General features: G+C 37.1%; 5 protein-coding genes across 8 annotated transcripts; 2 read left to right on the top strand and 3 right to left on the bottom strand.

The window, feature by feature from the left end:
• The first annotated feature begins 47,110 nt into the window (after nucleotides 1–47,110).
• On the top strand, nucleotides 47,111–49,907 carry LOC121319009 (leptin-like). The gene is made up of 3 exons (XM_041256242.1): nucleotides 47,111–47,143; nucleotides 48,845–48,943; nucleotides 49,457–49,907. The coding sequence occupies exons 1-3, from the start codon at nucleotides 47,111–47,113 to the stop codon at nucleotides 49,823–49,825; spliced, it is 501 nt and encodes a 166-aa protein (XP_041112176.1). The 3' UTR covers nucleotides 49,826–49,907.
• Nucleotides 49,908–56,762: 6,855 nt separating this feature from the next.
• rbm28 (RNA binding motif protein 28) lies at nucleotides 56,763–79,093 on the bottom strand. The gene is made up of 19 exons (XM_041254601.1): nucleotides 78,822–79,093; nucleotides 78,152–78,298; nucleotides 77,764–77,858; nucleotides 76,477–76,552; nucleotides 73,557–73,649; nucleotides 72,984–73,055; nucleotides 72,174–72,276; nucleotides 71,426–71,643; nucleotides 71,240–71,309; nucleotides 70,648–70,757; nucleotides 69,379–69,452; nucleotides 67,311–67,446; nucleotides 66,773–66,837; nucleotides 66,148–66,306; nucleotides 64,171–64,320; nucleotides 60,451–60,525; nucleotides 59,368–59,627; nucleotides 58,655–58,754; nucleotides 56,763–57,085 (listed from the first exon to the last, which is right to left on the bottom strand). Exons 1-19 carry the CDS (start codon nucleotides 78,934–78,936, stop codon nucleotides 56,960–56,962), a joined length of 2,244 nt encoding a protein of 747 aa, XP_041110535.1. The 5' UTR covers nucleotides 78,937–79,093; the 3' UTR covers nucleotides 56,763–56,959.
• A 5,679-nt stretch (nucleotides 79,094–84,772) lies between these two features.
• Nucleotides 84,773–99,798, bottom strand: LOC121318186 (transmembrane protein 53-like). The gene is made up of 3 exons (XM_041254600.1): nucleotides 99,713–99,798; nucleotides 85,883–86,379; nucleotides 84,773–85,486 (listed from the first exon to the last, which is right to left on the bottom strand). The coding sequence occupies exons 2-3, from the start codon at nucleotides 86,355–86,357 to the stop codon at nucleotides 85,125–85,127; spliced, it is 837 nt and encodes a 278-aa protein (XP_041110534.1). The 5' UTR covers nucleotides 86,358–86,379; nucleotides 99,713–99,798; the 3' UTR covers nucleotides 84,773–85,124.
• LOC121318185 (transmembrane protein 53-B-like) lies at nucleotides 97,125–116,807 on the bottom strand. Of its 4 annotated transcripts, XM_041254596.1 has the most exons (4): nucleotides 116,599–116,764; nucleotides 105,447–105,935; nucleotides 99,713–100,192; nucleotides 97,125–99,103 (listed from the first exon to the last, which is right to left on the bottom strand). In XM_041254596.1, the coding sequence occupies exons 1-4, from the start codon at nucleotides 116,621–116,623 to the stop codon at nucleotides 98,679–98,681; spliced, it is 1,419 nt and encodes a 472-aa protein (XP_041110530.1). In that variant the 5' UTR covers nucleotides 116,624–116,764; the 3' UTR covers nucleotides 97,125–98,678. The 4 variants fall into 4 exon arrangements, with proteins under 4 accessions (XP_041110530.1, XP_041110531.1, XP_041110532.1 ...); XM_041254597.1 differs by lacking the exons at nucleotides 105,447–105,935; nucleotides 116,599–116,764 and adding an exon at nucleotides 103,374–103,685; XM_041254598.1 differs by lacking the exons at nucleotides 105,447–105,935; nucleotides 116,599–116,764 and adding an exon at nucleotides 102,135–102,159.
• A 3,907-nt stretch (nucleotides 116,808–120,714) lies between these two features.
• Nucleotides 120,715–140,554, top strand: LOC121318184 (proline-rich transmembrane protein 4-like). Its single transcript, XM_041254595.1, has 3 exons — nucleotides 120,715–120,869; nucleotides 126,738–127,856; nucleotides 136,899–140,554. Exons 2-3 carry the CDS (start codon nucleotides 126,860–126,862, stop codon nucleotides 138,848–138,850), a joined length of 2,949 nt encoding a protein of 982 aa, XP_041110529.1. The 5' UTR covers nucleotides 120,715–120,869; nucleotides 126,738–126,859; the 3' UTR covers nucleotides 138,851–140,554.
• The last annotated feature ends 3,625 nt before the right edge of the window (nucleotides 140,555–144,179 follow it).

Raw genomic sequence — 144,179 nt, 5'->3', positions numbered from 1 at the left:
AAAAGTGGATGCTGAGTACCGAATAGTATATAATAAGCTTACAAATCACTTCATCGTGTTATCAAACATGGGATGACAGTTTCTTCAGAGTTAGATTTCTCCAATAATCAAAGCTACAAATATTCTATAAGTATATGTATTTTCACTGACAAGAAAATGAAGGCTTTCACTGCCCACAAAAAAACATACATTATGTATTTTTTCTAAAGCTACTTAAAAAGACAAAGAAACCATTAGCATGTTTCAACATTAATAAGCATATATAATTGTACAATATTGTGATGCAACATGATTTGACATTTGATAAACAGTTGTTTTGACTATACACAGTTAAAAAAAAAAAAAACTTATTTTGATACTTTTTTTCTGTTATGACTGCTTTTGCAGTATTCCAAGGGATTGCTGAAAAATGCAGAGAAAATCAAATCGGCAACAAAAAAAAGAAGAGAGCTAGACAGAGTGCCTTTGATCCCTGCACTTTCAATCCAGTGCTATGCTGCAGTAGTGAGCCTGTCATTCTATCTGCTGTCATTGGCTTTCATATTTTTGCTGAGTATCCATGTTTGAACATAAAGCACTGCAGCTGGCTGTCCAAGAACAAAAATGAAATAAACGTTAGGTTACTTACCATAACCCTGGTTCCCTGAAAGAGAAAACAACCACCAACCAATACTTTTGGGATATGCTTGCCTTAGGTAGGCATTCGCTAAACATTTTATGTAAGAGCTGCCGATAGACCCCTCCGTGGAGTGACGTCTTCGGTCCCGTCTGCCAAGGGACTAAGTAGTCACTCCTCGGAAATCACTTCCTCTTTTGCATAGAACCTATGAATGCGAGTGATGTGACTTGCAAGTTTTGATGGTTGTCTTCTCTTTCAGGGAACCAGGGTTACGGTAATTAACCTAATGTTCCCTTTCAATTCTAAGATGACCACCAACCAATACTCTTGGGAAAGTGTACCAGAGCCGTCACAAGGCAGCTTGAGATGACAACATACGAAGGACGCCTCGCTACTGTCAACTAGTGTTGGTGGTGTGCGTGTCCAACCTCAAGGACCTTTGTGCCTAATGAAGGCTTAGAAAGATCTTCAACATTAAGTTGGTAGAACCTGGTGACTGTATATAGCGTCAGGTGGAGGTAGGCTGGCATTATTGTACACAGTCGATACTGTGTCCACAATCCAGTAGACCAGTCATTGCTTCAAGAGGGCTTGACCCAGGGTCCTTTCACCATAGCAAAAACAAAGAGCTGGTCAGACTGACACAGTGCTTTCATCCTATACACATAACCTCTCAATACCCTCACTGGACAGAAGAAATTAAGTTTCCTCTCCTCATCCAAATCAAAGGGAGGGGGATGGAAGGCCTCTAGTTCCACTGATTGGCTCAAGTGGAAAGCCATAATCACCTTAGCTAGGAATGCAGGGTTCGTGCTCAATGACAGTCTTTTTCCTTTATCCCAAACATGCATACAGGAACTGTGCACAGACAGAGCCTGTTGCTCACTGACCTGTAGTGGAGGTGATGGTCAATAAAAAGGCTGTCTTCATAGAGAGACATTTCAGCTATATAGAATGTATAGGCTCAAACAGGGCCTTAGTTAGAGCTTCCAGTACCATGTCCAGATTCCACTCGGGGAGGACATCCTGCCAGGTACACTTTCAGTGAAGAGGGGAAGCTGCCTTGAAGAAATCTTGCAGAAACTGTAAAATAATTGCTGTGGGGCAGTAGATGAAGTCATGACCTCTGGTCAAGCACCACTTTGAAAATACCTCCACTTGTAAGCATATAATGCTCTTGTGGAGGAAGCCCTATAGTTCTGTATTGTACTAAAGACCGGTCCCGTTCAGAGGCCAGACCCACAGCTGGAGTCTGCCCAGTTTTGGCTGCCAGAGGGTGCCTTGCACATGACTGAGGAGATCCTTGTGCAGCGGGATCTCCCAGGATGGCTGATGAAGCTGCGGCCATCAGATCAAATAGTTTTTGACGAAACACCAATTATACTGTGAACCCTTTTTGAAACAAGGCCAAACAGTTGCAAATGGCAGCTACTATGTCGTCCGACAGGTATGCTCACATATAAGGGAATCCAGCCGAAGACCCAGGTAGACCGTACTTTGCACCGGTATTAATTGGCTCTGCATCGTTGGCATATTATACAGTGGTGTACTTTACAGTTACAGTGTTTTACAAATTTAACATTTAATTAAATGCAATTAGGTCAACATTTAAGCTGTATACCATGACTGACTCAAGTGCTTTTTAAAAATCTTGCTCAGTTTTCACAATTTTGATATGGGACTAAAACACCATTTGTTAATTAAATAAAATCACCCCCTAATGCTGTAGTGCTTGTTATTACTAATGTTATTACTTTCATTTTCTGTCGATGGATACAATTAGGTAAAGCATTTGTAATACAATGGAATCTTTTTGAGTGCTTTAGGCTTACTGGCCTCTTTTCTGCCCTCTGGTGTTTGTTTCTGTAACACCACTTGTTTGTTGTTGTTCAATATGGTTTGCAATTAATTAGCCATGCACTGAAACCCATTTATTTTATATTAAGGGGATTATGATTAAAGAGTAAAGATTAAAGAGAGAAACACAGATCTTCCCTGTCCTCCCTTATTTTAATATTTTTGACCTATTTGTATGTATTCTTCAAATAAAAACACAATAAGTCTGAAATTATTCATTTTTTAAAGTACTGAAGACAAAATTAAACATATCAAACACACACACACAAGTATCAAATACATGTATACTGTGTAGATTATAATAAGTCTCCGTGCTAGAATTATCATGATCTATTGTATAAATTAACACATCATTTTCCACTGACCTCATACAAAATATAAACACGTATATCAAACATTCCACACATTTTGTATATTACATCATTAATCTTCATTTATTCCTCACCTTATGAGAAAGTCTGTGACTTAAAAAAAATATTTTTTGCTCCCAGCATTTTAGACTCATAGCAATAATATAAATCCATGGAATAATGATGAGTTATTATACAAGCATAACCCTTGTGAATATTATTTGTGGGCTGCTACCCTCTTTTATCATTAAAGATTGGCCTCTGTATTTAAAACGTATTACTTTTGCATCAAGTTGGTAGCAATCTCTCTGCATCTGATGAGTATGTCTTAAAGAGCTCACTATTTTGTATGGTTTAGGTAATGAAAACACATAAATTAACATTATAAACACCTAATATTCCACTGCATGGTTTTGCACTGCTTAGAGATATCCATTAGATGGCATCAGTAAGTTAACAGGTGCTCTAGTTCTAGTCCACTGCTCCACTATATACTTATTCCTTTAATTAAAAAGAAAAATCTGCCTACATGAAATAAACATTTTTCTGCTCAACATAACATTAACTTCCACTAGAAACCTGTTAAGTTATCCAAAGCACAGCTGTTTATGTTTTGCTTTTTATTTCACTTTATCTCTGAGTTTGTCTCATATGATTATAGCTTTACTTTGGAAACAGCTAAGGTTATTTTTACTTTTTATTTCTACAGCATATAAATGACATTGTATAATATAATATCACCACAATACTGCCTGCACATTAGAAGTTCTTTGTCCTGCAAATACTCCTGTTGGGAGAGTCATGATAATGGAGCAGCTGACTAATTAGAACTCCATTACAATTCTATTACAATGTGGAAGGAGAAAAGCATGGCTGCTTAATAAAACATAATGAGGTCATTGGTCGTGATAAAAGTTACCCTCTATTTATCGATTATAAAACCTAATATTATCCTTTATTTGGTTGTGAAATTGTGAATTGTACCCTAAAAACAAATGTGTTTTTCAAACACACCAAGTTGATTTGTATGCTATGCAGAGAAGAAATGTAATTATAAGACATGAAGGGGTTTATTCAGTTTATCTAAACAGTGGCACATCTAAATACCACCACCATTTAAACTTACTATTAAGGAAAAAAAATGCAAATAAGAGATTCAGAAGCACTGTTTGAGATGTTGCTTTTTGTCCGATGTGTTAGGTACTTATTGCCTCTTTTTATTCTTGTGACAGATGCATGTAACACTTAGGCAGTGCAAGAATACCAAAGCCTTTGATTGACTAATGGCATTTCATAAACTTTCAGCCCATCAAGGTGTTCAGTGTAAGTTATTTCATCATGAGAAAAATTATGTCACAAACTTTCTTGTCATGTAAATTAATGTCAAGAATGCATACTGGCTACATGTAAAAAATAATGAGAAAATATATAATTTAGGCATAAGAAATTTTTAATTTATATGCTGGTACTCTTTAACATTCACTGTTACTCACATTAATATCGCTACCATATATATATATATATATATATATCTATATATATATATATATATATATATATATATATATATATATATATATATATATATATGGTGGTTTGCAGAAGTATTTACCCCCTACCAATCATGTCACATTTTGATGAATTACAAATAATATATGCACAGTTTTTCAAACTAACTTTTTTTATTCAAAGTGTAGTGGTTAAACTGAACACTGTTATATGAGGAGGAGGGTAAATGTCAGCAAAACTTGCAAAGAAAATGTACAAAATGAAAGTATTGCATAAGTATTCATCCCCTTAAGTCAGTACTAGGTAGAAGCACCTTTTGCAGCAATTATTGCTATGAGTCTTTTTGGGTGGGTCTCTACTAGCTTTGCACAGTAGGATGTGGAAATTTGTCCCCATTTTTTACAGAAAAATTACTTCAGTTCTGATAGGTTTGTTGGGGATCGTTGATGGACTGCAATCTTCAAGTCTCACCATAAATTTTCGACTGGATTCAAGTCAGAACTTTGACTGGGCCACTCAAAAACATTAATTCTCTTCAATCACTCTAGTGTGGCTTTGGCTTTGTGCTTCAAGTCATTGTCCTGCTGAAATGTAAACTTCCTCCGCAGTTTCAGAGCCTTGGCTGACTTGAACAAGTTTTCCTCAAGGATTCGCCAGTCCCTGCTGAAGAGAAGCATCTCCATAACGTGATGCTGCCACCACCATACTTGATCGTTGGGATGGTGTTGACTGGGTGATGTGCAGTGTTGGGCTTGCACCAGACGTAATGCTTGGAATTTAGACCAAAAAGTTCCATTATTCCATTATTATCAGTAATAAACTTTCTCTGCCCTATAGATGCTAAATGCCTCTCTCAGTGAAGTGAATGTCAGTCCCTCCCCTATCCAATGACATGTGTTTCAAGTTTCTATTGCAAAGTACGGTGGCCTTGTAAGTCACCAAAATGAAGTGCTTTTTATCATGTTTACATTATCGCGGTCCTAGAAGCCCACTTCAGTATGATTGTGTTAACAAGAGCCTGGTCCTTAAAGGGATAAAGATTAAACCAATCTGTACATCATTGTTTCACCAGCAAACAGATGATCTAGTTGAGAGGTTTAATTGCACCTTGAAACACATGCTCAAGGAAGTAATTGGTAAGGACGTGAAGAACTGGGAAACCCAGTTACCGTATTTCATGCTGCAATACAGGACAACGTAATGGAGACAACGACATGCAATGGAGACAATGGCATGTAATGCAGACTAATGGAGACCAATGGAGACCAATGGAGACCAATGGAGAATGTGTTTGTTTGTGAAATAAAATCTGTACAAGTAAATGGCTTAGCTGTCCTGTTATAGTTAATGATCATATCCAAAAAAATGGTTTATTTTTGGCATTTCTTTATGTTTGTTTTGTAAATAGTTTGTAAATATGTGTATACCTAAAACTTCTGGAAAACTTGAACTACTACTTCACTGAATCTTCAATACAGGGTCACACACTCCTGAAGAGGTCCAACTTACCACAATTTAGATCCATACAGTATTTCTTTTAAGTGTTTGTTTTCATGAGATTGCATGAAAGAATTGTCACACTCTCACGGTTCGTTGCCCCATTAAAAAGTAGACCCAGGACACAGAAATTGATTTTTATGGCGCTTGCCCGCACTTTTAATAAACAAAACAGAAACAAAACCTAACTCAGTTTTGGAACTCTGACTATACACCAACAGGTCCTTGACTAAGACGCAGGACGGCTAAGCCGTTTACCTGTTACCAAACACAAAAACTCACACAGGTTTCACACGTTTTTTGAGTGTGGTCCAAATGTGTCGTGAAGTCGGACCAGAGCACAAGCCTTGGTCTCTGGAAAGACAACGGAAGGCGTCGTCCGGGCTTGTTTTGGCTGCCCGGACGTAAGATACAGAACGTTTAGGGAACTGTTGGACGGAATTTGCAACTAACACCAAACGTTGAGGGTGGTCCACGTCTCGCTAAATTCATTAAAGTAATTTATTATTTGGGTAATCACTCCCAAGTGTGCATTTTACACGTAAAGAGTAGGGAGTATTGACAAAAATCATCCCTCATATAATATGGGGGGACGATAGATGATATATATAGATATATATATGTATATATAATATATATCAATATATAGATATATATATATATATATTATCCAACAACGGTTCTGTTGAACAACTTGCCGGAGACAAATTTGACTGTTTTATTTTTATTTTTAGCACTGTAAAGCAAGATGATACTAATTGTAGTTAGACAAATTACCACCATTAGCATTGAAATACAATTTCAAACATGTCTTTTAATAGTAGAAATGCTAAAAAATACAATACATGTATGTGGGTTAGCTTGTCTTCAGAATGCACCTTTCATCATAATATGGCAGTGGAACTCTTTGAGGTCTCAAATGTACTATCAATGAATTCAGTGGTTTGCAATAATGATTTTCTTTTGTAATTGATTGCTTTGTTGATAACATGTGCTGTTGTATTTCTTTCATTTGTGTGACACATGAAGAACTATCATACAGCAGAGCTTTCTATACACTATACAATTAAAATAGACTTATTTTACCCTGTCAGTTGATTGTTTGTCTTTGTGTTCCCTGTGACCATCTAGCACCAGCATCATGATTCCTTCACTTATTCCATTCCAAGAAATTCCATGGCTTTTTACAATGCATGTCATTTTTTAATGTCATGGCAACAGGTATAGGCAACAAAATATCCTTATGATTTGTTTGTAGACATACAGCATGAAAGTAATATAGGTAACTTCGGAACTCTTCAATATAAGGAGTATTATATATATATATATATATAACTATTATAATATGATGGTATATATATATAGTATAAAATTTTTTCAAACTTGACTTTTCCTTTGAAACCGAGGATGAATAACCAGGACAGTGCATTGTTTATGTTTTCACGACATGGGTTAGTAAAAGTTCTAAAAGGAAAAATCTGGTCTACTTTAATATGGTCCTGTACGTAACAAATACAAAAGTGCTGTACCAATCATTTTCAAGAGGAATGGATAAATGTGGAATTCACAAAGAGTAATTCACAAAATGCAAAACACAGTGGGGTCTATTCATAAAAGTAGGTGCTGATTGTCCTAGTTTCTGAATGGGCACGTAGTCAGAAATGAAATATGTCTCCTTTTGATGACATCATCAGCCCAATAAACATTCCCTGAGGGCCCTCAGTAGCTGTTTAAAACTTAGTCTAAAGCAGGGGTCTCCAAACCTGGTCCTGTAGAGACCCAATACTGCATGCTTTACATCATCAATGGATAAAGAGCTGGAACATGTTAATCTTGAGTAATTAAGTCAATAAGTGGTTCAATTAAGTAACTGAGAGCTTGGTTGAAACAAAAACCACAAGACCTTGTAGCTCTCCAGGACTAGGGATGGAGACCCCTGGTATAAAGGAATCTACTGACAACAATACAGAGGTACATGCAAGCACACTGAAGAGGTAAAGGAAGTATCATTTTCAGGCACATGAAAATGTGTTACTGATTGAAGAAGTTTTGAAAAATGAACATAAACTATATGGTCCAAAAAGTGTGTCTAGATTTTTTTAGGGGATTTGTATGATTGTAAGAGCATTCATGATTATAAATGTTATGAGTATAAGAAGTAATAAGGGAAAAATTCTAGCCTTAATTATAAATGTTACCCCCCCCCCCATCCGCCTCCATACATACATGAAGCGCAGCCTCAAAAAACGGTAAAAAATTAAATCAAATTTAAAACATACATTTCAAAATACATGTTTTTTTAATGTTTTTTCCATGCTTCTAACACGGCTCTTTGTGCGTTTCCAGACCCTTCATTTATTTTCATGAAAGCTGGTCTGATTCGTGGTAACTGTAGATCCAGAATGCAAATCCACCTTATCTTTAGATTTAATCTATGCCTAGGTCATTTTTGGAGAATTGTGTCAACAAGGCAGGTAATATATGATTGACATCTAAGTTGCAAGCAAACAGAATTGTTTACCTACCCCCACTTTTAGTCTTGAAGTGTGCAGCTTCTCTGAAGCAAACAATGCAGTACATTGACAGTTCTCACCTTAATAGAAAATCTTATGAAATGTACTGTATACTGTATATAGTATATACACAAACGGCTAGTTTCAGAGATACAGTTAGTACTAATCTTGGACTACTCAGTATTCATTAAATCAATCAATCAAATTTATTTTATATAGCACCTTTCATGCCAAGGCATCCCAAAGCACTTCCCATTACAAATAAATATACTATACAATATTATAATATAATATAATATAAACAGATTACACAATTCTCAAATAGCATCCCAATCTAACAAAAAAGCCTCTTCATAAAGATTGTGCTTTAAGCTGTGGATTTAAATTAATTTATTCATCAGCCTTTACGGAGTTTAATTTGGAAGATTGTTCCATATACAGATACCAAATGACTAATGGCTCTTCCAACCACAAAGCTACGTTTTAACGATTGATTCACTAGAAGCCCACATCAGCAGATATCAACTGTTTCCAGGACCATAAGGTACAATGTAAATAATATAATATGCAATAAAAATAAAAATAAAATCAAAAAAAACAAAAACAAATGGGAATAAAAAAATAAATAAATAAATAAAATACATATTAACAAAATTCTCAAATAGGTCATCCCAATCTACAAAAAAGCCTCTGCATAAAGATGTGCTTTAAGCTTTGATTTAAATTAATTTATTCAGTCAGCTTTACGGATTTTAATTGGAAGATTGTTCCATAATACAGATACATAATGACTAATGGCTCTTCCACCACAAGAGCTACGTTTTAACATTGTAGTCACTAGAAGCCCAGCATCAGCAGATATCAACTAGTTTCCAGGGACATAAGGTACAATGTAAATAGCCTTAAATGTCATTAATGACATTTTACAAAATTGCTGCACTGTAAGTAATGCAAGCGGGCAAGAACAGGTGTATATATTCAAATCTTTTGTACCTGTCAGAACTCGTGCAGCTGTATTCTGAACCTGCTGTAAGCGACTGATAAGTTTACAAGGTACAGCAGCCAGTAGGGCGTTACAGTAGTCCAGATGGGGTGAAACAAATGCATTAATTACAATTTCTACATCAGATTCTGCAAGATACAAACAGACGAATATATTCTGCAAATAATGCTGAAAACTAAGAATAGAATCAAATAAGACTCTAATAATTTTCACATCTTGCGAAGAGCTAATGAGGGGCTGCCAAAGGTCATTGGTTGTGGGATTTTATTTAATGCTGTTTTTGAGCAAATTAAAAGACATTCAGTTTTAATTGAATTTAACTGCAAAAAATGTTTAGACATCCAAGTCCATATTTTACCAAGGCAAGTTCATAGTCTGGAGTTTACTTTTACATCATCAGAGCGCATTTAAAAATAAATCTGGTTATCATCGGCATAAGAGAGGAAATTAAAACCATGTTGTCTGATCACATTACCCAGCAGTAGCATATACTAAAAAGTAAAGGACCAAGAACAGAGCCCTCTGGAACCCCAGAAACAAAAACAGAATTAGCCAACTTTGATCCTTCAAAGGACACAGATTGATGTGGGGAGGTTAAGTAGGACTGCAGCCAGGAGAGTGCTGTGCCAGTAATGCCAATAGTTTTCTCAAGGCGATCAAGAATTCTGTGATCCGTGGTGTGAAATGCAGCAGATATATCCAAAAAGACAATCCCTCATAGCAGCTCCTCATCTGCATTTAGCAGGATGTCACTAACAACTTTTATGAGTGCAGACTCTGTACTATGTTGTTTATGAAAGCCAGATTTAAATTTTTCAAAGAGATTATTAGCAGAGAGATATGCAGACAACTGAGCAGCAACAACCTTTTCCAAGCCTTTTGCAAGGAAAGGCAAATTAGAAATTGGATGATAATTAGACAAGACATCAGGATCCAATGTAGATTTTTTAATTGCTGGCATTACAAGTGCCAACTTAAAACTAGATGGGACCGTTCAAGTTTTTAGGGAGAGATTCACAATATTACAAATCACAGGAGCAAGTGTGTCTGAACAATGATGGACAATATTAGTCATCCAAGGATCAAGAGAACACGAGGTGGAATGAGCTTTATTTATAATATCTAAAACATCAGTAATATCAGTTGTAGTAAAATGGACAAGTCTATGTGGAGCTACTATAGTCTTGATGCCCACATCAGTTAAATCTTCACTAGAGAGGGTAAGAGAATTCCTTATTGTAACAATCTTGTCAGTGAAGAAATTAGCAAAATTATCACAATCCAATAATGAAGTACCTGCATCACATTTTGGTGTTTGTAGGGAGGGTGGGGGTATTCAGTGACACAGGAGACAGAAGTTGGTATTGGAAAACACTGCACAGTTTTATTTATTTCCTTTTTGATTTATTTTAGCCTGCAGAGGGCTCTGTTGTCTGTGGCCTGTATACCGGCAATGATAATTAGGACCACAGGGTTACCAACACAGGTATACTCAGGTGCACTCACAGGTGCTCAAGAATAATAATGAAAACCAAAGGCAAAATGAAAAAGGAAAACAAAACACAGTAATAAAACTACAAAACAAAAGTGCTGCTTATGTAGTGCCCCCACTGCCGCTATGCTGGTCAGCTCAGGTCTCTGTCCTACACTCGGCTCTTCTCTATACACTGGGGTGGCCATTCCACATATCTCTACACTCACCTCCTCGGCTACTTAATAATTATTTTAATTATGGTTTTATTTGTTTAAGGCAGGCTGTCTTCCTCAGCCGTGCTTGCCTGTTTTGTCCTCTCTTCAACCGCTGGCATTCCTGCCTGCTCTTTGTTTACACTGGCGTTCTCAGCCAGAGTCTCTGGCTCTACCCAATCACAGCCACCTGAATGCATAACCAAGTACAGTACTTATGGACTGAGCAATCCCCCAAGGCCCACCTCTCAGCCATGCAGAGAGAGGGAAAGCCAACAATCCCTCTTCCCCATCTCTCCGTGTAATTGCCATGACTGAAGGCAGATATTACGGGTTGCTGCCCTTTCCTGAAGAACCATGCATGCACCAGACAGTCAGCACAGATCTCCCCTGTTACAGTGTCATAAGCTGATAAAAAGTTTGAAACAGTACTCTAGGGTTTAAGACTAATTTGTAATCAAGAAGGTGTTTTTTCCACATTTCTTTGTGAACAACAAGACGAAATCGCTACCACTGGCACTCCAGTTTTCTACCAGTTGTTTTAGAGTCCTAAGCTCATCACTGAACCAAGGAGTAGAATGTCTTATTTTAATAATTCGAGTTTTAAATGGGGCAATATGGTTAACTGTGTTTGTCAGGGTCAAATTGTAAAGTGCCACGTCATCATCAACATTAGTCGGTACTGCATTTACTAATGGTGAAGAGTGCAAGACAATCATTAAAGAACAACCTTTGTTTAGGTTGGTCGAAAGAAGGAAAATTTATTTTTGCAGTAATTAAGAAATGTTCATGGGCAGAACTTTAGCATTAAAGTGAGATTTCTAGATAACAGCTATACCTCCTCCTCTAACAATCATATGTGATTTCTAGTGAAATGCATACCCTGCAGGTGTAGACTGATGCAGTAAACCTAAATTGACGGATTTCTGCCATGTTTCAGCGAGACACATGAAGTCAATTTTATTGTCGACAACTAATTAATATAAAAACAGTGCCTTCTTTGACAGGGACCTAACATTAAGCTGTGCCACAGTAAATTCTGATAAATTAGTTGGAATAATTTCATTTGAGATATGAAGAGGAATGTTTACAGATAACTGTTAGATACATTTTTTTTTACATTTTGGGACTAAGAAACACTTTGTCCACGGGATAAAAACAGTGTTAATTTATGTAAGGTAATCCAAGATGGGTCTGTGAAACTAGCCACAAAAATGATGACAAGTAACTAAAACACTGCAGTGTGTAAAACTGAAAAAGAACTCTATTCCGTGATGTTTCTTCCCTTTTTCATCACTGCACCGCCCTCCCTGTTATTTCCAAAAAGGAACTTCATGATTTTCAGCTTGGGGGACTGATTGCCACCATCCTTAAATGAAAATTCAAATATATGCCAGGGCTACAGACGCTGTTGCTTTGGGTATCCAAGTACATGTACATTTTGTAATGTGTCACAGTGTTAGAAAAACAGCCTTAAGATATTCTACCCTATAGTACTCTAAATGCCTGAAGATAATCAAAAGATTGCATTATATAATGATTCCAAGAGAACAATCCCTAGTGCTAGTACTGCTATTTCCAAACTATTTCACTGACCTTGTAGCTGTAAAACAACTAGCCACCAGTTGCTTTACTCCTCTGGTGGAGAGCTGTACTTGAAGAAGCAATTAATGATGGCATGCACAGTAGAGGTTCCTGGAGTGAAGGATGCTGCCAAGGGCCAAGAAGCTTGAGGGTAAAACAAGTCTGCACAGTTTCTAACCCATAAAGAGGTCAAGGCGATGGATTTGCCCTATTGATCAAACAAACCCCTTTATATCAAATCTGTCAGAAAAGTAATCTAAGTGTCAAGACCAAACACTCAATCAACATCCTCGGTTACAAGTGTGAAATTGACCAAACTACAAATATGTTGTCTTGATGTGCAATGAGTTGGATATCTATTTTAAAGTCTCCATATGAAGTCACTAATGATGATGCATTTCCAATTTATCTTTATATTATTATATTATTATAAATGTAGTGTTCTGTGGTTATGATTACTTTACATCAACTGTGAGCATTGTGGAAAAGGTCTCATGACATCATGTGTCTCTAATGTAAACATATATTTTCCTTTTAAAACAAGACATTTGGTACTCCACTAGGTTAAAAAAGTTCTCAGGTTGCTTGCCTTGCCTTGCAGGAAGTCTGTTTCTGTTTCACTTTCTTGGTCAGTTCAGTCTCTTCACCTCAGCAGTGTCTTTGGGGGACAAAGTGTGTTACTGGTTGCAAATAATATCAGTCAGTATAGTGGAAGCAGCTGGTTGGTTAATTACAGGGCTGGCGCCAGGTTTTTGTGGGCCCTGGGGAAGGGATTTGGGGTTTAATTTAAAAATAAAACTTGCTAAACAGGACATGTCTGGAGACATGAGTAGTCTGATTTAAAAGAAAAAAAAATCTGTACAGTAGACCTGTACCTGTAGCACACTTTCTTTTTACTTCAGCCTGTCGGTAACACAAAATAAATTATACTGCTGCATTTTATTACACTTTACTGTACAGTGTGAAAATAGTAAAGGTTTATTTTCAATTAAAACTAAATTATTTTTGCACATTTGCCTTTTTTTTTTTTTACAGTAGCCTGCTTAGAACACAATTAACAGAAAACAGAACACACATTTTAAATTAGCATAGAAAATCTGACAGTGTGCAGTCGACGCTGCCTGATGGGGATACTGATAATCAGGATTTCTGCTTAAATGGGATACAATTCTGGGAGACGATTCTTCCCAATACAATTTACGTAGTTTAATTGGGACATCACTTTGTTTAACTGGGATACAGTATGTTTAAATGATGAATGAAGATCGCTTTCCAGAGCAAGATAGGTCACGTAGCACAGTGCAGTGAGTATGTGATGTATGTGACACTGTGACATGCGTAAATTGTGAAAACCATGTTGAACTCTTTTCATTTTATGTAGAAATAAAAAGATGCAATTAATTTTGTTTTGGAAAAAAAAACATTGGCTCATATTTTAAATGATGTATTTAACATTTAATCATACTGTGATGTGATTTCATTCTTTTTCTTTTCATTAAGAATCAAACATGTGTGACTAAGATAGTTTCAACTGACTCTAGTTTAATTGGGACAGAAGCTTCTTTTGGATATTTTTCCTTCTCCAGAGGCATCCTGATAAAGTCTTTGTAGTTTGTTCCTTCCATTTTTGACATCCTATTTGTGTTTCCTTTTAGTTGGAGGTTCCAGATGTTCGTCAGGTTTCATTTTTGGTGATTTAAAATCGTATAGACATTATGATAATAATCAACATTATGATAATGATAGTAGGATATTGTAATATTGTACTATTGATTGTAGGAAATTCTGAAGGAAATGTGCCAATTATAGAATCTTTAATTGGCACATTTGTATAATTGTATGTCAAGATCAACCAATAGCTTTTGGCTTTACAAAGAACTGGGGAGGATGGAAGCCAATAGGGAGTGAGAAGAGGCAGGACTAAGGGAACAGGACACAAGCAGGAAAAGAGAAAAGAAAAAAGAGAGATCTGAAAAGTTTCACTGCACTGCACGCATACAGTTTAGTTCAGTTTAGTGAAAACTAAATGTGTTGAGCCCTAAAGGCTGCTTTAGTAGGATAGCTGCACACAAATAGCACAGTTACTCATATTTGCAATTTTATTTAAGTATGTGTGTGGGCCCCCCACTGGCGTCGGTGCCCCAGGCACTTGCCCAGGTTGCCTGGTTGCTGACGCCGGCCCTGGTTAATTTCAAGAAAAAAAGGTGTTGAAAGAGGCGGAGATAATTTCAGGTGAAATGAGCAAGGAAGGGCTAAACTATCTGAAAGCAAGGCTAACCTAGCGTTTAACCAGATACCATGTATTAAAATGAAAACTCATGTTTGCAAAAGTGTTTCTCTCAAAACCGCATGTCTAAAATCTATACAATGATTGTAAGTTCATGGCAGGCAAGTGCTATTGCTTTTAGTAGTAGATTATCAACAACATCAAACTCTTTATAGCTCAGAAAACTAAACAAATATGTAAAAATGGTCCCCTCTGGCTCATGGTAGAGCTTTCCTTGCAAAGGATGAGGCTGACCTCTAAGGGAGGGAAGTGATGCTTCACTTGCCCCCAGTGGAAGACCAATGCAGAGGTGGAGCAGCATAGTGGAGGAGGGAGGAAACAAGAAAGCAAGACAGAGAATAAGGAAGTGCCCTGGGGTTTAAATAGGTTACAGTAATATTTAATCAGATACAGCGGGTATAATAACCTTAACTACAGGGACATCAAAACAGACAAAAAAATAAATAATAGACTCTACTATGCATCAGGGATCACTAGGCAAAGTTGTATTTGCTATTATTATTGCCCCACAGCGCCAAGGTGCTGGGTCCGATTCTGGCCTAGGGGTCTGTCTGTGTGGAGTTTGCATGTTCTCTCGTGTTTGCGTGGGTTTTCTTCGGGTACTCCGGTTTCCTCCCACAGGCCAGAGACATGCTGTTCAGGTTGATTGGTCACTCTAAATTGCCGTGTGTGAGTGAGTGAGTGTGTGTGTGGTTCCCTGCGATGGACTGGGGTCCCGTTCAGGGTGTAGTCCCACCTTGCGCCCTGTGTCTGCCAGGTTAGGCTCCGGCTTACTGCGACCCCATAAATGTATGTATGTATATGTATGTATGTATGTATGTATTATTATTATTATTATTATTATTATTATTATTATTATTATTATTATTATTATTAATATTATACTATTAATAATAATAATAATAATATAATAATAATAATAATAATAATAATAATAATAATAATAACAGGAGGCTGTGTGGTCCAGTGGTTAAAGAAAAGGGCTTGTAACCAGGAGGTTCCCGGCTCAGCCACTGACCCATTGTGTGACCCCGAGCAAGTCACTTAACCTCCTTGTGCTTCGTCTTTCAGGTGGGACGTTGATGTAAGTGACTCTGTAGCTGATGCATAATTCACACACCCTAGTCTCGTATCTTGTAAAGCGCTTTGTGATGGTGATCCACTAAGGTGATCCACTTTGAAAGGCGCTATATAAAAATAAATATAAATTAATAATAAATAATAATACTAATAATATAATAATAATAATAATATAATAATAATTAATTAATCATAACATTATAATTTATTTATTTATGTATTTATTTACTTGTTTCATTAAATGGACCCATAGAGCTGTAATACTATTTTGTACTATTTTTTGTACTATTTTGTACTACTATTTTAATTAAATAACATAAACATATTGTCAATATACAATTGTAATCTTATCCTAGATTAAAACAAAGCCTTTTTTCCTGGTTTGAGTTTCCCATTAGATAGGAATTCCATGCAAAGCGTGTGCTTTTCCCCCTCCATTACAGGATCTACTTTTGACAACACACTGTTAGGCACTTTCTATTTTTATCCCAGTGGCGCTGTTTCTCATTTTACAACAATTGTTGATTATGGACAGGAATAAAACAAATCGTGCACTCACTTTTTCTCAATCTTTTCATTTCTTAAAATAACCTACCAAGTCGTGATCAAGCTGCCTTTGAAAGCTTTATGTTGTGAAATCAGATGGGGGATTGCGGATTGCTACAAATAATCGCTCTCACCATCCTCGCTTGGGTTGAATTGATGTGTTACTATTTTTGGACCTCAGTGTTTCCAGGGGAAACCTAATGACGCAATGACGTCAATGCAGGTCAATAGCAGACTGGAGGAATTGAGTGCTTCCATTAGATTTTGCAGTATTTTCAGAAACGGGAAAAGGATCAAATGTGTGTGATTTAAAAGCACTGACAAAAAAGAGTATATCAAATGAAAATATTATCGTGTATACAAAGATACCGAGTGATTAAGCATGGTGAAATATGTTTTCTAGCATTCTTAGGGATTTTCGCTATATACATACATCACTCTTGGATCAATGATTTCAGGGAGAGATGCAGCTTTGTTTTCTTCCCTGTGATTTGTTTTCAAAATCTACAACGCTGCCTTGTGCGAAAGCACTGCTTCTGCTTTACACAGGTATGTAAGGTAGCACAATCATTCAAATTTTTTGGTTTTAATGATGAGAATGGGCTCTTGTTGATTTTTTTGTGGACTGCCGTATTTCAGATAAAATAAATAAATAAACGGTTTCTACATTTATAAATGCGTTAATACATTGTGCAAAATACAATAGCAGTCATGTGTGGAGTACAAAAGTATTGTGAATAGAGATGCATTACAATGCACTTGTGCTTTTGAAAAGCTTTGTGCTGAGTTGTTTATTTATTTATTTATTAACATTGGTAGATAAAATATCGCAGAAACGGTGTATTTGGAATGTATTCAAACCAGAAGATAATAGTATATATTTTGTATTTGTATTGGAATTACTGCCAGGTCAACGTGATTCCATGATATGCCTTCTGTCTTTTCGAATGAAAATAAAAATGATATTTTACAGAATCAGTGTGAGGTGAGATGTCATTCATAATTTTTCCAGAAGTTAATCGTTTCTGTTATTAACGACTAAATGTTGTTTTTAGGTAACTTGGAAAAACTCCTAAATCATAAAAATAAATCGTAAATAATGTTATTAGACTGAAAACCCAATAATCACCGTACGTAAACTTTTGTCACTACGGAGGTCAAATTCCTACGTAATACAAACGTAGAATACTATCACATGTTTTGTTTGTGTTAATTATTTTAAATTTATTTATTTATTTGTTTTTTGGAGCGAGACACATCTAGCTATTAAATCAATCAAGTCTTTGATTGACGCCATAACCAGTAAGTATTGCAGCCACAAAGAAAGATATAAAAAAAACCTTAATATATTTTATTGTGTTTAACCTGTATTTTGTAACTATAAATTCTACATTACTGAAATTTTTTTTTTTTTTTTTTTTTACTAAGGATTTTTAGGGCGTTTACCAAAGCCTCCGATAAGAGTTTGGTTTCAGCACCACAGACAGCTCATACCAAGTGTATGGTTTGTTTTGTTTGTTTTTTTCCAGTGATGTTGTTGCGGATATTCGGTATACACGGTACGTACTTGCTTGGTTTAACACTAATATCAAGGTTTAATGTAATAATTGATTATGAATACGTCAACACAAATACAGCTGATTTTTTTTTTTTTTTTTTTTTTATTAACACTCAGTTAAAGGTAAGCATGTTAAAAACTCATGAAGCAGAATAATATTTCTGAAAATGTAGTTCAGTGCAAGTCAAAATATAGTAGCTCATTTACTTATTGGTAAATCACAGATTGTGGACGCTTTCACGGCTGGTGTGAATACTACTCTGGAGTTTCTATCACAAAATAATGCACACCTGGTCCTTCTTAAAAACTTTTTTTTTTTTTTTTTTTTTTTTTTTTTAACCATTATCCTAGGCCTCCAATGTATTTGTATTACGATTGAAAGTTTAAATGTGCCATCAGTATTGTTAAATTATATTGTCATGATAACTTTATAATATCTGTCTACAGATACCTTTAGAAAAAACATAATTATAAATGTAAGCATAAATTCAGTTTCTACAGAAGATCATAAAGTCATACAAGCACTTTGCAGTGTCAAACATTCATGGCTGGTCACACTACTGGTGTTAAAGAATAAAGTAGAATATGGTATTGTATATTATTATATTTAAAAAAAGTTGCTTGTTTAACAGCCCTTAGATTACCATTGATTTGGTGATTACTTTATTTAAAGAAACATTAGGTATTCCACATGTGCTAATCAAGGCCTGTGAAATCAGACATAAATGCTTAGCTAGATCATGATTAATGCTTGTATTTATTCATTTGAAAAAAAAAAAAAAAAGCTTGGAACATGCTATCAAATTGTTTGCACTATAAATCTTTTCATTCTGTTGAGTACCAGATGTGCTTAATAATGGATTTACAGATGGCTAGTTTATTATTTTCAGAAAAGATGCATCATCATCATCATCATCATCATCATCATCATCATCATCATCATCATCATCATCATCATTATTATTATTATTATTATTATTATTATTTATTATTATTATTATTATTATTATTAATCTTTTGGTAACAGTAACAAACTATGACATAAGCACTCTTACACTAATTGTTGGTATTCACTTCCTTACACTAATTGACTATTTATACATATTAACAGTAAGTTCTTTTCAATTGTATCATACTTACTTCTCTGATCTATACACACATACTACTACCTGCATTAAATGTCATTGTGAGTTTTGATTGAAACCTTGCAGTTGTGGTTCCCTTATCAGAAACCAGTCAATGCTGACTACATATAAACAGTTGAGTAGTTATATTCTAAAATGTTTCCCACTGTTTAAAGACTTGTGACACAGTCATGCTTGGTTCTTGATTGCAGCCACAGGCTAAGAAACAGGACAGTCATGGCAAAGTGCCTTTCAGACTCTTCCAGAGAGCTGTTTTAAAAAATATTCTAAAAGTTTGTGCTTCTTTTTTTTACATCGTATTACTCTCATCACATCATCATAAAAATGTACATCGTTTGATCAAATAGAAGCCACACTGTTATTAGGAAAGCTTTTAGTCAGCAGTTTTATAGAATGCTTCATTCACATGTGCTGTCCCCCAGTCTGAGTATGTACAGGTAAAAGAGCACAAATAGCAGCTCCACCCTGTTGTGCTGCAAACAGTCATAATATTCTGGTCTTTATGACTAATTGTTACCCCAAGCAATCTCTGTGCAAGTAATCACTGATACTGATTGTGGTGTCAAGTGTTTGCTATATTGTACTTGTGGATGGGGATGTTTCCATCCTTAAAACATGAACCTTTAATACCACAACTTGTTTCTATATGAAATGAGAAGAAGCATTTATTTAATTATCAGAGCCTGCTAAATGTGTCTTCTTTAAAAAATGCTATGGAAGTGGGACCTGATTACGGATAATGAATAAATGGTGAACTAGAAAAAAGACTTTTTCAATCTGTGTTTTCAGGTTTTGTTTGGTAAGTCATTATTTCATGAAGGAGACAGCCTGATTCCAATTCTGAACAAGGTCAATCAGCATAATAAAGGATAAAGCACATTTGCTTTGCTTGGCCTTTATAATTGTAGACTTCTTTAAATTATACAGTAGCTGTATTTAAGAGTAGTATCTGTTTATAATTTTGCATTAGTAATAGGGTGTCTGTTTTTTTAAATGCATTTTAATTCATATTTTTCAGGATCAGCTATGCAGTTGTCCTGTCACAGTGGAGGATATAGTTGGTCCTTTTCAGATCTTTTTGCGGTCTGGGCTTGCTGTTCCTAGGTACAATAGTCAGGAAGCCCTTACCCCAAAAAGTATTTGCAAATGATACAGTCGGCAATCGTCAGAAAGGTGGAGTATTTTCTACAAGTTCAAATGTAAGTTGCACTGAATTTAGAATGATGCTTTTTGCTTTATATACTTATGACTAAAATGATACCATGAAATATGTTGCAATGTATTTCAATGTATTGCAGAAAAGAGACCGTGCAGTCCCTAATTGTGCCTTAACCACTGTAAAAAAGAGGTAGGCTCTTATCAAGTGGAGGTATAGAGATTTTAAACTGATCTGAATGGCAAAGCAGACCACGACAATGCCCACTATGCTTACACCGAAACCAACAGACACTTTTTCATCAGAAGAGGTCTCTGCTACCTGCTGATTCTTAATTTGAAACTAAATAGCAGTAGACATGCTTTAAATTAAAATGTTAAACTATTATATAAAATCATTATTTAATATCAAAGGGACATGGTCTATTTATACAATTGTCAGAAGCAAAGCAAGATTTAAAAGAAAAAGAACAAAAGAAACTATGACCTCACATTCCCTCAGGCTCTCAGTGTGCAGGCCCTCAATTAGCTGCAAAATCATTTGGCCAATAAAAGTACCACTTATGAAACTAAAGCAAGACAAACATTTCCTGCGAGGTTCAACAATATTTCTGTTAGATTTTCATTTTTTTTTATATTTAAAAAAAAATTGTATTGTAGTTTTATAAGTTGCAATATTATTGTAGATGACACAACCAAGCTTTTATTTTGTTTTATTTTTAATCTTAAAAACTGAAAAACTTACAGTAAATACACAGCATATTTTAAATTAATCAAAAACAAGCTCAGGGATGGAAGTTTTGTTTAGGTTTTAATTCAGAAATGAGCTTGCAATGGCAGAGTCATTAGTAGGCCATGCATCATTAAGGGATGGTTCAGAATGTACGTCTGTTCTGATGAGATGTGTAACAGTGGAGAAAACATGACGTCACTCCAGCTATATGTCACACTGGGTGACTCATAAACCTTTTATTATTATTATTATTATTATTATTATTATTATTATTATTATTATTATTATTATTATTATTATTATTTATTAATTAATTAATTAATTAATTAATTAATTAATTAATTAATAATTATTAACAGACACCCTAATCCAGGGCAGTATACAATTGTTAAAAAGTATCACATTTCGGAATATCACATTACAGAGTATTATATTACAGATAAGAGCACTTGTAAAGAATAAGAAAATCAGTAGCAAAAAGATCAAATTCAAATAAGAGCAGAAAATAAAGAATACAGTAAATATGTAAGAGCGACTTTTGACTAAGAGTAGTTAACTTATATAAAAAATATTTGCTTATATGAGTAAAGTCTAGTAACAGCACATAGCAAGTATGATAAATGGATAAGAATGATTTCAAACAAGAACAATTACAAAAAAACATGAATACCGATACCTATAAGAGTAAAGTCAAATACAAGAAGCAGGAAGTAGTTATAATTAAGAGCAGTAGTAGAATACAACAAGATATGGAGCAGTTCAGTGCAAGTACAAGCTGGTGCAAGCTGATGCAAGTACTTGTACAGCTGGGTGCCATAAAGTCCAGTATAGTCAATAGTTGTGAGGTTTTACAAATGCTGTCTGAACAGTTGTGTCTTGAGGAGGTGCCAGAAAGTGGTCAGGGACTGAGCAGTCCTCATATCCATGGGTAGATCGTTCCACCACTAAAGGGAAAGGGTGGAGAAGGAGTGGGCTCTGGAAGCGGGGGAGAGGAGATGGGGTGCAGCTAATCTGCCAGTGGTGGAGCAGCGGAGGGGACGAGAGGAGGTTTACGGAGAAAAGAAAAACGAGATAGGAAGCAGAAGAAAGGTCAAGACAGCGATAGGTGAGCACAAAAGTTTTTAATTGGATGCGAGCAGCGATAGGGAGCCAGGGAACCTTCTCTGACAACTGTTTAAAAAGAAAATATTATTGCTTGTAAATGTGGTAGAGCAGGTGGAGATCAAGAGGAATGAAAAAGTACAGGATGCTTTATTCCCAACAATAACAATCCTTTTAAAAACAGTTGGTCAGTGTTCAAGACAGCTTTGTAGAGATTTAATTTCTGAAAACAATAACAAAAAAATTCAACAATGTTACACTGCAGCATTGCTGTGCTTTACCAGAACAGTACTGCCTTCAAAAGTTCCCAGCATTCCTTGGATTAATTTATTCCTTATTTATTTCTTAAGTTACCTACTTTGCTTCCAATGTGCGGAAAGAAGAAAGAAAAAAGCTTCAGATAGGAAATTATTTTATATATATATAATTAATCGCTGTCAATTCAACATGGAACAAACAGTGTGATTGGTCGAGCGCGGTTCCAGCTGTCCCTATATTGTTTGGATACGGACAGTTGGAGCCTTGTTACATAGTCTGTGTCACTGCATTGCCTAACAGAATTTCAAGTATCGGACAATAACCATCTTGCTTTTACAGTTACAGATGTACAGCTGTAACTATGACTCTGAGTGACTAATTACCTGCAAAAAATCCCAAAGTAGTAAGTAGACATGCCGATTTGGATGAAGAACAATTAAATGAATTGGAAGACAGCAACAAAACCAAAAAAAATGCCAAAAAAAAATCTCTGTCATATATTTTTATCAGTTTGTAAATGCTACAGAAAAACACAAAAAGACACTTCTGCACATTATCCACCCCTCTCAGGACACATACCTTGAAAAATTATTGAAATCCAAGACGTTGTTGTATTTATTTTTATTCCACCCATCTGTTCTGCTCAAACAGTGTGTGTCTGCACTGTCAGTGACAGAGTACAAAAATAACTCAATGCCATCTCAACTCAGCCCCTGGTGTGATTTTTCAATGGCAATGTCCACAATATCAAAAATACAGATGTACTTTCTTTGCATGTTCCAATAAAGTTAATTTATCCAGCTTAACTTAATGAGTAGTTCAAAGTTATAAATGGGACTACTTACTGATGTAAGGATATTTAATTTTAAAAAAATTATAAAACCTAAAAAATGTTTGCCCTCACATGATTTGTGCTTTTTTTTCTACAAATCCACAGTTTCACCTGGATTATAAATGCAATATGACCCTTCAGGGCATCAGTATATGTTGAATATATAGACTTCTCAGAGGTTGGGGGCACTTGACTTGTCTCTCTCTCTCTCTCTCTCTCTCTCTCTCTCTCTCTCTCTCTCTCTCTCTCTCTCTCTATAGATATATATATATCTATATATATATATATATATATATATATATATGATTATATATACATAAATATATGTGTGTCATATATTGTCTTTTTCTCAAAAGAGTTGACTTCACATTGTTTCATTATGTTTACCAAAAACTGTGTTTGATAACAAACAGTGGAGGTACTTACAGGCTTTTAATGCCATGGTAACAAAACTCATAATTCTATTTAAATTTAGTAATATGCTTGTGATGCAATTTATATGCTATCATTTTATATACCTGTTTTACTGGTTTTTGCAGCAGTGGTACAGAGTGGTTGTGAGGGTGGACTCTGTTGTTTTACGTATCTTATTTCATAATCCTTTTGCTTTTTAATGTTACATTATTTTACTTTATTTTGTTTTTAGAATACCCTATTAGTTTACTTTTAGTATGGATCCAACAAAATGTGCAAAGAGGTGTGTTTATTGTGCACAATGAGAAAACTATAGCTGTGAACCATACCAGTTTATTTTGGCATTATTGTTGAGCATGAAAGACAGGTTGCAACATTTAGAAATATGAACCAACATGAGTTATGTATTGAAGAAGCATTTGATGACTGTGTTAATAATACATGGATCAGGATTAAGAACATTAAATGAACCAGATAAGCAATATGCAGATGATATAGACAACCACCAGGAGGTTAATGATAGCTGGATAACAGTTAGAAGGAAAAGAACTGTAAGGTTAGTCGGACAGAAAATGAATAGATTCAGTATTTATTTATATATATATATATATATATATATATATATATATATATATATATATATATATATATATATATATAGTGGCTTGCGAAAGTATTGACCCCCCTTGGCATTTTTCCTATTTTGTTGCCTTACAACCTGGAATTAAAATTGATTTTTTGGGGGTTTGTATCATTTGATTTACACAACATGCCTACCACTTTGAAGATGCAAAATATTTTTTATTGTGAAACAAACAAGAAATAAGACAAAAAAACAGAAAACTTGAGCGTGCATAAGTATTCACCCCCCCAAAGTCAATACTTTGTAGAGCCACCTTTTGCAGCAATTACAGCTGCAAGTCTCTTGGGGTATGTATCTATAAGCTTGGCACATCTAGCCACTGGGATTTTTGCCCATTCTTCAAGGCAAAACTGCTCCAGCTCCTTCAAGTTGGATGGGTTCCGCTGGTGTACAGCAATCTTTAAGTCATACCACAGATTCTCAATTGGATTGAGGTCTGGGCTTTGACTAGGCCATTCCAAGACATTTAAATGTTTCCCCTTAAACCACTCGAGTGTTGCTTTAGCAGTATGCTTAGGGTCATTGTCCTGCTGGAAGGTGAACCTCCGTCCCAGTCTCAAATCTCTGGAAGACTGAAACAGGTTTCCCTCAAGAATTTCCCTGTATTTAGCGCCATCCATCATTCCTTCAATTCTGACCAGTTTCCCAGTCCCTGCTGATGAAAAACATCCCCACAGCATGATGCTGCCACCACCATGCTTCACTGTGGGGATGGTGTTCTCGGGGTGATGAGAGGTGTTGGGTTTGCACCAGACATAGCGTTTTCCTTGATGGCCAAAAAGCTCAATTTTAGTCTCATCTGACCAGAGTACCTTCTTCCATATGTTTGGGGAGTCTCCCACATGCCTTTTGGCGAACACCAAACGTGTTTGCTTATTTTTTTCTTTAAGCAATGGCTTTTTTCTGGCCACTCTTCCGTAAAGCCCAGCTCTGTGGAGTGTATGGCTTAAAGTGGTCCTATGGACAGATACTCCAATCTCCGCTGTGGAGCTTTGCAGCTCCTTCAGGGTTATCTTTGGTCTCTTTGTTGCCTCTCTGATTAATGCCCTCCTTGCCTGGTCCGTGAGTTTTGGTGGGCGGCCCTCTCTTGCCAGGTTTGTTGTGGTGCCATATTCTTTCCATTTTTTAATAATGGCTTTAATGGTGCTCCGTGGGATGTTCAAAGTTTCTGATATTTTTTTATAACCCAACCCTGATCTGTACTTCTCCACAACTTTGTCCCTGACCTGTTTGGAGAGCTCCTTGGTCTTCATGGTGCCGCTTGCTTGGTGGTGCCCCGTGCTTAGTGGTGTTGCAGACTCTGGGGCCTTTCAAAACAGGTGTATATATACTGAGATCATCTGACAGTTCATGTGACACTTAGACTGCACACAGGTGGACTTTATTTAACTAATTATGTGACTTCTGAAGGTAATTGGTTGCACCAGATCTTATTTAGAGGCTTAATAGCAAAGGGGGTGAATACATATGCACGCACCACTTTTCCGTTATTTATTTTTTAGAATTTTTTGAAACAAGTTATTTTTTTCATTTCACTTCACCAATTTGGACTATTTTGTGTATGTCCATTACATGAAATCCAAATAAAAATCCATTTTAAATCCACGTTGTAAGGCAACAAAATAGGAAAAATGCCAAGGGGGGGTCAATACTTTCGCAAGCCACTGTGTGTGTGTGTGTGTGTGTGTGTGTGTGTGTGTGTGTGTGTGTGTGTGTGTGTGTGTGTGTGTATAAATATATAAATAATTGATGTATTTCATGCAAAATATTCCACAGATATACCTCTCCGACTGTTAACAGTGAGGAACAGTTTCCAGACTACATCCTTTTGTACACTGTTTTGTTTGTCAGGAAATTTCTAAAATAATAATAATAATAATAATAATAATAATAATAATAATAATAATAAACGGGGGGTATATTTTACTGAAATATCTGTTAAAATGTCCTTATGTTCAAAACAACATAACTAAAGAAAGAAGATATCTAAATATTTATATAAACACTTAACAAATAATGTCTTGGCTGATTAAAAACAAACATATCTTGTACTGCTTTTTTAACAACGCCTCAATCATAACTTTAAACGATGAATTGATTTACTTCAAACAAAACATATTTATGTTTATACCAAGCTTAGTTAAAACAGCACATTATTATCAGTAATTATGAGGATGTCCATTTTCCCCTGCTAATTCAGAAAACAGGCGCAGGTTATCCATTCATACAATAATGGCAACACGCTGCATTGGCTGGTTTCCAGTGCCTAGTCCCCTGTCTTCACAGGGAATTTACATTCTCCCAGTGGCAAAATGCTTACTTCAGCTGTGGTATCGCAGGGAAAGTGTTGATTAATTTCTGGGGTCATGAACCAGCACTTAAGTACAGAAACTGTTACCTTACCTTATGTATAAATATATGAAATATGTTTCAGGCTGGCATGCCATGCTCTGTCAGTAATATGTTGATGATGAGTATGACATTTGTTTTTCTTTTTTTTTTGTTTTTGTTTGTTTTTTTAGGCCTATACCATCTTCATCAATACTGCCCGATGAAGAAAGGAAGACTTTGCTTGTTTGTTCAGTTAACACAGCTTCCTTTACATACAAAAAAAATAAATAATAATCATTTGATTTTATTTGGACCTGCATTTTGGATCGCTTCCCAATGAATAGCTGGTCTTTTGGATGACTCACAAGATTCAACAAGAGGCCAGTTTTTTTTTTTGTTTGTTTGTTTTGTTTTTAGAGAATCTGGATAAAAGAGAATTAATTGCCTTAAGGTAAAAATCTAGCACTCGACAAACAATTGCAGATTACATCAATATTACAAAAACATAAAATAAAAACGTATAAATATTTGTATAATGTTGTTGTTTTTGTTCATGACATTTCACCATTTTATACTGACTATTATTTTTTTCCATTTTTTTTTTTTTTTTTTAAATGAAACTGAAGCCAGACTCAGGAGAGCATCTATAGACAGAGCTTGCTGTGACTGCTAACTGAAAAAAATGCAGAGTATTAACAGGGCAGAATGGTGCAGTCCTCCCAGTGGACAGACGTGAGATAGCACATTTCCACAGACTACAGGAACTTCTGTTTGAGGTGTACATGATATTTCCAGATGTCAGCTTGCCATTATTCAATTTACATGTCAGTGTGCCAACAATTACCAGGAAACATCCCAGATGTGTATTTGATGTCTGAAAAAAAATGCAAAATGCTGCAGGTTTTTGGCTCAGTAAGTTTAGGCTCATTTAATTTGAATTGAAATACCAACCCCTTCCCAGCTAGAAGAATGTGTCATTGTCAAGGTCACATTGGTGACATCCTATTTTTATAATGGAATTGGTTACCCTACCTGTGCATAAACCCATAGTCTGTCATTTGTTCAATGATAAGCTTTAACGACAGTTCATATTTAAATACTATTGAGATACCAACTATATGTCATTACTTACTGGGAATTGTATCTGTGGTAATTGTTGAAAATGTAATTTCATAAATTTTAATTTGGAAAATATTTTGATATCCTATTTCAAGAGGCTTTTGGCTCCACTCTAGTAATGGCAGCTATCTTGCTCAGATAGACATTTTTGTGGCGTTATACAGCCTTGGGTTTTAAAGTTCCCCCAGGCGAAGCTCATTAAATCAGAGAAAAACAGCTTGGTTCTTTACTTTGATGCCCAGAACAGATTTTAACTGCCAAAATGAAGATTCATTCTAATTAATATTAGTTAACAGATTCATGTACAATCGAATTACATAACCGAAAAGGGGGAGGGGGGGGGGGGGGGGATGACGTCATGTAACTGTCAGGGAGAATCATTACAGTGTAAGGAATTGTAAGCCATTTTTAACATTTTGTGCTCCCCAGTTACTTTTTTTTTCTCACATTAATCTAGTACACTAAAAAGCCTAATGACAAACCCATATATTTGTACCAGCATAAACAGAGTTTACACCACGTTGATTAGGTGTTAAAGGGGATGAGCGGGTGTTCACTATTGCTATTAGCCTTCTGCTCTACTCACACATGAAGCAGTGGTTTTGCTTTATATTTGCCCATTGTGTATTTGAATACATTTTCATAAATGGTCGCTATACACAATCCAAATAATATTTCAAGTAATGGTCAGCAAGAAGAATACATAGTAGACTTTGATCTGGATTTAGAAGAGCTTGTTCATTACCAAAGGGTGCATCCCTACAGTGAAAATAGTTTTATTCTTTTTAAGTCTTTTTGTCAGTTTTCCCACAAGAACCTTGGGGACTTGTTTATCTTGCTTACAGAGAATCAGATCTTTTCAAATTGCAATTGACTTGATCTAATCTAAAATGTCAGGGTTATATATATATATATATATATATATATATATATATATATATATATATATATTTTTTTTTTTTTTTAAACAAATAAAAATTATGAATATAGATCAGTACTAGGCTATATATTTATGAATACAATGGTCAGGAAATCTGTACTTCACATTTTGGAAAATGTGAAGTAAAAATAAACGGTTATATATATATATATATATATATATATATATATATATATATATATATATATATATATATATATATATATATATAGATAGATAGATAGATAGATAGATAGATAGATAGATAGATAGATAGATAGATATACAGTACTGTGCAAAAGTTTTAGGCAGGTGTGAAAAAATGTTGTAAAGTAAGAATGCTTTCAAAAATAGACATGTTAGCAGTTTATATTTATCAATTAACTAAATGCAAAGTGAGTGAACAGAAGAAAAATCTACATCAAATCCATATTTGGTGTGACCACCCTTTGCCTTCAAAACAGCATCAATTCTTTTAGTTACACTTGCACAAAGTCAGGGATTTTGTAGGCATATAGTCAGGTGTATGATTAAGGTATGATTAGGTGCTAATGATCATCAATTCAGTATGTAGGTTGAAACACAATCATTAACTGAAGCAGAAACAGCTGTGTAGGAGGAATAAAACTGGGTGAGGAACAGCCAAACTCAGCTAACAAGATGAGGATGCTGAAGACAGTTTACTGTCAAAAGTCATACACCATAGCAAGACTGAGCACAGCAACAAGCCACAAGGTAGTTATACTGCATGAGCAAGGTCTCTCCCAGGCAGAAATTTCAAGGCAGACAGGGGTTTCCAGATGTGCTGTCCAAGCTCTTTTGAAGAAGCACAAAGAAACGGTCAACGTTGAGGATCATAGACACAGTGGTCGGAAGATGTCCAGCAATGTCATCAGCTCAGAATTGGCAGAAAACAGTGGGACCCTGGTACACCCATCTACTGTCTGAAGAAGTCTGGTCAGAAGTGGCCTTCATGGAAGACTTGCGGCCAAAAAGCCATACCTCCGACATGGAAACAAGGCCAAGCGACTCAACTATGCACAAAAACACAGGAACTGGGATGCAGAAAAATGGCAGCAGGTGATCTGGACTGATGAGTCAAAATTATAAATATTTGGCTGTAGCAGAAGGCAGTTTGTTCGCCGAAGAACTGAAGAGCGGTATATGAATGAGTGTCTGCACGCAACAGTGAAGCATGGTAGAGGTTCCTTGTAAGTTTGGGGCTGCATTTCTGCAAATGGAGTTGGGGATTTGGTCAGAATTCCTGAGAAGTATAGGCAGATACTTACCCATCATGCAATACCATCAGGGAGGCATCTGATTGGCCCCAAATTTATTCTGCAGCACGACAACGACCCCAAACATACAGCGAAAGTCATTAAGAACTATCTTCAGCGTAAAGAAGAAAATGGAATCCTGGAAGTGATGGCATGGCCCCCACAGAGCCCTGATCTCAACATCATGAGTCTGTCTGGGATTACATGAAGAGAGAGAAGTAACTGAGGCTGCCTAAATCCACAAAAGAACTGTGGTTAGTTCTCCAAGATGTTTGGGCCAACCTACCTGCTGAGTTCCTTCAAAAACTGTGTGCAAGTGTACCTAGAAGAATTGATGCTGTTTTGAAGGCAAAGGGTGGTCACACCAAATATTGATTTGATGTAGATTTTTCTTCTGTTCACTCACTTTGCATTTGTTAATTGATAAATATAAACTATTAACAGGTCTATTTTTGAAAGCATTCTTACTTTACAGCATTTTTTCACACCTGCCTAAAACTTTTGCACAGTACTGTATGTATATATATATATATATATATATATATATATATATATATATATATATATATATATATATATATATATAACCGTTTATTTTTACTTCACATTTTCCAAAATGTGAAGTACAGATTTCCTGACCATGTAAGTATTTATATATCGGATCATGACTATATCATTTTTATTTTTATTTGTTTAAATCCACAATTATCAGTATTTGTTCTGTTTGAAACTACCATCTGTCTCATTGATCCAGAAGCTTGGGGTAAGATTAATTTCTCTCATGCAGTAGTTTCAGATATTGGTCTCTTTCCCCTATTGACAAATAAACCACTTTCTTCAAACAAATAGATCATTTTCTTCAAGCCGCGCTAGATAAATGCTTGCTGAATTATATAAAAACATGATTAAAGCACATGACATTTCAATTTCATGACTTGGAATGAGGTAACAGGAGCTGTTTCCTTTTTGAAAAAATGCAGATTGACTAACTTTGTAAGAGAAAAAAAACAACATAATTGGGCACACATTTTTGGTTTCTTATTGCTATTTATTCTATTTCAAATATAATATTGAGACAAGATAGCACCGCAGCCCAAACTGTTCCCGACAGGAAGGAAACTAAAGAGGCTGGGTAGCTGCTGTTTAAGCGCTGGAGCGCACACATATCAAATAAACAGAACAAAACAAACAAACAGGGCATGAGGACCAAAATGAAGAGTCAAACAAAACTTACCTCTGCCAGGCTGAGCAGTGCTGAGCAGCATATGTCCATCAATCCCGCCACCCCAACTTGTCCCATCCAATCCCGTCCTGTCCCTGTCCCGTCGTGCCACCAGTCCCTTCACCCCGCCCCGTCCCCATCCGTCCAGTCCCATTTCATCCAGTCCGTCCCATCCATTGAGCCCTGTCCCATCCTCATCCCTTCCCCCGTCCCTGTCCTGTGCCATCCTGTTTGTCCCTTCCTGTCCGTCCTATTCTGTCCCGTCCCACCCCCGTCCCGTCCTTCCCACCCCCCCCAGGGCAGGGGTAGGTGATCCCGTCCCTGTCCCGTCAGTCTCTCCCCACCCCCATCCTGTCCCATCCTGTTAATAGGATCCTTTTTCTGATAAGTTTCTTTATTTATTTATAAAAAATGTAATGCTGCATCTGAGGCCTGTTTATCTAGCACTGAAGTTTGAATGAAAATCATACCTGCTGTACTTCATACAAATGGCTTAATTTACAAAGCCTGAGGCCCAGGCTTAAATTCAATCAGTTATCAGTTCATGCTTTACATATAAAGCTGTTTCACCCTTTAAGAGGTTTACCTCATTATATTTTCACATGGAAGAGTGATTTTAAGGCACACCACTGTCATGCAATTTATTAATTTTAGTAAAACATAGTTGGGGAGATTTTCAAACATAAGCACACATATAAATGGAGCAAAATCTTTTGTTGAGTGAAGGGAATTTAAGTGAGTTTATGTATTGTGTTTTTGAACACTACGGACTGGACATTCGCCTTCACTACATAGTTGAAAAACACAATGCACAAATTCACTTAAACTCCCTTCATCCAACAAAGGATTTTGCTGCCTTTAGATATATGTGGCCATTCTCCAATTAACAATCAGTTGCCTAATTAGAGAATGGCCATACCTGTAATAGGGACTTAGCCCTATATACACCAGCACACATCCTGCAATAGTACTATAGTCACCAGAGTTGTTACTTTTTGTCAGCGTTCATGAAACATTTGGTTTTGAAAAAGGATCCTTCAGCACACATTTCCTTCATACAGCACATGAGACATTGTCACAGAGACGGCCAAGTGGGTGGTGTCAGAACCAGGAAGGAATGAAATATACAAAGACAGATGATGTGAAATGAAATGATGGCGCTTGCTTGCTCCGGCTTATTGTAAATGAAAGGGTTTAAACAAACAGAAAACAACAGCACACGGCACTCTATGCCAAAATAAAAAGACAAACAAAAACAGACTAGTACTAAACAAAAATACGGTGAGCAGATACTTTATGTTGTTGTTGTTGTTGTTGTTTGTTGTTGTTGTTATTATTATTATTATTATTATTATTATTATTATTATTATTATTATTATTATTTCCTCGGTCTCCAATCCCGTTCTCCACTCACCGAACACCCAACCGCGAGTATGTGACAACGTGCATCTATATATACTGTTGTGCTGGGATTCAATTACCAATTAATTATTCACTTGAATCCCAGCACGTGAATTAATAAAGTGCAATTCCCCGTGCTCACATATTACTACATTTTACTTGCACGTGAAGTGCTGTGCAATCCTCGTGCCTAAATACACATATACATTTTTAAACACTCGTGTTACACAGACCCGTTTATATCCCGTGTACCAATGTCTATACACCAACATTTAAACACACCACACGCAACACATAACAGATAATATACACAGGGGCGGGCACTTTGTCACAGACATATAGAAAGTCAATGGAGCATCAACAAGCTCTTGTATTTTTAAAACTTTTCTTAGATCTATCAGTTTCCTTGCTGATGAAATGTGTTTATCAATAAAACAAAGTCTATATCCAGTCTATCCCATGAGCGATAAAACACTAATACATCAAAAAAACTGTTTGATATATTGTACAAAAAGCAGAACGTCAATAGAATCTCTTACAGTATTGCACCTTATAAAATAGCTTCTATAACTAAAGAATTAATACAACTATATTGGAAATGTTTTCCTGTCATACAATACTACTGAGTTTGATTGCAAAATCGGACTAGAAAACTTAGAAAACCTGTTAGACTAAACTAGAACAAATACAGTATTTTTCAATATGAATAGCATACACGCATAGGTGCTGGAGGATTGAAAGTACCCCATGAGAGCAATAAAATACAATTGACCTTAAAATGACTTGAGCTGCCTATCACAGCGGATAGAATCCTATAAATAATATGTAAAGTCAAGAACTCCTGGCTTTCTGCGCACAGACAACTGATAGAGGAATGTAAAAAAAGTGTTTTGTTAAAATGATGATCCTCCAGCGAGCAGCCAGCCATGGACAGATAAAATACTGCCAAAACCATTTGGTGTCTTTAGCAGTTATGTAAAGGGTTTAAAAGCTCTTCCCAGCTTTTTGGGCACTGAACCAAGCACTTGAGTTACTACATACATTTTTATATTTGCATTTGAAATGGGGATTCTGTAGGGTGGAAGTAGATATATTTGTGTGAAATAATTTCCATGCACTACACATTTAAACTGCAATTAAGCTATCAATAGGAAAACACACATGCACTGACTATTCACTTGCATTATAAAAATCAAATGCTTTCACCTTCTTTTGACCCACAAAGCTGAAGGTAAGACGCATCATTAAATTGGCACCCTGTGAGGCATTCAGACATGTAATGTTACACTGCCTGATGTATGACTCAGTCAGAGGACACTAAAACTTAATGATGCAGCAAAGGAAATAATTATGTGGGGTAGAAGATCATGACAATCTGTTGAGACAATACAAAGGCATTTTAAACAAAAAATACCTTTGAAATACATTTCACTACAAGGAAAAGTGTATTAATCCTCCACCTCATGGCTAATGTTTTTAACAGTTCCATTTGCTTGTATTATGTTAATTGTCTCAGGACCACACCATTCTCAATGGGGGTTAAAATATGGGACAGGGAACACCAATATCGCATCACTCACTGTGCTAGCTGCTTAAAGATATCTGTATGCAAGGAGAGGAAGTGACGCCAGATCAAACATCACTCTCTAGGTTTAGAGCCAAACTAGCTGTCTGACATGCTTAAAGAACTGGGCTCCATTTGTGGAGCAGACAGATGCTATGCAGTCAGATAGAGGTTACTTTACAATTTTGTAGCCTAACAAAATATCCTGCAGTTTAACTCAAGTTAAATCATGAGATTGAATTTAACTTACCAACAAAAAGCCTACCGGTAGTGGATAAAAAAACTGAAACACCTGGATAAATGAGGGATACCAAGTATATTGAAAGCGAGGGCTTCCATACAGGAGCATTAATTAAGCAAATAACATCCCAGCATGCTTACGGTCATGCATGAAAATGCTGGACAAGCCTGGTTACCAATAATTATGGCTAGCATGGCTGCAAGAGGAGACCTCAGTGACTTTGTAAGAGGGGTGATTGTTGGGGCACGTTTGGCAGGAGCTTCAGTGACCAAGACAGCTCAACTTGCTGATGTTTCACAAACAACGATGTCTAAGGTGATGTCGGCATGGAACTCAGGGAGAAAGACATCATCAGCAAAGGGCAACAGTGAGCGAAAGCACATGTTCCAAGATTGTGATATCCGTGCATTCATTCGAAGTACAAGGCAAAACAGGCGAGCAACTGCAGATCAATTGACAGCAAATTTCAACCTGGGGCGCGAGCAGCCAGTTTCATCAAAAACGGTTCACAGAGAACGTCACAGAGCGGGATACTATAGTCGCGTTGCAGTGCATAAACAGCTCATCACACCTGGCGATGCACGTTTGCAAGTCCAGTGGTGCAAAGAGCACAGACAATGGACTACCGACCAGTGAAGAATTGTGATATGGTCAGATGAATCATCCTTCATGTGTGGCGCCAACCTAAAGAACTCTACAGCCCTGAGTGCTTAATTCTAACAGTGAAGGGTTCTGGTGGTTCTGTAATGTTGTGGGGTGCATTTTCCTGGCATGGTTTGGTTGCACTCGTTCCCTTAGAAGGCAAGGTCAATGCTAATCATTACTTAATGGTAATGAATGATCCTCTTCACCCCAAGTTGCAGCATTTCTTTCCTGCCGGGGGGGGGGGTTCCAGGATGGCAGTGCCCCCATCCACAGAGCATGTGTGGTTGCCCAGTGGTTTGATTAGCATGACACTGATGTTATCCATATGTCACGGCCTTCTCAGTCACCAGATCTGAACCCAATCGAGCATTTATGGGATATTCTGGAATGATACCTGAGACAGCATTTTTCACCTCCATCAACCAGGCGTGAGTTGATTGACTTTCTCATGGAAGAATGGTGCCGCATCCCTCCTGCAGAATTCCAGAGGCTGGTAGACTCTACGCCACGGCGCACACAGGCCATACTGGCCGCACATGGTGGCTCAACCCCCTATTAAGTGACTTTACATTGGTGTTTCCATTTTTTTTGTTTACTACCTGTAGATATTTGTATTTGTTTTTAAAGAACTCACCATGTGTGATGCACCTCACATTTCATGCAGCTTTAATTAAAACCAAATGCAGCATAATGTATTCAACAGTGTGGTCTGGAATACGAGTTGGAAAATGGACCCTGATACATTGTATTATTTCTGTTGCAAAAACACCATGGGCCTAATTTTGATCAAAGCAATGATTGTTAGCACCTGATTTGCATATTTTTTTCTGTTGATTGATGTTGCATAATTTGTTCATAAACCTCACATAAACCTAATGATAATTATTATTTGTTCTTATCAAATAAACTAATGTATCATATTAATGATTTTCCACAAAACTTCAGTTGGTAAGTTTAATTAATTAATTAAATGATCCAATTACTGTACCTGTAGTCAAATTGGTACTCTATTTAAACCTATGTGTGTTAGTTGTTTTTAATCTCAAATAGCCATTGTATAATCGAAATATGACATGCCAGGGTAGGGTCAGTGTGATAAATTGTTGAATTATTCACCAGTCTAGATATATTACCATGTTTAGGTAGAGGGAATTATATTATTATGAAACATGTTTATTATGTAGCATGCCTAAAATTGCATTATAGGCACTATAAATATACTTTTCCAAGCCTTGAAGCCACAGAATAATTGTTAAATAGCAGAATGTGCAGAACATGCTAATTTTGTAAAAAAAATAAATAAATAAAAGCAGGATTCTGCAAAACTACATGGGCTACAAAACATGAAACCCTATACCATATGTGAATTAATTTTGAAAAAATCATCTATCCATTTCTAAACCCTGAAATTTTTTCCTGTGTTGTGTGGATTCACTTCAATAAAAGGCTAATCCCTAGTATGTTATTTAAACAAAACTTTCCTTTATTCTTGGGAAAGCCGGGAAATGCCATAATAATATACAGTTGTCAAAGAAGCTGGAAAAGGTAAACAAATACTGTTCAACTCCACTGAACAGCGTAATAGTTATGGCTTTGGTGTTGGAGGTTTACTGGCAGTTGATTCAGTTGCTTCTCCAGTAAATGACGCAAAGGGGCAAACTGTCTGTCTTCTGTTAGGATTACCAAACTGAGTTTAATCTTTAATACAATGCTGCCATTTGATAGAGGAAAGTCATTTCTCAAATTTTGCACTGATTCAGCTTTTCTTTACACTTAATTAAACACCACTGAAGAATGAAGTTATGCAGTGTGGCATCTCAAACACTAGCCCTTCACACTTTGCCAATTCTAATCATTGTTAAACCATGTATTTCACTGTTGAATTACTCATTTTTTTGGTTTAAAATATTTCCAAAGAGTTAATAGTCAGACGTTGGTCAACCACTTATGACAGAGGGCTTGTCTTCAATTTTTCTGCTTTGCGCACAAATGTTGATTCAGGGATTTGACTGAAGGGATCAGTCATTTGGCTCAAGATTTTACTGAAGTGTCCTGGATATCTATAGTTTACTTTCCTACTGTAAGTATAGTAATATAATTATTATAATTAACATTTCTGCAAACAAACAATAAACAAAGCTTGTACATTTAGTATGGTATGGGTAAGAAACACAGTACAAGTATGAAATATCTGATATTTGATAACTAATGACTAACTAAAGTGCCCCCTGCAACACTGTGGATGTAATAAATATCACATTAGTTCTATATGTGGTCTTATTTACTGATGTATTTCTTACGTCACCTGTGGGTGGAGTTTTATTTCAGATAAGGGCATGTTAATTGTTATACTCTGTTGTACCTGATGGACTTCAAGTTAGAAATGAGTCTGAGAGCTCTATTGAGGTCACTGGGGTCTTTAAACATCTGAATTTTAAAAAGTTATCAGCATGTGATGAATGAAACTGAAAATGATGTGAATAGAATCTAAATAACGAGAAGAATACATTGATATTTTATACCAGTGACATGTTTTTGTTTAACAAGATTAAAAAACAAGATAAAAAAATAAGGTTTAAATACTTTCCCAAAAATCACCATTCTTTTTTTCTTTTCTTTTTTTTTTGTCATCATAATAAATGTATTGGACTTTCCTGCTCATTTGAAATATTTAACATCATTTTCATTTAACCATTCTGTGTTCATGACTTAATTCTACTCACATAGAATGAAACTGAGAGATAATAATACATTTTAAAGTTTCAAGCTTCAAATTAATTTACTTTCACAGTCCCTTGTGAACATCTTGTATAGTTCCCAGTGCTGTTGCTCAAATATTGAGTTTAATTTACTTTTTGGGGGCTTTGAACTGATTTGAAAAGCCCAGCTGCTTACAGAAGTTGCCTGAGCTTCTAACTTCCCTTGCACTTCCTTAGTTTTGTGCTACCAGTAACATCCCTATAGTTTGACGTCTCAATGTTTTTCAAAAATTGAGCTTTATTTCAGTAATACTAAGATGTGTTCATTTAATTGGTGTTATCAAAGCACTATGTTTATAGAGTTGTAGCAGAGCAAAGCTCTGCCCTTTATAAATTGGCAGGGATGGGGTTAAATTCCCCTACCTGCCTGTGTTTATTGTGTTTAGGTGGCTGGGGTTGATTAGTTGATTAGCATAATTAACAATCAATCAGCGCCCAGCCACGTGACATAAAAGGAGGCCTCAGCTTCCCATTAGGGAGAGGAGGGAGCTGAGGAAGCAAGTTGGTGTTGGTGTTGGTGTTGGTGTTGGTGTTGGTGTTGGTGTTGGTGTTGGTGTTGGTGTTGGTGTTGGTGTTGGTGTTGGTGTTGGTGTTGGTGTTGGTGTTGGTGTTGGTGTTGGTGTTGGTGTTGGTGTTGGTGTTGGTGTTGGTGTTGGTGTTGGTGTTGGTGTTGGTGTGCCTGGAAATCTTTATTTTTGTAAATTTTGCTTTTTGTTTGGTTATTTGTTTAAATATCTTTATTTTTGCCCTTGTGCCCTTTTATTTTGTGTTTATTTAAAAAGTTTTTATTTTTATTTTTTTTAACTGCAGTCTGTCTCTGGGCCTCTATCCACTCGCCAGCCTGTCACAAGAGTATTTTGTTTTTGTATTTTTTTAGCAATGTCACTGATATGTTGAGGTATGCTACTCATATCCAGAGACAAAGCAGTATTGGAATGAGGAAGTGCAAGAAAGCATTCCAACTTCAATAAGGAGCTGGGCTTTCAAAACACTTCAAAGCACTTTCCGAGGTTACATGTCATAATTTTTAAAGTATAATGTGCATCCTTTTAAGAGCTTTTGAAGAACTGTGTCTTATATTCAGGTTGTGAATTGCATACTAGGTGTGCAGTATACTGAGGTAACAGTATTCTATGCCCAGTACTATGCTATTTTTTATATTGTTACCTAAAAGGTGCAGGCTATTCAAATGATGTAACCAATGAAAGCTTTGTTAGTGCTTAATTAGAGCTAATTACAATAGAATTAAACTAGGTTAAAGAAAACTGTTTACACAAGCCATGATTTTATACTGCCTTGCACTTTGTGGATCATTCCACTCCTTCACTGGCTATTTTCCTGTTAATAACCAATCAGCTGCTTTCTCTGTTGACTGACATGCTTTCAGCCAGTAACATGCTTTGACTCACTGCTGGGGTGAAATCACCAAGAAAGTAAAACACTAACAGACTTCTTGGAAGGCAAGACAAGCAAACTAAGAACATCCTTTATCATAGTGTAATACCACATGTCTGTTTTAAAATGGAATAAAGTTTGCAGCGAACATGTTTTTCTTTAAAAACTGCACGTTTAAGACCGATGCAGATAGTTGAAGTTCAAAATGGAGAATATTTATGGAATTATTTTGCTAGCTATACATGCTTTAACATTGTACAGCACACACGATGGAAGATATATCCAAAAGATTACTGTAATTAGCGCCTTCCTTGTTACCAACCTCTGGACCAGTAGTACTGTATCCAGAGTCATATTTCCTATAAGAAACCCCCTCAAGGAGTGTTTAAAGATAATCCATCTCAAAAACCATTTCCCAGCAATCCTACTGCTAGTCTCTATTAGCTTATCCAGGGAGGAGCAGAATGTCATGTTTCAGCTTGATCTGTCTATTCAAGTTAATAATGACTTATTAGAATAGTACTGGGTTACAAAATGGGTTGGAAGTTTTAGCTTTTTATACTTTAATAAACATATAAGGGTTATGGTGTTTTACCAAGTACATTTTCAAATTTGTATTCACTACTTCAATACCACACTATTTACTCTGTGCTGACTATAACATTCATGAAATAGCCAGTACACGATCCAGTCAATTCTTACACTAACCACAAACAGATTTAATATCTTTACTGTCATGGAGCGCCTATAAAAAAATGTTGTCAAGGAAACAATGTAGAAGACTCTAAAGCCCTGGCTAGCTAATTGACCACAAGAATGAAATCATTTTAAACTGGTCCACTCAGTAAGAAACTTAATATCCAGTTTTGAATTTTAATGGCCAAGTGGACAAAATGTCAAATTTAATATGCTTACTTTTTTATTTTCTTCAAGGAAGCTGTGTAGCTTGCATGCAATGTGAACCTACTGCACTGAAACACTGCATGCATGATGACTAGGCAAACAACCACAATGAGTCAACCAACATTCTTTTTTTTTTGCTCTCTCAGGGGATGCATATGCTAATAAAATGCATAATCAGCTGCCGATTAGTGCTGGACCTAGGGTAGGGTTAAGGATTACGTTTGGGCTAGGTTAGAGTTTAAACTAGGATTAGGGTTAGGATCAGAACCCTATGAAAGAGGTTGGTGAATTCAAGAGGCATATAGATAGAGAGATCAGTGGTGGGGGAGGAAGAGGGTGGACGAAAAGGAGGACTGATTTGGATGTGCTCCGTGCGCTGCCATTGCTGGTAGTGTCACATGAGTTATTCAGTGTGTTGATATGTAAATAAATCCTGTTCACCTGCAGGGTGTATCAACTTCAACCTCCGTCTCGATCTCCTGCCTGTCACTCAGCAGCGAATGCATTAATACCTGTTATCTTTCTAATCAAGAGATTTAGGGGAGTTCCCTAATAAAAGCTGAATCTCAAAACAATGATTGTGTGACTATAGTAATTGTTACAGCTGTGTATAATGGTAATTAAAACAGGATTCATTCATCTGACTTTTTACATATCCGGCCTTACTCTGGTCCCACCGCAGTCAGATATGTGATAGATTACCGTACTTTTATCAATTGTACTTCGTGGTAACACAATATACACAATCACAGTGAATATGTACCCAAATGTTACTAAAATGATAATTATTTAAAAACCATTTAGAAATACTAAATAGTTATAATGGTATTTTAAATGCGTGGATTTGTTTTAATATATTTGTTTCAGTGGTTGCTCTTTAGTTGAATAGTAAGACATTTGTCTTTGAACTGTTGAAGTTTACCGATTTTTTACTATATTCCATATTATAAAGCTACAGTTGCTGTACTTGCCAAAATAAGCTTCTGTGGTGGGATGTTTACTATAATGGAAATAATGTGCGTGCAAAAGTATTCCACATTAAAGTACAAGTTACTTTTATCTGAATTAAAAAGGAAACGTGAGATGTTGTCAGTTTCTGTTTTGAAATTCCACCACAAAAGAATATTCATAAGTAATATTCATAAGTAAGCTTGTGTAAAAAAGCTGTAGTGTAAAGTTAAGAAAACATAAACTTGCTCCTAGACCACAATTTCATTTCCCCATACTGTTTATGAGGAATGATCAAGAAAGGAACATATTTAACACCTTTTATTAAAACTTTTTTATTAAAAAATGGAGACAAAGTGATAAAATTTAAGATATGCTAATAACCAAGATGGGCAACTAGATGGGTATCCACCTAATATTTTGCTAATGTATGATGGTTCAGTGTGGGACAGACTGCAGTCTGAGAGTCAGAGACTTGCAATCCCTGGGCTGTCCAACAGGAAGTGCTTTTCTAAATACTCACTGTTTTATGACTCTCTCTCTCTTGTAAAAGTTTGTCTTGGCAGTGATTTGTGATCCGTGTCTACCAGTGTTCCATTTCCGATGGTTTGCGTAAATGGGTACTTGCAAACGTCTTTTGATGCGCTACTGTACATTGGTTCATGGTAAAGTAAATACTGGATTTGTTTCCAGTGACACAGCAAGTTACTATGTGAACATGTGTAAATAGTTCAGTATGAATGTGTGCATCAATGTGTATGGGTTGGTTGTGAAATATTGATTTTTCACACGGTAATTTGAACACTGCATGAAAATCTAGCGAATTGCTGAATTACTGTAATTTGTTCACTAATCGGTGGCCTTGGCTAGGTACTGATATTTTGTTTTGCTGAGAAGATTATTAAAACAATACTTCAAACACAACATTGTTGTATATAATGCTTTAATTATTTCTATCATATATATTATCCCCTGCCGATCCAGACTTAAACTCACTAATATTGAAAAGAAGTTTAATGTGATTTGCTGATGAAGATTGTGCAACAAAGTTATTTTAACCTCTTCTCAAAAAGCATGTAATTATTGTAACATTTTCATATATTCTAATGAAACAGCTATGAGTTGGGCATGCTGTTGAGGTTTATTGAATTGATGATCTTAATGTTTTTTATGTTCCTTCTCATTACTTTATTTATTTTTTTAAATGAAAATATAAAATCTTAGCAGTGACATTAATAAAGTAGCAAAAGGGTCAGACAATTCCATATACTGTATCCACCATATACTGTACCCCCAGATACTCAGTAACCCAATAATGACAGTCCCCCTTTCTGACTACCATAGCCTTCCTGTTACAGTATTGTTATTTGGATCTATGTGTTTTATGATCATAGTAGTGTAAAACAATCAAAGTAAATACACACACACATACATACATATATATATATATATATATATATATATATATATATATATATATATATATATATATATATATTGTGGCAGGCTGGCGAGTGGATAGAGGCCCAGAGACAGACTGCAGTTCAAAAAAAAATACTAATTGTATTATAAATAAACACAAAAATAAAAGTGCACAGGGGCAAAAATAACAGTATTTAAACACAAATAACAAAAGGCCAAGCAAAACTTACAAAATAAAGGTTTCCAGTCTGGGCAATGCCTTCACTGGATTCAAAAGTTAAAAACAAAAACCACTATCCTCCTTCCTCAGCTCCCTCCTCCCCAATGAGAAGTAGAGGCCTCCTTTTATGTCAGGTGGCTGGGTGCTGATTGATCATTAATTAAGTTAATCATTTAATCAACTAATCAACCCCAGCCACCTGAACATAATAAATCCAGGCAGGTAGGGGAAATTAACCCCATCCCTTCCAATTTTCTAAACGTCAGAGCTTTGCTCTGCCACACACACACACACACACACACACACACACACACATATATATATATATATATATATATATATATATATATATATATATATATTTTTTTTTTTTTTATATATTCATTTTCAGCGTGTCTGTATGAGGTAGTGATCTCTGGGGCATGCTGTCCAGTGGACGTGAGAGATCTTACGTACATGAAAAAATAAGTTTCCACTGGGATTAAACTGTAGTTCCTAGAAAGGAAATGGGAACTGCAGCTGCATACACACTCCACGTGTAAAGCAATTAAGAGTTCTGCTGCAGTTTACTGCCCAAAATACAGAGGTTCCCCTTATTGCAATAAGATAGTAAAGAGATATTCGTATCATAAAAAACAACTACTAATATTACCTTTTAATATAATCAGCCAATAAATGACACTGTAAAACAATCAATAATATACACTACTGTACTACATAGTGTAACTATACACAGTAAAACCTTGATTTAAGGCCATCTCAGTAAAAGGACCACCTCATAATTAAGGCCAGTTTTTGATTCACTCTTATTCACAGCAATATCAAGCCACCTCAGTAAAAGGACCACCTCATAATTAAGGCCAGTTTTTGATTCACTCTTATTCACAGCAATATCAAGCCACCTCAGTAAAAGGACCACCTCATAATTAAGGCCAGTTTTTCATTCACAGCAATATCAAGCCACCTTCGATATTAAGGCCATCCTCAGCCATCAAATTATCTCTAAATAGAACAACATGTTGTAAACTAATAACTACAAAACCCTTTCCAGAGTTGGATGCAACATGATATAACTAATTTGCCCATTTGACAACATTTTATTAATTAACTAATTATAAATAATAATAATAATAATAATAATAATAATAATAATAATAATAATAATAATAATAATAATAATAATAATAATAATGTTAGAAACAAAACTAAGATCTTGGTAAAATTCTTTATTCATTAATAAATGTACCTTCAGTAGAAACAGCCAAACCGCCACACACACACACACACACACACACACACACCCCTCCCCGGTCCCTTGACTAAAGATTTCACTTTACTTCAAAATTGTTGTTACATTGCATGACACAAACTAAAACTCTTACATCATTCCAGCGTCATGTTGACAGACAAATGGCTTAAAGACAGGACTAGAATCCTTTAGTGTGATTTCTGTATTTTGTCCCTTGTGTTTTCAGAGGCAGTAAGTAGTAATTTTGTTTGTTTAAAAGAATAATGGGCATGTATGTCGACTAAGATGTGTCAATATCCCCAAGCTGGGTGGGACACAGCCATACAGTGATGTCATTTCCCTTGAAATGCCACAGAAAAGCATTGACTGAGAAGGAAAATTAAACCACAACTTCCTGAGTCTAATTTATTTAGTCCTGGACCAAACTTGGTTTTTGATACCCCAATGATTCTCCTTGGAATTACATGTAGACCTCTATTATTATTATTATTATTATTATTATTATTATTATTATTATTATTATTATTATTATTATTATTATTATTGTGTGTGTGTGTGTGTAGACGGGAACCATCAGCTATTATTTATTATTTGAGTCTGGCAAAAAGCCGGTCTCATAAAATGTGTAGTCGCCGTGGATGGGGTTAAAATCCCCATCCTAATAAAGCTTGTGGGAATTTGGCTAGAACCATAATAATGTAGTTGTTTAATGGGTAATTAAGGCTCCAGGCTCAGAGTTAGAAAGAGTTTAGACGAGAAAGAGCGAACCAAGAGTGAATGCTACCCATAAGAGGACAAAGGTACTTGCCTTGTAAAGATTTAATTTGTTAGTGTTTATTTTATTTTTTTGGCCAATGATCCCTTTTGATTTGGTGTCAGTATTGTGTTTCGTTTAAATAGTTTGTTTGTTTGATTAATAAAAAGCTGAGCTCCATAGTGCCTCAGTTTAGCCTAGTACATTTTGTTTGGTTTTCATTTCCTGGTCTGACATCACGACTACAGCCCTCACTGTGACAGATCTACTTTAGAATTCCTATTAATATTCTGAAAGATTAAAAAACAAAATTATCAAACACAGTTAAATGTTTTATTTCAGCAAAACACAAAATAAACAATGGCTCAAGGGCCAACTCAAAACTAGCAGCAACTTGGCAGCGTTCACAATCTCTTCTCTCCAACAAAAGAAAACTCTTTTTATAGGGTGTGGTGCCTACCTAGGGGGATAATTGACTAATTGGCCAACTATTCATGAGAAAGCCATTTGCTGCATTCTCATGCTGGCCAATCAGTTGATTAAATAATCAGGCACTCCTGAAAGTCTTTAGAGTTTAAGTCTTCCGTGGCAGGGAACCTCTACCTTGCCAAAATAGACCAAGTCCTATTTCTTCAGGATGTACCAGTTTCCTGTATGTATGGCGCCAGAACACTGGTGCTCCAGGGAACAGTGTTCAAAACTACATGGCAACCACACTGCATTATCAAGCAGAAGGCATGCGTATGCAAAAGGTAGGGTAAAAACTGATTTTTTTCTTTTCTTTTTTTTTTTTTTTTAAACAGTGCATTTTCCATAATTTTTTCAACACCAGACCTCACAGCCAAAGGAAATTTTGAGATTGGAAAACCGCATATGGTACAGTAAGCATATTATAAATAGTTTGAAATAGTTAACCCCTCAACCATCTAACGTTTGACAAGATTATCTATTTTTTGTGTTTTCTATCATTTTGTACTTTTGAAAAGACAACTAAGTGAGCTTTCAGGTGTTTCAGATTTGTCACTGTAACAACAAAATCTAAATTCCACATGCACGTTCATAATCCCTCAGCTCCAAATTAGTGCCACTGGAAGCAGACACTGTCATTTTTTTTTACTCTAGATCTAACCCCAGACAATGCAATATTGAAGAATGACGCAATGAAAATGCAACTTCAAGCATCTGCCGAAAATCCAAGTTCAACGGATACGAAAATGTTTTGCTTGATTCTTGTAGATCTCATTAACATCTATCCAAAAATATCTTTGGATGATTTTTTGAGTTATTTTTGCCTAAACTTGGTAGAACAAAAATTCTAATTTCAGGAGGGGGTTAATGACCTCTGGGGGAGGGGGGGAGGCTTGAAAACAAAAATGTTTCACAAAATTTGGAAGAGTGGTCCCTAATGTTCTTACAGCAATAATAACATTTTAGGAACTTGTGACAGAGATCGAATGAATCCTAGTCAACAATCACCCCCCGACCTGTGAGGGCACTGTACATAACAGGAACAGTTTGCCCTGGACTGGATGGTTCAAATAAAATTAATCACTACCCCCTCATCTGGGAACTTGCCAAAAGTGAGTTAGGTGCGCCTGGTATTTTTTCTAGAAACCCTTATTCATTAGTGAGTCGAACAAGGTGCTACACATGATTGTAGGGTTTAAGTTGAGCCCGGGTGATTTTTCTGGTCAGGGTCACTTTTTACTTTAGGATAACTTTTGCCAGGTCACAGCTCAAAGGGTATATTAAACCAAAAAAAATAAAATAAAAAATGCATTTCTGAACTCAGTGGGCCCAAACCACCCCCTGGCGAATTGTTCTAGCAAAATCTGAGATGGTTAGGCAACAAAATGCCATATGGCTTATCTTAATGGCTTCCCTCAAAAATCAGAAGTTACCTTTTGTCTATAAGTTCTCACAGGCGCTTAAATTATTTAAACCACAACAACCTTATTAAAAAAAACAAAAAAAAAACACATTTCATAGAAACAAACACAAGCCAGCCAAGAAAAAGGGTTACCATGGTGCTCACAGCCACACTCCAAGCCCACCTCCCTTGATGTACCTGAACAACTTGTTGAACTTATTTTAATGGAACACATCCCTTAATTAAAAGCAGGGCTGTTACACCCTTTCTTAAAAGATTACTTTCCCAATATAGGAAACCGAAACAAAAACTAAAAAACTGCACTGTATTAAAGCTTGTTTTTCTTTAAATACATGCTAAACTGTGTAATGTAAACTTCAATTTAGAGAATAAATGCAACAAAAACATGGGCTGGAATTGGATTTTTGGGTGCAATACCCGATGATTCATGCATGAATCACTTGCTCACTGCTATAAGAGGAATGCTGATGTTTTGGGGGCATGGCACACAGAACAGACCTTGAGCATGAAGTGGTAAGATCATCCTCAACTTTTTACTTCTCTTAAATTGAGCCTAAAATTCTTAGATCCATTTACTACAATAAATGTGGTAAGGCCTTAGAACTTGTTTGAACTGAGATTTTATTTTAACTTTAACTTAACTGGCTTAGTTTACTTTTTTGTGGAAGTTTAATATAGATAATCTCTACTTTTAGTTATCTTCCGGCAAAGCACTTATGATTCATTGAACTGGCAATTGATTTAATAGGGTTTTTTCATTCTGAAATGCTTAGTGATGCTTCCAGTTAATCATTTATGAGATGAGTTGCTCAATCAAGAGAAAAGCAGACAATCAACCAACTTACAATACCATTGCATCTTTAGTTGTATTTTATGTAATTAACCTTTGCAGGAATCATGCTAATATTATAATGCACTAGGTCATACTGTTACAATTTCATTACAATTGATTTATACTTCATGTTTCAGACAGTACATGTATATAAAAATCACATAAATGTAATATGTTGATAATTCATTATTGATTACATACTTCCTTTGCCCAGGTGGAAAGCATTCATTTCAATGATGGAATTGTATTTTACTACCTGTTCTCTAGACTCAGTATATTTAATGTAATGGTCAATGGTAATTGTTGTGTATTTTTTATTTCTTTATCTTGCTACAAAAAAAGCGATTATTTATCTAGTGAATCGCAATAAGAATGCAATTTTTGATTACAATGTACGGTTGGTTCAATTAATGAGCAAATCTTTTAGGCATTTTTTAAATGTACCTGTAACTGTAGAATTAGCAGTTATATTCTGTATCCTTCAAAACTCTAATATTTGTTTCCACTGTATATTGACTTTTTTATCGTTTAATGCAGTTTACCATAATGAAAGGGAAAAGAGGTGTAGTAAAGCAAAGTAAAAGCACATGTAAACATTATAAATCAAATATCATTTCACGGAAAGGTAGTACTTGGAATTTAGATACAGTCAAATAAAAGCACAATCATAGTTTAAAAAATATTGTATCTTATAAATTGTATTTGTACTGATCCTGTAATATATATATATATATATATATATACACACACACACATACTTTTACATCAGAGCTTAAGCATTTTGACAATTCTGTCTTGCTCAGAGCATATCAAATAAATGTTTGCCTCACCTTAAAAAGCAGATGCGTTTTCCATCCAGCAGAAGAAGGACTTCCTGATATAAGAGTTTTTTTTTGTTTTGGTTTTTACAATTATTTTTGTGTATCTACATTACCTTTTTCTTTTTGATGTTGCACCTTTTAGTACACAGCAATTTTCCTTTTTAAAAACAATATAATGTCTGAATTAAAAAGTCTTGTTACAGTATACTTTTTATGCTGTTCAAATGTGTTTTTGCTAGAAGAACACAGCAAATAGCATGTTCTTCAGCAGCTTGCTGTTTTGTGACTGTATGACCTAATAGTGCATTTCTTGAGTTCTGAAGTCTTGTTTTAAGAATGAAAAGCTCATATGCTGTACCAAATTCTATTCCACAGAGACATTTTATCAGGCAGTAGTTTATACTTTAGCACACATTTCCTAACAACCAAAATGCATGGTTTGCTTGCAAGTGTTTTTTTTTTAATTGGGCAGAAATTAATCTAAACATATATTTTCTTTTTAGGTTTTTGAAGATTTAAATAATGAAGTATCCAATTGTACCCCTTTGCATTATACTACAGCTGTGCTGCAGTTGGCCTCTTCCAGTTGATAAAGTCAAGAATGAAGCCAAATTATTGGCACAAACAACAATCATAAGAATTGAGAAACATACTAATCAGGTATGCATTACATAAAACCTGCATGTTTAATGTTTCTGACCATGACAAAATATGGCTGCCATATTGAGGTCACATGACATTTGAACTTACAGCTGCATAGCGACAGTACAATTTGAGCTATTGTCCTAATGTTTCCAGGATTGTCTGTAAAAATGTACCCTGCTTTAATCTCTGGCCATATTGATGATACAAGCCACACAGTTGTACATAGGAGCTTTATAGATGTAACACAGCTGTATTCTATAATTCTCACCATAAAGTTCCATTATAAGAGGTGTCCAGTAGAAGTAAACCTGTTCACTGCTTTTAACCTATGGATATATTAATGATACCCCTTAGATTATGTTACCAGGGATGCTTTTGTTCACAATAACTCCCATTTCTAGTTCTGTAGTTCTTTATTTCCTGTTTATTATATTAACCCATTCTATAGAGACCCTGTTTATATTTAACTGAAAATGCAAATAATTATAACAATGATTTTATCTTTTTAATTATTATTATTTTAAACAGTTTAAAGTATCGCCAAATGTGGTTTTCAGTGGACTAGAACTAATCCCAGATTCCTCCAGAGATAAAGCCCTGGACAGTTTAGGACCCGTGGAAGAAAATTTGGGAATATTTCACAAAATTCTGTCCAGCCTACCAGTAGATAATGTGGACCAAATCCTAGCAGACATCGTCAATCTTCAGACAATCATTCGGTCGCTGGCAGCATCAATCAGCTGTGCACCACTCAAATCAAGGAACACTGACCATCTGGAGAATTTCCTAAAAAATAATTCAACCTTCCGGTTCACAATAGGAAATGTAGCCTTGGACAGGCTTCAGAAATATCTGCTCAAATTGATAAGAAACTTGGATCAACTAAAGAAATGCTGAGCAACCCATACGATGCTTAAGACCTTTATTTAAATTTTTATAACGTATTTCATGACTTTTTATTTATATGTTTGTGTATTGCATTTTGCACTGTGTGTCTGAGTACAACATTGTTTTTTTCTACATATGAATGGATATTTTATAAGGGTGAGAATAATGGAAAAGAATGAAAGTTTTTCTTTTTTTCCTTGACTTTTATACAGTTGTTTTTCTGAAAATCGATGGATGTTCTTAATGGTTTTAATGCTATGACTATTTATACTTTATATTTATTTATATTGTCTCGCATCGAATGTTGTACTGTATGGTTGAAATAATGAGGTATGTCTTTTGATACACACGATAATATGAAAGAATACTTTTTTTGAAGATTAAAAAACTGCAAATGTTATGAAGAAAGCTCTTTGCCTTCCTGTTACATAAAGTGTTGAAAATGTTTATGGTTTGCACTGTATCAATCACTGTGACTAAAATAATAGCAAGCCCATTTTCATGTACTCTCCTTCAGTCACATATACATTTTTGGACACAAAGGCCCCATTCACATCACTAGGGGAAGGGGCTAACACCTGCTGTCACTAATGCATACAAAATACACTCCTTGAAGTTTACAGTTTTGTCAAAATATTTATTGACCTAAGCTTTGTTTCTTTTAGTATTGCTTAAGGAGATTTCCAATGCGTACCCAAATTTTGACTGATTAAGCAGGACATTGAAATAGGACACTAAAATGTTGTCATGTACTTTTTAAAAAAATCATTTGGACCACTTTATTGTAATCAATAAAATGGATGAAGATACTTATAGAAAGTCTACACCCCCTTGAACTTTTTTTCACATTCTGTTGTGTCAGTGCCTCAGAATTTCATGCATTTAAGTCTTCCTTTATTCCCTTGTTCCACACATACCAAACATAGGCAAGTAAACTGGACATTTTTTGAATGTCTGTGGATTCATTAAGTTGTAAAGCAAAATCATTGTCACGTAGCCGATCAATGCACTTTGAAACTATGTCATTTGACAGTGTCATTTAACGTTGGTATTTTTGTCAGTTCCTTGGTCTTCTGCTCTCCAAAAAGGTCCTTTACAATTTCAGTGGCACACAGTATTATCAACTCCTCAGCAATCGCATGAGATTTTTTTGCTTCAGCAATTTTCTGTGCCACTATGTACGATGACACTACAATTTTTATCCACGGTAGTTGTGGATTTCATTGCGGCTTTAGTACCAAGCAGTACCTTAGCCTTTCGCTTCTTTTTATATATTGTATACTTGGTAATTAAAAGTCTTTGTAATTTAGAGGGTTTCAAACATTCATTGGACATTACTTGTGCACACATTACACACTGTGTTTGACGTATAGCTCCACTTCCAGTACATATAAAACCAGAATTCAACTAGCTGTTTTTATATTTCCTTAATTTTGCAGAGTTAATAACGGCTTTATGTTTTTTACTCACAACACCAAATCCTCGCTGTTCTTCAGCCCTTACAATTGAACTTGTTGAAGGAAGTTCTGTATCTTCATTGTGTGGGTTTTGTTGTTTTGATGCTTATGGTCGGAATAAAAATGTATCTGTATCTGGTATTTATTGTGTGTGTTTCCAACAATTTTTTCCTCTGCTTTGTAATCTGTCGTGCTCCTGCTGAAATAACTCTATTACACCATATGTAACCTGAGAAAGCGTTCATTTCTGCACATGCTTATGACATGTTGAAGCTAATAGGTTTTAGTGTGTCATAAGCATGCTGGGAAAATAACACATTCTCTGTTTTTTTTTTTTTTTTTGGAGAACCCCACGAGACCTCCAGGCCCCCCAGGGGGCCAAGGACCTTTGGCCGAGTACCCCTGTGCTACAGTATGCATGTCCTGGAATGCATGAGTTCATATGGATTACTGCCACTTTTGATATCAGCAACTAAAGTCTTAATTTTTCAGCTTTATTATTTAACCATCCAGCCACTCACTGGCATCAAAAAACATTTTTCTACCAAAATCAGTGAGGACTATTATGAGTTCACTAGTAAATTAGTTCTCTAGTAACATGTTTCACAAGATAGCCAGTTTGACAACAGTTTGATAATTTGGTTGACTAATATTTCAGACAATTGTACAACTACATTTGCAATTACAGTTTAATAAATAATTAGGTTTTTGCTGGAAACATTGTGTATAAAACCATACACCAGCATTTTTTTGTTTATTTATTTCAATTCCAAACAGTTGAAGTAGTAATTCTTGGCAAGTGAAAAACAAATCTGTTGACATCAAAGCACAGTTTTATGATCAGTTGCAAATCCACTCTTAGCGTAATTTTATTTTATTTTTTTTACATTTCCAGACAACCTTAGCTGAAAACTGATTGTGATGTTTATCGTAATGCAGATAATGCTCATTTCTTATGTAATGAAGTCAGTGATGCAAATTGAGTTGATTTTTCTCTTTTCTGGCATCATTTTCTAAGAGATTAATGCTTATCAAATCCCATCACCAAAACATCTCCAAGCTTCAGGAAAAAGGGCCAATAAACATTGTAATCCTGTGTTTTAATGTCTATCTCTATTTAAATAGTCTCACAAACTTTTTTTTTTTTTTTTTTTTTTTTTAATTTATAGATCTATTTCATGGATTGTTTTCTCCTTAAACATTAGTGTTTAGTATATTTGCCAAATAAATAAATAAATACATAATATAGAAACTATTGTATCTAACTAAGAAACCAACTTTCTGATTTCCAAAATATGTGAAATGTCTTTTGATAAAAAGCCCACAAGCTGCCAAATGTCACTGAACAAGCACTGGACTGCCTGTAATATATACTCACACATGTATTTATTTTTTAGTAAATGGGCCCTTACCTAAATGTTCTAACTCCATCACTGTTGCAAGTTTAACAGACTATTTGACAAACTGTAACAGAACTGATATCTGACAAGCTGGAATGTGCTTCTGAAATTCAGGTCTCCACATTGATATTTTCTAAGGGACAATTATTAAAACCGGTGCGTCATGGTTCATTCTGGTGAACAGGCCTCATTGCATATTGCAAATTGAGCATAAAATGAACGGCACACCCTTAAATTAGTGACACAAAATGCAGTGCATGAACAACATAGTGTGTATTGTCTATTTTGCTGCATGCCAAAGTGTAACATCTTGAACCATTTGTTGAAAACACACCTTAAACATTGCCCTGGCAGGCACCCAGATAGGAGCAAATAAAAGTGCAGAGTCACACAAATAAAAATCCCAGATTTTTTTTTCTAACTCCCCAACTCCCACCCAGCCCACTCCATCCTTTGCTTTGGAGGAAATGCTGCACTGATCCTCCCTGCTAATGCTACTCAAAGACACATGCTTCTATGAACAGCTGTAAGAAAGATAACCTTAGTGCCTAAAGGAAACACAAGATGACATACTGAAATCAGCTTGGCTAAATATTCCAGGGGAACCTTAAAATTCAAACACATTTACCAATTTTGGAATGGACCACAACTTTAATAAAATATACAGATTCACAAAATGACACAGAAGTTCATTTTAAATGTTTGTTGAACTAAAGTGTTGGATATAGGAGTCATACAAGCATTTTAGCCATTTTCCTAGAAATACACAAAGAGATATTTGATTGTCATATTCTTGGCACACAGAAACTTGTATTTATCTAAACAGTCTTTGACCCGCCCCCCACCAAAAAACAAATTTTAAAAAAGATGCACTAATTATACTTGTCTTCAGCACAACTTCCACTGTGTATCAAATAGTATTTAAAATCTGTAAAGGGTTTGCAGCTCTCTACATATCCATCTCTACTGTACATTATTTGTTACCTTTTCATTGTGTGCCTTGTTTGTTCAACTCTCAGACTTTTCAAATGCTTTTTTATTTTATTTTTTTTGGTCGACATGTTTTCAGCTACTTGCCTGAAGCTACTGTTTTATGTATATAATATGCAACAGGACTAACGTAAATTAGATGCATGCAGCGTTTCTCTAAACTACTCTAATGTGGTCTGCATATATTTCCTATAAAGAAAATACATCTGGTAACGTGTCTGGAAATTGTAAATACCCAAGTGGTTTCATCTTTTCTCCTGGCATTAGGACAAGGATTGGACATAGATTTATCTTTCTGCCAACATTTTCAAATTTGATTTAAAATTGTGCTGATGCGAGAGAAAAAAAAAAGAAAACCAACCTCTTTTTAAAGAATTTTAAAAAATGTTGCTTCAGGGAAATAATCAGAGGTTGTCTGAGGTAAAACAGCTGGCCGTTTATGATTTTAAAAATGTCGTTTTCACCTACTGTATACTCTAGCCAATACACCTCAGCTGCCAAGTTGTTGCTCTTGGTACTTATTTCTCCAAACTGTTTTTTTATATTGCAAACTGCATTTATTGGGTTTTGTAATAAGGCAATAATGACCTTCAAATCAATAATTACTCGAAAATCTACTGGTTTTTTGTTTTGTTTTTGTTTTGTTTTTGCAACGCACAGCTATATTGAACCATACAGAAATAATTCTTAAACAGCATTACTGTGTGTTTAAGGGTTATAGAGGGACACCATGAAGTAGCAATAAAAGGTTTTGACTAAACACAAGACTAGTAAAGAAGCGTTGGTATTAACAAATATTACAGCATGGCCATCCCTGATAACATCACCAGAAGCTGAAGCAGCACGGTTACCCCTACGTCTCACAGGCAAAGGGGGAAAAAAAACTGAATACAAAAACTAACATATCTAAAACAAATAATCAAAGCAAAAATAAAACACACTCTTTCTTCATAATTGTAGAAGTTGCATGTGAGGTGGTTGAAAATTGTTGTTGATGTCATTCCCTTAAGCAATGTCTCACCGCAAAGCAGCACTGAGGCAACAGGTCAAATAAACTGTCAGTACCAATTTCAGGATGCATCCAGCCATCTGGAAAACAAGCATCTGATTAACCATCAGTGGTGAACACACAGATATAAAACACACATTTCAACAATATAACAAAATGCATTCATAAAACCATTAACAGAGCTTAGATGCAATATACTGCCCCCCCCGCTCCTAAAGATTCTATATGCACAGGGGCCCAAGGGAATTCCAATAAAAAAGCATAAAAAATGCTGTCCACAAAATGGCCTGAAGCATAGCTGTATGAAGCACAGGGGCAAGTGGGTTAAGTGCCCTGTGTATTCAATCCAAAGCCCTAATTTTGAGCAAAGACTGCCACTACGTGGTAGTATGTGCAAAGACGCCAGAACAGTTTACCAGGAACTGTGAGGATTAGACTACTTAACTAATTAAATTTCTTACCCAAGTAAAACCGATCCGGGCTTCTGGAGGTGACACGCAGAGTCAAGAGCCTGTGTCACTTTACCTTGAAATTGATAAGCATTTATGCAACACTCTCCCCTTGCCATTAACAACGTAATGGCTAACACAAGCTTAAATAAACAAAAGGATGGTGTTTTGCAATTGCATTTGTTTGTGGAAGCATTACAAAACATTTCTGGATTCCATTGTGTAAATTCTGGAGAACATGATTGTGTGTTTTTGTGTTTACTACCCACTGTTAGGCATCTATCCATCTCTATTATCTGTAGCTTGTTTATCTGAATGTGTTATCACCACAACACCAGAACAGCAATTACACAAAAAAAAAAAAAAAGATCAAAATGTGCATTTGCCTTTTTTTTTTTTTTTTTTTTTGGCAATAACTGCTTTATTAAACTCACCCTAAACCCCTGCATGGCACTTTTTTTTTTTTTTTTTTTTTTTTAATAAGGAGTAGCTAGGTTTATATACCCCACTGATGAGAAGATGGGCGCTGTTAGCAGTACAAAGCCATTTAAATGACAAAGACAAATACCACTGGCTCCCTGGGTTGCTGAGTAAGACGCAGAGAGAGGAGAGAGAGAGAGAGAGAGAGAGAGAGAGAGAGAGAGAGAGAGAGAGGAAAAAAAAACGCTAAGCCAAAAAAGTAGCATCGAGCTAGCATTTTCCAGGCTTTTTAACAGAAACATTTATGAGTCCAATAAGGGCTGTAATTTTTGTAACAGTGCACCAAACATACTTAGTGATGTCCATCAAGCTTTCAATACTGGCAGCTACATTTTATTACAGGATGCATGAAAAATCCCATTTATGTAACATTTTTAATGACTCAGACGACATCCAAATGTTGAAACCTTTGAAGTGTGAGTATTAGCTATTACAATAAAGTAAAACAGTACTTATCCCTTTGAACAATGTTGTAGAGAGAATACGTAGCTGTTTTTATTCAAAGGGACTTGAAACCTAGCCAGCACTTGCACAACCCCGAGACCTGAAGTCTCAAAAATACCCAAGAAATAATCTTAAAAAATATCTGAAATGTCATAACAGCACAAACTACTGAGCAACCACCAACTTTAAAATCCTAAATGTGTTAATCCATATCTGGTGACCAATGTGCCTGTATCCAGGTAATCATAGGGGGAGGAGGTGTTAATATGCCACAACATCTTTAACAAATTGTACCCTGGTGCAAAACCTTTGGCTGGTCAGTATAGGTTCATGAAGACAGTGAAAGCTGTAAAGGGGTTAAGGAAACTCAAACCTTTAAAAATGGATTTAAATATCACTAAGGTCTTAATTTGCTCCTGCAGCAACTTCATATGCAAGCAAATAATGTGCACAATAACATTGGATCTACTGGGTTTAGTGCTAAGACAATGCTGATAAAGAATGCAAACCTTCCATAATTTGATGTGTACTATGTATGAGGGGTATCTGATGTAAAACCTCATTTTATACAGACAGTAAGGATGGATAGATCGATCGATAGATATGACTCACCAATTAACAATTAATTCATAATAAAGTGCCGTATTAGTAAGGCTCCATTTTAAAATTGCAAATCATTGTGTGAATTATAAAAAAAAACTTCATGTATCAAATAAGTTTGTTTTGTTTTTTATTTTAAAAAAATTGCATACTTTGCTAAACTTAAGTTTCATAAGAGCAAAATAAGTTGGTTTCTTTTTTACTTTTGATACAATACTGTGGCAAATCAATTAAGAGAAAAACATACAATACACAATTCTATCTTCTTGTTGCAATGCACTATAGTAGTAATGGTAAAATACGTCACTGCAGTTTTAACTGAACCATTTGCTCTTTTTCACAATAGACTTGGGATTTCCCAGAATTCTCTTTTTGTACTGTTCAACAAGACTATCAAACCGATCATCCTCTTTGTTTCTGAATGTTCTCTTCTTAGGTGCCTGTAAACAACAACAAAAAAACAATCCAATGAGAACAAGAAGGATGATCTCCTTACATTAAGAACTAGGAAGCACCATGGATAAATACAAAACAAGTAAGACCTTGAAATGTGGCCAGCAAGCAATGCTGGAGAAAAGAGAACATCTGCCTAATCATTCAATAAAGAAATTCCAGTAAAACGTTCTGTTTCAAAGAAAGTCACTCTGCCATTCCCTGAGGCATTGTGTTTTAAACTGCAAATTGAGCCACTCAGTTGCTTCATCGATAACAATCACCACAGCATTACTTAATTGAACAGCACTGATGTGTTACCCAAAATTGATCACAATACCAACAAAAAGTGGTTCTGAAAACATGTTTACCCTTTGTCAAGTTTGATTTTTCCCCATTCACTTTAATGCCAAAATATTATGATCAATCAGTACCCTGTAAGAGCAACACAGGTCCCTCCAGCTAAAGTATGAATTACTGCAATTCATATCCTGTGTGAAGTGTGTTTCCCCAAATATACATGGCTTAGTAATGAGAGTATAATGGCTTTTGGTGTTGTTCAAATAAAAACACTAAACAAAACTACAGCTATCTTAGTATTTATTGATATGCTTTATAGGGGAAAGTTTACATGTCATTCATTACATAAACATGTTATTTATTATCAGCATATTTTGTTATGCAAATAAGTAAATGACAGTACTTCAAAAGCTGCATACCCAGTGCTACAGGCCTTTCAAGCTCTCTTTTGGTAGAAATATTTTTATTTTTAAATTTAGTAGTCGCAAATTCATTATTACCACGTTTTTTCTCCCAATTTGAAATGCCCAATTGTATTTATGCTCAGCCCACTGCTACCACCCCTGCGCTGACTCGGGAGAGGCGAAGAGAACACACGCTGTCCTACGAAGTGTGCCATGTGTCTTTTCACTCTGCAAGCCCGCCATGCAGCCATCCCAGAGCTACAGTGTCAGGACAACACAGCTCTGAGCAGCTTGCAGGCAAACCCACAGGCACCCAGTTAGTCTACAGGGGTCGCTGGTGCGCAGTGAGATGAGGACATCCTGGTCGACCTATGCCCACCCCCCACCCCCCATCGGACGGCGCTTGGCAAATTATGTGCCGCCCCCTGGGAGCTCCCATCCACGGCCGGCAATGGAATAGTCTGAACTCAAACCGGCGACGTACTGGATATAGGGCGCACCCTCACTCCATGACGAGCACCTTTACAGGATGCACCACTCGGATCGCCTTTGGTTAAAATATACAGCTAAATAAAGTTGTGCATTTCAATGTAAATATCTCAAACCTTTTATTCAGAATTTTCCAAAATTATTATTTTTTTTTTTTTTATTTATTTATTTTTTTACAATAAATAAAATAATCTGGAGCTAGAATGTCCTCAATGTTTGTGCAAAGCATGTTAAATAATGCAGCTACTGCTGAAATATTATGCCCCATTTTCTATGGGTTATTTACATTTTTCTCAATTCAAAAACCCTTTTATATCTTTTACGCTACTGTACTTCCTTGGTTATCACCTTGAGTATAAATTCTAATACTAGAAGTTGATGTACCTGTTTGACGGGAAGCATTTGTTGAACACGTTCTTTTCTGCTGGGGTGGTTCTTGGCTTTTGTCGGTTGTGGTAGCTGCGGTTTACCTTTATCCCTTTTTCTGAAAAATACAAATGTCAAAATGCATTGCAGTAAGATAACAATGAGAGACAGGTCATAATACAGGATATGTAATAAGGATATTGTGAGTACAATACTTTTTTTGACAGTCCAAAGTGTGCATGATTTAAAAACAGATGATTAAATAATAATAATAATAATAATAATAATAATAATAATAATAATAATAATAATATTTTCAGGTATTGTAATTTGTATCATACCATCAATACTATTTCAGTGCCAGAGAACAGTGACATTGCTGCTATATTAAAATAATTTAGAGATTTGATCTGCTATTATTCACCACCAGTCACCACACATTAAATACTATTACTAATACTACTCATACTACTACACTATTATGCCAACTGAAAACCATTTTAATCTATCTTGTCTGGTAATCTGTCATTCTGAGTTTACATTCCAAATCCCACAAGTGGAGGTTATTCTGACGAGATTAAAACTAACATTCGTGTACGGACGCAGACTAATCCTGGTACACAAACAGCAGTGACTTTGTTCGGCATTAAAAACAAATCAACAGTGAAAAGTAAAAAAATCCTTCTCTGGAAATCACAAGCCAGGCCTTACAATGTGGCCTCCTTTCTTACCTGATTTTAGGCCCTCTGTGTGAGGGAAGGGGAAGGACCTTCTTGCGCTTCTTGCCACTAGGCAGTTCTTCCACCTCCACACCTGGTTTGGTTACAAATCCTGACCAGGATTTGCCCTCCTCGTCCACTCCTGTGTGTGTGAATGCCTCAAGTCGTCTCTCGCCGCTGTTACCATTATCTTGCCTTGGCTTCTTATTTTTATCAGAGATATTGGGGACTTTCTTATCCCCTTCTAAGCCCACTGTGTGTTTCACCTTTTTCTGTATGGATATAAGAGACAAGGGGTGAATAATCTCAATTAGTTCTGTTTAATATTTTAGTTTAATGATTAGTTCGATGCCAGATGTAATGTCGGCTGGGAAGTTAGAATTGATCGCCAGGTATTTAGGGCCAGTTGTTTTCCATGATAATGGAATTTCTGCTAAAGTAAAACAATTGGCATGCTGGAATGACAGGTTTGAAAACACACTTTATAGAATTTGCTTATCCGACCCTTTTTGACAAACGCAAACAATAAATCGAACGATCCTTCACTCCAGTATTGCCTGTGCTTTATATTGCACTTTGTCACCCTCTAGTGTCAGCTGTAAAACTACCAACTTGTACCCTGTGCTAATCAGTCTTCTTTATCGAATTGTTTTATGTTTGGCACTGGTTCAAATACAAATAGCAATTTTTAATTATAGGAAAATATCATTATAGCTTCTTTAAATAACCTAGTAACAAATCTAAGGATATTTTAGCATGACGGTTTTTGTTATGCAGTATTTCTTTAAAATCACTATATGGATAGCGGTACTAGAGTTTAAATACTGAAAAAGGTATTGAAATACTCCACTAAACCAACTATAACTCAACTATATCAACTTTTAAAAACAGTTCAGGGGCAGCACAAACAAGCAATGACGGATTCATGAGGGAATATACCTTCACTGCTACCTCAGGCTTTTATCACTTAGGGATGTATTCTTTCATTTACTTTTTCACAAGACAAGTTGCCGATGTAAAAACGCTCTCCAGTTAATTTTTTTTATTTCAAAAGACACCTAACATATTAATGGCAACAGAATAACATTTTCATACCTGGTTTTTCAGTGCTCTCATTTCCTTTATTTTTAACATTCTCTTATCTTCAAGAGAAAACTCCACAATAGGTCTCTGAGGAAAAATGACATTTGGCGATTAAACATTTAAAAGATTTGAATGCATAGGAATATATAAAACATTTACAAGTGGCAACATCACACCCTATGTCTGAGTTGATTTATTTATTTTTGAACATGGCGTAATCATTAGGTTGCCTAAATCTGAGAGAGTTCAGCCTAAAATCAAAGCAGGACACTGGGAATTAAATCAGGTTAAAATTTCATGACCTGAGTACTATAAATCAGACTAAACTGAAAATATGGCTTGATCAAAGAATTAAACAGACATGTGCAAAAAAAATAAGGATAAGCCATACCCATCATGTTTCAGTGCAGTTCTACATTAGAAAAAATAGCTAAAATACTACACGGTGTATTCACAATTGTCCCTTTTCAGTCCAAACACACATGACTAAGTTGAATTGTGTTAATATTACATACTATACACATACAAAATGTATAAATTAACCTGTTTTTATGACAGGAATACTGCATTACCAGAACAGTGATTGCCAAACCTAACATTTGCTCCATTTCTTGTTGGGTTTCACATTCACATCACTGTTTCTTTATTAATAAACAAATAATTAACTTTGCAAATACAAAGTATGTGGGGAAAAACATAAAAACCTCCTACACACACTTGGATTCTGAGTGGTCCATCATAACTGCTACAGTCAACCCTCTATACCGCCTGGTAAGAACCACTGGCAAAAAATGTGCAATAAGCAAGGGTGGCGTTATAGTGAGGGACCACAAAAAAAAAAAAAAAATTCTGCACTGTTTGCAATAAATTCAAAGTTTTTATTTTTTAATGACAATTATTTCCAAACTATATTAATAAACATTAATCTTTTTCAAAACTACTGTAGCACAGTTGTCATTTTACAGTAGTAGTGCTAGTACAGTAGTCTAACACAACATGCAACATAAACACTAATTTAGTGTCAAATCAACCAAACGTTTTTTTAAAAAACAAAAAAGTGTATGACTTCAATATGTTTACTGTACTGGTCATTTGAACTTAAGTCTTCTGAAACTATCCCCCTATGAACGATTCAACACTACTGATTGTTTACAAAGCAACATGTACTTAATGCCGTAAGTAGCCTACAGCATTGTCATTTTAGTACAGTAGTTCAAAGAACAAACATATGTACTGTACTTACTATGCACATTCGACTTAACTAAAAAAAAGACTCTGCTTTTAAACATTTCTTAGGCTTAATTTACAAAACAAACCTCAATAATAATAATAATAATAATAATATTATTATTATTATTATTATTGATGCTTTATAAAAGTCACTATTTTAGACTGTCATGCCTTTCAGATGAAACGAATAGACTCGAGACCTTAGGTACGTTAATTGCTGCATGTCTTCAGAATTACAGCCGTCACTCCTTTCAAAATACCTAAACAATGTACCCAGAGCTTCACAAGCCTGTAAGAGGGATGTTGGTTGAGACTGATCCACAGTTGAGACTTCATCATAGTCGTTGTGACCATCATGGTCATCCTCTTCACTTGCGGGCCCAAAGTCCAGGATTTCTTCCTCGGTTATTGCTTCCTTGGTGCTCAATTGACTGCCAATGTGTTGAAACTCAGAAAGCGACACCATGCAATCAGTTGCGATGCTCAGCGTTGTAGCTGTCCTGTTCATGTCTTTCTGGTACACTGTGTTGTGTCCTTGCCGCCATTGTCTCAACAATTTCAGTTTCTGGCATAATCTTCACATGCAAGAAACAGTTCTTGAGTGTTTGGGGACTCACGCTATTCCAAGCCATGTGAATGAACCGTACTGCATCATTCAACATCGAGTTAAGTTCTCTATCAACAGCATCAATCAGGTGATAAATCTGCAGGCGGCGGTAGTGAGACTTAAATGCCTGAATTACACCAGCATCCATTGGCTGTAAATAGCTAGTTAGGTTTGGTGGGTGAAAACGCACAGTAACATTTGTCAGGCCGTCTGGGATGGTTTCACTTGTTGCATTACCCATAAGAAGCAAGACGTTCCGATGTTCGCGATGCATGCACTGTTCAAAGTCTTTTAACCAGTCTGCAGACAGCATTACCGTCATCCATGCTTTCTTATTTCAACAGTATGTTGCACAGAGATCCACATTAAAGTTAGGAAAGCACCTGGGGTTTTTAGATTTCCCAATAACAAGCGGTTTCATTTTGTCTGTTCCATCTGAATTTGCACACAGAACAACTGATTCTGTCCTTTATTTTCTTTGTTCCCTTAGGTCAGGTTACTAGTTGACAGTGAACGATCCGATAACATCCTGTAAAATAAAAACCTAAATTTCATCCATATTGTAAACGTCACAAGGATAGTGCTGTGCAGTAACTTCACGGGCTTTGATTCTCCCATCTGAAACTGTGGTTTGACTAAATGCCAGGACTTTCACTGCTAATGATGTGCTGTGAAATTCCATGTCAAGCTTTAAAATGGTGCAGCCAGCCATTGGAGTCAGAAAAATCATCAATTCAGAGTTCATTGCCGAGCTCTGGCTTCTTCTTTTAAAACCCCATCAGTGACTAACACTTCGCTGGCGGACTGAACTAAACCACATAAACAGGGCTTGTTCTAAATCAGTGTTTTGGAAGGCGTTGCTTTTTGCTTGCAGGTCCACCGAAAGTAAGCCATTTGTTTTTATCCTTTACAATGTCTCCAACCATCCTTCGTTTAATCGTTATGCCCCACTTCGCCGAGAAAACATGTCTTGCTGACTTGCATTCTTATTTTCCGACGAATAGTGCTATTTTTTTCTTTTGCTCTGGTGTAAAATGTACCCACCATGGAGTTGCCATTTTATAATGCTTTTTTTGCACAGTAGTTCAGTAACTATGCATGTACTGCAGTCATCATGATTATTTCGCTGGTGTTACAACAAGGTAAACTACAATGCTCTATGTAAGTTTGCTTGCCTTGGAAAGTAGGCGGGTGGCGGTATAACAGGTAATAATAACACTTTCTATAGGTGGCGGTAAGTGAAGCTAGCATCATAAAGGGGGGCGGATATAATGCGGGAGGGCAGTATATTTAACCCTTTGCGGTCTTATGTCGGACCAGGTCCGACTTTACAATTTTCCCTTCCTTTCAGACATCATCAAAAAGACATCAAACACAGGTAGTCGTTTTTTTCTCTGGAAAAAGCTGTGAACCTTTCAATGGTCGAGTGAGACCAATAGGAGCAGAAAAAAAAGGGGCGGACCTAAGCAATACACAGACGCACCACAGACATAACACGGACATAAACAAATAAGATAGCTGCTTCCGCATCCAGAGCTCAAAGAATATCACCGACATTTTCAGAGCTTTTTGAGATGTCATAGTAAAAAAATAATGACTTGGATCACATTATTGAGGAGTTTGTTGATAAAACAAGTGATCAGGAGATGATTTATCAGTGTGAACAACTAACTATGAACAACAGAGGTATGTGAAAAATAGCGAACAAGGGGTGGGGCTGGAGAAGCAGTACTGAGTGTCCTGTTGATATGCAGTGCCTTTTAAACTGTTTTACAGTGGAAAAAAAATACAAACAAAAAAAATTGGAGCTGACACACCTGACAGGTTCTGAATAAATGGACCGCAAATGGTTAGTTACTGACTACCCAATTTATTTTAAAAAGAAACATACTAACCTTCTCTGGCCCAAATATGTTTGGGTTATTGTTCAAGTATCGTAGAGCTTTGAGGGCATTCTCATGTTCCGTGAACTCTACGAAGGCATAGCCAAGCGAACGTCCCAAAGCCTTCCCAGTCTGAAAACGCCTGTCACACATCACACGACACTGAAAACACACATTTTAAATGTTAGGAAAAACATCTGGTATGGGGAGCTTATGCTCTCCTATTCAGAAACCCATTCTCCATATTGGGTGCTGGAGAAAAAGAACGTTCATTGTAGGAATTTAAAGGCACTGGAAAAGGTGCCCAAGACTATTATTGAATGTCTACATTATTACAGAAGCATGTGTGATATGATTTTAAATGAGCTATGCACAAAGTAACCAAAGCTCATTTAAAAGTGTAACTTCCCAACATGAAGTGTACCCTCTCCTACTGCAATATTTTCCAATACCAGGTATTTTATGTTAAACTGACAATAAATACACCAACAACAAGCAGTTTATCCTTATGGACTTTAAATACATTTTGGGGAGTGGGTGGGCATTAAAACCAGCACATTTACCAATTAACCAGCTACAAGGAATTTGTATTAACTACCAAAAAAAGTGAACAAATTATCTGAATCAAGCAAACATGGTTAGTTTTGTGGAGAGATTTAAAAGAATCACTACTCCATCTAGTGGTGAATTTGTGCTATTAAAAATAGCATGTATGATACTCATTTACAGGTCCATTTGGTTCTTTGTCAGCTGTAAACTGACCTCTCAAGAGCACAAAACTGTGTACCGTCTCAAGCATCATGCATTCCTCACATCTGTCCTGAAATACCACAAATCTTACTAAACTAAGCTTTCACTCAGTTCAAAACTGAGTGAAATATAGGACACCACTCAAGGCAAGATAAAGCATTGGGTTAAACAGAAACCAATTACTTTTGAGGGCAGTTGTGCTACGGAGACGGACAATGTCAATCCACTGCCTTTGCCGTGAGGCACCCTGGAAAGTCGTGAGACCGAACATTTCATTGTTCTAGACAAACACAACAAGAAAAGGTTCGGTGTAACCTTGTCCTGTTTTATTATTATTATTTTCTTTTATTTGGTGCAAAAAAAAAATATATATATATGCAAAACAAATTGCGACTAATGTCTTGGCAAAACAATCTTGGTTTTCAGAGGACTTGGTTAACATTTCAAACATGCCAAACATTCCTTTTGGTTGCTCGTGGATTTCTCACCAGCTCCTGTTCAGACGCCATGTGCCTGATAAGCAGGTTGCATTCCAGTATTTAACCAGAAACAAAAAATAATAATTCAAAAGCAAAGGCATGTGACAATGTAATAAAGTTAAGAGTATTAGTTTCCCTCAAGACAGACAGCTTCAGTTGGGACTGATTATAAACAAAATAATATCTATAAAATAAATGAATAAAAGCAGGTTACTCTAGATCTCTGTAGTATTTGTTAAGAGACGCATTCTCAGTAACTTTTAGAAGCAACAACACAGATTATGTTCTTGACAGTAAGTTAATATATACAAGACACGTTTTTAATTTAGTGGAATATTTGATTTCATTCAAATATTATCGATTTGTTATCGTGAGGTCCCAATCGAGAGAGAATTCGATTATTATCGTTATTACAAAAAAATTGTTTTTAATGGTACACTGTACACAATCCACAACTAAAAGTATGTCAGCCATACCATTTCCATAACCAATGTCCTATTCAATTGCTAACGCAGTACATTGGCAAAATGATGTGCTGTACCAAGCTTATGAAGTCAAGAAAGAAAATGGCATTACATAATGGAATATTCTTCCTGCCCTCAAGTAGCATTTTTATTACAATGCCTATACTGCAAACATGGTTAGCCTTCATTTACATTTAAAAACTATTTTAAAACAAACAGGGCCCTCACTTATTACAGAAGGTAGTCAGAATAATGACAAACATTTGTAGCCTTGCAAGCAAAATTGTTTCTCTCACCTCATTTATCTGCACGTCCTTGCCCCCCCCAGCTGCCTTTAGACACAGTACCCTTAACTGTTTGTTATCCATGGACTTGGGTATGTTGTGAACACACAGCCTTGTTTTCGAAACAAAAATATTGGCATTCTTCAACTTCTGTCGTTTCAGTTCTTCAAACTAAAAAGAAAAGCACAATTGTAAAAGAGCTAAAAGAAATAATTTGCAAGTACATTCCTGCCATGCTATAAATACAAAATTAGAGCCATCAGTCATCATACTCTCAAATTATCCCAATTAGATAAGTAATTTTCTAGATAAAAAAAGTGTACAGCATGTAAAGATAGACCACAGACATCTGAGAATACTGTATCCCCAGATTCTAATACGCTCAGGAAATGAAGACAAATCTATATCTACCTGACAAGAAGCTCTCACTTTTATTATTAACTATTGCTGAATGATGACACTGCTTAGACATTTATAACACTATCATCTGTGGGTAAAGCGGGTATTTTGCAATTGCCTATGTGTGAAACTTTCCTAACTTTTAGCTGAAATTGTTTACAATCATTTCTGAATTATTGTCTGGATGAAGACTTTACATAACCCAACCCTGTATTCAGTCCTAGTTCCAAGTGCTTACCCGTGTTCTCTTGGCAAGGTCAGCTGCATTCAGTTCTTCAGCTGCTTTGGTTCCTGCACGGATAACTGTAAATTAAATATTAAATCATTTTATACACAGACACACACTCTGAAAACAAATCTGCATGCCAACTCACATAGGGAATTGAACATAGTTCCCTACAAGTACACAACCGGTAATTTAAGGGATGCATTGACTTGAGAGGTTCTTTCACATTAATTTTTGCTTCTTACAAATTTCATTCAGCATTCAAAAGGTGTATTAACATTTGCAGTGGGGAGGGTAGCTCTATTTGCAGTTGTCTGGGTGAATCAAAGGACACTGCGGCAAATAATCTGCCTCACAGAGACCTAGTTTTTCCAAAATTGAAGGTTATATCAAAGAGTTAATATTTCCAGGTTCATAAGTGAATTTTAAATTACAAAGTAGCTTTAAAATTGTTGTAGAAAGGACAAATTTTACCTTTGTCAATGCATTATTTTACAGCTTTTAAAAGCAGATACTGTAAATAATAATGTAAATCAAATTTGACACTTACAGCCCTCTCTCGCAAGATATAAGTTCCGTGTTCCTGTGGGCTTCAGCACCTTCTTATCCTTCAGCTTCATAGCATCCGCCCGACTGACTGCCAAGACAATGTTCAACGTCCTGCCATCTACTTTCAGACCTCCGTTCTATTGAAATTATTTAATTATAGTTATAATGATGCAGGCTGCATTTAGGCACACGTGTACATAAATAACAGCATTTCCAATTGAATAACCGACTATCTTGGCAGGCCCCTCCACTACTGTATATCCCTTTTGCCAGGGTTGTGCTGTGCAATCAAGTTATTCTGTTATTGGATTTCAATGAAAATGTGATTTCACTGAGACCAATTATGGATCGTATATATAAAAATGATACTTCCCAAAAATGTGCAAAAATATGCACATTCTTCAACCAAATGATTCAATCAATGCACTCATTTGAAGTTGGATGTAAAAATTTCAAACAGCATAATATAACCTAGCAAACCTATCTGCAGACACAAAAGCACAAGCATTAGTTCCAATATCTTTTAGTAGAGAGAACATACAGTGGCTTGCGAAAGTATTGACCCCCCTTGGCATTTTTCCTATTTTGCTGCCTTACAACCTGGAATTAAAATCGATTTTTTGGGGGGGTTTGTATCATTTGATTTACACAACATGCCTACCACTTTGAAGATGCAAAATATTTTTTTTATTGTGAAACAAACAAGAAATAAGACAAAAAAACAGAAAACTTGAGCGTGCATAAATATTCACCCCCCCAAAGTCAATACTTTGTAGAGCCACCTTTTGCAGCAATTACAGCTGCAAGTCTCCTGGGGTATGTATCTATAAGCTTGGCACATCTAGCCACTGGGATTTTTGCCCATTCTTCAAGGCAAAACTGCTCCAGCTCCTTCAAGTTGGATGGGTTCCGCTGGTGTAAAGCAATCTTTAAGTCATACCACAGATTCTCAATTGGATTGTGGTCTGGGCTTTGACTAGGCCATTCCAAGACATTTAAATGTTTCCCCTTAAACCACTCGAGTGTTGCTTTAGCAGTATGCTTAGGGTCATTGTCCTGCTGGAAGGTCACTGTGGGGATGGTGTTCTCGGGGTGATGAGAGGTGTTGGGTTTGCACCAGACATAGCGTTTTCCTTGATGGCCAAAAAGCTCAATTTTAGTCTCATCTGACCAGAGTATCTTCTTCCATATGTTTGGGGAGTCTCCCACATGCCTTTTGGCGAACACCAAACATGTTTGCTTATTTTTTTCTTTAACCAATGGCTTTTTTCTGGCCACTCTTCCGTAAAGCCCAGCTCTGTGGAGTGTACGGCTTAAAGTGGTCCTATGGACAGATACTCCAATCTCCGCTGTGGAGCTTTGCAGCTCCTTCAGGGTTATCTTTGGTCCCTTTGTTGCCTCTCTGATTAATGCCCTCCTTGCCTGGTCCATGAGTTTTGGTGGGCGGCCCTCTCTTGCCAGGTTTGTTGTGGTGCCATATTCTTTCTATTTTTTAATAATGGCTTTAATGGTGCTCCGTGGGATGTTCAAAGTTTCAGATATTTTTTTATAACCCAACCCTGATCTGTACTTCTCCATAACTTTGTCCCTGACCTGTTTGGAGAGCTCCTTGGTCTTCATGGTGCCGCTTGCTTGGTGGTGTTGCAGACTCTGGGGCCTTTCAGAACAGGTGTATATATACTGAGATCATGTGACACTTAGACTGCACACAGGTGGACTTTAACTAATTATGTGACTTCTGAAGGTAACTGGTTGCACCAGATCTTATTTAGAGGCTTAATAGCAAAGGGGCGAGTGCATATGCACGCACCACTTTTCCGTTATTTATTTTTTAGAATTTTTTGAAACAAGTTATTTTTTTCATTTCACTTCACCAATTTGGACTATTTTGTGTATGTCCATTACATGAAATCCAAATAAAAAACAATTTTAATTCCAGGTTGTAAGGCAACAAAATAGGAAAAATGCCAAGGAGGGTCAATACTTTCGGAAGCCACTGTAATACAACCTATATGAACCTCACAGTAACATACTGCCTATGATAATGTTTGTTTTACTTATCTCCTTACCTTAGATTCATCCTGAGCTTCAGCAACACACTTTTCTGCAGCTTCTTTTGTCTTAAACTGGGCAAAGGCACAACCTGTCAAAAAACAAACAAGTATAGGGATAAAACCAACATCAGAACCTATAACAGTTAGTCCAGTATTTGGAACACTCCACAGAACTTAGAATGAACACCTCCATAGTCCATATGGCAGCTAGCAGCCCAGAGACATACCATCACTTTTGTATTTGTATTTAGGGGATTTTACAAGGTTTTCTAAAATTAAGATATGTTATCAATTAGGAAGGACTGTCCCCTTCCACTGAGAATGTAAAATATAACTGAATAAATGTTTGTTTTTGTTTTGTTTTTTTACTTCTATTCCACATTTCCTTAGGTTTATTTATATATATATATTTGTACAAGACTTAGTAAAAGGCCAGCTTTCGGATAGTGCTTAGAGTGACCGGCAAAGCTCTAAGTTCCTCCGAGTTTAAGTTTTCGCCATCCAAGCTGAGGACGAGGTAAACAGACAGCCTTTGTTTTATCCCCTGCTGTGTTGGCAATGAACTCAGCTGGGGGAAAAAAAGGACATGAAGGACTGCTGTGCTGTAAGTAGTTCATCTTGGGTTGTCTGTCGGGATTGTACCATAAAATAAAATGTGCTTACTAAGGTTTAAGTTTGTATTACAGAGGATTGAGGCTGCAGTCTCTTTGGGAGCATCGAATTAACATATCCAGAGTTGTGCGTTTCTTTAGAAAAAAATACCTTTACGTTTCTTTATTGACACAGTGCTGTTTATTCAAGGGCGGCGTCTATTAAAAAGCCGATATTTGAGTGAGGCGTTAATTTGAGGGGGGCATTAATTCGATATATAGCTTTAAACTTAAAAGCATCATACTCCTTGCCCATTAGTGATCAAAACTTGTTAAATTACTAACTACTCCAGTAAGTTAATGCAAAAGGGGGTGACGTTATTAAAGTACATTCTTGTAAAGGCATTGGCATTTTGTTATTTTAAAATGTCATTAAACTCACCAGCTGTTGAATAAATGAATGCGCAGTATCATTCTTAAATTAATTTAAAATTATTGTTATAATGAGCAGTGAAGGACAATGATGTGCGGCAAACAATCTGTCTGTGTAAATTAACTCAGAAACAAGCCACAGACAGATCAATTTAATTACATTACTGAATTAAAAACAATGTCCTCTATTGTTAATCGTATCTCTCTAAAAACATGGTTTACAATAAATCATTGTACTAATTGTATTGCTACAGCAACTGACCTTTAGAGTGCTCAGTATCTGGATGAAGCACAATACGGACATATTTAAGTTCTCCAAACTTCAGAAGAACCTCCTCTAACCCATCCTCTTCTGTATCAAAAGACAGGTTCCTAGAACAAATCGGTAATAGTTTAATTTATTTATACAGGTCAACTTATTTCCAAAGGGTCCTTACTACATGCTGAGGCACAGAAAGCGACGGTTTTTCAAGGGGAGAGCCGAGACAATATCCTTTCGGCAAAATCATACCCCCTTCAACAAATCATTTTCTGCCAAGTAGATGTTATCCAGAATACATCTTTTATTCAATACAATTTTATTCAGTATGTTATTTAAAGCAGTGTTAAGGCTGAGAGAACATCCATCTAACACTGGGCTCTCACTAGTATAAAACCAAAGAATTGTTGAGGTGTACAGATCATGTAAAAGGGGAGTAAATTAAGAAATCCTTACTGGTGGTGCAATAAAATCCACCTCCATTTAGATCACCCATATACATACATAAATAAGTAAGACTCATTTTACTAATAATTCTTTTTTTTTTTTTTTTTAACACTGGGAAGAAATTGTTCAATACAATGAGGTTGCTTACCTGATAAAGACAGTTTTCCCTTCATTAACATCTTGAGGAGGGGCTTTCTTAATCTTTGCTGTTTTTTTACCTAGGCACGATCAAACAACAGAGCTCATTATAAAATGAGGGATGAATGTTAGTACCATTCCTTTTAATGTATGGGTTATCCAAACCGCAATATCTTTTTTTCAACTGAACCTTTACCTTCATCTTCACTGTCATTTTCATCTTGATCTTCATCATCTTCCGATCCTAGCTCGCTTAGATCAGACTCCTCCTGATCAGAGCCAGCGCCTCCAGCCTCTTCATCACTCTCCTCCTCGTCAACATCAAATGCAGTCACACCCTTAGAACTCTCAGGATCATTCCCAGAATCTTCAGCTTCCGCCTCAATCGCCAGCTGAGCAGTTTTTTTTTCAGCCCTGAAACAAAGCAAAAAGCCTCATTGGAAAAGGATAGCTCTCTAAAACTCAATCTCACTCATACGTGCCAGTCTCTAAGGGGAGGCATGCAGGAAACAACACAATTAAGGAGCTCAGTGTGAGGGATGAGGTTGGAACTCTTTTTGTGTTCAAATATCCCTGCGACTTGCTTCTTGCTTTATCTCAGACTCAAAGATCATTATATCTACCAATACAATACCACCTTTCACTCGATGCAATATGCCAAAGACCATTCATTTTTGCTAGCGTGAATGAACTACTCAAAAGTTGGAAAATATTCTCCATATGTTAATGATTTACCTTCAAAATGCATTTCTGTAAATCTTTACAAATAACTCCATGAGGGGGAAAAAACAAAAAGGTTGCCCTCCGTCCATTACAAATGAACGGATCCTCTCAAAATGATGTCTGTTTAATGATCTCTAGTCCCAAATGTACACAAAACAGAAAGATACAATTGTTACATTACAGAATTTAAAAAGCAAACAGATCAAAAGTGTGCAACTTACTTTGTTTTCTTGTTAAAGGGTGTGTCAACTGGCTTTTTTACCTCTTCACCATCACTTTCATTACTGCTGTCAGGATCTTCTTTATTTTCTTTCTTCTGGCCTCCTAACAAAATACATGAAATATCTAAACAAACTAACAAAAAACAGCCCCATCCCCCTTTCTGCTACCACAATGAGAGGTTTTATGATTTCTGAGCATCTTTAGAAATCATGTCGTACAGTTGCCTCCGCTTAGAAAGGGCGCGCTTTGGTTACGTGATCTGCCTGTGGCAAGCGATGGACGTTAGAAACTCGCACAATAACCTGATGTTCAAAATGTCCCCCAATTACAGTAAACAAATGTGTGTATGCAGTTTAAAATCTTTAAGACGTGCATTACACAAAAAAAATTTCACCATGCAGAATCTGCAATGAATGGCAATGAATGAATGATGGAGATTGCAATTGCAGATGATTTATGAAGTGTGAGGGCACTCGGGGCCCGAGTGAAAGAAAAATTTGGCCAGAGGCCTCGTCCGTGGGTGCCCGACGGCTACCTGCGCGAGGCCTGCTGGAAAAACATGAACAGTTACATACACACCAGTGCTGCAGATATGAAGTGGCTATGGGTCCCTCCCTTATGCAATTATATGTGTTCCAAGCCTGTACTGCAAAGTATGGTAGCCCTGTAAGTCATTAAAACAAAGTGCTTTATCGTGTTTACACAATCACGGTCCTGGAAGCCCACTTCAGTATGATAGCGTTACAACAATCAAATTAAAATTAAGAAATACACCATTGGTGAAATTCTGAAGGTAATGTCCAACTTACCCGAGGTGGAAGAAGTCTGTGTAGTTACAAACTTATCCTTGGGTATTGCCCAATCCACAGCTACTTGTCTGCCTGTAATGCATCAGTTTCAAAATGTAAACTAGAAAAATGATATTCCTATGTAATAAACAAGTAGGTTTCCAATAGTCACTTTTAGTAAGCAAGCTATGTGTGTTATTGGTCAATGGTTTTAACATTCCAGATATAGGAACAATTGTTCAGGCTACTCCTGACCCAACTTTTCTAACAACATTCAATGTATAGGGTATATAATAATCAATGCACCATAGGTAGACTGAAAATGGGAAACAAACTGCAGTATACAGCATGAAAACCTATTAAGATAACGTAAAACTGTTTATAATAAAAAAACAAAATGAATGCATGCACAGCACTATGAGGGTTAAACTATAACAGTGGATCTTTAAAAAAAGACTAACCAATAACAGCATGATTAAAAGTACAGTACATATGATGTCCTAAATTCATCTCCCACACACGTCAGTCTCCAGTAGAGGACTGCATCTTCTTTTTTTTTTTTTTTTTTTTTCCAGTTAACACAGCCCTATTTACCTTTAATCTCTTTCAAATTCATAGCGCTCAGTGCTTTCCCAGCTTCCAGGATATTCTTGAACTGGATAAAACCAAACCCCTTCATCCTCCCATCTGCAAAAGAACAATGCTATTGTTTAGACAGTGTAATGACTGTGGAGGTGTTGGTGTGTAAGAAAGCTTTCATCCAAGAAGAATGCAGTTATTGTACAGCAATCTTTTACCTCACAACTAAACTGGAATCCGTCATTTGAACAACAAACAATTAGAAAACAGAATCCATGTGCTGTCAATTATTTCTTACACCCGAAACAGTATTACCTTTTCATACTTTTTACATCGTCCTCTTACTTTTTTTTTTTTCTTTTTTTTTTTACAATTCATACCGAGTGTTTGTTGCAATTACTCAAATATTGAATTTAGTCAGTTCTGATAATACTGTGTTTACATGCATGACCCCAGTTCAGAAGTAGTTAAGTTGGAGTTTCCAGATTGTAATGCAGGCTATATATCCGTACCTCTTCACTTATAGTGCTTATTCTTACACCTTTTCATTCACTTGGTGATCTAGGCTGTGTTACATATGTCTATAATGAAAAACAATCTGGCATTAAAGCTGCTTCAGAATTGATGTAAAGCGCCTTAACACACATCATACATGTATTTAATTAAGCACATTACAATAACATTCAGAGTGACTGGACGTATTATGAAGTGGCAACAGTTAAAAAAATAAATAAATAAATACACAGACAGACAGACAGACAGGCAGCAGGGCTAGCAAAATCGCTAGCCCGACGTTCCGGGACAACCAAAAAACAATTTTTTGGCTGCTTCCCCGACGGGCAATCCGATTTTTTGCTCTATAACAAGATAACGTTCTGTGCTTTAATCAAACAGCGGTTTCTCAATCTAGATTCCGCTCACAAATCATCCCGGTAAAACACGTTTAAAAGGATCAAAGTTTTTCATTGGTAATGCTTGAGAGATTTCCCGGGTGACGTACACATTGCTTGTGACGAAATCCCGCGAGGATTGCCCCGTGAAAAACCCCTGACAGCTCAAGCAATCCTATCTAGTCAGCGCACTGGTGTCACATGACCATGTCTGCTCCACTGAAACTACGGTTAAAATGGACACTACGACAGCCAAAGTATAACCTTTGAAGGCTATGATTTTTTTTTTTTAAACAAAGTTACAGACTGGAATTACAAGTTACAGTACTCTGCTCACCAAGATTCACATTATATTATCTGGTTGTTACCTTTATTAAGTCATTAACGTTATTTCCCAAACCAGGAAAAAAAAAAAAATCGAATGACAGTTATCACTGACTCAGATTTAGCACGTAGCGTTGACATCGCTTTTTTTTTTCATTTCTTTAATGTGATTAATAAAATGTACTGGTAATTTTATTTTAAATGTATAGTGCTTGCTTGTAATCTACAGTACCGAGTGCAGCAACAGTCTCGGGTCCAAACCGTCAGCCCAGTGTAGATATACTATTTACATCCTCGCTATATGGACTTAATTGTATGGTTAAATATGGATTAAAAAAAAAAAAAAAAAACCTGCTGCTGATGTTGGCTCATGCAGCTCTATGCAACCAGCATGGCAAAGCAGCAACGATGATTTTATTTTTTTTTTTTTAAGGAACCAAGATTTCAATTAGCATTTGCAACTGAAACAAAACTGAAACTTTGATGTGCTTTTGATGTGTTGTACTGTGTTCTTCAATGAATAGGATATAGCCAGAAATCTGGATGCAGCATGCCACAAATTGGGTACTGTACTTGTAATTCTACTTTTATTCACAATCTCATTGCTATTATTATTATTAGTATTACTCTTATTGCAAGTAGTGACAAATACTGTAATAAAGAAAATCAAAGAATAAAACAGTACTAATAATAGTTTAGCTAATGCCTTTATCCAAAGTGACTTCCTTAACTTCCTCCAGCAGCTTATATTGTTCGTTTTGGATCGTTCTTTTACTATAGAGAACAAAAGGCTTTGGGCCCAAACAGGGTTGTTATAGTGAGGATGTACTGTATTTAGTATTTGACTTATATACTTAATACACAACACTTGCACATTTTAATATATAATGCGTGCACATTTGTTATTTAATTTGTTATTTTTCACCTCCCATAGTGTTCAACATTTAATAGAGGGTACATAGAAGTTTGGAACAGAATCCACAATCATCCCTTACAAAAAAAAGTAATATACTGCAAGTATACTTATGCCAAAATAGTCTAGTTTTAGTATACTACTGGTACCACTGTACTATCCTATTTTGGCACAAGTATACTTGCAGTATACAACTTTGTATGTTCTTTTTGTAAATAATGCAGCGTAGTTTTCAAATATTGGACATTTCTTAGATTGTATCTTACTTCTCTTTTGCATACCTGCATTGTCTCTTGCTAGATATGCACCTCCATATTCCGACAAATACTTTTAGAAAACCAGGAGCAACTTCTGCTCTGGATTAAAAAGCTGTAATGCTCTGCGGCTGCCCACCTATGTGGATAACTATCAAAAAACTAGTAGAAACTAAAACACAAGTCTCGGAAAAACAAATGGAAGTCAGGAAAAAGTCTGGAATTTTGATGTTGAAAAAGTGTATGAACCCTGAGATACTGTACCTATGTTGAGTACAGTCCATAGGTCAATTATGGGCAATTTTACTTTTTTTTTTTTTTGGACAACCAAATGTTTACAATGGACTGCTGAAGGGCAAGTACCATTACCAAAATTTTGCAAGCCCTGGATGGATGGGACGGACAGATAGACAGAAAGTGGGTAGCATAATTTCTTTGTAAAGAACCAGCTTTAGGATTGTTTGGCAATAGAAAAACACACAAAAAAAAGAGAAAAAAAATCACAAAGCTGAAGATAAATCACCTTTTCCATGCAGTCCCATCCCCACCATTACCTTCTTTCAATGGGATTTGCACTTCTAGGACAGCTCCATATTTAGAAAACTCCTGCTTCAGATCATCTTCAGAACACTGCAGGGGATATAACAAAAACATCATGGATTAACACTAGCACCACGATAGGTGCTTTTTGAACAGCTTTTGCAATTAAAATTTAAATATTTCTGTGTATGTGAATATCTTGTGCATGTCCGTTCGTGTTACTAAATATCTGAATTAAATACCCATAAAGTGGTTCAGCTGCAGAATAGTAAAAATGATTAAGTTATAAACACTTGCTTCAACCGCCAGACCCGCAGTTTGAAATCAATACAGCTTAGCCGACAATTTAGTCTAGGCTTTGTAATAAAATCACAATACAGTGTGATACAGATACTCTACTTTTTTCTTGTCTGCCCGTCCCTTGAACAGGGTTACCACCAACAGCTCAAGCCATGCGAGACCCCCTGCTCTCCACTACACTCCCTAGGCAGAATGACTGTGCCACCCTGAGTGTGTACCCGCAGACTGTTGCATTTTACAGCGCAAAGATGTATCGTGTTGACATACTGGTTCAAATGGTATAGCTGTATTCTATCAAAGGTGGTACTCACAGGTGGCCTGTGGCTGTTTTTTTATAATGTTTTGAACCTGGCTTTTGTTTTGTACAAGGAGGGAACGGGAACACAATCACTCAGAGGGACTTTGTTTTGCAGCTAGCCATAGAGCTGTGGCAGAAACATTTTGATAAGAGACACAAAAGCTGACTGGCAAATGCCCCTCAATGTTCAGCCAGCACTTCGCCCACTGGCACACGGAATAAAAGACAATGCCAGGTTACTAAATGCAATAAAAAGAGAACTTTTGATGTCTGTGCCCGTTGTGAAATGGAAGTCTGTGGCAAATGCACTGGTACAGTTGAAAAGCGTGTATTCTACGTAGATTGTACTTAGAAAGCTGTAATAGAACTCTGAACAGGCAGACAGAGTTTATTGCATAAGTCTATTATTACAGTTTTTCATGTTTATGTTTACGTATATGTGCTCTTTTTGAAAAAAAAAGTTTAATTTTCAATGTAAGCACGGTGTTTCTGCTCTGAAAATGTTATGTATGATGTTCATAAATATTAAATTGTATCCGATTGTTTGTTTTTCATATCAAAGCTATTTTTAAATGGAGCCACACAATTTGCGGGTGCGGCAGTTGTATGCAGTCCGAAACCTTGGTGGTTCCAATGCTAAACATTTCTCCTTTCAAGAAATCTAATGAATTTGGAAGCATCCAGAATTGTGTTTTCCTCTTACCTTGAAACTCAAATTCCTGATTATTAATCTACCTTTCATTTTAGATTTCTTCAATGTTTTGGGTTTCTGCTCTTTTGGATCAGATTTCTGGGGTTCTACAAAAAACAAAAAAGTACAGTATGTGTTAACAGTGGGGAAAACCTTATAACACCAGCCAACAAATCTAAATTAAATCCCAGAGTCTTACTCACAAATTTTTAACTGATGAGCAATCTGAAAACTGAATTGTTTAAATCAGTTTTCAATTATTAAAATAGTCTTATAGTTTTTTGAACTTTCAGTATAATTTAATAACAAGTCTTATTTAATTAATCTACTTTAAAAACATTGTTTAAATAACTTGAGTTTAAAGCATTATATATAAGCTTGCATTCAAACACCAACATACCACCCTTCTTTTTGTCATGTTGTTTCTTATTGGCAAGTGTCAATCTAATTCTTTGTCCATTGTAATCCTTGACCACTTTCAGCGCCTTCTGGGTGTCCTCAAGCATGGAAAATGTAACATACCCAAATCCACGGCATGTCTCACTGCCTGAATGAAAAAACAGCACTCTGTGAGATGTTATTTTGAAGCACTCGTATTGGGAGAAAATATGAAGTTAGCATAGTGCTATCCACCGCCTAATAACAACAACAAACAACTACGAAGTCAGTTTTTGTTTACACTCCTGTAATGTATTGGATATAAACTAACTCCACGACCGACAAGGTCTGCTTTACTACACATTAAAGTGAACAGAAGGCTAAACTACAATACAAAGGCTGTTTTAAAACACAGCAAGTAAATGCATTTGCGTAAAGTAACTCTGATCTATGTTAAATGCAGAAATCACAAGCCACACGTTCTCAAGTGATTGTTTGCATGTTAATACAATATTATCCAAAATGTAACATTTAATCTGTAGCGGTATTATTATTGGTTATTTGTGAACCACGGTCAAGAGTTACCTACAAATCGTTTGTTTCCAACATCGTGTTCCCTGGTCTTCATTAAAAAAAAAAATGTGAAAAATAAATTAATTAAAAAAAAAAAAATACAATATTCTCTCCCTTACCTTTCTCCTTTACCACAAATCCATGTTTTACTGGTCCGATTTCACTGAAAATCTCGACCAGCCGATCACTGCTAGCTGTGGCAGGCAAATTGCGAACGAATAAGGTGCTGGACATTTTTAAGTTCTAGTTTCTAATATGTATATATATATTAAAGCAGAGTTGTGTGTGTTGTACACTCCATGCAGTTCCAGCAGCACCTATCTCTGTTACTGAGTTTTTTTACACCCCTAACCCTAAAATATCCACATGGAATAGTCAAAGGCAAGTGTAAATAAAACAAAAAAATATTATATATATATATATATATATATATATATATATATATATATAGATATATATATATAATATATATTATATATTCAATTAAAAAAAAAATCGTGTTCTGGAGGAATTTAAATCTTATGGCACGTGAACCTTCCTGCGTGTTTGCACACGGGAGCTGCCATTTTGAAAATAAAACCGGAAGTTACTAGAAAACACCCCCGATTTAAAGCAACACGGATGTGGAACCTTTGTTCCGAGCTAAACGCAAGGATGTACTATCCTTGGGTGAACGATAATTTAATGTTGGTAATGTTCCAGGATCTTGATCTGGTTAAAACTAAAGTGGGGTATAATTATGTAAAGAATTTAACAACACTGTGACTTTTAATGCTTACAAATAAACATTTGGTTAACTACTGATGTAGTCGTTATCATTTAAACAATGTATTATTTAATGCTTCAATAAGAAATACACATTTAAAGTCTCAATATAAAAAATCATAATCATATGCAGTAAACCTTTTATCAATTTTGGGGCTGGTTGTCTTTTTATTACCTGTCACTGGTCTTCAGCAAGACTCTTTTAGCCAAAAAAGGGACCTCTCTGCTGTTGTAAGACTTTGCATCTCTGGTATTGTGCACAGTAATGTGACATTTCTAAAATGCAACAGTGTTGGCAGAATTTCATTTATTTATTTATCAAAGATAATATCCTTTGCATTTATATTTGCAGGTGTTGCACATTTTCAGATTGTACCCTCCCTCATTTCAGCAGGTATCGCTATTGTCTTAATTATCCTATTTCTTTTTCCCCCGGAAGCTGGTACGAGGCACGTCTTCATGGAAGGTTTTGGGGTACTATTCAGCGCAGACATTTGCAGTTATATTCTGTGTGCAGGATTCATCCTGTAGTTTAGCAGAAGCTGTTGAGTGCGGTGCTGCTGCGGGCACCAAAATAAACTACAGCAAATCAACAACCCTGGATTTCTGATTTCAAAATAATAATAATAACAAAACAGTTTCCTATGTGAGACAATTTCTGCAAATGTTTGCAGAATTGTGAATTCTGTAATAATTTATGTGATAGCAGAATTGGGGAATCCTGGTAAGGTTAGTGATTAAACATGTTCGTTTATGATTAGAAAATAGGGTAGTGTTGGATGTAAAGATGTACGCAAAATAAAATGAAAGCAGGCGAGTAGAAAACGTTATTACATACTGTTTCATAGATGCTAACATTCTGACAATTAAATACAGTTCAATATTGAACACTTGATTTGGTGTGTTTGATGTTTATAAATGAGGGTTAAATTAACGTTTGGGGAGGGGGGCCCATCTTCCTCTTCCTCCGCCACTGGTGTGCTTGGAGTTTATTACATTTTTATTATTTGTCAGTCTGAGTAGCACTACCCTGCTCAGATGTGTTTGTACCACTGGCTGGTAAGGCAGCACGCTTCACCTGTCCAGTGTAGATTGTAGAGTCCCGGTTTAATAAATCGTGAACCAAGAACATGCTAATCCTGTGTGAGCCCCATTCATTGCCACGCAACGCCACAGTATTATGCAAACATCATTAACGCACTATTAGTGTGTGTATTAAAAACTCCAAAAAATAAACCACATGTAAACTGGTTGTTATTTTTCCTTCACGCTCTTAAAAAGTAGAACATGCTTAACATTATATCAAATGTGAATATGAGTTGTGGAGGTGTTGGCTTAGAGGTCAGGCTGGTTGTCTGGAAAGGATTGGCACTGCCCCTTGCCGGTAAAAAGATTTAACGTGTCTTTTTTTTTTTTTCACTTGGTACAGTTAAGCACAGTGATCACACCGGAATGCATATAGTTATGTGTGTGTGTTTTTTTTTTGCCCCATATAAAGTCTATAGCAGTCTACCCAATTTAACCTGTTATTTATATATAAATAATGAAGGCATCCTCAGACAGGTACTTCAGGTTCTCAAATGCAATGGTTTATTAAGCCAGGATTCTTCACTGGACCAACAAAGCATGCTGCCAACAGTCCAACACAAAGTGTTTTGTTCATGTGATACGTCCAAACTAAGTGCAGTCTCTGGCTTGTTTCCTCCTTCATTCCTTAGTCCCGCTTTCTCTGGCTCGCCTTGGTTGTTCTCTCCAATTTTCTCTCAGTTCTGCATCCCCCTGCCACTGTCTTCACTAGGCTACTTATCCCCTTGTCCAGGCCACGTCCCCAGTGCACCAGCCACGAATCCCAAGCATGCACCACTTCCTGCTCTTGACCCCTTGCAATATTGTTTTAACTATTTATCCCTGATTTTTGTCAACGATGATGCAAACAGGTCCTGTTCACGTTGCAAGCCGAGCTCCTGATTGGTTGCAATTCTTCCATCTCTGATGTCCCTGAACACGCGCACCATCAGATACCGATCATCAGGATTTATCAATCAATTTGCTGATAAAGAAACATCAAACTGTTCTAGGAAAATTAACAGGCACTTGGTAGTGACTTATTCTAGACACCCTCTCCTGCCTGTCTAAAACTGAATGCATGGCAGTCCTAGCCAGGTGATTTTCTAGCATGTGGTAGTGTGGCAAAGTGCCACGCCCCTGGGCTATTTATTTGTGTTGTATGTTCTGTGTAGTGTGTTAACGTTGGTGTATAGTCATTGGTTCACGGGATATAAACGGGTCTGTGTAACACTAATGTTTAAAATGTATATTTGCATTTAGGCATGAGGATTGCACAGCACTTCACATGCAGGTAAAATGTAATAATATGTGAGCATGGGGAATTGCACTTTATTAATTCATGTGCAGTTGTACCGAGACTCCAATTGAATGATTGGCAGTCGATTCTCGATACAGCTGCATAAAAGCAACATGTTTTCACTCACTCGAGGTTGTGTGTTTGGTGAGTGGAGAACGGGTGTGGAGAGGAGAGAATTAAAAGTAAAAGAAAATACGTGATTTCACTGTCCGTGTTTGTCTGTTTCGCTTAGTGTTAATTTGTTGTCTTTGTCTGTTTATTTTGGCCTCAAGTGCTGTGTCCTGTTTTGGTGTGCTGTTTTTGTTTAACTCTTTTGTTTATTATTATTTAATAAAACACTGAGAGTCCCTGTACCTTAGTTTCACCCGTTACTTCCTGAGTCTATTTCTGGTCTGACGTCACCACTGCAAGGCATCCTGGCAACAGGTAGTCAATTGCTTATTAATGAAACCAAGAGCAGGATACCCATTTGGGCTTCCTGTACCCTAGTTTCCCATACTGACCAGAGGCTGGAACCTTTTTGTTGATTAAAGCACTCCCCTGGCCAATGTAGGCTTTTGTGCTGCCACAAGAAGGTTATAACCAGAAAAAAGTAAATTGCTGGTTATAATTACCACATTGTAATTTTAACACCACCTATGCTATAAAGTTATCAGACTGTGGTCCCCTGCTGTATTTTAATCTAATTTAAACCATCCTTATTATACAGTAGACATTATGCTTTAGATTTCAATGACATTTAAACTGTAACAATATCTCACATTAATTACCTTGAGAATTATAGTGCCTTGCTACATTATATCTGAAATGAATTACCCTCATTATGGAGCAAAAATTATACACGAAAGAAGCCATATTTCAGTTCCTGGTTGCACATTAAAGCTGTGCTTGAGTTATATTTTAGAATGTGTCTAGAATGCACTACATGAAAATCTCATTGGAAGTACAGAAAGTCATTTTATACTCCATTTGTTTTTATTGTGCCATGGTGTGTCTCACACTGCCAGACACTGAACATGAAAAGGTGCAAATGAAATGAAAAGGTTACAGCCATCTTTGTTACAAGGGCCAGTGCTGTTTTTTAAGCTGGTTGCAATAATTAAATCCAGTGGGCATAATGTACATAACATATAGCCTGGTCACTTTCTAGGACCTGCACCTATTGGGCAGAGTCACCGCTTGCACCGTGCTGAACGGTTTCTCAAGACTGTTCATCCATTCAGTTGTTTACATGGTGCAGAAAGGTAAGTAGAGGAGTGTGCTGATGAATGTGTCGTATAAACCCATCCCTACATGATCAACTGGAATGGAAGATGCCTGAAGTCTCTGTTATGCACCTCCCCTCGATTCTGGCACGACGGATGGGAGCATTATCTTGAAAGTAGCCATCACCATCAGAATACACATGCAGCATGTTTGGGTGAATATCCTCAAAATGATACTGAAGTGAACTATTGCTTTGTTCAGCCTTCCAGAGAGCTGGTTCAGCCTTACTGAGTAATCAAATGACCCAGGACTACCCTGTCCCCTGGGGACAAAGAGTTACCTCTCATCTTGGACTAGAACAGTTTTCATTATATATATATATATATATATATATATATATATATATATATATATATATAATATATTATATATATATAATCAGGCCGTCTATCTTTTTACTTATCCACTGGAGGGAGCATTATCACTAAAGATTGTATTTTAAAAAGTATGAGCTTTAGTGTAATAAAACACTGTCTACAGGGTTTTTACTAAGTAACCATACGAAATGAGGTAGATTCACCTACATCTGCAAAACCATCAAAATCTAGCAGCATGGACATCACACGGATATGGATATTCCAGCCAAAATGGAATAAGATGTTTCATTTGAAATGCACTAGTTAACATTGTTCCTCCTGTCTTAGTAGACCGGTATAATTGATCTGATCTACAAAGTTTACTACTGGAAGAGCACATGTGCTTCTGGTTACCAATGCAGAGTGCATGCATTTTAACGGGGTAAGTGAGAGTGGCGTCATAGTGAGAGCATTACCGCTTTGCTTGGTGGACACAGATCAACGGTTGTGAAGAGATGATAAAAAAAGAAAGCCCGCTCACCACCTCGCAGCACTGTACAACAACCCCCCAAAAAAATATCATTCTTGAACTTTTACTACTTGAACTCAGAATGAATGATCTTCTCCATCTCCAGAAATTTTTATTGGGATCTAACATTGTAAGTTCCCATATCAGAACACCCACACATATCTGTCTTTTATTTACCTACGAATATATATGTACAATATGATATTTATTTTGGAATACAGTGTGAAAGCCTTTTTCTACAAATAAACAGCTATTATATATTCAGCACTGCACTTAACAAGACTGGACTGTGGTGCTGTACTTGTGGTTATGCATTGATTAGAAACTGCTATTATTAAGGGAAAGGGGATCACATTCTTCGCAATAATCGGTCCCCTGGCAACTGGTTAATTACTTGACGTGTATATCTGACAAATGATGCAGGATGTCAAGTAAAATGATTAATGTGGGGTGTAAGCGGTTAGTATTTGTTTTGGCTCATTCAATAGACCCCTCACCAGCATCCCTGAAATTCTTGTTTTTATAATAAAATAGCCAGGATGCTGAGAAACGTTAGAGATCGGTAGCTCCTCCATGACGATGGTTATTCGAGTTCATCAAGACATGATGAATCTGATTGGCTAGACCCACATTTGCTGCTGCAGGAAAACACGTTTGAGCAGAAAAGATTGCTCGCCGAGTGTTACTTTGCCATTCTTAAATTCTGCCGCTGTGACACCTTTGCAACATCATTTTTTCGTCAATGTGTGTCCACTCTAATTGAAATAAAAGGTGAGCGATATGTGCGGCATTTTGTCACTCCCCGCTAGCGATGCCGCGCCGCTCGCGCCGCTCATGTGTATCCTAGGCTTTATAAAGGGGGCGGTATAACGCGAGACAACTGTATAATCATTGCAGAGAAATAGATTTAATTTGTTATTTAAAAGTATTGAAACATTATTCCAAATTAGAAAGTTCTATAATCATTTTGTAATATCCCCAGACTCTACCCCTATCCCTATTACCGGTATAACCGTATTTGGTCACATTATTACATTTCGTATTTGGTCACGTTGTTTAGGTGAGCACATGTGACCAAGGTTTATAGGAAGGGTGTTCACAAAAATCACCCTGAACATTCAAAATTATTATGATAGTGTCTTGTTTATTTGTGTTACACACTATTTTTCAATATATTTGTTATTGCTTATAGCATTCATTTTTACACCTTAGCCTTTAGTGGCGTCGTGTTGATGGACTGCAGGAATTGGTCCAGTGTCGCCAGGTACTCCTGGGGGTGCTTTTTGAGGTGCCCTGCATGCACGCAATCTTTCCAGCCTTTCCCCACCACGTTAATCCCTTGCAGGTGCCAACTTTGCATCAATCTCTCTACCTCCTTGTGATCACTGAGTGGGTCATTCTCACAGTAGAAGAACAAGGCTGGAGTCTGTGGTGGGTTATTCCAAAACATACCAATGGTGACATTGTAGTAATCCACCGTATAGCCCTTTAGGATATTGAAGTAGAGCAAAGTGCCCTTGCGCAGTAGCCCTTCCATTTTCAGAAGAACCATCTTTCCAACTCCTGTAAAATTGAAGGAACAAAATATGAACTGTTCTTAGTTCAATCCAGCTCATTGTTTACTAATACATGTAGACTTGACATGCATATATGTTTAATAATGAACTGCACAGTGAATACTGAAATAATTTAAAAGAATATATTTGTAGCATGTTTTATCCACTGTTTATGCCTACCAGTAAGCATTCAGTATTTTTTTTTTTAAAGCTAAACCATTAAAATGTACTGACATGATCCTAAACAATTAAGAAGACTTTTTTTTTTTAAAAGACTGTTATTAAATAAACTATCACCGACATCAGTTTCACAATTACAGTACGACCTTTTTAAAACTATTTATTTCATCACAACAGACTCGTAAGAATAATTTAAGGACTAAGAAGGTTTTTCTGATCAAACCTGTTGCCATTCTCTCCACAGAGCCTATCACGAGGCTGTCATAGATCTGACCCTTGATCCTGTCAGTCACGCTCTTATATTGCTGAGCATTATTGGAGATGTGCACCATCATCTGGGCGAAGGTGTATCCTCCAATGGAGAAGGCATGAAGCAGCAGTGGGCGGGACACAAAGCTGTCACTCTGCAGCAACTCCAGCACCTGGGCGCCATAGTCCAACCCCCACCTAGGCCACAGGAAGTAACTGGTCTTGCTCTCCACGGTCAGAACGTCAAACCCCTGCCTGAAGTAGATCTCACGATACTTGTCCACAGCATGTGCCTGAGAGCCCAGCCAGGGTAGCAGCAACAGAAGAGACTTGGGGCCATTCTGTTGTAGCATAAAGGCTACTTTAGATTCATTCTTGTAAAACGTGATGGTTGTGGAAATCTTCTGGGCTGTGACTCCACTAGTAATGGTGGACTTCTGCATTTTCATTGCCGGTGGTTGAATTGGGGTTCTGGAAAGTAAAGCATATGATAAGTTGTCAGAGATGCAGCAGCATGAATTTAATGACTAAACAGCCTACCATCTGTTCTGGGCCTGTCATTTGAAAAGACTTCGAACCCGTGAATGCGAGTGATGCGACTTCACAAGGTTTCGTAGTCGTCTTCTCTTTCAGGGAACCAGTGTTACGGTAAGTAACCTAACATTCATTTACCTTTCGAAGACAACCACCAAGCAATACCGTTAGGGAGCGTGAGCGGACAGCATATGAGGGATGCCTCACTACCGCCAACTAGTGTTGGTGGTGCGCACATGCACTCTCAAGGACCTTTGTGCCACATTGATTCGGTAGAACCTGGTAAACGTATGCAGGGTAGCCCAGCTAGCCGCAGTTATGAGAGGGCTTGTGCAGTGCCTTTGTCCTACCCATATACTCGCTCAATGTCCTCACCGGGCAGAGAAAATTCAGTTTCCTATCTTCCTCTGAATCAAAGGGATGGGGGATGGAAAGCATCTAATTCCACTGACTGGTTCAGCACACTGGGCACTGAGGCTGGACGATACCAAGAGGAGCGTACCTCCTCCATGAAATCTGGGAACACTGGGAAGGGCTGAGTGCAAGGAGCCACAGCCTGCATCCTGAATATGGACCAGCATGGCTCAGGTGCTGTCGCTGTTGCAGCACGTCCCATCAGGGCTGACATGGAGCTCGAAAACAGATTCGTGCCTGCTTCTGAGGCAACCTCAGAGCTGGGCTCTGCCTCGGTAGAGCGTGTAGGTTCCTCTCCTTCCTCCATAGTAGTTAAGAGGTAGCCAACACCCAAGTCGGCACTTGCAGGGTTAAGGAGGATCGCATGATGTTTCCAAGATGACTGCTTCGCTTCTCATATACTGTTTTGACTGCTACTTTGTTTTATTTTTAATGTAGCTGCGCCTGCAAAAGACTAGAAAATAATGTGTTCAAGGCTACTGTATTTGTGTGAGTAGAGTGAAGTTGTTTCCCAGGGCTTTGAGCAAAAAACAACTCTTTATAAAGGAGAATTTCGATACTGTTCTATGATATTGCTGATGTATTAGGCTGCTCAATGTTGCTATGCTGAAAATGTATAAGTATTGGGCCACCTCATCTTAAAACTAAGAGAGAGTGTGTTCGTGTTACTGCTGCTGTGTGTTCATGTAGCTGCTTCTCTTCCCTTGCGCTCATTGTAATACACTTCTTGAACTGCTGCCGATTGGAGTATTCAGACATTTCATACAACAGGATATATTTTAGCCGCTATAAAGAGTGCTTCCTCCTCCTCTGCCATACATGCTGATGATTCCAGCTCATTCTGATTGGGGGAAAAGGGCTGGTACTGGGGCAGGCACTGGGCCATCTGTGTCTTCAGGTCCATAATATCCTTTGCCTGTCTCGAGCGTTGGACTCGCTTGAGCCTGCGTGCAGGGCATACCCTGTGAGGGGTTCTGGGACAGTTGGGGGGGGGGGGGACTGAGGCTCTAGAGCCTAGGTCAACAGGACAAACATTCAATCCCTATGGCCCTGTTATGCCTTCTGGGCAGCATCCGAGGCTGAAAAGCTGCACAGATGTTGCAGAACATCTTGTCACCTAGGGCTGAAGTGGTGTGCAGGACACCCAAGCACAGCACGCATAATGTATGCCGATTCTCCTGCAGCATGCTCACCCTGCAGGACATGGAACCAAAACATTCCGGCTGGGAAACCCTGGCACTGCACACCATCTTTCACTCAGTGTAAGCACGGGGCTACCTAAACCCTGTGTGTACCAAGGTAATCAAGCACCGAGGGTACCGCGCGTATCAAGCATCATGAGCACCGAGTGCACTGAGCACCAAGCGTGCCGAACGTCTCGTGTACTACTTATTGTGTGCATTGAGTACCGCACGCAGCAAGGCACTGAAGTATCAAAGGCTGAGCTTGCACTGAAGTACCGAGGGCAGCTAATGCAGCTGTGCCTACCCTAACCACGTGTAGACAACCACCTGGTCAGCATGCACCAGGGGATGGACATAGGCTGAAGCTGCAGCAAGCGAGAGGTCAGTTAGTTCAAAAGAATAGAGCATAAGGGAGAACACACTTTTTTTTCTTCATCCTGAGCGAACAACAGCCGGAAAAGTCACTCACCGACGGGGTGGCAAACCAAAGCCCTGGTTGAGGAATGTGTTCTCCCTGAAGGTGTAGGGTGAAAGACAACACACACACACACACACACCAATACTGCACAGACAGTCACACTAGTACGACGGACAGCCAAGAAAAGATGGCCTGCGATTTAATTATATAGTTTTACCTCAGTGAAAGAATGAGTATGAAGTTATGGATGACTCATTGCAGTTGGGTGAGCAATACTCAATACTCATTTTATCTAAAAAGTGTGGATGAATGACATATATCCCCATTGCTGGATATTAACTTACTATGGTTATTGATAGGCTTCTCGCAGTATATTCAACTCAAAGACAGAAACTCACAGCACTTAAAGAAAAATGGGATAAAAGATCATCAAGGTTGTTTTTTTATACATTTAATATAGAACACAGACTTCTACTTCAGTATATGGAGAAGATTGGAAGATTCTGTACTGGTGTTGCTACTGCCAAGGTCAATAACCTAAAAAAAAAAATAAAAAAATCTCAAAGATTATTAAAGTTTGTAATAAAATTGTTCAAAATAAATGAGATAAATATCCTATATGAAATGGTCAAATAAGCTAGTTTATTAACCAGATATTAACTTGACCAATCACATAAAAATGAGGAAGAATTCAGATAAACCACACATTAGGGCTGATTTTCAAAGCAATTTACTCAAAAAAGTTAACACCTGAAGATGTTGTTTGGTTTGCAAACAGAGATTTTGTTAACCAAATATAGTACCATGTAGCATGTTTTAAATCCAAAATACAAATATACTACAACATCTGTATACAGCTCCAACTTAAGTGTTTACCCATTTTCTGTTTTTTGTTGTTTTCTGTTTTTGTTTTTTTTTTCATTCAAACTTAGTTTCACAAAGAAAACTCCTTAATGATTCATGCGAAAGGGCTTCTCGTTTTTTGAAGCCATTACCACAGTATAAGGTAATAAAATATCGTGCAACCAATGAGGGCTGAAAAAAAAAGTGTTAATATATCAACCATATCAATGACTATCACATACCGCATCTTGTTTGTTTGTTTAAAAATAAAAAATAAAATTGTAAGTAACATACCAGCAATGCTTGAGGAAGTTTATTGGGCTCTATACTCAAAAGTGTGGGTACCAAAATTTCTTAATAAAAAAACATTTGCTATACTCAAAATACGTTCCCACATTCCAACTATTTAAGGAAAAAAAAATAATACCGCAGGATTTCACAATAGCGACGATTGACAAAATTCTGACAGTTTGGCTTGCTATGTCCTCTTAACTGGTCATGTAGGAGTTCAAAGTGATCCTCAAAAGTTTTAGCAATGTTTAAGGAGTTTTTTTTTTTTTTTTCTATAAAAATTTACTGACATGTTTGATCGGCAATAAAAAGCATATTACCCTAGTGTTCTCCGTATGCACTGGTATTTTGTAGCCGTAAACAAGGATTTGTGTCGTACGCGCGTTGTAGCAGGTATATGGGTAATGCTACCACTTTTGCTATTATTAAAGGGCAAGCAACGTAGTTGCTGTCTGGAAAACTGGGGAAGGGGCGCAATGAATAACAGAAATTAGCAATTCCAATGTTTAGGAGCCAATTTACAATTTAGTTTTGTAAAGAAATCGTACCCCAAAACAAGAAAAGCTAATTTTCAGCCGGTTCCTGTAAAACAAGGAATAGTAATAAACACCCTTTGGAAACAGTTGAATCGTAGTTCATCGCTTTTGCTGATCTGTTGTCTTGTGTTCCTGGGAGGAAGGCAATCTACCTGGTAATATACATTTTGCTTTCACTGACTGAACCCTAGTTGACTTATTGTACCAAAGGATATGGAATGTGTGCTCACCAAATTCCATTATTCATTTTGATTTTAGTACCGCTTCAATTTTCTGACAAAGTGCAAAAAAAAATGTTTACCACAGCACTGAAATGCCGACACCCTTTGAGTATAGAGCCCATTGTTCTGCCATTAAGCCAAGCGACAAAAATAGATCATCACAGTGCATCTTACCAATTTCCACGTCTTTAATATGTGTTTTTTGTATGCATCCACGAATGGGATAGGGGATTTATATTGCCTAAATAGTACGAAATAAATTACCTATCGCCACACTGCTGCCCGCCCTTGTTGTGAATACCTTACTAACAAAAAACAAAACATGACTTATGATGTAGTCATAGCAAAGTCTTCCAAAGTTTTCTGAAATGTCCTTGAAGAAAACAATTCAATTGGCTCTCCAGCACTACGTATTGTAGATCCTAGAGACAATCATTCTTTATGTGATCATAATTATCTGATCCTGACTGTATTACTGTATGCCTATCGCCCTGTTTCATAACCAAATAAACAATATCTCAAACGTACAGTAGTTTACAGATCACATGGCGAAAAACAAAACACACACACACACACAAACCTCTTGTGAGACATGTACCGTAAGATCATGAATATAACTGTCTGATTTTATTTTGATGTATTTTTTTAAAAAATAATTTTTTCTTTCTTTTTTTATTTTTTTGTTCTAAGATTTGCTAGTTTATCCCTCCCTTCATCTGGTTTGCCTAGCTAGCGGCTTTAAACACTAAGCCGAGGAGTGTAAAACCATTTTAAAGAATTGATCGAATCACAGCAGTCCCTTCGTTGTAACAACACCCTCCCTCGCCACTCCCGAGGTCCTTTCCAGGGGTGTATTGCTGGGGGGTCGCGGGGGAGCGCTGCTCCAATTCTCTCTGGCAGGGCACCGCTTCTGTACTTTCTTTACGTGTGGAATATTGAACTTTTTTACTCCTATTAATATATGGAGATATGTATAACACATACAAATAAACAAAGAATCCAATAATCATAAAAAAAACAATTGAGATAAATAATGAAAAAGTTTGAAGCGTGTTGTTATATATTGTCCAGACTTGAACATTGATGTGAATAATAAATAAGTAGTTTTATTTCACCTACAAACTGACTGTCAGGCGGTCTGCCTAATTTACTGTCCTCTCTACTACATGCATTTGTACTGCCCTCCTCCCCCGACAATCTCATTCCCATAATCATATTCTTTATTAAAGGCAAACGAATAAACGCCATCAGTCTTAAACGCAATGGCTAGAATTAACATCAGGTGTGAATAATGTAGAAGTGAAAGGAACCTGTATTAACGCTGTGATGAGGTGTCAGCGTTTTACAATAAGATGTAACAACTGGTACAGTTCTTATTTTTAGACCCATATAAAATAAATACTGTAGATAAAATAAGCTAAACATGTATTTAAAATATAACACTCAATCGCAACTAGCAATTAAAGGGTGCCTTTACACATCTTATTTTGCAAACAGGTGTACTTCCATTTCAAAACCATTCTCTCTTTATTTAGCGGCTGCAATACGACAGTGAGACGAGCTGATTCTGGACCAAACCATTCAATGTACGAGAAGGGGGAGTGGGGGAGTGTTACGCATAGGATTAATAATAATAATGACGACAGCCTTTTAATCATGTGTGTATTAGTGTATGAAACTGGTTGTGAAAATATGTACAGTATTTGTATTTATGTTTAATATCAATATCTGTAAGTCGAGTTGCTTTAAATTGATACACTTGTTAGCCCTTTGAAATACCGTAATTACTCGTGATAAAGTGCGGCACTGTACTGAGTGTATGGGGAAACCTAATAGCGATCCCTCGCTCCTAAATATACCACCACTTGTCCTTTCCCATGATGGGAACCGAACTAGCCTCGACCCTGCCACTATGACAGTGAGCAGTTATTATTATTATTATTATTATTATTATTATTATTATTATTATTATTATAAATAATAATAATAATAACACTTAGAACTACAGCAGCGCTCGTTTTATATTCTATTAAGCTGTTGACCCAGAGCTATATGATCTTCCCAAATAAAAATGTGATTACTGATGACAAAATGCTATGAAAAATAATTTTCAGTCATGTTGTATTTGCAATGTGTAGTAACTGTAAATTGTTTGTTAAAATTTGGAGTTTGCAGAGGATCCCTTTAGATCGAGACTGAACCTGATGAACTTTTGTTACAAGGCGGATGGTCAGGTCTGTTGCCAAGTAAAAGTTTAGCACTATAATTGGCAACGCTAGAGGTCGGTATGAGAGTGGTCTGGGAGTGACTAATGAACAGAACAAAATAACCTTTTAAAAAAATAAATAAATAAATAAGAACACTTGCATTAAGTATGATGCTTTATCCATTTGGATCGTAGGAAGCCGGAATGTAGTGATGTGAGAATACACTACAGCCCTTGTTATTTCACAGTTTGTAATGTAACTGTAGCAGTGGAGCCATGCACGTGTAAACAGTGTGTTTTTGAATTTTGTTGGATTTTGTAAATAAAGTTTATTGAAATTTAAATTTGGGTGAAATGTGGCAGGGCTGAGGTTAGCATCCCCTCCCTGAGGTGTGGAAGGTGGCCACATGTTAATTGATTTATTGATTATTCCAGATCACCAGCTATAAAAGAGAAGGTGTGTGCGCTTTTTAACAAATACACAATCTCCGTGGCTTATTTATCTAGCAGGCCATCCCGATTCCAAAGGTAACATGCACTCAATGGAGCAATCCTATACTGCAGTAAATAAATGCTTGCATCTTCCTGCCTCCACTTGTAATTAACTGATCTACTCAAGTGCAAAGTATGGTGGTCTTGGCATCTTGAAGGTGGAAAGTCTGGTACCTGTCATACAAATTAGGCGATTGAATCGTATTGTTGACTACGCTGATGAGGTAATCCAAACGTCCCAATAAAATCGGGATTGTCCAGATATTACAGGCTTTGTCCCACGTCCCAATCGAGGTACTGTCGGGAGGCGGTTTGTCCCGATGTTTTGGGTACAAGATGAAAACCCAGGTGTAAAATCGATAGGAAATGCAGTATACGTAGTTGCTATACTGTCTTGCAGTGCAACAGCATACTCTACTGGTTTAGGGAGTGTTGTTTGCATTGCATCTATGCGGCTATCCAATCACGTTAACCTGCAGTCATATGATGCGGTATGCGTCTATAGCAAGCCATCGGGGCCAGAAATGTATTGATACTACGCGTAAGGAATTTTGTCAACGCATTGTGAAATTGCCAGTGAAAGAGTAGCATTCTCAAAACATGACAGTTTCACAACTCGTATTTTAAAATGCAAAGCATAGTGGGTGTCTTACGTGTGACCAATTTTACATTTTATGCGAAGAAGGCCATAAGGCTTTGATTAAACGCGCTGGCACATAGCCAATCAGTGTATAGTTTTTAAATCACATGGTACTTTGTAACCTTGCCCACAATGCGTTGTGGAATTTCAGCCACAGCCAATCCCGACTGCCTTTATAGGGCTGCATAATAAATGCTGAAAACACTGACCTGCTCAGAGTAAGAAGGTTGACTATGAGCAGAAAATATATAATGTGCGTGCATGTACAGTGCCAGTCAAAAGTTTGAGTACACCTGCTTAAAACCAGTTTTTTCATGGTTATCTATGCTTTTAATTGTATAAACGTGTCTATAAACACTTAATATTAGATTATATGGTACATGTACTTATATAAGTTGATAATCATAAGTGAATTGCATTCAAAAATGTAATTTTTAAATGAAAATGTAAATCTTGTCAATTTCAATGAAATGGTCACCCAAAGCAAGGGGATTTCAGTCTGCAGCCCAAATCAGTTACAAGTCTGAAATGTGTATAACATGGTGTTAGAACACTGGCCTAAGTATAAAAGTGTCTTTGTTAGATGTGTAATTTTTAAATGAAAATGTAAATCTTGTCAATTTCAATGAAATGGTCATCCAAAGCAAGGGGATTTCAGTCTGAAGCCCAAATCAGTTAAAAGTCTGAAATGTGCATAACATGGTGTTAGAACACTGGCCTAAGTATAAAAGTGTCTTTGTTAGATGTTCTTTGAGTTAACTAGCATGTTACATAATTAACCTTTTGTTACCAATTATTGTTAACAGGTGAGGGTCCATGATTACTATAAATATAGGTAGCATAGGCACAAGTTTGTCATTCCTGAATGTAAGGGAGAAGAAAATGGCAAATACGCTCAGTTAAGCAAAGAAAAAAGACAGTCTGTAATTACTTTAAGAAATGAAGGTCAATCTTTAAGATAAATAGCAAAAACTTTGCAAGTGCCTGTAACTGCTGTGACCAAGACCATCAAACGATTTGAAGAAACTGGCACTTATGAGGACCGAACAAGGTCAGGCAGGCCAAGGGTGACATCAGAATTAGAGAACAAGTTCATTTGAGTCACAAGTCTGCGAAACCGGCGATTAACTGCCCCTGAAATACAAGCTCAGCTAAATGCTACTAGAAGTATAGATGATTCAACATCAATTGTTCAGAGCTGGCCTAACTGGAAGAATTGCTGCAGAAACTGGACGTTTGAGGAGTGGAAGTCAGTCTTATGGTTCGATGAGTCAGAATTTGAAATATTTGGGTCCAGCTGCCGAGTATTTGTAAGACGCAGAGAGGTTCCCACTGTCAAGCATGGAGGAGGCAGTGTCAGGGTTTGGGGTTGCTTTGCTGGTGACAGAGTTGGTGATCTTCACCAAGTCCATGGCAAGCTCAACCAGCATGACTATCATAGAGTACTTCAGAGGCATGCCATTCCATCAGGATAACAGCTAGTTGGGAAATCCTTCATTCTTCAGCAAGATAATGACCCGAAACACATCTCAGAGTTGTGCAAGAACTATCTGGCGAAGAAGGAAAGTGAAGGACAACTCAATCTAATGACCTGACCTGCACAGTCTCCAGATCTCAATCCCATATATCTTGTATGGGACAAACTGGAAAGAAGAGTCAAAGCAAAGCTACCCACACGTGCCCTACATCTTTGGGAATTGCTGCAGAAGAGCTGGGAAGACATGTCGGTTGATTTTCTGCTGACTTGTTAACCAAATGCCTCGAGGCTGTTATTAAGGCAAAGGGTGGCTATTTTGAGGAATCCAAGATTTAGACACAGTTTTCAAATTTCTTGAACATTGCTTTGATACTCCTTATGTTTTGTTTTGTATACTGTAACATGTTTTCATTTTCAAGTATTTATAGAAACGTATACGACGTAAAACATTGTCAGTTATGAAAAAAACCTAGTTTCCAGCAAGTGTACTCAAACTTTTGACTGGTACTGTATGACATCTTACTGTATAAGTTAACACTATACGTTGCCAGTGACATATTAATAATAATCATTTTGGTTGTGTTACCAGCTGTAGTAGTGAGATTGCTCACATCCAAACTCTTGCTTTAAATAGTAACCTAGTGTAGTGGTGTCCCTGGAATATTGTCTTAGACTTTTAATTGAAGATTACAAGGTGGGTTTTTTTTTGTCTGTTTGTTTTGTTTTTTTTAATAATTACTTTTTTTGTAAGACTATTCCAAGCAGATTAATATTTCTAATTAGGATTAAAAATTAAGTCAATTTACAAAAGTTACAATTGTTCAGCACTGCCATTTGAACATTAAAATCTAAACAGTATGAAAATAACAATGTTACAGTACATTTTTGTCTCCACTTAGGATGTTTACTCCCTCTCCGTGGATAAATTTTGAATTTACTCCAATGAGCTATTAAAAAAAAAAAAAAAATAAAAAAAAAAAAAAACATTATTTAGGTTGCAATATCATGAATAAATTTGTAAATTATACATATTTTATGCATGAGACAAGTTCATGACCTTGTATAACTACAGAGTAAAGAAAGCCTTGACTGGCTATTACGTGACTCATTATGCCCTCTAAACAATATTATTCCCTCATTGGCTCTTTGTGCTACGCGTAGCATAAATCTCACTATGCAGGGTTTTAACATTATGTCCCTTTTGGCGTTCACCATTGTTTTTACGACACGTAGTCTAATAACTGTCTTCTTTACATGTTGATCAATATGGGTTCTCATTGGTCACTTTCTTACGTGTTGTGTCAATACTATAACGGCGGGTGCCACAGCTGCCAGGCAGGGACTTTCCCGGATCCCTGGGCTTGGGACATTCCCAGTGAAGTGTCCACTCTAGATTGGCTGAAATGGGCACTGCCTCCCTCCGGCTCCCCTATAAAAGGGGCTGGGAGCTGGGCGCTGGGCATCGGGCTTAGCATGGAGAAAAGGGACTGAGACCTGGAAATTGTTTAAACTTATTATTTTGGTCAGTGTTTTGTGTGCGAAATAAAGCCAGGTGTTGTACTTCGAGAAGCTCTGTTTTTTTGTCTCCTTCTTGACATCGTACAACACGTTTGTGGCCCCGATGGCTTGCCGTATGCATCATGTTTTTCTTGTTGTGTGCGCCGGTGCGTCTGGTTTTACTGGTTTAGTATCATGATGGCTGGTGTTGTTGATGAGCCTGTCGTTAAAAAGCAAAAACGGAAAAAATGGATTCAATCATGCCCATGGTTAAGTCATCCAATTAAGATTTTACAGACATTTCATGGACCTGTTTAAACATTAAATACACCTAATATTTCAGAGCATTATAAAAGCCTAAAAATAGTGGTACTTGCTTCCTTACTAAAACAGAGTGCTGTCGTTTGTTAAAAGGCAAGCATGCGACATCTCCCAACAGTTGCTGCCTACATTCTTTGTCTGGTGTGGATTTGCCCATTTATTGAGACTGCATGTCTGCATCCATTGAATTGGTTGAAAGTGTAAGGCAAACATTGAAAGTTATACAGATGTGGACATCAATTAGAAACAGTCCCAAAACTCAGTTACACAAAGGTATCTGGCATACTTTTAATAAAGTCCATATATGAAGAACGTTCGTTGTCATGTTATTTTTCCCATCCAGGAATTTGTTTTATCAGCACCGAGTCAAAATAAAGAAAACATGCCTATTCGGGTCTAAAATTTAAAAGATAAGTAGAAGGTTGTTTGAACCGAGGTAGCTGTAATTGAGTGTATCTGTAGTGCTGATTTAACATGGGTACAACTAACACAGGAAGCCTATCTACAGAAGAAAGATACCTAGTTTGGGTTACTTGCATTGTGCAATAGTTCACAAAGTTTCTTTCCTCCCCTCACCAATTGAAAGTGTCCTGATTTTTCGCTCTTGCTATCTGGTCACCCTACCTGATGCTGTTGCAGTTCCTACGAGGAAGGGTCTGTGTGACTTAAAGGCACACTCATTTGAGCTGTGTCATGATGAAAATAGGCAGTAATATATTACTTTAAAATGTAATAAAACAAACCAAGAATTACAAGAATAACAAATAAAATACAGAAAAACCGCACATTCAATGGCAATTTTCAATTCAACATCTACAAATCGCTTACTTTTGAATTAATAAATTTTTGGTTTTATTTTTAGTTATATGGATCTGTCGTGGCTTGCAATGCACCCAGGGCATTGTGATATTAGAGTATATGCCTGTCATGCCTTATTGCTTACTTACACAATTAGTCTGCATGGCACAAGACATTTGTCCTGGAAAACTGTGTTGCCAAGCTACCAGCCTGTTGTTTCTCTTGTTGTGCAATGTAAATGGCTAACATCTGAAAGCCTGTCCTCACTGACACAGCCAGTTCTTGCTGTACAGTCTGGATTATAGTTTTTGGCACAAATAGCAAAAAAGTAAAAACAAATTGGGCCTATTACATGTGGTCTCTATTTAGAACAGCTTTATAAATGTAATTCCATATACAAGGTATTCAGGTGGTATGTTGCTGCCAAAGCTATTTCTGTTTCAATTGGACATTCTTCAGGTTAAAATAACATATAGACACGTGGGGATTCATATATATTTATCTTTTTTATGTATATGCATGAAGTGTACATGTCTGGGTCAACAGGTTTAAAAGTGAAGCAATGCATTCATTAGACATTTGGGCTCTTTTCAGCAATGATAATTTAAAATTAATTCTAACTTGAGGACAGTCTTTTGTTCACCATTCCCAAACAAAAATAATAATAATAATAATAATAATAATAATAATAATAAATAATAAAATTAGAAAAATCAGCACTAGCGGCTTTGTAATATTTATTTGGCATTGCTTTGTTGGCTCTGACAGCCCTAGAGGTGAAGACAAAGCTAATGGCTGGTCAAGTTATTCTGTGACAGTTCTATACAATGGTATATAATGGGATTTTGTTGGGGAGGGAGTTCCTTAAGCTTGAAATGTATTTCTTGCTCAAGATTCATTATTCTCTTTGGAAAGGTATTGCTTCTAGATTATCTGCTTCTGGAGTGGGATCCTGGAGACCGACAGAGGCTTTGTCTTTAGGAGACATGTTGAGGGACTGCAGGAACTGATGCAGTGTCTCCAGGTACTCCTGTGGGTGTTGTCGAAGGTGCCCTGCATGGCACGACTCTTTCCAGGCTTTGTACATGACTGTAATCCCCTGCTGCTGCCACCTTTTCTGCAATCTCTCTAGCTCTTTGTGGTCACTAAGTGGATCATTCTCACTGTGGAAAAACAAGCCAGGGGTCTGGAGTGGGTTATTCCAAAACACCTCAATGGCTGCATTGTAGTAATCCACTGTATAGCCTTCAAGAACTCTGAAATAAAGCAGAGTGCTCCACTGCACTAAACCTTGCAAACTTGGGAAGAACATCTTGCTGACTCCTGGAGGGGGGAAAATATATGTTTGTCTTTTCACAAAACATACAAACCAAAATAACTGGTGTTGCTTTATTTCTATTAGAACTGCATTTCCTTTAACAATCAATTACCCTGTAGTCTCTAACTTGTAATACCCTGTGACTTGGCACCGGTAAGTCCCAAAAAGCACAAACTGGTACATTGTGTTCCAGCAAGGAATTTAGAATCTCTTAAACTGATAAAGACTAAATATAGTAAACAGATTTGAAGGTTGATTTATCTATCTGCCTGTCTAGGCACCTGTCCAACTGCATGTCACAATTTTCCATATATCTGGCTCTGCTTAACTAATTGTCATGATATTAACACTATTTATCATAAATTCTTGAGAATATCAGATTCTGGATGTATAGGTATGTCATACTGGTGTCTATCTGTATGTCACACTTACATTTTACATAACATTTTCATTAAACTATTCATTGCTATTCCTTATCCTATAGTATGCTGTACATACTGCAAGGGTCGTGTTCAATGTTTCGGTTTGTAATGATAGCTCCAATTGTCGTGGCAGGGGATGTATGTTACTGACATACTTGTATTAACTTAGCATGTATCATGTATGAAACCCACCTTCTGCCATTTTCTCCACAGAGCCTATGACAAGGCTGTCATAGATCTGACCCTTGATCCGGTCAGTCATACTCTTGTATTGCTGAGTATTCTTGGAGATGTGCACCATCATCTGGGCGAAGGCGTATCCTCCAATGGAGAAGGCATGAAGCAGGAGTGGGCGGGACACAAAGGTGTCACTCTGCAGCAACTCCAGCACCTGTGCGCCATAGTCCAAACCCCACCTGGGCCACAGGAAGTGACTGGTCTCACTCTCCACCGTCAGAACGTCAAACCCCTGCCTGAAGTAGATCTCACGATACTTGTCCACATCGTGTGGTCGAGAGCCCAGCCAGGGAAGAAGCAGCAGCAGAGGCTTGGGGCCATTCTGTTGGAGCATGGAGGCTGCATTCTTGTAAAACGTGATGGTTTTGGAAATCCTCTGGACTGTGATTCCACTAATAATGGTGGCTTTCTCCATTATTTTACTAGGAAAGGGTTCTATAAAATAAAGCATACATATTTTAATACTTTACAGATGTAGTGAAGGGAATAGGGTTTTTAAAAAGTTCATAAGAACACATGCAATGTGATAGACACGCCATCATCCTATTGTTAGACAATGTCCAACGTAGTTATAGAATAGCATTGATATGGTAAAACATTACAATCTCCCAGTGCTGCAAGTAAAGTTGTTTTTTGAGTAACAAAGTTGTGAGCAAGTTTCAGTGCAGATGAAGTGTCCCTGCAGCTAAGACAAACAGGCCTTTGATACAATATAGTGCACAAAACATTTAGTGTGGGAAAAATATAGTAAACAAAATAAACGTTTTGTTGTTTTTTTTTGTAAAACTGAAAAATATTTGAGACACTACAGCTTTAAATCAGCTGACACTTCTGGCAATCATCATTAGAATTGCTGCCACAGGGTGAAAGTCAATATCAGACCAATGCATCTCTGTAAGGCCAGGTTATCAAATCCAGGATTCGGCTCGAATACACGCTTTCTGATTTTGAGCAGGGTTCGGATTCAGAGGAATAGTTTAGATTCGGTGAACCGAATCCAAGTCCTATATCCGACCAGACGCATATCCATTTTAATACATCCTTCCAATGTTTGCAGTTCTTTAAATAAAAGGCACAGATCCGATATTTAACATAACTGTTGTCATAACCATAACAAGGTTGTCCTGGAAGAAAACTTGCTTCCTTCTGCTCTGACAATGTTCCCCAACTCTGAGGATTGGTTTTTCCAGCAGGACACTGCTCCATGCCACACAGCCAGGTCAATCAAGGTGTGGATGGAGAACCACCAGATCAAGACCCTATCATGGCCAGCCCAATCTCCAGACCTGAACCCCATTGAAAACCTCTGGAATGTGATCAAGAGGAAGATGGATGGTCACAAGCTATCAAACAAAGCCGAGCTGCTTGAATTTTTGCGCCAGGAGTGGCATAAAGTCACCCAACATCAATGTGAAAGACTGGTGGAGAGCATGCCAAGACTCATGAAAGCTGTGATTGAAAATCAGGGTTATTCCACCAAATATTGATTTCTGAAATCTTCCTAAGTTAAAGCGTTAGTATTGTGTTGTTTAAAAATGAATATGAACTTATTTTCTTTGCATTATTCGAGGTCTGACAACACTGCGTCTTTTTTGTTATTTTGACCAGTTGTCATTTTCTGCAAATAAATGCTCTAAATGACAATATTTTTATTTGGAATTTGGAAGAAATGTTGTCAATAGTTTATAGAATAAAACAAAAATGTTCATTTTACCCAAACACATACCTATAAATAGTAAAACCAGAGAAACTGATAATTTTGCAGTGGTCTCTTAATTTTTTCCAGAGCTGTATATAGTAACTGTTGTAGACCTTAGTGTTTTGTTGCTTTGTCTGTCATACGGAAATAAAACAAACAAAAAAGTGCACAGAATCATAATTTTTGTAACTTTACAACTGTCAGATGTACAAAATGTTGTTGAATATGCTTTAGAATTTTTAATTTTGGATTACTGTAATGTGCCAGTCCAAGCTGACCCATTTGGGAACTGCCGCTTCGTTAGAATAATTTTTAAAACAGTTAATATGTGTTACACACACGGTGCATTTAAATCAACGTGGGTTTTATTTTGCAGGGAGATTCAAGTTACTCATTACAGTAATGTTTTCCTCAGCTCTTAGATTGGGCTGTCAACAGACTCCAGAAATGTAAGGCGGGTTAGGTTTTTTAACTCGCCTCTCTAAACAGCAATGTGTTCGACATGTAGAGAGTGAGTGTGATTTGCTGGAGCAGTTTAGTAAATGCATTTAATTGTGGTGGCGCTTCTATCCGGAGAGCCTCGTAACAACGATTAATCATATTGCTTTATTTTTTATAGAGTAAACAATAAATATCAAAATAGCACAACACCACTATTATAGATAGCTTTGCACTCACCTGCACTCTTTCATTTAACCTTGTGGCAGCAGGTAAAGTTTCTGTTTGTTTAATAATTCTGGCTTCACACAGTCCCGCCCACTCAGAGACTCAGAAAGCCAACCAGCAGTGTATAGGTCTGATTGATGGAAACGAACCTCGCAGGCAGGTGTGTGCTTTTGGTAAGAATTAAGTAAAACAATTCAATTAATTTAGCGACACTTTGCACAATTCACACTCACTTTACTGAATACATTGCAGTTTAGAGAGGTGAGTTACAAAATCTGACCTGCCTTAGTGTCAGGAGATGCTGCAGCCTGTTGGCAACCCAACTCTCAGATCAGGTGACACAAGTTGAAACGTCATTAAAGAAAATAGCGGGTTATGGTAAAGCTGCAGCTCTCCTTCCTTGTAAATGTAAACGGTTCTGTATTTTGATGTTTCTGTTGTGGGGGAGGGGGCGAGAGGTAAATTGTGTACGCTTCAAACTAAAATATTATTCAGGCATCTATTTCAGTTCGGTAATAGAAAATACTATAAACTAAAAGGATCAACAATATCAATTGTGCGTGTCCCGTTGTTAGTAGCTGCCAGTCTCTTTTTCATTCAACAGTTTCTTTCAGTTTTCTTGACAGTTTTTGTAGATTCGATATTCGGTTCGGTATTCGGCGGAATCTTTTCAGGTGTTCGGCAGAATCCCAAAAACTTGGATTCGGTGCATCCCTAGTATTAAGTGTACAGTAAGTTTATTTTAGTATTAAGTTCAGCACACATAAATGAAACTCTAGAACCAAATGGTGGGCAACAGCAGTCTACATCCTCGCTTTTACATCCTCCTTACAAGGAGGAAAACAAATAATACAGCCTGTTAACTATGTGGTTTCTGACTACAGCCTTATCAAGGGGGAACACTGTATTATGCACAAAACATTAACATGGGAAAAAATCCACAATCATTATACTCAACTGGTATATAAAACCAAGCACAGGTTTACATAAAATGTGGACAATAAAGGGACTTAAATATTGGTATATACAGCATATTTATTATTGAACTAGCATTACAGTGTCTGAACATTGCATGACCAGTTGAAAACCATCACAACCAACTCTAACCTGGCTAAACCAGTGCTGGACATGTTGTTATTGAAATCTAATGTGTATCCTGCTCTATATAGTACAATTTATTTTATGTCTATTTGGGCTGCAATTAGCCCCGGGAATGGATTAAAAAAAAAAAAAAGAAAAAGATAAACTTACCTGGCTCTAGAAATCAGCTGCAGTTAGTGCTGTTTCATGAGCAGTATTTCAACTGACTCTGTAGTGAAGACATTTCCTCCCTTTAATAAGCAGAAGCATGGCTAAAAATAATACAACACATGCTGATATTAAAAAAGCCAGCCAAAGCAGGACACCTCCTCTTGAATGTGACTGCCAATAACATTAGAATGCTTCCTTTTTAAGACACAGTAAACAGTCCGAACAGGTAAAAACAGGATCCAGACCAGTATGAAATGCAATGTTAAAGTTAGAGTTTTAGAATGAACTCCACCCCTTGTAACATCAGGAATACACCAGCAAATCAATACCAGTATATTGTATATCTTTTCTTTATTTTATGTACAGGACATTGGGTGGCCTGACATGAAAGGCTCTACAGAAATGTCAGGTGATTGACTGATTGCTTCAGAGATAGTAATAATAATCTTTATATTGCACCTTTCATGGTGGACTGCCTTTACACGACTAGGATTTGTGAGCTATGCATCACCAGCAGAATCACTTACAACAACATCAAACCTGAAAGGCAGAACACAAGGAAGTGAAGTGACTTGCTCAGGGTCACACAGTGAGTCAGTGGCTGAGGTGGGATTTGAACTGGGGACCTTCTGATTACAAGCCTGTTTCTTTAACCACTGGACCACACAGCAAATAAGTTAGACACTTCAGGACAGTGCAATGGTTCTAGTACGTTATACACCCAGTTAACAATACTAATAAGTTCAATTTGTGTAATAAATGAACCAGACCATGTACACAGAAACCTGCACTTTTTATGCCCCAGCTTTCATGTGAAGTCTTTTGCAAAGAAAGTTTTGTTCTTTACAAATCCTGTCCCATTCGTCACATGGGTTTAATGATTAAAGGGTGAACAGAACCATTTTTGGCTGTAGCCTTGGTAAGGTGTGCTGTTTTTGGTAGGAGAGAGGTCAGTAGTAATATACAGACAAATAGGAAGATGATCAATGATTCTTGTTTTTGTGATTAACTTTTTTTATTTATTTTTTTACAATTTTTAAAACTTATGAAACAATCACATATGAATTTTCCTGAGGGTCTTTCTACCAAGTACAGCTAAGCATCATCATAAGGCTACACTTGTTAAAAAGTCTGCTTTTGAATAGTACTTTGTGCCTTGTGCCAATATAAAAGGGGATATAGTCTGATTGGAACAGTGGGTGCATTAAATAATTGAGTGTCTCAGAGCGAGAATTTTTCCACTCACTCTGATCACTGATGAAATCTGCTCTGTTGGCCTCTGAGCTGCTCAGGGGGAGCAGAACTGAGCATGCCAGTTAGTAATCCGGAAGAAAGAGGAACACATCTACTGTGTGACAGTGGTGCTTTTCCTTTTTAGCAGAAATAGTATTTTTTTCATTGCAATAAATAATCACTACGATATGAATACAAATCACTAAAAATCAAAGATTTTCTCAAAATAATCCGGTTTCTACACTATGTAGTCTGCTCATGAAGTATTTCCTGGATGCAGACACAGAAAAACACACCTTTCACATCTTAGCCTTCAGCTGTGCCATGTTGAGGGACTGCAGAAACCGATGCAGTGTCACCAGGTACTCCTGTGGGTGTTGTCGAAGGTGCCCTGCATGGCGTGAGTCTTTCCACGCTTTGTACGTGACTGAAATCCCCTTCTGTTGCCAACATTTTATCAATCTATCTAACTCTTTTTGGTCACTTACTGGATCATTTTCACAGTAAAAGAACAAGGCTGGGATCTGGAGTGGGTTATTCCAGTAGACATTCAAGGCAGCATTGTAGCAATCCACTGTATAGCCATCAAGAGCTCTGAAATAGAACAAAATGCTCCACCGCACTAAGCCTTGCAGTCTATGGGAGAATATTTTACAGACTCCTGGAAAAAAAATACATTATTTTTAAATAATAAGAATAATAAGAATAAGAATAATAATACAGCAAACAAATCAAGCCCTAGTAAGACATTCAGTCATTTTGGAGTACTTGCAGTACCATGCTGTAATTGTGACATTCAAATTATCGCAAACCACTGACTGCTAAACATCATAAACTCACCTGTTGCCATTCTCTCCACAGAGCCTATCACAAGGCTATCATAGATCTGACCCTTGATCCTGTCAGTCACGCTCTTATATTGCTCAGTATTATTGGACATGTGCACCATCATCTGGGCGAAGGTGTATCCTCCAATGGAGAAGGCATGAAGCAGGAGTGGGCGGGACACAAAGCTGTCACTCTGCAGCAAATCCAGCACCTGGGCACCATAGTCCAACCCCCATCTAGGCCACAGGAAGTGACTGGTCTCACTCTCCACGGTCAGAACGTCAAACCCCTGCCTGAAGTAGATCTCACGATACTTGTCCACAGTGTGGGGCTGAGAGCCCAGCCAGGGAAGAAGCAGCAGTAGAGGTTTGGGTCCATTCTGTTGTAGCATGGAGGCTGCTTTAGATTCATTCTTGTAAAACGTGATGGTTTTGGAAATCCTCTGGGCTGTGTGTTCACTAGCAATGGTGGCTTTCTGCATAATTTTGTTAGTGTGGGATTCTGCAAAATAAAGTTAATACTTTGAAATTGTAGTGAAGGCAATAGTGCTTTTAAAAAGGCAATGAGATAGACAAGCCATCCTCATATTGTTAGACAATGTAGTTATAAAATAGCATTAGTATGGTACAACATTAGAACCTCCCTGTGCTGCAAGTAAAGTTGTAATAGAGGTCCTCTGTCTAGTTTTTTTTTAGGCGAAGTTCCTGTTCCTTTAGGTGGAGCATTTTCAATGGGAAACTCAAGGGTGTTCTCTTAGGAGGTGTCCTTATACATGGAGACTACTGTATCTAAAATATATGATACTGTGTTTACTGTGATGTATTTAATATAACCAAATTAACACACTAAAACTTTTTTTTTTTTTTCTGAAACAGCAAATGGTTACATGTACAGTAAAAAAAAAAAAAAAAAAAACATAAGAGCTGGCTGTGTTACATGCTCTTAGACCAGGACTCCACTATACTGGGTATGCCAGCTACAGCGTGCCATTTCCCATGCAAATGGCACAATTAAAGGTGCGATCACCAATTCCATACACAACACTTGCAAAATAATTAGCTTTCTATATGAATCCTAAGCAAAATTACACAACATCCTACACTTTGGCCTTGACTTAAGTTTAGTGGCCTTGGTGCCCTCTACAAATGTATTGAACTGAAGGCTATTTTGGCCTTGCCCTTTTTGTTGCCAATTTAGAGCCCAGATGTAACCATACATATTGTTTGCCTGACTAAATAAAAGTATTGTCCCGTTTTATGGAAACAAAGCAAAGTCCACAGAGCTTATCCATGCAAACATTACAGAAAAGAGCAGTTGCAAAGCACAATAAAAATCAGCAGCAAACAGTCAAATTCAAATAAAATGTAAAATATAAAAAAATAGAGAATATAGTAAAAGATTACATGCAAGAGCAGGTTTAACTAAGAGCAGTTAACTTATATTAAATATTTGCCTATATGTGTAAAGTCCAATATCAGCACGTAATAAGTACGATGAATGGATGACAGCGATTTCAAATAAGAGCAATTACAAAAAATGTGAATACAGATACCTATAAGAGTAATGTTAAATACAAGATACAGGAAGTAGTTATAATTAAGAGCAAGGTGCAAGTGCAAGTACTAGGGCTGTCAGTTAAGCCTCCAAATAGCAATCGATTAAACAAGGGAGGCAAAAGACAAGGCGAGCAACAATTTTGGATGAGCTGTAGTGGATGGATGGCAGAGGCGGAGGCTGGCCAGGAGGGAATTGCAGTAGGCAAGGCAGGATAGGACCAGGGCCTGAACAAGGAGCTATGGGGAGTAGTCGGTGAGGAAGGGGCGAATTCTGCATATGGTGCTGAGGAAGAAGCAATAGGAGTGTGCCAGAATAGAGATGTGCTGAGAGTAAGAGAGAGAAGGAGCAAATAAGCAGGAGCATGCACTGCCTATGTATGCAAACAATAATGCAAGCTGTTTAAGGGGCTTTGTCTATTAACACCAATGAGGTGTGTAAATGGAGAGGAATTGATGTGAAAATAATAAGAAAATGGTCCAAGTTGAGAAAGTGTGTGACTTGGGTCTGTCATACAGAGAGTGCAAGAGTAATTTAACATCATTTTTTAAAATATGTTTTTTTTTTGTTTTTTTTTAAACATATCGTAAATTGTGCCAATTAATTTGCACATGAACTGTAGTTTAGAATTCTAAACAAATATATAATGAAAAAAGGAAGAAAACCCCTTAAAATTTAAATATAGCTGAAATATGCAGTACACGAATGCAGCACTCATCTTACTCTCCTGTCTCCGTCCCACATTTCCCATGCACAAAGTAGAAATTTAACCCAAAGGTGGATATCACCTAATCCCAAACTTTGTTCCCTGTATTTTTTTTGTTACAATTGGCACCACGATGATAGTTCACTGTACTTTGCCAGATGACTGAATGGAGCAATATTACTGAACTGGCTCTACTTCAAATTAGGAAGATCAACATATCTCGAAATGGCTTCTTGTGAAAATGCTCTATGTTTTAAAGCCGAGTTTCTCAAGGGGTGTTCTGAAGCCAAAGGGGGGCGCTTACATCCAAGAGGCAGGGGGGCATTTTAGCTAAAAAAAAAAAAGGGGGGGGGGGTGTTATGTTTTCTTATTTAAAATTAAAGAAACGTATTTCAAAATGTCGATTAACTACTTTCACACAATGTGCCAGTGATGCACTCACTGATTTGTGCACTGTAAGATTGTGTACAACAACACTGCCATTTGTGCTATCCGGTTTGCAAATGTAATATGGTCCAATCAGAACGAAGCAGCCATTCCATTTATGCCTGTTGCCATGTTACGTTACGCATCTGAATTTCGCAGTTTATTCTTATTGTTATCTAGTGATGTGTGTTTGAGGAGATTTTTGGAATCGGTGCCGAACCGGGTATTTCGATTCTGGTTCCAAAACTATTTAGAACTATTTAGAAAAACATGTCCATATGTCAGTGTGGATGTCAATCTCCAATTTGCACAGTAACAGCATTAACAGTAACAGCAAAAGCAATTGTGTGCTTGTACATGAACCTTGTTAATTGCAAATTTCACAAAGCACAATTTAAAAAATCTGTAACCAATTGGTATATGCAAAATGGTCCATGCATGTTAGGATCCCAAGCTGAAATATGATCCCATCGGCTTGGGTTAAATTACTTTTTTAGATAGCTGAAATCGTGTCATCTTCGGCTTGGGGTTGTCTTGCAAATGATCCCCTCAAGGTACAGAAGATTCACTTTATCCAAAGTGTTTTCATCACTTCAGGTAAAAGTGAGACTGAATTATTCTCCTGGGAAATACATAGTGTGACGATCTGTGCATTTGTTTTGTACTGTACTTCTGTGTATGCATGTTTACGTGCTGTGTGTGTCTTATGTTGTTCCCATTGTTTGTAATTGTGTTCCCTTCCCCCTCTTTATTTCCTGCCTGTCTCTGTTGCTGTGTGACCCTGCCTGCACGTGGGGGCATGTTATGTGATTAGCCCTTCCCGCTGTATTGGTCGTGTAATGTGTGGTCTATGTCTCCCCTGTGATTGGTCCCGTCTGGAGGGGCGGTGGTTCTCTCCAACAAGCGAGGGAAACTGTGCCGTTTCCAGCATCAGAGAGGGAGGTGCTGCCCACCTGGGCATCAGAGAGTGCTGCCCGTGTGCTGGAGAGTGAGAGGAAGCAGTGGAGCGGCTGGAAGCCCTACCCTTCTCGGATCCGATGGGATGGCAGATGTGAGGACCTCTTTGAGGACCTAGAGGACCGAGGTTAGTGTTAGTGCGCTGTCCCCGTTAAGAGGGAAAAGAGTAAAAGCGGAAGAGGGGCGGGCCATCCCCGAAGGCAAACACAGCAGCCAGCACCATTCAAGGAGAGAGTAGCTGATGCAAGCGCCAGCCCTTTCAAGGGCTCCTGCAAAGGGAGTGAGCAGAGAGCAGGAGCGGTGATGGCTGCCAGTGCAACCCCCTGTCCCCCATCAAGCGTCAGTTCGTTCAAGGGCTCCTGCAAAAGGGAATGAGGCGAGAGCAGGCGCGGCGTCGGCTGACAGTACAACATCCCATCCCCCAGCAAACACCAGATATGTCGCCTGTCTGCAGGGAGCCACCACCTGACTGCAGGGAGCCACCGCCTGACTGCACGGAGCCACCGCCTGACTGCAGGGAGCCACCGCCTGACTGCACGGAGCCACCGCCTGACTGCACGGAGCCAGCGCCTGACTGCACGGAACCGTCGGAGGGTCCCGCGCACCTGCTGCCCTGCTCCCCGCTTCAAGTGCTGGGGGGTCCTATCAGGTTATCAGAGGGGTTAAATGGGCACCCCTGACCAAAGACCTAGCCTGGCAGAAGTAGGAGAGGAGATTGTCTGCACCACAGCACTGCCCGCTAACCTCCTTAAAAGGATCTGGGGGGAGAACCTGACATGAGGGGAGAGGGGCTGTGTTTTAAGGGAGGAGGTGGCCGATTCCGGCTACAAGTTGCATTGCACCCTGAGGACTTTTTGGGACAAAAAGAGACTAAATTGGGGGCAGTGTAACGATCTGTGCATTTATGTTTCACTGTACTTCTGTGTATGTGTGTTTACGTGTTGTGTATATCTTCTGTTGTTCCTATTGTTTGTAATTGTGTTCCCTTCCCCCTCTGTATTTCCCACCATTGTTTAACTGTGTCTCTGTTGCCCTGTGACCCTAGTCTGCGTGTGGTTCTTTGTCTCCCCTGTGATTAGCCCTTCCCGCTGTATCAGCTGTGTTGTGCGTGGTCTGTGTCTCTCAAGAACATTAATTCCCTTTTTGTTCAACCACTCCAGTTTGGCTTCGGGTTATTGTCCTGCTGAAAAGTAAATTTCCTCCCCAGTTTCAGAGTCTTGGCTGACTCAAACAGGTTTTCCTTAAGGATTTGCCTTCTCTTTGCACCATCCATTCTCCCCTCTATACTGACAAGCTTCCCAGTCCCTGCTGAAGAGAAGCATCCTCATAACATGATGCTGCCACCACCATGCTTGACAGTTGGGATGGTGTTGACTGGGTGATGTGCAGTGTTGGGCTTGCACCAGACGTAACGCTTGGAATTTAGACCGAAAAGTTAAATTTTTGTCTCATCTGACCACAAAACCTTTTTCCACATATCTGCAGTATCATTAACATGCTTTTTTGCAAATTCCATACGTGCTTTAAGATGAGGTTTTTTGAGTATTGGCTTATTTCTTGCCACCCGTCCATACAGGCCAGCTTTGTGTAGGGACCAGCTTGCTGTTGATGTGTGAACACTGACTCCCATCTCAGACACAGAACTTTGCAAATCTCTCAAGGCCATTGTTGGCTTCAGAGTAACATCCCAAATGAGTTTCCTGCTGGCCCGGCTGCTTGGTTTGGGAGGGCGACCTGATCTGGGTAGTGTCTGGGTGGTTCCACTTCTTAATGATGGACACTGTGCTGAGAGGGATAATCAACACCTTTTGAAATTTTCTTGTACCCTTCTCCTCCTCTGTGCCTCTCTACCCCTTTATCCCTGACTTGTTTTAAAAGCTGCTTGGTCTTCATGGTTGCTTTGTTGGATCCCTATGTGAGCTGTAGCTTGAAAGTCTTTATATACCTGAGGGAAATTATCTATAAGTTAAACCACTTTGAGTACACACAGGCTTAAACCATTTCACTCATTTTGTGACCTTTCAAACAAATCATTTTGCACCTGAGCTGATTTAGGGCTGCAGTAGCAAAGGGGTTGAATACTTCTGCAACTGAGATTAATCTGTTTTTCTCTGTAAATCTTACTTATTTATATTCTACATGCATTTTTTTTTTTTACTTTATCAATGTGGAGTAGTTTGACTTAAAATTTCACTTGACTTAAAATGTGTATTTCACATTAGGGTCGGCCATGCTCCGGCTCTGGGATCTGGAGCCAGCTCCGGGACCTGGAACCGGAGCGAATCTTGCCAGTTTTCTGAGATGAGCTGAGGCTGTTGGAGCCAGAGCGGAGCTGGAGCTGGGTCACTGGGGCGCTCCGGAGCATAAAGCCACAGCTGAGGTTCTGGAGCAGCTCCACTATTACCTGCCTTTCATCACATTGAAAAAACATGATTCAGTTCAAACATTTGAATGAACAAAATAAAGAAAAATCAATGATAGACAGAGCCCATTATATGTAACATTATATTAAAGTTGAAACGTTTCTCAGAAGTAAGAAAGGCCTGACTTTACCCTCATGAATTAATTACAAAACAAAGGATGCTATACTTAATGTTAAAAAAAAATCTTGTGTGCATTTCTGGTAAAAGCATAAAGTAGACAACGCATATTTTTTAATAATCCCTGCCATTGCAACTTCGTTTTGTAGTACACTCACTTGACAACCGTCGATCACAACGGTGCACGTCTATTAGCCCTGAGCAAAATTTTCGCCGACACAACTAGAAGTATTCTTTCTATATATATATATATATATATATATATATATATATATATATATATATATATATATATATATATATTGTAAAGTAGCAGGGAGAGGGACAGATTCCTTCCTGTCTAAAACAGATGGAAACATACGTTTTGTTTAAAGTTAGTTCTGTTGATTTGGTAATTGGTAATTGTTTAATTGTTAATTATCCCCTGCACCTGGCTGTCATTGTAAATTAGAGCCAGGTGCAGGGTATTTAAAGAAAGCAGCCAGTCTGTTCAGGGCTGCTGGTGTGTGAGGAGCCCGGTTGACGGTGATTTCAACCGAAACAAAAAGATAGTGTGAAAAAGCCTTTTTGGGGGTGTACTGTTCTGTCAGTGGTGTGTTACAGGTAAACAGCTTAGCTGTCCTGTGTTAGTGAGGTTCCTGTGTGTAGTAGTTAGAGCTCGAGAAAGAGCTAGGTGTTTGTTTTGTCTGTTTCTGTTTATTAAAAGTGCGCGTAAGCACTAGAAAAATCAATTTCTGTGTACTGGGTCCTGAATTAAAGAGGCAACGAACCTTAAGAGTTACAGAACTCATCACTATCTATCTATCTATCTATCTATCTATCTATCTATCTATCTATCTATCTATATATATATATATATATATATATATAGATATATATATATATATAGATATATATAGATATAGATATATAGATATATATATAAAATCACACAGTGTTATTTTTCTTCTTCCCAATTTAGAAACTGTTGCCAACTTTTTTTAAGTTTGTACCTAGCTGTTTAATTTTTAAAAAGTATCAGAATCCATTTTTCTGTTCTACTGCTGTCATGAAAAAGATAGAATCAGCTTGGTATTCAAGAGGAATACAGTCTAGATTCATAGAAATTTGTCTTAAAACCAGATTTCACATTCTTGTCTAAAAAAACACATTTTACCTGCTTGAACAATTAAAAGAAAACTTAAATAGAATGATACTATAGTAGGCAAGAACATATTGATTAGAGGCTTTAGTTTTTCTGGAACCAGAGCAGCTAAAAGCAGCTGGAGCTGGAGCAGCAGTGTGGAGCTGCACTCTAGCGGCTCCGGAGCTGGAGCAGAGGGTCTCCATCAGCTCTGGAGCCAGCCTGGAGCTAGTAAAGCCAGAGCACGGCCAACCCTGTTTCAGAGCATGTTTGATTGCAGTACCAACAGAGTCCAAGAGATGGCACCATGCTTCAAAGTACAGAGGTTCAGAAATATGATACTGTTCGCCTACATTTTTCAGTATTGTTATTTATGTGGTCTTGCTTTGTCAGAACAACATGTTACATACATAAATGGCACTTCCAAATAAATCTTATATGTAATCATGAAACTAACTGAATGAGCTATGTCTTATTAGAACTTATTGCATTTTAATGACTTTGCATCCCAGATTGCAATTGTGAGCAAGTGAAGTTATTGTTGATTGATTCTACCTTTCGGAAACACTCTGTATGCTGCCTGTCTTTATTCTTTTGCATTTTTTTTAAAGGCTTAAGAGATATCGACTGCCTAATTTCAACCACAATGAAATTAAACTGCAATGTTTCAAAATATTGTCAACATAATATACAATATATCCCAATAGAATAAGAAATTATTTTCAAATCTGCCCAATTTATAGTTGAGTATTAATATGTCAAGGTTGCCCCAAAACATCCCCAGATTCCTGGTTAACCACTGTTCATGATATTCTGTTCTTTCTTGTGCATTGCTTTGATCTATGTAACATGACACTCAGTCTCAAGCTGTCTAGTTTTTTTTTTTTTTTTTTTTTAGTTTTGGTAAAGAACACTCAGTTTTCTATTGGTTTCACTAAAGACACAATCTACATGCCAAGGGTGTTTCCTTGCTTGATTAACAGGATGGTCAGGTCTAGATAACTTAGAGACAAATACCAGAAATTATGTTTGTTATGCCAGCATGTTCATTAGGTACAGTAAACGTCTATGTGTGTGTATCTGTACACATTACCAATATCCCAATGGAAATATAATGGTTGTAGCTAATAAAATACTTTCATACATCTTACCAGTGGTGTACTTCCATATACTATATTGATTTCATATCTGCAGTTTGGAAGGAAACATATAATATCACAAACATGTATTTCCATTTTGAAACGGGGTTCTACACTAGGTAAAAAAAAGTTCTGGCTTTGCTTGCATTTTCTTCTATGAAACGTCCCCTCATCAGTGTCTCCATCTTGTCACTAATTTTTCCTATTGCCAATTTAGAAACTGTTGCCAGCTTCTGGCAAGGTGGTAAATCTGGGCAGGGCAAAACAGGTTGTGATACGTATTCTCATTTCTGTCAACTCTCTTATTTTTGACTGACCTGTTTTCCCCTTCGAATACATGTAAAACAGTTATCAATGCACTGTTTTCCCTAGGAACTTAACTAGTGTTTAAATGAGAGAAAACTTTGCAGGCCTTGTTAAGTAGGATCACTTTCAAAGGCAACTATGCAGAGAAATGCAGTGCCTAACTAGTATTAATTTCTTTTTTTCTAAATGACAGCATGAGCCGGGTTCTTTGTGATTTTTTCACCATCTGCTCGTTACACTTGCTACAAGTCTTTCATTATCTCTCTGTTAGGTTAAGCCATTTAATCTTAAGAACCGGTTAAAATATCAGTTTCTTGCCATGATTTATACAAGCATTGCATGCCTGTAATAGCCTGTGTATCTGCCTGTGCAATAGTGTTGTACTCTTGCTCTTACTATATTATTTAGTATGTCTCTCTTCATGTAGACGGCCCAAAGTTCTTCACCAGGGAATAAGCAATGTTTTAGTCTTTCTGAAAGTTTTTATATTTGCAGAGTAATCTAGGAATGCATCCTTTTATTTGATATATTAGGAAGGGAGAGAAAATTGTTTGGGAAGATTTGGTGGTTACTTGTGGCCTGGTTTATTTAAATAATAGTTGTTAAGATTATCCCACACAATGACAATTTAACTGTCCAAGTTTTGCGTATAATCATAAGCTCCTTATTGCAGTTCCTCCATTATCATATAATATTGTTTCAGCTCCCCTTGGCCCCTTGTTCCAAATCGCTAGAGGGCTCTCCTTAACAATTTTCTTAGCGGGCGGTGGGGGGGCTTTGACAAGTCTCTCTCAGTGACGTAGCTGTTCTGTTCACTGAATCCAAATTAATTTAGCAGGACCTTTGTCATTGCCTGCAGGCTGCCGTTGTGGTATATGCAGCTCTAGATTGACTAGTATTGATTTCCCCCCATTATAAGAAACAAAAGTGAAGTAATGTTCCCGTGCTGTTACAGTTAATGACTTAGCTAGTGTTCAAATATATTTATTTTATACAGGATTCTTTCCACATTTAGTAAATGTAACTGGTGACCATAAAACATCAAACATCACAGGGATCCATCACACAACACTGCTCGTTACACTTGCTACAAGTGTTTTTAGTAGCCATTTAATCAAGTCAATATATAGAGCCAGATTTATACAAGCATTGCATGCCTGTAATAGCCTGTGTATCTGCCTGTGCAATAGTGTTGTATGAATACAGTCCATAGCATATTGATAATGTTTCTTGTGACTGTATATTTTGAGGTTTTTTTTTCTTCTCTTTCACAGAATTTAATTAGATTTTTATTGACCATTATTATTGAAGCAGAGAGAGTGTAATACTAAGATCTAATTTACCCTCACAAAGTGCTCTCCCATGAACTGGGAGATCTATTTTGTTATCAGTGACATGTAACTGATCACAAGCCAGAAATTCTGAATTATTTGTTTGGTAGAAGACTGCAGTCTCTCTCAGTGACGTAGCTGTTCTGTTCACTGAATCCAAATTAATTTAGCAGGACCTTTGTCATTGCCTGCAGGCTGCCGTTGTGGTATATGCAGCTCTAGATTGACTAGTATTGATTTCCCCCCATTATAAGTTCAGATTGAGTGTCTAGCTGGTGGTGTATATATATATTACGCTTATTAAAAGGTTTCATCTTGAAAAGTGTTTCTCTTCTTTCTCATCATCACCATTTTCTCTCTCTCTCTCTCTCTCTCTCTCTCTCTCTCTCTCTCTCTCGGTCAAACGCTCTCAAACTATAAACTTTTTTCGACCGCAAATCACCAATATGTCTGTAGGGTTTTAGTGGTTTACAATACATTCAACGCTCCCTCGTCCTCTCTCTCTCTCTCTCTCTCTCTCTCTCTCTGAGTCCGCAATTGCTTCATTTTATGTAATTCGTAGTTGCTGGCATGAGATGCAAATCTATTTCTATACATACATATATATATATATAAATAAAGTGAATAGTGGAATTATGACACTCCCAAATCACCACAATACATTCATACATATAAGGTGATAGAAGGTTTATATATATATATATATATATATATATATATATATAAATATATATATATATATATATATATATATTTTAATATAGAAAAATTAAGGATACTAAGTAATGAATCCAAGATCAATAAAATCACATGCACCATAAAGGGCAGGTGTTTATGTTTTTGTAGCAAGCTGTTTCACCTGAATGCTTACATTACAGTGTATAGCATTTTGTAACAATAATTTTATAGTCATACACACACAGGTGATTCATAAGTAAAATGATAATACAAACAAAAACTATTTGCTGTTTAGCCAATGTGATTAGCACAGAGTAGAATATTAATACAAAATTGCTTTTGTTTTTTATTCATCCTATCAGGAATTTTAACTGATTAAAAGAGTACCAATATTAAAAACTGACCTTGCATGTTCCCAACCATCTGCATAGGAGTCTCTCACGCTGGCAAGAGTCTCCTTTTCTACAGTGTTTTCCATAGTTAATCAGTTACCTCCCACATTTCATCCTTCATGGTGTCCCAGCCTCTACATTCCTCAGTGGAACATGCTGTCAACATGCCTTCTGATCAAACATTGGAAGATCTTATACAGCTGCTTTAAAGACAGAAAAACATGACACATCTTTTACAGAAATAAACATGAAGCACATTAAAACATGAGCTTTGTTTATGATATACAATGAATCCTATATATAAATGACCAGCCAGGGTGGATATGCTGTACAATACTACACTGTGATAAAAACAAAAACAAAAAAAATGTTGTCACAGTCGTCCTCTGTCAAAGAGGAAACAATCATTTGTTTTTGTTGAGGTTTAAACCAAGCTGTATTGTTGTGAAACAAAGCAATCTTAGTACTATTAAAATAGAACATTATGCTGTTTTGTTAATAGTAGAACGAGGTTCACAATAATTACACACTTTCACTTCTAGCAGTGTCCTTGTGCATGTCTTCAAGCCTGGGTTCTGAAAGGGTCCCACTACAGACCCTGTAGTGCTGTTCAATAAACAGTCATGTGGATTCTGGGGTCACAAGTCCATTGTTTGTAAAAATACAAAAAAATAAAAATAAACATTGCAATTGCTTTGGGATATACTGTGAATCATTTTTCCTTAGTGGGTGTTTTCTTGAATACCCTCCTATCAGGCCCATAACTAGAGCTGACATTCTACCGATGTCAAACTTAGGTTTCAAGCTATAGCTGGCAGTATTTATATGACTGTTTGATATTTGCTATTCACCCTCCAAATCTATGTTACACGGCAAACCAACAGAGAAAATTAAGGGGTCTTTTGTACTTTACCAGAATTTTTACATGAGCATTAGCATTGATGATGCAAACAAAAACTACAAAGGACATGACCTTGGTGTCCTCAAAGCTAGTTATGGCCATGCCTCCAATGTAGATTTTAACAGAGAATTTGAAGGTGAGGTCTTGTCTCAGTTCCAGGTTGACATACGAGTATTTTCTATTGGTAGTGTATGCCTAGGTTCTGATTTTCTGCCTGGGCAGAACTGTTTAGTCTCCAGTCAGTATAGTTAATCAGCCAACCGTTAAATATTTTTCAATTTGTTATAAAGTCAGAATGCATTTATTTATTTTTTCTTCTTCAAATTCACTGGAAGGATTATGAAAAAAAAAAAAAAAAAAAAAAAAAATAAAATATAAGAGTATATATATTATATAATATATATATTATATATATCGTTATATATCCTTTATATATCGTTATATTATTATTAAAAACGTTTAGAAAGGAAACACTTTACCTATTGCTGCATCCGTGAATTAATGGTTCTTAAAAATGCTTACTGAGTGAATTTTATTTATTTTCTGCATTAGGATTTATGGGAGTATTCTACATACAATTGGCAAAGACAAAACCAAGGGTAAAAAATATGGTTATATTTTCACAGTGCAAAAAATAATCAGAATGCATGACTTTGGCTGGGAAACACAGAATGTTTATACAGACAAATGAGACCTATAATTTATTTGGTTGAGTAAAAGAAAAATTAAAAAACAGATTCAAATTTGGCATCCCAGAGCTTAAAGAACGGTGGTGAACCAAAAAAAGTGCCCATGGCAAAAGTTTAGGCTACATTCTACCATTTACTTTACAGCACATAAACAAAAAGAGCATACACCAATAAAAGACTTTGTGCTTTCCTTTCTGATCAAACCCTTATGCAAGCAGGTTGATGGATCAGACAGCTTCATTATGCTGCCACTCTTCATCCAGGCCAGTGGGATCCGTGCAGGCAGTGTAATCTTGTAATGTGCACATGGGACGATCAGGACCAAAGAGAACCTCGTGATTCAATATATAGAACAAAGAAGAACAATATTGTTAAACCTGAAATGTGTGCTGTGTTTTATTATGCACCATACAATAAGTGCACTTTTCTGGCCACAAAAGGAAGAAGAAAAAAAAAACACCATACAAATTAGGATGCATTAAAAACAGTTCCAGTGGAGGATCAGAACTTCATGGGCAGAGAATTCCAAAAGATAGGAGCTCTGTATATGTCATGTAAAAAAGGTGTTAGTTTTGTAATTCATTATTGTGTGTGTGTGTGTGTGTACTGCACTCAGACTGGCAGCTCATTAATGCCTTGTTTGTTGAGGGTAGAACCAAGCAATAGGATGGTTTTCTAATGTCAAGTACTTTTTTTATATGCTCATACACATGTTTAGCTCTATGCTTTTATATTGTTATTTTTAAATAATGCCTTGGTTTAAGAAAAATGGAACTTAATCTTAAACAACTAGAAACATACAAAGCAGGTATGATTTTGAGTCCTTAAATTAACCTCTCAGATGATGTTTTACTTGTTTTGTAAGATTAACCGTTTTATTTACTTAAAACAAAAATCAATCTTAATAAATATGTCTCTTATTATGAAATTATGTTTGTTGTGTGACTGGATACTAAGCAATGCTACAGGGATGCCATTCCAAGAAATGTTTTCTTATTCAGGAAATTATACTTCCTTTAGAATTATGTGCTGCTTCAGAGAATTGGGGTTATTGGATCACTTTAAAAAAAATTGGAAAATTCTTGTTTCACTGACTTAATTGCTGACATAAATGATTATGGGTTTACTAATGTAATTGAGGACGATCAATTGCCAACCAGAGTTATAGGACCTGCAAAACAACTCCATCCCCTGTCTTTCTAACTGGTTAATGTCATTGTGACAGGCTGGTGAGTGGATAGAGGCCCAGAGACAGTCTGCAGTTCAAAAAATATATACTTTTATTATAAATAAACACAAATAAAAGTGCACAAGGGCACAAAAAACCAGTACAAAAAACAAACTTACGAAAATAAAGGTTTCCAGGCTGGGCAATGCCTTCACTGGATTCACAAATCACAAATCACAAATCACAAATCACAAATCACAAATCACAAATCACAAATCACAAATCACAAATCACAAACCTGCTTCCTCAGCTCCCTCCTCTCAATAGGAAGCAGAGGCCTCCTTTTATGTCAGGTGTCTGGGCGCTGATTGATCATTAATTAAGCTAATCAACTAATCAAATCCAGCCACCTGAACACAATAAAGCCAGGCACGTAGGGGAATTTAACCCCATCCCTGCCAATTTCTAAAGGGAGAGCTGTGCTCTGCCACAGTCATACATCAATTTATTTTAAGAACAAGATATTGTTTCACACTTTCTGAATAACGTCTTGTTTTTATTTTGAACGTCCAAATATTGATTTCACTGTTATTAAACTCATTCATTCTCGCTGTAAAGTGGGAACATGTGAAACTTATTTACTGCTTGCAGGCTTTAGGCTACAAATGACAGCTCATAAGCAACACATTATAGCATGTTTTATAGTCCTATGAGCTGGTCCAGAATGATGCAAACAGCATTTGATATCCAACGAAAATGATGATTACGTCCTTTTGAAGCTATGTCACAGGTTTAGGAGGTAAGTCAAATATGTTTAGTCTTCTTTAAGGACATTGAAATATTAAAACCATATGATTCCCAGATTATTTTTTTTAATCCTTTTTTTTTTTTAAAGTCTTATGTTGTACATCATCTTAGAATAATTAATAGATATAATTTGTCTTTGAGATGTATGTAATTGGAGTATAGTGGAATCAGTACACTGTTTGGGTTCAACCACGTAATCTAATATATATATATATATATATATATATATATATATATATATATATATATATATATATATATATATATATATCTGTCAATAACTTTAAACCTGGTCACTGAGCTATCCTTCTCTAACTTGTAGAGATTGGTTTCATAACTTGGGAGTAGGTTTAGGTCGCTGGCACAACTTGACCTACTCCTGTAAGCTCCAGTCAGTGGTGGTGATGCATCTGCTGCTGTTGCTGCTGTTGCTGACAGGATTAGGAGAGCGTGGAGAGAGTGGTGGTGTAAGGAGCCCACCCCTTTCCTGAGGCTCGAGCTTTCCCAGCGTCCACAGCACTGGCAGTCCCACTAATGAATAATTTGCTCAGTGAGGTGTGACCACAGGCATTGTGTATTTGAATTTCACACTGGCGGATTGAAGTGGGGGGAGAGCAAGAGGAGGCAGAAACTCTATTTCTCACACAAGAAAGAGGATACCCACAGCATTGCAGCAGAGGGCAAGAAGCATTTCATTTCAAATACCAATATTAATGGAGTAAGTATTTATTAATTTTTTTCTTAACGGCCTTAGGCAGGTTCATAATTACTAGTTTAAAATGATCAAAAAATAAGGCAGAAATGAGAAATATTCAGGTTTTTAAGCATGCCTGATGATTGTTGTTGGCTGTTTGTACATGTCTTCAGAACAATATTTTAAAAACAGACCAATGAAAAATATATATACGTTTATATTTGTAAAGATGAATGCTCTATTCAGAATGTAGGAAATGTGAAAGCTTACAAACAAGTTACAGCTTAGCAGAGATGTTGGAGAAAAACTGTCGTGAATCTCAATGTGTATGTCTCTGCATGGGTCTGTATGGATGCATTTATATTTATTGCTTTTAAATGTGTAATCCTGAGGGAAGGGAAGTCAACCTGTTTCTTTTTATCAAAACAGAGGAATATGTATTGGCAACGAAGCAAGGTTATAAAAAAAAAAAGGATCAAGCTTTTATTAGCCTTTTAAAAAAAATCAACAATGACACCTTAAATAAATTTTATTTCATTCTATGTACAAATATAGAACTAGGAAAGACAAACCTGCACAGACCGTTTTTTTTCTTGTAAACCCATGCTCTAATTACACAGACTATATCACAAAATCTCTCTAAAACCTACAGGAAATGCATACATTCTGAAAGGGCAGTATTTAGGGCTAAGGATAAATTAGTTAAATATATGACTAAAGGGCATAGAATAAATTAAAAATACTGGTGAGATAAAAATAGATTTTTATAAACATCTCTCATTAAATGTTTGAAACCATCTAGAGAAATAGACCAATTAAATCCCATTTAAACCAATAGGTTACTGCCTGGCTCCCTTCATTCTCACAACAAAATGGGTGGTGTATGTTATATATCGGTATTATACATACAGTTGAATCAAAATAGGCAATGGTTATATGCAGTAATTGTTATTATGAAAGCCCAGTATCAGCATAACACTATTTTAATACTATTCATAAATGGAAAATTAAAACAGATGTTAATTTATGTATGAGGCTTTTTTCAGAGAATATCCTGGGTATTTATATATACAAATAGGTAATTGGGTTATGTAAATAAAATTAGATAGAGCATTTACCTCAGCTAGTGCAGATACCCTCTCTTCAAGCATAAAATGCATCTGTCATGTGCAATATATATACAAAGTAGGTAGGACTCTTTTTTATAACACATAAGGTGAAATATACGCAGTCTTTAGTAACAGTCTGAATGGGAATATTTGTATCCTTTCTGCCTTAACATAATTTAGTAGGGGGTAAGAATGCCAAACATCCCTCATCTGTTCACATTTACAAATAATGCATTGCCAATATGTGCATAATCTCGAAATCATTCATAGAAGACTGATCATTGTATGCAACCCAGCACTCAAGACATAATATACTGAGCATCAAAAGAAACATCACTATTATAACACTTTTATTTTTGAAAAAAAAAAAAAAGGTATATAAATGGTGGACATTGACAAAATGTTTTTGGTTTCTTCTTAATCACTCGATCATCATCCTTGACCATGACACGTTTGACTAATTATGACCGAAGCATATGCACTTAATCACCTAATTAGTGAGACAGTTGATTGGGCACTGGATATGGAGTGATTTCAGCTGTTGAATTGCAAGCTTGTATAAAAGCAATAAAGAAAATCACAGAAAAAAAACAATATGCCACGTCTGACAAGAGAGCAGCGCCTTCGTGCAATCGGCATGTTGAAGGCTGGACTAGGGCAGCGTACTGTGGTTCGCGGTTTTGGGTGCTCACAGCCAGCAATTTCAAATCTGGCGAGACGGTACAACCAGACAAACTCTATCAATGACAAGCCACAAACTTGGAGACCAAGAGTCACATCATCTGCCCAAGATTGACAGATCATTTTGCAACATCTTTGTGATGTCAATTGTTAATCAGCACAATAAAAAGTCACTGCACCTGCTCTAAAACAGAGTTTGTCATTTTTCGATCACACCTAGTGAATTTTATCTAAATATAAGTGATAAGTTTCTTTTGATGCTCAGTATCTATTTACTGTGATGATCACTATTATTAAAACATTTACAGATCTCGGTGAGACCTATATACAAAACAAAAGCAACACGATAATCTCAGGATTTTTATGTTATTTTTTGTTTGTTTTTGTCCAGGAGATTAATATATTCAGTGTAAGAGATTTAAAAAATATGTATTCAAAAAAAATAATCCTTAGACAAAATCCAAATCTGTGAGAAGATTATGAACAGGACAGTGGCAGGTTCACAATCACAAAGACAGAGAGTGCATGAGACAGAAAAACAAATCAGTTAAAGGTAGGCTGTTTAAATATCTACCCTCCTCACTGTCTGCCCGTTGGTCTGTCTTGTACTCTTCCTTACACAATTCTACTGTGGTAGTCCATGGTAAAAGCATAGCAAGGTGTCGTTAAGCACAGTAAAAGGATGGTGACATTAAGGTGTGGTAAAACATTGTAAACACCATGGTTAACCTTGATAATGTATAGTAAGCATGTTCTGTTAACATGTAACAATTATAAGCTTGGGAATCACAGAAGAACAGGACAAATCATCCTGAAACCCCCGACCCTGAGAGAGGGGGGCTGTGATGGCAGAAGGTCATTGGTGAAACTGGGTAGTGTTCAAGAATGACACAATATAATAACAAAATGTAAAGTCCTAAATTCTTCAAGCATGATCTGACATGTCCCCATGTTCTCATGTCTTTGAAAACGAAAAGCTATGGCACAATTGTTTGAACTGTGAAATGTCATTAAATAGATTACCACTAATCTATGGAGGAACAATGCTGCTAATTATATTGTTATATGCACTCTTTAAGGGAGAGGATTTCTTCTGCACAAAAGCCTCCCCCATAAACAGTGTTCTGTCTTTATTGTGATATTATTTGTCATTGGTCTAAAGGGTGATGTAAGGATAGGTGCAAAACCCCCTTAATGCTGCCATAAATCGTGTTTAGCAGCTGAAAAGTCTGATTTTACCTGGTCGCAAAAAACGCGGCGTATATAAAGAATGGGGAAAAGAGCATGGAATTGGGCGGGATCTGGACAATAAGTGGGCGCAAACATTATAATGTGATGTAAGGATTGCCTTGCACTTAAGCAATTGCTGACCCACCTCTTCTTACAAGGTGCAAACCATTGTAGAAGCGAGTAACTTAGAGCTGTGTAACAGCACACACCTGCAGAGACCTGTCATTGGCTTCAGAACGGCTGCTGTGGTGCACTTCCTGATGCGGCGAAGAGAGACAGGAACACATTTGGAGGAGAAGGGCAATTGATGGATGAGCTAGACCCCAGCATCAATCTAGGGACCGCTATCCCTGCACATGTGAAAGTGCTGTGTTTTCTACGTTACTTAGCCTCTGATTCCTTTCAGACCACAGTTGGAATGTCTGGACAGATAGCCCAATCCACCTTTTCCAGAGTGCTAGGCAAATTTCTGGATGTCCTGCTAAAAAGGACAGGCCAATACATATCATTTTCTAAGGTGATGTTGGCTGAGGCTTTTCCAAACAACTCTGTTTCATGGTGAGTGATCTCAGCCATAAAGACTCTCAGCTCCTGCTCAGAAAACTTTTCTTTTCTTTGCCGTGCACCAAGAGTTCTTTGCTGCCCTTCCTCTGACAATTTTTTTGCATTTTCGTGCCCCAGAAATGTCATACAGCGATTCTACTGCTCTCTGTACTCCTAACTCTGCAAGTGCGGTTGCTAAATAGACTGATGACTATGATTTTCAATAATACTTTAGAAAGGTCTCTACAAATCATTTATCAATTATAATTGCATTTGGCCTCATCCATATTTCATGAGAAATACCTTAACTGTTTTAGCAACCTAGGCCTCCACATGCAACAGAAAGTCATGGTATGAGCATTGGAATACCAATATGATCAAGCACTGTGATTTCCAACTCAAATTAGTCATGTTACTGTGACCAGGATGGCTGCTGTGTGGACGTCAGACCTGGAAGGCAGTGGACACAGACAACAGTGCTGGGATATGAATAAATGCACTATTGAGCCGGTTTATTGTAAAATAAAAAGATTGAAAAAACAAAACACTTTCCAAAATAAAGAGGCACGATGGCCAAAACAAACAGACTATGCAGCAAACAAACACTGAACAGACAAGTATCATGCTGGTCCAAATACAAGAGTAGCAGAACAGAAAATAGGAGACACTTTTTTACACAGAGAATTGTGAGGGTCTGGAATCAACTCCCCAGTAATGTTGTTGAAGCTGACACCCTGGGATCCTTCAAGAAGCTGCTTGATGAGATTTTGGGATCAATAAGCTACTAACAACCAAACGAGCAAGATGGGCCGAATGGCCTCCTCTCGTTTGTAAACTTTCTCCACTCTGAAAACAATCTTCCCCAATCAGCCAAAGCTGCAAGTTTTTATACATGTGACCGTCTCCAAATTAATAATAAATTAATTAATCTGGAGACGGTCACATTCTGCATGGCGTTAGCATGGATGGGGAAGTTTAACCCCGTCCATGCTGCAAAAACAATACCAAAACATTGTAGTTTATACAAATTTAAACAATACATTTTAAAATAATTAATCAACAAATGCAAAATACAAAACATAATATGCACAGGGATGATGTGTATCCAGTCGCAGTTACTTACCAGTAGTAACATAACATTAGATAGGCTTGATTACAGTTTTCAGCAGTCAATTAAAAAAAAAATAATAATTTGTACATTTTCCTGGGGCTAGGATTAAAAAAGAAGCACAGTGTTCTTTAATAAAAAGAAAATAGGTTAACTGAAATGTAAATGTTTATTTTAATAGCTTTGGACTTTAAAGACAAGCAATTAATGATTGCTCAATGTGAACTATTCTTGGAGCACAGTTGTTGCTTCAGGGACTGAGAATATCCAGGAGGCTTGTCTGTTTTCAGATCGGTTGTTGTTTCTGAGTGGGAAATATCAGACAAATGGGACAAACACAATAACAAACCAATCAATAAGCCATTTTTTTAAAAGCATAAGTAGCTGCACATTGTTCTGTTCAAGTTGTCTTTATAGAGGTGAGAGTCAGTGACATCTAGATTGCGCTGGCTACTTCTATGAGGACCCCTTGGTTGATCTAGCCTGGGTTACAGACATCTATGGCAGATAACTAGAACAGAAAAGCAGATCCTAAACCCAGGTCACCTTAATACAGAGTAAATGTAATAAGAACCAATCCGAATGATTTTTATTTAAAAAAAATAAAACTGCTTAATTTCCCTTTTGTCCCACAGTTGCTCTTAAACAGAAAAACATATTTTTTTAATCTAACCTTTAGAGATAAAAAAAACTGTATGGTGAATACACATTCTGATACTGATGACAAATGTCTAACTTTTTACTTTTTGTTGATGCTCTAAGAATGCATTATGAAATCACTTTTTATTACATGCCACCATTTTGAATTTGATTCTACAGAAACAACTAGAACTTTGGACAAATTCAAGAATATTTGAATAACTGAGATTTGTAAGAGTGAATGACTGGTGCTAAAACAAGTGAAATTAATAACTGTCTCAGATAATTGGACTTAATGTTACCAGTAGCTACTATTATAACTCTTGATGGAAGTTTTCAGTGTATGGGTTACGTGATACTGATGATTCTAAGCTACGATGGCTCCCTTTTACTGGATCCATTATTACACAAAGCTCACTATCCAATGACCCTATACTATTGTCTAAAATGTTTAACATGTTATCAGTTTACATCAAGAATTACAAAAGAAAGGATCAATGGTGAGAATGAAATGTGTGGTGTATGACTTTATTGTGCTACATTAAGAATATTTGTTGACTTTCACATATGTCTATTTTCCAGGTGAACCAAAGAACAGTTATTATGGTCAAAATCCCCCTGGTGAATTTGCAGATGATGGAAGACTGCTTATGACTACAGTTATTTTTTTAAATGTTATTTAATTTATTTATAGCAAGGGCACAATGCTTGATCAAGGCTATATGTTGATGATTGTTCTATGGTGTTCACTACCAGGGACCTCTCTTCCTGAAACTGAGGGGAAAAATGTGGTGGCACATACCTCACCACAATCCCCAAAGACAGACCTAATTCCTCATCACCAGTCTTACACTGCGAAGCTTGGCACCTTCTCTAGACCATCTTGGGTGCCTACGGACCTTACAGTAGCATCTAAAACACCTTCTTTCCTTTTATTACCCTTCAGTCTGTCAGCTGATCTTCAGCATACAAATTTTGAATCTACCCGACCAAGTACAGAGGGCATGAGTACAAGCTTTGGGCCTTCACCAATCCTACCATTATTCCAAAGAAAACAAGACAAAAACGTTCAACCCGAAAGACCCATGGAAACAGGGACTACACCGAGAAATAATGCAAATGATTTTACAAGACCTAGCACTGTGTCACTGCCCTCCGAAACTGTGATACTGTCGATGTTTACATCTGTCAAGACTGGAACAGGCAGCCGCCTTCCAACTTACCAAAAGGAACTTCCTCTTGACCAAACTACTTTACCGATTAACACTTTCACAAGCAACCAAGAAAAACCATATACAACTAAGGAAGAAACAGTGGATAAAAGGCCTTTTATGACAACTAAAAACAGTAATACTCCTCTACCTGCCTCTGATATCTTGATCTTGGAGACAACTAAGCTTCTTACTCCATCACAATCCCCCAAATCATTCAACCTTGAATCTCCAACACCAGGAACAGTCACAGTTGCCAATGTGAGGTTGGAATCAACTGGATTACCCATTAACCAGGAACCAACTACTGTGAAGAAACCAAATTCTGAATTGAGGTTAATAGAGGGTGAAATGGTTACTGATAATGAGGACACGGGATTGCTCCCCACAGTTGCCGATGAAGTTGTATTTAATGAAAGTAAAATTCTACATGAAGATGTTTCCCAAAAAATAACATTTTCTAAGACTCCAGGAACTGAAACATTAGACAGTAAGTGTTGTTATTTATTTCTCTAAGCAAGGGTTCAATTAAATATTTGTTAAACTGTGAATTCATCTTTTATTTTGTTATTGGGCAACTTTATTTTGTAGCACTGTAGTACTTATTTAACACAATTTAAAGCTGCCTTTTACTCAAGTATTTCCAGTGAAATAAAATATTTACTAGTCATGCTTTAGAGCCTTCTTTTTTCCACATAGAGTACTGCCATGTATCCAACATCATTCAAGATAAAATGAGCTTTCCTTGTTTTTTAGAGAACCAGTTTCACATACATGGGTTTCTGACAGACCATGGGGAAATACCACATTGACTTGGAGTGGATATAATGAGTGAATGTAATATGCATAACCTGGTAAAAAAAAAAAAAAAAAAAAAAAAAAAAAGTTAAAATAAATGAAATCCATTGAAATTATTGTAATTTAATTTCACTTACTTAATTGGCATATAAATGGAGAAAAGAACATCCATAATTGAAATACACATAGTTCTAGATTTATAAATACAAATAGTTTGTCATTGAATTTATTTTAGCATTAAGTTAAACAATCACAATGCTTTAAACAGTTGACTAAACAGAGCTCATCTTTGTGTGCCCCCTTGGTATCTTGGTACTTTGTCTTGAACTGTAATTTTAGATTTCCCTGGGTTAGGCAAGGGACTCAAGTTAGTTCTAAACACAAGATGCCAGTAGGGTTATCTCTCTATAATTAAAAAAAAATCAGGCAGAATGAAGAAATAGAGGTAAACGTAATATGTTCCTCTACAGTATTATTTCTATCTTTACTCATATCAAATACTAGAGATCATTTTCTTATAAGCCAATCAGGATAAAAAGTAATTAGCTGACTGCTATCCTTCAACACCACTCCTGCGGGAAGGGCTCCCATTTTCTAATTCTACCTGACCTGGTTACCTGCACAGTGTTGCCATAGCAATGGGCACATGGACTGTAACCTTTTACACTCCAAAAGGCTGCATTTGTATTGAAGATTAATTTATACTCCAGACACCATCGTTTGACTTGTTTATATTGAGGATGTTAAGAGCAATGAACCATAATTTCTTTCCCGCACAATCTTTTGGATTGCATTATAGGTAGAAACAAACAACCCATGGTGATGTCAATCTGTATTTTCAATAGTGATTAATTTGTTAATCTGGATAATCTATACTTTTTTTCAGTTTATCTGTAACAGATGGAAATATATGAACATTATAATCACATTTCAAAGAACACGTTTTAATGTGCTATGCTAAGTTACGCTGTAAAAAATATGACATGCAAACACACCACCTACTGCCTTCAAATAAAATGCAGCTAAATTTTTGGAAGTGACAGCTCTAAATTGTTATTGTTGTATCTTTGTGGTCTAACACAATCAAAATTCCTGGCACACATGCTGCAGTGCGTATCAGCACTCCGTATGCACTCGGAATCTTTTATATGCCAGATCCTTAGGGAGTATCTTTACCTAGTCATGGATGCTGAGCATGTTACACAGCACCTATAGTCTCCCGCTCCCACTCACCCCCATTTTTCTCTCTTTGGTCATATATTAGAATTCATTTCATGATGAAATAATGTTTTGATGCAAAAAGAAATTAAATTTTGAGGCAGTTTCAAGAAAGCATACAATCCTTTTAGGGTATACTATATAGGAATGGATTATTTTGAAGACATTTGAATTTTTGTCATAACTACAATATCTCTTTCAATACCGGTAAATGTGTGTAGTGGCAGTTATCTCTGAGGGTGCTCACATGCACATGGATATATATATATATATATATATATATATATATATATATATATATATATATATATATATACACACGTGTGTGCGGTTCTGCATTTGATCTATTACTGTATCTATGATATTCATCACTTTTTATCTACTCAATTGATAGCATATAATAAACACATATAAGAAACACCTGACCTACCAGAAAATAGCTAAGAACAGACAGACTACGTGGATGTGTGTCTGAGCCACTTTATTATAGACATTTTCTCATTTTCATTTCTGAGTGCTAACACCTTTATCACAGGGATATTTTATATTCCCTTTACCAATTCTGGCTTTGAATTACAATGGTTAGAAACAGCGATTCCAATCAGAACATTACTTTGAATTCTTTTCAAGCTCAACTGATTTGGTTTAAAAATTGTGAATGTAAATCTAATATACCGTTTATATAGCTGGCTTTTCTTTCTGAACGAGCATTTTGGAGAATGTTTTATTTTTGTGTGTGTCATGAACCAGTATTTTATTGATATGCAGTTATCCATTTATTGAAGTGTAATTATGTGTTAAAACTGTCAAAAATGCAACAGGGTGCACAAAAATTTATAAATATAATTAAGAATTTTTTTTTAGCTAAGTATCTGAAAAGGAAACTAAGTCTAATATTATTGAACATGTACACACATCTCTATTTCATATCTAAACTGTTTAAATATAAATACAAATATTAAATCAGCTCTTATGAGATTTTATTTTATAGGCCACAAACTAACAAATCAGTTTAACAGTGCCAACTTTTACCATTGATAAAAGTAATTCACAGATATTTACAATTAGCACTTACTGTACTTTAGAATTGTGGAATGGAATTGTGCAGACGGGATATCATGATATCAACGTATAATCCTCTTACTCATTTATTGATAGGTAAAGTATGTAAATTCATTTAACTCCTGTTGCAGTTCTAAGAATATGGGGCACATGTTTATATTTAAAAAGAATATGTTGCTACACAGGCACAATTAAAAGACATACTTTTTCAGGTTTCTTACATATTTAGACTTAAAGCAAGTATATTTAAACCAACCATGTGAATCTCCTAGGAAAATTTAATTGCCTCTTTAAATTGGCTCTGCTACTATCTTCAAATAGAACCCAGTGGAGATATTAAAATTAATTGGCGAATATACTGGTGCATCCTTGGAAACCCTAATGAATTCACCAGCACTAGCACTAATAAATTAATTTACTGTATGGTTGTTTTTGGGGGTTTTTTTTGGGTATGTACAATTTCAGGCTTTTTGTAAGCAATATGTAGATAACGACATTAAAAATATTCAGTTGTACTCATGTTCTCATTACTAACCTTGTCTAATGTTAAGATTTTCTGGTTTAACCATTGCAAATCTGAATTTTGTATTCAAGATTAAATTTACTGTCCATATCAGGAATCAAACTGAAATGAATGATTGCAACCAATTAGTCCATACAATATTTTGTAATCTGGCGATAACAAATTTACCATCAAAATATGAAAAACAAAACTGTTTCAATTGACACCAAAATTGCCAATAAAGTGGCTTAAAGTATTATCAGAGTATTTAAACACCATGAACATACTAGCTTATTGAACCCATGGGAGGTGACAATAGTGTTACAGTCTAGACAAGTTAATCACGCTGGGTCTGAAAGCCTTTATCAAACAGCTTTCTTCCTGTAGGCTGTTGGCAGCAATGTCATAGTGTCTAACCCATCAGATTCAAATTCACATGGCTGCTTTTCTTTTTAAACAGATCAAATTGATCTTTGTATGCAGTCTGCTAAGGTTGTTTAAGGTTAGTATTGGTGTAGATTGGCATGGTAATATACTGTTGGAGCCTGAAAGCTCCTTTTGAGTTGTACCCAATCAAAGGGCTGAATGGAACTTTTAAGCCCCTTTCACACTGGCATGCTTTACCCAGGTCACTGCCTGGTGTCATGCAGGTCGGCTATGTTGCTTGACACTGCTTTTTGAAGAAGCAGGTTCAACCTGGGTGACAGAAACAAGTACACAATTCCCTGGAAGCAGCAATGTTCACATGACCCCCCTTCCATCTGTTCAGGCTTTCAAAATGGTGTGCTTGTTAAGGATGCTTCCATCCAATTCCATCCAAGCTTCTCTGGATTCAGTCATTGGCCCAGATGTTGATTAGAGCAGATGTTTCTTTATCGCTGCAATTTGGCTCATGGTGAGTCTCAAATCAATAAATTCCTTGCAGAAGTGAAACCTTCACTCTGGCTTGGCTGTTTGTTACATCGTCCAATTACGAGGGCCCATCGGGCATTTTGTCTTGATTGATCCGGGTCAAAGCGCGTCAGCCCACATCCTGAGGTGGGTCACTGCCAACCCGGGTAGAGTTAGGGTCGACCTGGGTATGTGGTTTCACACTACATGGGATTGTGACCTGGGTAGCCAAAACCCGGGTTGGGACCAGGTTAGGAGCTTTAGATTCCAATGCACTGGGTTTCAGTTGATATATCAGATCAGTGGAGAAATTACATTTAATGTATTGATGTATTAATCTATTATCTGTTTTTACATTCAACACCCTCTTTTTAAATTATTTTAAATGTGTTTTAATCAGTTTTGAAAAACAGAGACTTGTTTGCTCTGATAACTTATTGTGTGTATTGAATAAAAAATAACTAGCAATTTAATTTATGTGTAGGTTAGTCACCATAAAACCGTAAAATTAAGGCAAAGCATTAATGTCCCAAAATGTTCCACATTCATGGCATGAATCTCTTTCTGCCACCATATTGACACGAAGACGGACAGTACCATTTATTTAGATAATAAACCATGCAAACAGTTACAGAAAAAAACCTATGTTGAGAACAACTGGAAAGCATAAAAGAATGGTCAACTCTGTGTGGCAAAAACTTAAATGTAAGACAAGACTTACATAAATTAGAGTATAGCCGGTTACACGGCATAAATGAAACCCTGCGAATATCATTTGAAATATTTACATCAACGTTTGAGGGTCAGCGTATATTCAAATGGTCTAGCATTCACTGAATTTAATTTATATTTACGGCTGTATTTATGAAGTATATTGTCTGTCATTTTTTGTGACAAAAAGTGAATATGAACAGCAGAAATTTGAATTTACTATCTATGTCGTAGTAAGTCAGAAGCGGGTTCTTTTTTTACTTTAGAGTAATTGGTCTATTTCTCGTTCAGAAAAAAAATCTTACTAATGATGATTTGGAGTATATAGCTTGTGTAGCCCTGTGTGTGCGCAATACGTGTGTTCGTGCTTTGAAACGATAGCCTCTGAAACAAATCTTTTGCAGCAACCTTAACATACGCAGACAGTGGGTTTGACAGTGAGGAGCTAGCACCCATCAACCCTACAGAGAGTGCACAGGCCCACCAGACAGCTGCCACCCATTCCCCTTCAAAAACCTTCCATCCAGAGACAGCAGGTAAATTCAATTATATAAAGATAATACAACAAGATGAAAACAAATGTGTGATCAGCCTCTCATACCCACAGGTGGTCCTGCTTACAGCGTTACTCTCTAGCGTTCACATAATCATGTTTTATGTTTTCTGTTTGATAAAAACAATTACACAAATGTAAAAAAGATTATTTCATAGTAGTGTGCGCCAAGACCCGCTTTTCAACATCTGATTTTGAAATGCGGTGTTACTGTTAATTTTCTTTTCGTTTGTAATATCTGTGTAAAAAATACAGTCGTTATTATTTATTTTACAGGTCCAATTTTGTCATCGAATATTTTAAAAAATAAGTTAGGTTGGTTTTATTTTGTTTTAATAGTCTAAACCTTCATTATGCACCACAATTACAAAAGTCGAATTTTAACAATGTAGTGCTCTAATATTACAAAATAGAGATGGGAGAAGAGGTAGAAATCATTGTTACTCCTATCCACAGCATTACTACTGGAGTCCTGCAGCAAGTTGTGACAACATTGCTTAACAGAGACATCAACTGTTCTCAACAGATGAAGCACATGGATGGTGCAGACCATTCATATTGGTCAATTCAGCCACTGTTCTTCCTCTGGGCTCTGTCATCTGGTATCTTTGCCAAATGTTTAGAAAACAGACATATTTTGAAAACGCAGCAGTCAGTCATTTTCCTTATTTAAATGGTCTTATTGCTAAATAACCTTCCTATACAATCAAGCATTGTGGGTCAAGAGGGGAGTGTCACGTGGGCAGACTTGTGAAAAACATCAAGTGGTTTGTGTGTACCTGAGGATCCTTAATGGTTGCCTTGTTTACAAAACAGACTTTGGTTAAAAGTTTAACGGTAATGTTAAGAGTATTGTTAAGACAATGCTAACCTTTACTGGCACTAAGTAAACTGGGTAATAGGAGAAAGGGGCATTTTATGAAATTCTTTTCCCTATTAGTTGGTGACTCAGGTGTCAAGGTCGAATCTCACCTGCCGTTACTGAGAACTTTTACAAATACCTTTAGGATACAATAAATCCAGTGCATTACTGTTATCTTGTATGCATAGCCATTGTGGATTTAGTACTAAAATGGTTTGTACCTTTAAGAGCGATCAATGGTCTTATGGTTGCTAAGTTACGAGTTGTCAGATAACTTAACGCGATTGTCATGCTTATCGTTGCTAGGATACAAGATGCTGCAAGTGTGGTTGTTGTCAAGTATTACGGTTTATAAGCAGCTGTTTGTGCACTTTATTCAAATATAACAATTACTATAAAGAAACCATAGCAGAACCATTAGCAGACCCCCATATTACCAGAAATGGCAACACAATGGAAAAAAAATCAGTTCATATGTCTAAAAATGGAAATGTTACCACCATTATACTATTCTATTGTATAACTACGTACTATTGGAGTTGGATAAGTCTTTTTCCCCACATATTTTAATGGGCAGTGCAGTAATAAACAAGGAGAAAGAAGACACAATTTTATATGTTTGCGTTATCAAGTTTTTCTACATCTTTTTACATTTGCTTTGAAAAGTCTCAAATAGTCCTGTTGTGTAACATTGAAAAAGGGCCTGCTGCAATTTTTGGGCAGTAGTGTCTCTCACATAATAAAGTAAATATAGTACCATATACTTAAAATAATTCATCTTTTGAAATATATTCGATATAGGTATGCGATTTGAAAGAATCAGACAACTTTTTACCTGAAAAAAAACAAACGAAAAACCCCCACACACACACAACATGGTGCCCAAGGTGGTTATTACTGCATTACTACAGAACTTGAAGCAACAGAGGCAAAGTCAGGGCATCTACTGATCAGAACAGCTCTCGTGAGTGGAAAAGAAAACAATGAATGGGTTCTATATCCATGAAAGAGGGAATCAACATTAAAAATATTGACCGCAGGCGAAAAGCCTTTTAGTACGAATAGTTTTTGAAGTTACAGAGTAGGTGTTAGTTTGAAAGAAAAGCCTAAAAAGTGCATTTCTTTCAAATACATTTCTAGCAGTACAGTAATCTACAGACTATGGATTTTCACTGATGACTAGCCTGGTCCATCGTCCCGAAATAATACCCACCCAAAGCGAATAAAAGAAACCATGAGTAACACCCTTATTTTGAATAAGTTTTCAGAAGGGACTACAAATATTTTAAAAGTCATAATAATAGTAACAATAATAATAAACTGTAAATGTAACTACATTACAACTATAACATACATTTTATTATTATTTTTTTTTTACTTAGTTACATTTTACACACCTGTCAACGCCTTGACAATTGTGCTACCTATTGTATTGAGTCACCAGCTGCCTATTAACATAGATTCATTTTGTCAAGAGTGCAAAGGATTTTTCTTTTTTAAATCTCTATTCCTAGATTAAATAATGTTTACGGAGGATATGTAGCATAATTGCTCCTGTGAAAACAGATATTAAAATGTATTATAGTGTGGTTTGTGATTTGAACATTTTCAATAAGGCAGGGCAGTTAATCATAATATTTAATGCTTTCCGTGTAGCATTTTTAGAACTAATATTCTGTAAAAGGAAACCATTTTGTGCGGAAATGATATATCATTTTTCATGATCATCATCATTTGATCACCACAGCAAATTGGTGGAATGACAAAGAAGAGATACATACAGTACTACAGCTTACACATGACAGAAGGATAGCAATTTAGTGCAATTCAGTACAAAATGTTATAGCAAAAATCAAGTTGTGGTTTGTTTTGGTCGAGTATTGAACAATGAAATCAACCCCCCGGTCTAGAATTGCTGGCCTGCATTACATTTAATAATTAAGACTGACAATAACATTTGAAAGCATATTGGATATATTAATATTCAAGAGTAAGTACCTTCAAATTACATGTTCTGTTTTCTAAGGTTTGAAATCATTCTAAATGGTTCTTGTTGTGATTACTGAAAGATTGTTGTTGTTTTTTTTTTTTGTTTTTTTTTTTTTTTTTTTTTAATTCTGCTGACAAGTCTTTGTTGAACTGCTCTTCCGTTTTAATTGCCTGCCATAGACATAAATGTAGGCTAGCTCAGCCATAGTGTCTTTCTAGTTGTAAGGTCCAGCACCTTCTTGTCCTCAACCAGAAAACCACAAGGACATCTGGTATCTTTATGATGCTGGCTCATACTTCTATAAAGACTCTTACATACTGTACTATCATCTACTGTATGGCAGGCTGCAATTGCAATAAGAACCATTAATATTGATTGCAAACATCATAAAAAGGGCACCACTTTTTAAATAGTGGCCGAGAGGCCCCAGTATGGCCATATGGTATGTAGGGTGGGCAAGTCATATATTCATGGAAGATAAGATGTGGGAAGACATTAGTCTTCGCTGGGGATGCAGAGATTGTTTCTCTTAAAATCGCCCTACAGCTCCTGGGTGTAAGGGATTGTAGGATGCCCTCTTATCTTCAGGTCTCTTAAACTGCTGTGAGTGATCATAATTGGACATTCTAAACTGGGGAGAAAATCCAGGGAACAATAATTGAGCACTCTAAACACATGAATGCGTACATACATACTTACATACTGTATTTACGCCAGTAATACAATCCAGGCTCCTCTGGTACTGTAAAATGATTTTAAAATGCCACCATGGCTTGTAGGCTGATCAATTCAACCCCTAAGTGTGGACTTCATAAAGGGTTAAGCTGAACTGGAAAACAGCAGACAGGAAGTTGTCAGGTTTTCTTTTAAGCATCTCGACGGAAGTGTCTTTTTTTAACTGGTGTTTCTATAACATATTAAATCCATTTCTCTTACTACCTGTAGGTACAGATTCTCATCAGGATTGGTCTTCAGCGACGGTGAATGTTGATCCATCAGCTTTGTCTGACTGCAACCAAGACAGAACTGGGGAATGCGGTTCCTCAGATACCTGGAGTTCTGCTGTTCCTGATGAGGAGGATCCAGAAAATGAATCCTACAACCTGTTTCTACTTCCCCCAATGTTTGTTCCTCTCCACGCAGACTGGAACAGTGCAATGGCAACATGGGGTGTTGCCTGGGAAGCCCACATCTATGGAGTAGGGTCATTGTTTTCTCTAGTGGTCTTCCTTTCAGCTCTAAGCTTGCTGTGTCTACCTTTTAGATGCCAATCAGGCTACAGTTACTTTGTGACCATTGATGTGTTTCTTTTGATAACTGGTTCCAGCAGAACATTTTCCATGTTTTACGATGCCTATAACCACCAGGACAAGTTAGCTGCACCTGCAACAGTACTCCTGTATGAAGTGCCATTTCCTTGCCTCACCTCTGCTTTTGGAATTGTTTTCCTGCTCCTTTCAATGAGGTCCAGGATGCAGTTGTCCTACTCTGTATTTCAACATCCATGCTTCTTAGCCATAGTAGTGTTCCTGCACTTTTCTTCCTCTTTAGGCTCAATTCTGGTAGTGCAACTCTTTACTCAGCTTCCTTGGCTGTTTTTTGTGTCACAAGGAGTATTTGTGGCCTTGACGGCCTTTATGTCAATTTTATACTTCATTTTCTACTGTTACGTGAGAGCAGATGCCAAGCACATTTACCATTTAAACAATACTTCTCCACCAATAGAAAGGCACAATAGGTGCCCTTTTGCAGACTTAAAGGATTGGGATAAAGCAGCAATGACGGCAGCATTCTCTGCATTGTTTGCACTATTATGTGCAGCTCTTCAGTTGTATGCCATGCTGCATGCCTTGGGATTTGGTGGAATGGAGGTATTCCACCCTTGGCCCTGGTGGGCCTTCCATTTGAGCTGCAGGATATGCGAGGTTGGCATGTGCCTTACTTTGGCCCTCATTGTAATGTATCCTCTCTTTTGTTCTAATGATGCACCCCAGTGTACCTGTTTGTCCAAGATATTCTGCATGTCTCACAGCCATGTGACAATGAAAACACCCATCCTCCCAAACAACTACCAGTGGTCTTCCTCCCAGCAGGAAAAGCTGGTGATCTGCGACACCATCACCCGGGGTGAAAACGAATGCCTTCCTCTCTATACGTTAGTGGAGAACCACCTCGGCAGCATAGAAGGCCTTGATCTTCTATACCATAGTAACAGGGGTTTATTAGCAAAAGACAAGGAGTTAAATACAAAGCCCATACATAGCTCAAGAACCTCCTCTTTCAGCATCCAGATGGACAGTGACTCCACAGTAGACCTCAGGCCCCCTTCCCCTATAAATCTAGGACGCAGCATCGATGAAGCTCTTTTCAGTGAAGCCCTTTTTCCCCAAAGCCTCTTCCAGAACTCTAAGCTCTACAGCTCCAGCAACTTGTCTCTCAGTGTTAAAAACATAGCGGACAATGGAGCTTCCAAAGAGAGTGCTGCTGCCCGAGGCCTCTACAGGACTTCCTCTTGCATAGAGATGGACTTGGTGCCGCCATTGAAAGGTTACATATCCAGTTCCAATACATTAAACGCAACATCATCCACTGAGCAGTGGCGAGGCAGCAGCACAAGCGGTCTTTACAAACTGTCCCACGACGGATCATCACTGGTGCTCTGCTCAAGTCCAGAGAGGCTTGGCTACTCGTCCCTAGGCAGTAACCAAATCCCATCAAGAAACCTGTCCCACTCAAGCTTAGACCAGGAACCTCAAATTCAAAGACATTACCAGGCCTTGGGTTCTGCTTTCCAGGACAGGCCCGGAGAATCAGGCTTAGATCTTCAATCTGAATTTACGAATGTTTGCAGACAAATTGACAAGTCGAGTGTTAGCAGCGACACAATAGACTTGTAGGACAGTGATCTCAATCCCCCTGTCCCAGCACTGTAAATCTAAAAGAGGTTTGCATTTAAGAAAATAAAGTTTTAACACCACAAAGAATAATGTGCAATCCTAAAATATGATTCTATCAATTTGTTTTTGTTTTAAACTAACAAATTATTTTTCATAAAATGAGGCATCTGAGTAAAATGCTTTTTATTTTTGAATCCATGCATCTAAAAAGAAGAGCCCTTAAGAAGATCATCCAACACCAGTACTGCTAGAGATACATGTGAGGATTTACTTGCAGGAGCCTTTCAGATTAGCTACTTCAGTTAAGTCTTGGTTCCAGATGTGAATGGCTTTTTACTTGCCTGGGTTCTCTAGTTGTAATATACTGTACAATAATACTTTCCATGCACAATGTCTGTGAAAGTTGCCAAGTGCCACAGACTGGACAGGCCTAGAGATTTTTGTCAACCGATTGAGGAGAGGCAAGGAGGTTAAATGTGAAAAATATTTTAATCTGTAGTCTTCAGAACAATGTATATACTACCGTTAGTTCCACTGAGCATTTGTTTACAATAGCATTATTTGCTTAAATACAACAGACTGTTGCCACGCAATCTTCATGGTGTTATAATGAAATTAAAATAATTCAGTTGCAGATAAGATGCATATGAACATCTAATGGTACTCTAAATTTGGTTTATATTAGGGCTGTCAATCACAGTTAACGCGTACATTTTGTAATTTATGGCCTGAGGCACGATTTTAGTGCATGCCACGACTGGACGAGTGTAGTCATCATTTGAATGTAAAAATAGTTACAGAACCGCATTATGTAGCAAAGCACTCAAACTGAAGGACTTGTGAATGGGATATTAAAAAAAAAAAAAAAAAAAAGTTTTTTTTGTTAAATCACTTTTTTACATTTATATATGATTTAGTTGGGAGTCTTCACAGGAGATCAACAATGAAACTTAATTGCCATGAATTATTGTCAGCGTTTGTACAAGTGCAATTATTGTGCTATTTAGGAGTGTCAAGTTTTTCATAGTTTCTACAAATTTAATATTTTAGCACGGTGTATCATGTTATTTGCTTCCTTTTCATAAAACTAAACTGTAAAAAGCAAATGATTTTTTTTTTTTTTTTTTTTTTTTTAAACATTTATAAATGTTTACTGTTGATTTACATGCATGTTAAAAAGATGTCTGCATAAATATGACACAATGCTTATTGTAAGAATGCATAAGAAAAGCTGGCTTACTTGTTATTAGTTACACTGTTAAATGTTTAAACTACTTTCCAAACAGACTAAATTGTTAATTATTAAATAATCTTGACTGAATCCTCTTGGTTACATTTGTGTGCCACTTAATTAACAAAATGCTATCGCTTTTATACCTTCCGACAATCTTGAAGCTTAGAGGACCAGTCTTATACTTTGCAAAGGCTATTAAACATATTATATGGAATCAGAAAAAAAGGGTAATTTAATATGGGTTCTGAAGGGATAAGACTCCTCTATTACAGAAGTTTTCCATTTGAAAACATGACTTTAAAGTTAGTGCTACATAGCTAATAATAAAATCACAGTTTTACAAAATGAGTAATATGATTTGTCCCTTTACAACTGAAAGAAACAGAGACAACCAATATTAAAGTTAAATATTGCCTGTTAGTTTAAGTTATACAATTTAAACTCCAATATTATGGCTCCAAAGCTAGGACTACAAAATAGCACCAATGTTTCCTTGTTTTACTACTTTTTCCTAGCTTTTTTTTACCTTCCTTGAATTAAAGCTGTTTAAAAGACACATTTATTTGTATAGCGACACAAGTGCCTTGATGTGGTCAAGACTGTCTTGTCAGTGGAATTATTCAGTTTTTCATTAAATGGAAAAGGTAGAAAAATGGCTTTCAAAGCATAGTTTTGTAAAAGGAAAACCAGAAACAATAAAACTAGACTATCACAGCAACGTGCATTTTAAAATGCAGGTCAATAAATACATTTATTGAATAACAGGGAGCAGAAGTCAGTATGTGTTCATACCCTCTAAACAAGACTATTGCAAATGGAAATCAATTAAGTGTTCAAAACAGCAGACAGGATGTTAAACGCTTCAGCTCTTGTAGTATAAACACAACAAAATGATGAAAGGTGTCACATTTTCTACTTTGCTGCATTTAATTTTTTTTTATAACAATATTGGAACAGAATTAACAAATTTGAAGCTTTAAAAGTGAATATGCCGTGGTTCACCCAGCAGACATACCTTTGAGAATATACAATGTTTGACTCTTCTGTGCTACGAAACCATTTCAATAGAAAATTACACTAAACTAGGGATATAAAAGCAAAAAACACACAAAAAAAAAAAACACAAAAAGCTACAAACCAAATTTAGAAATATTCACCGGATAACGTTATATTCCTGTTTCATGGAACCCTGGTTCCATGAAACAGGAATATTAACAATTACAAATGGGTGTTTCCCTTTAAAACACCCGAACTGAAAACTCTACACCAAAGAGTGTCGCTAGAGCAGGGTATTTTCCATTTTCTTCAGAGATTGCGACCTATTTCAGGGACCCAGGGTTATGATAATAACGTTTCCTTTAAAGTAGGGAATATTAACCATTACAAATAGTTGAGTATACCCAAGCTGTCACAAGGACATGACATACAACCCAATTGCAAGCTAGTGACCTCTCGTGTCACAGTAATGTTCCAATGAACACATTAAGATGGGCTCACCTCTAATATTATACCGTGAGGTTAGACTGGAAAGTCACCTTCAGTACTGTTGTGCCAAATCTAGGATTCTGTGGGTCCACTACATTCAGCCGATAGAACTTGGCAAACGTATGGGAGGAAGCCCACACCGCTGCACTGCATAGGTCCTGGATAGATGCACCATGGAACAACGCCCATGAAGTCACCTGACCCCTGGTGGAATGGCTGGTAATCTTCTCAGGCAGGGGGAGATTGGCCAGTTCGTATGCAGTCTGTACTGTTACCTGTTACCCATTTGGACAGATGCTGTTTAGACAGAACCTGTCCCTGGGACTTAACCCCGTAATAAGCAAAACAGTTGTTCCGACTGCCTCCAGCTTTTAGTTCTCTCCACATAATATGCTGATGCCCGCACTGGGCAAAGCGTATGGATCTGGTGCTTCTTGTCAGATTGGAAAGGAGCGGAATGGAAAGCCTCTAATTCCACCAACCGACTAATGTGGAAAGCGGAGATCTTCATCAGGAAAGCTGGGTTAGTATGAAGGATGACCTTCGTTCTGACCTCTGAGAAAATTAGACAAGCTTTAATAAGGTTTTGTAAGGTGTCAAATCACCCTGTTTGATAACCCCAGACAGCTCAAATGCAGCTGTTCAGGAGCCAAGCCCAGAGCTGCAGGCTCGATGGGTTGGGGTGCGATAGAGTGCCCAGTGCCTGGCTGAACAGGTCACAGCGCATCAGCAGTTCCCACAGCTAGCCACTCAGGAGAAGACCCAGTGGGAGGGTATTCGATACTTTTGCCATCAAACCCAGAAGCCTCTGGAAAACCACTGTACTGGAAGTGTTCCGCCGAGATGAAACAACTCTAGGCAGGGAGGATAACATGAGATCCGAGTCCTAGCGCACCCCCAGATAGGTGACTATCAGGGCAGGCGCTAGCTGACTCTTTGAATCGTTCACTTTCAAGTCTAACCGATATAGGCAGTTGGTGACAAATTCTGTGTGCTTGTGTGCTTGTGCTGGAGACCCAGAGCAGACAAGTCCAGATAGCTGAGGACTGTGGTGCCTCAGAGTCTCAACAGGGCCAGAATGGCATCCATGCATTTTGTGAAAACGAGAAGCATAACAGCACAACACATTATTGGTGCACTACGTCCTGAAAACCTCAGGTATTTTCTGTGCATTTGTTTTATGGGAATGTGGAAACAGGCATCCTTTAAGTCCACCAAGGTGAACCAATCACCTGGCCTGATGGACTGCAACAGCCGTTGCGTAGTCAGCATCTTGAACAGTCTCTGACTCGGGTACAGGTTCACAGGTCTGAGATCAAGAATGAGCCTGAGGCAGTCATTCTGTTTTGGCACTAGAAAATACCTGGAACAGAACCCCTGCTGCTGTCGGGAGGGGTCTACTATGCAAATGGCCCGTTTCTGCAGCATGACTGCTACCTCCTGTGTCACCTGAGTGACAGTTTGGGGGTCTGTGACAGATCTTGTCATACCCCGGAATGGAGGGGGGGTATGTTGGAATTGGAGAGAGTAGCCAGTTTGCACCATGTTGAGAACCCAGGGGTCCCTGGAGCACTGGTTCCAGTAGTCCAGGTGTCTCCTGGAGAAGGAGCTCTGGGCTTGTGGCAGCAATGTTCTAGGGCTGGTGCTTTGCCTGCAGCGTAGCCTGTGTCTGTTTTCTAGGCACAGGGTGCTTAAAGGCGTGCCTGCCCCCGCAGATAGCAGTAGCCGGCTGTCTCCAGATGGGCCCAACCGAAGAGGTAGTAGCCCGTAGCCCGTAGCGCTGGTTTATTCGGCAGTTGTGGGTGCCACTGCAGGCTTGTGTGGTGGGGATGGGTGCTTTGGCAGAATATATTAGTACCTGCTCACTGCATCTGGTGCTCGGTATTGGCACGCAGTGTCGACACGACACTCGCTTCCGACCCTTGTTACCAACGTGTGTACTCAATACCGATACTTGGCACCTACAATGGTACTCCGTGCCGATGCTCGCGCTGACACACTCTTGGCACCAATTCGATGCACTCGGTACCGACGCTCAGCACCGAAGCAGTAACCTCGAACTTGCAAGCAAAATTGGGGGCAATAAATCGCACTTACTGCAAGTAGCATGTTAGCAGGGATGCCCACATGCAAGTCAGCCACTTGCTAAACTGCGTAGTCCGTGCGAACACCAAACCAGCAGCAGCCTGCAATGAATCAGTAACCTCAGTCCCTAAGGATCGGAGGAGATGAGTCACAGTTACTGTATTTGGTGAATCAACAGGAGTGCCCACCTGCGAGTCAGCCACTGGTTAATTCTAAATTTGTGCACAAAAATAGAAAAAGCCTGCTTTAAAAAGCCTTTGTAATAGCACTGCTAAGAAAAATAAATAAATAAATAAATAAATAAATAAATAAATAAATAAACAAACAGAAAACCATATACATGCACCGCTGGGACAAAAATGAAACCTCCCGGTCCACAAAACATTCTTATATTTAGCTACATGGAATAATTATATGATAATATTTAAGAAAAATATTATATACTCCAATGGAGCAAGTCAGTCAAATGTATTAGGATCCCAGGGAGGAACGACTAATCGAGCCGCAGGCTTCCCACGGCACACA

The sequence above is a fragment of the Polyodon spathula genome, chromosome 7 (genome assembly GCF_017654505.1).
Source record: "Polyodon spathula isolate WHYD16114869_AA chromosome 7, ASM1765450v1, whole genome shotgun sequence".
NCBI classification, from domain to species: domain Eukaryota; kingdom Metazoa; phylum Chordata; class Actinopteri; order Acipenseriformes; family Polyodontidae; genus Polyodon; species Polyodon spathula.
Note: the sequence above shows the minus strand (reverse complement) of the source record. Positions and strands in the feature narration are given on the sequence as shown.

What these genes read in the sequence shown, in the direction of transcription:
- LOC121319009 (XM_041256242.1), top strand. Translation starts at nt 47,111, where the DNA reads ATGGCACACAGAACAGACCTTGAGCATGAAGTG. An exon ending in CAGACCTTGAGCATGAAGTG is followed by an intron (nt 47,144 to 48,844) that starts GTAAGATCATCC and finishes ATTATACTACAG; the next exon opens with CTGTGCTGCAGTTGGCCTCT. An exon ending in TTGAGAAACATACTAATCAG is followed by an intron (nt 48,944 to 49,456) that starts GTATGCATTACA and finishes TATTTTAAACAG; the next exon opens with TTTAAAGTATCGCCAAATGT.
- rbm28 (XM_041254601.1), bottom strand. Translation starts at nt 78,936, where the DNA reads ATGTCCAGCACCTTATTCGTTCGCAATTTGCCTGCCACAGCTAGCAGT. An exon ending in ACATGACAAAAAGAAGGGTG is followed by an intron (nt 77,859 to 78,151) that starts GTATGTTGGTGT and finishes TGTTTTTTGTAG; the next exon opens with AACCCCAGAAATCTGATCCA. An exon ending in ACAGACTTCTTCCACCTCGG is followed by an intron (nt 72,277 to 72,983) that starts GTAAGTTGGACA and finishes GTATTTTGTTAG; the next exon opens with GAGGCCAGAAGAAAGAAAAT.
- LOC121318186 (XM_041254600.1), bottom strand. Translation starts at nt 86,357, where the DNA reads ATGAAAATGCAGAAGTCCACCATTACTAGTGGAGTCACAGCCCAGAAG. An exon ending in TGTGGAGAGAATGGCAACAG is followed by an intron (nt 85,487 to 85,882) that starts GTTTGATCAGAA and finishes TCAATTTTACAG; the next exon opens with GAGTTGGAAAGATGGTTCTT.
- LOC121318185 (XM_041254596.1), bottom strand. Translation starts at nt 116,623, where the DNA reads ATGCAGATGGTTGGGAACATGCAAG. An exon ending in GATGGTTGGGAACATGCAAG is followed by an intron (nt 105,936 to 116,598) that starts GTCAGTTTTTAA and finishes TTTATTTTGCAG; the next exon opens with AATCCCACACTAACAAAATT. An exon ending in TGTGGAGAGAATGGCAACAG is followed by an intron (nt 100,193 to 105,446) that starts GTGAGTTTATGA and finishes TTTATTTTATAG; the next exon opens with AACCCTTTCCTAGTAAAATA.
- LOC121318184 (XM_041254595.1), top strand. Translation starts at nt 126,860, where the DNA reads ATGCTTGATCAAGGCTATATGTTGATGATTGTTCTATGGTGTTCACTA. An exon ending in AGGAACTGAAACATTAGACA is followed by an intron (nt 127,857 to 136,898) that starts GTAAGTGTTGTT and finishes TACTACCTGTAG; the next exon opens with GTACAGATTCTCATCAGGAT.